This window comes from Canis lupus, chromosome 4 (genome assembly GCF_048164855.1).
Source record: "Canis lupus baileyi chromosome 4, mCanLup2.hap1, whole genome shotgun sequence".
In the NCBI taxonomy this organism is placed as follows: Eukaryota; Metazoa; Chordata; class Mammalia; order Carnivora; family Canidae; genus Canis; species Canis lupus.
The window spans coordinates 73,083,167-73,227,345 of NC_132841.1; the positions used below are offsets into that span (position 1 = coordinate 73,083,167).

A 144,179-nucleotide genomic window follows, 5' to 3' on the forward strand; every position below is an offset into this window, starting at 1 on the left:
CATCCAATCTAACCACAATTCTATGAAACTAGGAATTAGCCACAAGAAAAAAAATGGAGGTTAAATAACATGCTACTAAACAGTGATTGGGTCAACCAAGAAATCTTTGGAATGCAGCAAAAGCAAGTATAAGGGAAGTTTATAGCAATACAGGCCTACTTCAGGAAGCAAGAAAAAGCTCGGACAACCTAACTTTACACTTAAAAGATCTAGAAAAAGAAAAAACCCAAAACCAGCAGATGGAAGGAAATAATAAAAATCAGCAGAAATGACATAGAAACTAAAAAAAAAAAAAAAAAAAAATCAATGAAACAAGGAGCTACTTCTTTGAAAAGATTAGCAAAATTGGTAAATCTCTAGGCAGACTCCTAAAGAAATTACAAATGAGGGAGGAGAAATAACCATCAATACAAACCAATAGAAATAGAATATTATGAAAAATTAGAGGCCAACACATTGGACAACCTAGAAGAAATGGATAGATTTCTAGAAATATATAACCTACCAAAACTGAAGCAAAAAGAAAAAATTTGAACAGACCAATAATCAGCAACAAAGTTGAATCAGGAATCAAAAACTCCCAACAAACAAAAGTCCAGGGCCAGATGGTTTCAGAAATGAGTTCCACAATTCTTCTCAATCCAAAAAACAGGAAGGAAAAATTCTAAGTTCTTCCTATAACACCAATACCAAAACTAGATAAAGATAGCACAAAACAGAGAACTATAGGCCAATATCTGATGAACATAGATGCAAAAGTCCTCCACAAAATAATGGTAAACTGACAATACATTAAAAAAACCACCATGATCAAGTGGGATTTATACCCAAGGGTGGCTCAATATTCACCAATCAATCAACATGATAGATCATATCAATAAGAGGATAAAAAGCATATGCTCATTTTAATAGATGCAGAAAAAGCATCTGACAAAGTATAAGGTCCATTCATGATAACTCTGAAGAAAGTAGGTTTAGAGGAAACCTACCTCAATAAAGTCCATAGATGAAAAACCCACAGCAAACATCACACTTGGTGGGGAAAAACTGAGAGCCTTTCCCTTAAGGTCAGTAAAAGATGAGGATGTTCACCCTCACCACCTTTATTCAACATAGTACTGGAAATCCTAGCCACAGCCATCAGGCAAGATAAAGAAATAGAAGCCATCCAAATCGACACAGAAGAAGTAAAACTATTTGCAGATGGCATTATACTATATATAGAAAACCCTAAAGACTCCACCAAAAAATGACTAGAACTAATAAATTAATTCAGTAAAGTCACAGGATATAAAATCAATGTACAGAATCTGTTGCATTTCTATACACAAATAATTGCATGTGTAGAAAGAGAAAATAATTCAATTTACAGCTGCACCAAAAATAGTAAAGTACCTAGGAATAAACTTAACAAAGGTAAAAGACCTGTACTTTGAAAACTATAAAACACTGATCAAAGAAAGATGACACAAAGAAATGAAACGACATTCTCCATGCTCATGGGTTGGAAGAACAAATATTGGTAAAATGTCTATACTATACAAAGCAGTCTACAGATTTAATGCAATCCCTATCAAAATACCAACATCATTTTTTTTCTTTTTTTTTAATTTTTATTTATTTATGATAGAGAGAGGCAGAGACACAGGCAGAGGGAGAAGCAGACTCCATGCACCGGGAGGCCGACGTGGGAATCGATCCCGGGTCTCCAGGATTGCGCCCTCGGCCAAAGGCGGGCGCTAAACCGCTGCGCCACCCAGGGATCCCCCAACATCATTTTTCATAGAATAGACAAACTGTCCTAAAATTTGTATGGGACCAGAAAAGACCTGAAATAGCCAAAGCTATCTTGAAAAGGAGAAACAAAACTGGAGCTATCACAATTCCAGACTTTAAGTTACATTACAAAGCTGTAATAATCAAAACAGTATATAGTACTGGCACAAAAACACACATAGATCAATGGAACAGAACAGAAAACCTAGAAATAAACACAATTATACAGTCAATTAATCTTTAACAAAGACCTAGCTGGTCTAGCAGTGGTAGACACCATTTCTGGGTCTATGTAGCTAGCACTGCTTGCCTTGTCCTGCTTTAGTGATCTCCTGCAGACCTGATCCATCCAACCAGCCTGCCCTAGCAGGGGCCCCTCCAAATCTGCTCCCATGCCAGTACACCCAGTGGGTGGGTTTGGTCTGATCCAATGCTCTTCTCTCCCCAAAGTGGCTCCTTCCCTGGGGGAGCAGCCCAGCCTATCAGTGCATCCATAGCAACTGCAGCTGGGTGCTACAGCCAGCTGAGCTGGAGGTCTGCTTTACCCAGGAGCATGTACACAGCAACTGTGCCCTAGTCACAATAGGAAAGCACACACACCCCACATGTGACAACCCGGCAGTATCTGGTTCTGGTGATATGGGTAGGTTGCTCTTCTGAGCTCCACAGGACACCTGCTACATAAGACCACTCCTTCAAGACTAGGAGACCTAGCTGATCTACTTAATAGAAACACAGGCAAAATGAGATGACTGTATTTCAAATTAAGAAAAGACAAAACCTCAGAAAAAGAACTAAATGAAACAGAGGTAAGCAATCTAGTGATAAAGAGTTCAATGTAATAGTCATAAAGATATTTACCAAACTCGGAAGAAAAATGGATGAACACGAAACTTCAAGAAATATATAGAAAATGTAAAAAAAAAAAAAAAAAAAAAAAAAAAAAGCTGAAGAATAACAAAAAATACACTAGAGGGAATCAATAGCAGATTAGATTATGCAGAAGTAGTACCAGCATCTGGAAGACATGGTAGTGGAAATCACCCAAGCTGAACAAAAAGAAAAAAATTTTAATAAGAATGATTTAAAGGACCCTTTAGACAACATCAAGTATACTAACATTCAAGTTATAGGGCTCCCAGAGGAAAAGAGAGGGAGAGGGGACAGATAATTTATATGAAGAAATAATAACTGAAAACTTACAAACCTGAGGAAGGAAACACATCCAGGTTCAGGCTGCACAGAGAGCCCCAAACAAGATAAACCCAAGGAGGTCTACACCAAGACATAATAATAAAAACGTTAAAAAAACAAAACTCGGGATCCCTGGGTGGCTCAGTGCTTTAGCACCTGCCTTCGGCCCAGAGCGTGATCCTGGAGTCCTGGGATTGAGTCCCACAACAGGCTCCCTGCATGGAGCCTGCTTCTCCCTCTGCCTGTGTCTCTGCCTCTCTCTGTGTGTGTGTGTCTCGTGAATAAATAAATAAAATCTTAAAAAAAAAAAAACTAAACTAAAACTAAAGATAAAAAGAGAATCTTAAAAAAAGGAAAAAACCACTAGTTATGTACCCCCAAAAGATTATTAGCTGACTTTTCAGCAGAAACTTTGCAGGCCAGAGGGGAGTGGGTAAGATACATTATGTGCTGAAAGGAAGAAGAAACCTACAACCAGTGACACTATCTGGCAAGATTATCATTCAGAATTGGATAGAGAAAAATTTTCAGACAAAAGTTAAAGCAATCCACTAAGCCAGCCTTACAAGATATATTAAAGGAACTTAAGTGGAAAAGAAAAGACCATAACTAGAAGAAAATTATGAAAGAAAAAAAATCTCATAGGTAAAAGCAAACATATAGTAAAGGTAGTGGAGCAACCACTTATAAAGCTAGTAGGAGTAAATTAACTACATCTACAGTAATAGGGATATGTAAAGTATGAATGTCAAAGACAAAAGATGGGGGGAGTAAAAATGTATTTTTAGAATGCTTTCAAATATAAGCAACCACCAACTTAGAATAGACTGCTGTGTACATAGGTTGTTATATATAAATCTCATGGTAACCACAAACCAAAAATCTCTAACAGATATACCATAAGTAAAGAGAAAAGGGTCAAAACATAGCACTAAAAAAAGTTCTCAAAACACAAGTGAAGACAACAACCAAAGAAAGAATTACAAAATTAACCAGAAAACAATGAACAAAATGGCAATAATCACATACCTATCAATAATTACTTGAAATGTAATTTAACTTGTATGCTGCCTACAAGATACTTTCTTCAGACCAAAAGATGCACAAACTAAAAATGAAGGAATAGAAAGTTATTCCATATAAATGGAAATGAAAATAAAGCTGGGGTAGCAATACTTCTATCAGACAAAACAGACTTTAAAACAAAAACAGGGCGGCCCGGGTGTCTCAGTGGTTTAGTGCTGCCTTCAGCCCAGGGCCTGATCCTAGAGACCCGGGATTGAGTCCCACGTCAGACTCCCTGCATGGAGCCTGCTTCTCCCTCTGCCTGTGTCTCTGCCTCTCTCTTTCTCTCTCTCTGTCATGAATAAATAAATAAAATCTTTAAAAACAAAAACAAGAGACCAGGGCCTTACATAATGATATAGGGATCAGCCTAACAAGACAATATAACACAAATATTTATGCATCTAATACAGGAGCATGTAAATATATAAAGCAAATATTAACAGACACAAAAGGAGAAATTGACAGTAATACACTAATAGTAGGGACTTGAACACTGCACTTACATCAATGGATATATCATCCCCACAGATCATCAATAAGGAAACTGCTTTAAATGGCACATTATATAAGATGACTTGAGAGACATATACAGAACAGTTCATCTCAAAATAGGACAAACAATACATATTCTTTTCAAGTGCACATGGAACATTTTCCAGAACAGATCACGTTAGGCTATAAAACAAGTTTCAATAAGTTTAAGAAGAGTGAAATCCTAGCCAGCATCTTCTGTGACCACAACAGTATGAACATAGGTATTAATTACAGGGAAAAAAAAAAACTGGAAAAAATACAAGTACATGGAGGCTAAACAAAAACCAATGGGTCAATGAAGAAATCAATGGGTCAATCAATCAATCAATGAAGAAATCAGAAAATACCTAAAGATAAATGAAATTGGAAATAATACTCCAAAATCTGTAAGATACAGCAAAAGCACTTCTAAGGAAAGTTTGTAGTGATATAGGCCTACCTCAAGAGACAAGAATCTCAATCTAACTTTATAAGTAAAGGAGCTAGAAAAAGAAAAAACAAAACCCAAAGTTACTAGAAGGAAGGCAACAATAAAGACCAGAGTAGAAATAAATGAAATAAAGACTTAAAAAAATGAAAAAAAAATTAGGAGAAAAGAAAAAAATAATAAAGCAAACCAGAGAACTGGTTCTTTGAACTGATAATATTTATACACTTTTAGCCAGACTCAAGAAAAAGAGAGGGCCCAAATAAAATCAGAATCAGAATTCAAGGAGAAGTTACAACAGACACCACAAATAAGAGACTACTACGAATTATTATACACCAATTATTATACACCAATAATTAAAGTGGACAACCTTGAAAAACTGATAAATTTGTAGAAGCATATAATCCTCCAAGACTGAATCAGGAAGAAAGAGAAAACGTTAATAGACCAATTACTAGTAAAGAAATTGAATTAGTAATTAAAAAACTCCCAACAAATGGGAAGACTAGGACCAGATGGCTTTACAGGTAAATTTTAGCAAATATTTTTTTTAAAGTAAACACCTATCCCTTTCAGACTATTTAAGACATTGAAGTGGAGGGAACACTTACTTCCAAACTCATTCTACAAGGCCAAAACACTAACCTGATAACAAAACTAGACAAAGACACTATTGAACAAACAAAAATTACATACAGGCTGATATCCCTGACAAACATAGATGCAAAAACTCTCAACAAAATATTAGCAAACTGAATTCAACAATATATTAAAAAGGTCATATACTATGATGTGGGTTTATTCCAGAAATGCAAAGGTGTTTCAATACCCACAAATCAACCAACATGATATTACATTAACAAAAGATAAAAATCGTAAGATTAATAAATGACAAAGTTCAATATCCATTTATGACAAAACCCTTCAAAAAAGTTTATATAGAAGAAACCTCAACAGAATAAAAGCCAAACATGACAAACCCACAACTAACACCATAATCAAAACACAAAGCTTTTCTTCTAAGATAATTATGCCCACTCTCACCACTTTTACTCAATGTAGTATTCAAAATTCTAGAATCAAATGAGAAAATAAAATAAAATAAAATCACCCATACTGAAAAGGAAGAAGTAATATAGTCACTATTTGAAGATTACATGACACTATATATAGAAAACCCTAATATTCCACCAAAAAACTATCAGAATAAGTGATTTCAGAAAAGTTGGATAATACACAATATACAGAAGTCTGTTGTGTGCGTCTTCTGTCAAGATTTTTACTTATTTATTCATGAAAGACATAGAGAGGCAAAGACATAGGCAGAAGGAGAAGCGGGCTCCTCGAGGGGAGCCTGATGTGGGACTCGATCCCAGAATACCGGGATCACATCCTGAGCTGAAGGCAGATGCTCACTACTGAGCCATCCAGGCATCCCAAATCTTTTTCTATACACTAATAATAAATAATGTAAAAGAAAAATTAAGAAAAAAATCCCACTTATGGTTGTATCAAAAAGAATAAAATACCTAGAAATAGAAGTAAAAGAAACACTATGAAAACTATAAGGCGCTGATGAAAGAAATTAAAGATGACACAAATAGATGATATTCTGTGCTGTAGGATTAGAAGACTTAATGTTGTTAAAAAGTACATACTTCTCAAAGCAACCTATAGATTCAATGCAATCCCTATCAAAACACCAGTGGCATTTTCCATGGAATTAGAATACATAATCCTAAAATTTGTACAGAACCACAAAAGACCTGAACACAATCTTAGACAAAGAAGAACAAAGCTGGAGGTATCACTCTTGTATTTCAGGCTATACTCTAAAGCTATAGTAACCAAAGCAATATGGTACTGGCACAAAAACAGACACAAGATCAATGGAATAGGATAAGGGCCCAGAAATAAACCCATGCTTTTTTTTTTTTTTTTTAAATATTTTTTTCTTTATTTATTTATGATAGTCACACACACACAGAGAGAGAGAGAGAGAGGCAGAGGGAGAAGCAGGCTCCATGCACCGGGAGCCCGACGTGGGATTCGATCCCGGGTCTCCAGGATCGCGCCCTGGGCCAAAGGCAGGCGCCAAACCGCTGCGCCACCCAGGGATCCCTTTTTTTTTTTTTTTTTTTAAAAAAAACCATATTTATATGGTCAATTATAGTTGACCCTTGAACAATGAGGGGCTTAGGGGCACCGACCCCCCTGCCAGCACAACTTCTGACTCCTCCAAAACTTAACTCCTAATAGCCTACTATTGACTGAAAGCCCATAAACAGCTGATTGACACATATTTTGTATATGTATTATATATTGTATCCCCATAATAAGTAAGTCACAGAAAAGAAAATATTAAGGAAATCATAAGGAAAATACATACATTTACAGTATTACTATATTTATCAGTACCACAAATTTATGTTATCTGTTTACAAGACTAATCATTTGTCATTACTAACATCAATACTGTCTTATACAAAACACCATAAAGGTTACATATACTAACACTAAACACCAAAAGTGAAAAGATAATATAAAAAACACATTCATATTTATTTATAGGTATAATGATCCATGCGTTGATTACAAAGCAGCAGCAATATCATTGCTTTATTTACTAGCAATAAATACTAGTAAATACTAACCTATCTACTAGCAGCCTAGCATAAATAATATGATGGTGTCACAGTGCCCTAGCCTGTACACCAGTGAATGAAGGGCATTGCAAAATACATAGGGCATAGAGTATTACAGTCATATTCATAACACAGTATTGGAAACACGGACTTTTTTTTAAAAAAAACCACGTACCTTGATAATAGGCTGATAGTTTCTCCAATTTTAAGTAAGAGGCATACTGCACGGTAATTCTTCAAAAAGTTATAAAATAGCAATAATGTCAATTTTATATTAAATAGCACTCACCTTATGCCTACGTAAGGACAGGCTATCTACTATTTCCACAGGTTTTGCACATGACATCCTACCTTACAAATACTTAGGTGATGACGATGAAGACACACAAACTTATCAGTTTTTGCCATACAGTTAGATTTTCACACGGAGACACTCATACACCACAGATAAGTTTATTAACTGTGCTGGATTATTTTTATTCGTTAAATGGATCATCATAAAGGTCTTCATCCTCATCGTCTTCATGCTGAGTAGGAAGAGGAGGGCCTGGTCTTGCAGAGAGACGCTGGGGCAGCAAAATAGAAGGTGGAGAAGGTGGAGGGGAGACAGGACAGGTAGGCGCTCTAGTGTAACTTCAGTGAAAAACATAATTTCTGTCCTTTTCGTTTTTTCATTTTTCTTAAAGTGTTTCTATATAGTGCCAGTTTTCTTCCACCCTCTGCTTTCTTTTTTCAATGCTCATATCATAGAAAGGTCCATGTAGTTAAAGAGATCAAAAGCAATCTTAAAGAATCAGAACCCTTCTGCCTGTCTAATGTCAATTTGTTTTCTGGAACTGCTTCTTCTATGTCTTCATCATGCATTGGTTCAGAAGCGCTCATCTCCACAAGTCATCTTCAGTTAATTCCTCTGGTGTGGTGTCTATTAAGTTCATGGATTTCTCCAAAAACTGTATCTTGAAAGCCTACATCCCCCACCATTTTTTTTGCCATGTCCACAATCTCTTTATTTTTTTATTTTTTCCTTTTTTTTTTTTCACAATCTCTTTCATTCTTGATTGGCTCTGTTGTACATCCTGTGAAGTTATGCGTAACATCTGGACATGGTTTTCTCCAGCAAGAACTTGTTTAGTGCTGGATAGCTTTCATGGCTTTTTCTCTAACAAAGCCATCTTCGATGGTAAAATTCTCTTAGACTTTCATGATGTTCTTTCAGGGTTCTCTTGCACGGCACTGACAATCCTTTCCATCGAGACTGTGTGTAATAAGCCTTAAAGGTCATTATGGATCCCTGATCAAGAGACTGAATTAGGGACATTGTGTCAGGAGGCAAGTAGAGTGCTTCAAAAAACTCATGAGGTTCTGGATGGCCAGGGGCAAAAATAAACAAATGGAACTACATCAAAATAAACTTTCGTACAGCAAAGGGAACCATAAAAAACAAAAACAAAAACAAAAACAAACTAATGAATAGGAGATACTTGCAAATGACCTATCCAATAAAGGGTTAATATCCAAACTATATAAAGAGCTCACACAACTCAACACCAAAAATAATCTGATTAAAATGGGCAGAGGACCTGAACAGACATTTTTCCAAAGAAGACATACAGATGCTCAACAGACACACGAAAAGATGCTCAACATCACTTGTCATCAGGGAACTGCAAATTAAAATCACAAAATTAATCCTCACATTTTGGTGAGGATGTGAACAAAAGGAAGAAAAGGAAACCCTTGTAAATTGCTGATGGGAATGTCAGTTGAGGCAGCCAATATGGAAAAGAATGTGAAGGCTCCTCAAAAAATTAAAAATACAACTACCATGTGATGCAGCAAATCCACTTCTGAATATTTACTGGAGAAAACAAAAACACGAATTCAAAGATATATGCACCCTTACCTTATTGCAGCACTATTTACAATAACCAAAACATGGAAGCAACCGAAGTGTCTATCAATTGATGGATGGGCAAAGGTGTGGTAGACAATGCAATATCATTTACCTATAAAAATGAAATCTTAGGGATGCCTAGGTGGCTCATTGGTGGAGTTTCTGCTTCGCCTCAGGTCGTGATCCCACGGTTCCAGGATCGAGTCCCACATCAGGGTCCCTGCAGGGAGCCTGCTTCTCCATCTATGTCTCTGCTTCACTGTGTGTCTCTCATGAATAAATCTTTAAAAAATAAAATAAATGAAATCTTGCCATTGGTGACAACCTGGACAGACCTAAAGGGTATTACACCAAGTGAAAGTCAGATAGGGAAAGACAAATTCCATAGGATTTCACTTATATGTGTAATCTAAAAAAAGAAAAAAAAAAAACAGAAGCAAACTTACAAATAATAGAGAACAAACTGGTGGTTGCTCCAGGGGCAGAGGGATAGGGGGGTGGATGAAATAGGTGAAGGGGATTAAGAGGTATAAACTTCAAGTCATAAAATAAATCATAGAGATGAAAAGTACAGTTATAAGGAATATAGTCAATAATATTGTAATGTTGTATGGTGAGAGGTGGTGACTACACTTACCACAGTGAGCACTTGTGGAATCACTCCACTGTACACTCAAAACTTATGTCAACTGCACTTCAATTTAAGAAAGGACTTTAAGGGATCCCTGGGTGGCGCAGCAGTTTAGCGCCTGCCTTTGGCCCAGGGCGCGATCCTGGAGACCCGGGATCGAATCCCACATCGGGCTCCCGGTGCATGGAGCCTGCTTCTCCCTCTGCCTATGTCTCTGCCTCTCTCTCTCTCTCTCTGTGTGACTATCATAAATAAATAAAAATTTAAAAAAAAGTACTTTAAAAAAAAAGAGGTAATTGAGGATTTAAATCACTAAAAAATTCATTCAGTTTTGCCAATGTACCAATAATATGTGCATCATTATACTTAGGGATAGTACCTACCAAGACAATGCGTAAAAAAGATCCCAGGGATAATATGACATATAAATGATATAATGAAAAAAATTAAATTGGTGGGCGGGAAGGGATAACAGTAATATACAGATGAACTGCTGAGCTACAAGGAGAAATGGTTTCTTTCCAATGCAGTATATTCTCGACTTTAACATTAAAAATAAGCATGAGGGGATCAGGGCATAAGTCAACAAGAAGGCTTATTAAGTTTTCTACGTTAAGGAAAACATGAGTATTTGTTTTTAAGTGTCATGGACCTGAAGATACATTTTTAAGAAAATTACTGACAAAATAAAGAGGAACTAAAGAGAAAATTAGGAAAGAATATTTTAATTTGAATATTTTATAGGAATACTCAGTAAGGCATGGGTCGGAACTAATTCTATTCCTCTTTTTAAAAAAGATTTATTTATTAGAGAGAGAGAAAATGCAGCAGGGAAGGGCAGAGAGGAGGGAGAAAGAGTCACAAGCAGACTCCACACTGAACATGGAGCCCATCCTAGGACTTGATCTCACTACCATGGCAATATTACCTTCAGTCTAGGGCTTTTTGCTGCTGAACCTATGGAAATAGGGGACAGATTAATGAGAGTAAGATATATAGTATGAGCTGGTCCCGTCTATATTTAAAAAGTCCTACTAGCTGCCTTTTATTAGTACTTTAGTATATTAATCACTTGAATTTCAAATGTTTTATAAATGTTACTATTTTAGAAGCACTTTAAAGAATAAACCTGTACTTAGTACCTTCTCAGAAAGCATTCACACTATCATTTTAATTTGACAAAAAGCATATGATGTGGATGGAACAAAGGGGACCATTGTTGGGGTCCTTTTGTAGCCATAACCAGAGGGCTGGGACCAAAGACACCCCAGACGAAATGCTAATTTTAACCACAGTACTTAGGGAAAAAAAAAAAAAAAGAGAGAGAGAGGGAAAGAACAAAAGAATACAACTCAGCGGAAGTACTCATTTTTATAAAAATTGTTTTATTTTAAAACAGGTGTATAAAAGTAGAAATCACATACAAAAATACAGATCACTCTGACATGTTAGCAAAATAGCTTATGGCTGGACTTGAGTTTGGAAGTACTGTACATTTGAGGGCATCTGGAAATCACAGCCCAATTGGGTACTATCATCAGCCCTTGTCACTAATCTGTAAACAATAATTTCATGTAGTATATGTAGCACTTTTTAATCAGTACAAAATCAAAACATAATTATTTCCTGCATAAGACCACTTTAAAATGTTCCTCCTTAGGTCTGGGCAGATAAGGGCACTTCAAATCGTTGTTTCTGACATTTGAAGAATCTGATTTAAAAACAATTAATAGAAATAACAGGTTTTAGCTTTTTTGTTCATTTTGAACATATGGGAAGATCATCAATTTAAATTAAAAAATTAGTGTTTTGTTTTAAAGTAGAATTTAATCCTTTTTCTTCTAGACATTATTAAAAAAAAAAAAATAAAAGCACTGTTGTTATCAAAAGATTCCACACCTGAGTCTTAACCTTGATGTCATTTCAAGTTGTCTCACTGCTTAGAAACTGCATGGAACTCACACCTACTTCTAATGTGTATTTCTGAGTGAATGAACATGTAGTTCTTCTTGGGCAACTCCATGTCCGGTAACTTTAGAAAATAATGACTTTCAATTATTGTGGGGGACATTTTTTTTAAAAAGGCAATTGAAAATACTTGATTCCAGAGTAATATAAAAATAACTTCAAGAACTTGGACAATAAAGGAAAAATGGCAGGGAACTTCAGTTTGGCATTCCATCCAACATTTCAAGAATAAAGACTGACCAGCTACTAGCATCTGTCTGAAACAAAGCGAGCCATTTTAAAAGCGAAAGAACCCATGTTAACGTCATTTGATCACAAAGTTAGAAGACCACAATTATATTTCCTCAGCTAATTCGGAATTCTGCGAGCACATGACATTATGGAAACTTCACTGATGTGCATGAGAAGATACTTCAGATTGACCTGTCATAGAAAACTGCCTCTTGAGCTTTCAAATTCTCTACCAATTCTTCACCTCTGATTGGTCAGTCATTTGTCATTTAGTGTGAATTGCCCAGAGCTATTTGTTTCCATGAACCTAATTTCATATCTACAGGCAAAGCTGAAATGCGTATTTTTCTATCTCCAGAAGAGGTTGCCACAAATGCTACTATCCTATGATTCTCCTTTTGTTCCGTTCACAACACAAACACTTCTAGCAGTCTATGTCTCATAAAGCAATACTGAAAAATTAAATAGAAGTCACCATATAGATTGTGAGAACGATTTGCTGGTGGTGATTCTTACGCTTGATTCTAAATAGATTTAATAAGAAGGGCACTTGAAAGAGGTGGCTCAAATCTTGCTGCTTAAGGCATCCTGAAATTACAGGCTCTCCTAAAATTCCCAAAGGCCTTAAACTTAGGCTCCTAAGTGTACAAAAGCAGTGACCGAAGCTTTTCTGGTTATTTAGAAAAAGCAAAACTTCATAGTCTTCTCTCTCAAACGGCTGTCTAACATACTTGCAGAATGAAGGCAAAGGGAAAACCAAGAATAAAAACAGCTGAGTGCTCCAGCAAGCAGGCTTCCTGCCTATTTTCCCTGTTCCAAAGAAAAGAGGAGACACCATCTTGTGATAAATACTTCATAGACAACTGGGCTTTTGCAGTGTCAGCCGGCATCGGATGCCCCATATCTCCTGGTTCTTTTTGTTGCCGGTGGTCGGCCTGGCGATGGTGGTGAAATGGGAACCATTAATCTGCAGATGAGGAAGGGCTTCTTTTAACAGTTGAAGGGTACCATCTGGCACGATTCCAAAAACTTGTAGTGTTTTTAGTGTGGGGATTTCTCCAAGTTCACTGGAAAGGAAGAGAGACTTCTCAGAATAGCAGTATCTATGGTAACTGATCCACCAGAGTTACATGACCCAATTTTTACCATTTGTTTTATATTCTACAAAATGCAAACTGAAAACATAATTTGCAATCAATGATTTGAGAAAATAGAATAGATGAATCAAACCAGAAAGCACAGACCTTTCTGTGCTCGGACAACATGGCCCCAGGACCCACGCAGGCGCATTTTGTTAAATGTTTTCTCACAATCTAAAAATGCTGAGATTTCTTTAAAATCCAACCATAGTTGCTTCCTTTTTCTATTCTCTCTCTTTTTTTTTTTTTTTTTAATATTTATTTATTCACGAGAGACATAGGGAGAGGGAGAGGCAGAGACACAGACAGAGGGAGAAACAGGCTCCATGCAGGGAGCCCGACGTGGGACTCAATCCCGGGACTCCAGGATCCGCCCTGGGCCAAAGACGGCGCTAAACCGCTGAGCCACCCGGGCTGCCCATCCTTTTTCTATTCTTGATCTAAAACTGAAAGGAGTTCAAGTGTCATGAGAAGCTGGGAGCCAGTGATGGCAAAGAATCACCACAGGTTACATGTAATTCCAAAATATGGACTTGACCTTTATTTGAACCAGGCTCTTTCAAAAGAGGAGCAAGAGAAGTTAAAGTAACTTCTTAGTAGGTCCATTACCTGTGATAACATCTAACAGCGACTTTGCTATGGTATTTAGGACAGGGCTGCGTAGGTGGGTGCAGATGGGAGTAGTTGGGCACAGATGGAGAAAAGGATTGATTAGTCACACCTTTTCTACGAGAGGCAAAAGCCATCTGACTTCTTTACATATTTTTTATTTTTTTGGTCACATATATGCCAATCCTCTTCTTAGCTATTTCCCATTAAGTGAAATACAACTCTGTCAACAGAGAAATTCTGGTCCACAAAAAAGAGAGCCTGTTTCCCCAAAGCAAATACTTTTAGGTAATGATTCTTTCTTCTTAGCTCAGATCTATGTGCTTAGGAATTCATCTCTCTGATCTGTATTTGCTCCAGGTTGGGACACACAGTACAAAGTCTTAGGAAAGGGAATATTTAGTTTGGAATATCAACAAAATCCCACTACAGATCAATGAACACATCAATGACCTAGAGTTAGAAGCATCCTTTATATTTTCATATTGCCGATTAATTACTAAAAAAACCAAACTTTCCTCATAGTAACTGTAACCTGGCCTCCAATCTTTTCTTCCTTCCAGCCTATTCTATGTACCTATGTTCAAGGCATCTTCCTAAAGCCTAGGAAGATTATGTCACCCCCCACCCCCTCCACCCACCCAAGCCTTTGATGCTGTCCTCTTGTTTACGGAACTCAAACCGTTCAGCTGGCCTTAGGACTTTCCATGTTTTCAGTCTGCTCTCCCAGTCACCCCATTACCCTCTAAATGGATTTATTCTACATTCAACAAGTGTATTAAACACCACAGAGGCTAATAAATGTTAGCTGAATAAAGATGGAGGGTAATTTAGAAAATAAAAGTACTACCTAAGTAAAACAAATATGCTTGGTGTTCATAAAAGGACAGCAACAAGATCTGGAGGTTACAACAGACAAAAAAGAAAATCAGGAAGAACAAAGTACTTTTCTTCTTAAAGTAAAGTAACCTCTGGAATATAGACACGGGAAGGCAGAGAAGGTCACGGCACATAGATGTTTATACTCACCATCACCTGACAGCAATTCTGCTTAAATCCTCTTATGTGAAATCTGAGTATTTGAGAACTTTGTAGTAAGAATTTGGGTGCTGGGATATCTGAATTAGCCCAATTATAAGTCATCCTACAGTGGACAGTATTAGAAGCAGAAACTGTAGGTGGGCGGAAGGGAAGGAGGTACAGCAGACGGCAGGAGAGGAAACGTTCTTGCCAACGGCCTGGGAAGGAGCCTGGCTGGGAGTAAGGAAATGGTGTCCTAGGTGACAAAGGAGTGAGCTGCATAGCATAGGATGGTCTTCTAAAATTTTAAGGGGACTAAAACATTAAAAACACTGATATCAAACCCCTTAGTACATGCGTCATCTATAACACAGCGGAACCCATGTGATAAGCATCTCTTTAGACTGAAAAGCAACCAAAGGACAGGAAATAGAAATGAACAGTTGAAGAGCCATTATTTCCAATTTAAGAAGCATACGAGGACTCTGGTAATGTCTTGTGTATCTTTGTTCCCTCTTAGAAAAGAGAAGATTTCACAGGTTCACACCTTACCCCTCAACTACATAATCCTGTTTTCCTTATAAAATCAAGTAAATGCCTGACTCCAAATTCTCCTACCACAGACTTTTTCTTTAGTCTCTCCTAATCCCAGGTCAGTTTACAATCTCCAGTGTGGCTTTCTTACTTGAATGAGAAATACGGAATAATCAGAAGAAAATTTGGACACAAGAAATAAGATCAATTAAGGCTGAAGGGAATACATACAATGCGGGCATATCCTGAGGAAGAAAAACCTACAGCTTCCCAAGATCATTATAGAAAAAAAGGCACTCAAATTTTATTCTCCCACTTCTGAGATAATAAATAAAAATTCTTCAGCCTAAGTGGCTTTCTCAAAATTACTATTGACAATCCTAGAATTCTTACTATGAATTTTGAGTACATCAGGTGCCAGAATGAAAGTAGAGAAAATAACACTTTATAAACTTCTAAGGATAAGGTACAGGCAAAGTCATCCTAATGGATTCATAAAGTTCACCAGTATATTGTTTACATAATGCCTGAAGAAGCATACTCTTTTACCTTAAAGTATAAAGAGAGCATCTTTTTTTCCTCTCTGTTCTCATTCTTTTTTGCAACTAAACTCCTGATGCCTGGTTCTTATTTCAAGACAAGGTTTGGATAAGTCACAAGGCAGTGAAGGTTCAAACCTAGGTCCGTGCTCTTAACCAGCAATTCACACTGCCTGCAGGCAGGACTAGGCAAGTGTTACTATCCTACTGGATAAAAATATCAAACTGTGAGAGCTCACCACTTTCCCCTAGCCTCTGCCTAAGAAAAGGCATTTGGGGATTACCTGCTTAGCTTCTTTCCCTGGAGAGAAAGAACAAACGTGAGACATGTGCATAGTCTCTTGTGACAAGCAACTAAAGAAGACTGATCGCTGTCATCCCCAGGAGCTGCATGGGCAACGCAGCTGAAGCCCAAATGGCAAAGACAGGGGGGACGGAGGACAGAGATGTCTCTCTAGGTGGATGCCAGAGGCTCTCAGGAGTTCTGGATACCAGAGGCCGCAAGACGTTAATAAAGGCTCCATGTATACGAATTTACACCCTACCATCTAAGAGCCGTGGAAGTACACACTGCCATCCCTTTTAGACAGTGCTTTTTCAAATAAGATACCAGCTGAGACCCTAAGCCCAAGATTGATTAAAGTGATTTATTAAAAACATAATTATCGGATTATCTAATACTACCAGTTAACCCTGTAGAGCTGAAGTATCTCATCTATTAATTGAAACTAACTTAGAAGATCCACACCAATCATTCGAGGATTACATAAATTCTTTGTCCAAATTCACCACCCTCCTTTGGTACGAACCAGTAGCCAAACTACCTTTGTCTGGATAGTGAGCTACATGAGGGCAGCAGCCTCAGTCAGGGCATCCGGACTGGAAAAATATAAGAAAGAAGGGCACCTGACCAAATGCAAGATACTGACTTCCGGTGGTTTTTAATAAAATTGTTATGCATCTACATCCTACATGAGGATGGATTTTCCAGCCCTTTGGGGATAAAAGAAACTTTTAAAAAATAAATAGTGTTATTCCTAGAAAGACTTCACAACAGCACTTTCTCAAAGAGAGACAGACTAGACTCTTTTTTTTCTTTGCACTCCCTTGACTTTTGTGCAAGTTGCTGAGCAGGTACAAGATTAACCCCCTTAAGAACTGCTGGATTAGCTATAGACTATCTTCATCAGTCCAGAAAACCTAGAATGCAGACCTAGCTCAGCCATTAACTTACTTTATAGCTTCAGGTTAAGTCACTTCATTCTTTTAGACTTCAATTCTCCTCCTATTCCAAGATAGCACTGGACTCATGACATTTACTGTTGACACGATGCCATTCTTCCAATTCTTTGACCACCGTCCAGGACAGACATCACTAGTAAAACTTTCCTCTATGCCCAGAGGGAGCCTTTCAGAATCAGCTGGAGTTGATTTGAAAAATGTGGGGGTGGGGGGAGGAATGCCCCCACTGGGTCTGCTTCCCAGTTATACTCGGAGCTCCCTGGAGGTTAAAAATGGTCTTCTCTTTTTGCAAGACTTCCAGATACCAGAATACTATATTCTAATATTTAAACCTGCTTCTAGCTAAATAACACATGTTTATAGTAAACTATCCTAGTCAACTTTCCAAGATATTTTAAGCACAAAATTTTGCTTTGGTTTTTCTGCCTTGCTGGACTTCCCTAGCCTATTTGTGGTACACCACAAATATCGAATATTGTTGTTCAAGTTTTAAACATCTGCTATTAATAGTAACAACTATTAACACCAAGTAACATCTCTTTTGTTCCCCATCTTTTCCTACTTTTAGAAAATGAAATACTTACAGTAAAGTTTCAGGTATTATATCATAGCACCGACTGAGTGACAGATGTTGGAGGTAGTTAAGCTGGTAAAATTCCGGAAAGCAGTCATTCTTCAGCATGACACTATCGCTGTAACAGAGCAGAAGGGAAGATTCAAAACCCATCCATCAGTTCAGATGGAGAAAACAAAAATAACCAACTGCCTGGTTCCTTCCATTCAACATGCTAAGATCCTTTCCTCCTTCAGTGAGCAGTCATGATTTTTCAATTTTTGTTTTAAAATAAATAAACAAAAAAATACCTTAAGTCTAGATGCACAAGATTGGGACATCTTCCAACTAAGGTAGAGACATCTACAGGAAAAAAGATGGTCATTATTAAAATGAGGAACAAGATAAGGATATCTGCCATCAACACTATCATTTAACTTTGTGCTCGAAGCTTGAAAAATGAAGGCGACTGAAGTCACACTATTGGAAAGAAGACACAAAATCATCATCTTGGCATATAAGATTTTGAACCCAGAAAATCCCAGAGAAACAACTGGAAATAGTAAGAGAACTACGTAATAAGGTAGGTTAATAACCATGTATATCTATGTATCTGCAATACCTAGCTGGGGAAAAAAGAAAAAAAGAAACCCATTCACATTAGCAAAATGCAAAACCAAATACCACCATCTATAAATAAGCAAAGTATTATAAAGGTAGCACTTAAAATCAATATGGGGGGGAAATCATGGATTATTTTTAAAAAATAACATTGCTACTATGAGCAGAAAAAACCCTATTTCTCCAACTCAAATAATATATCCAAATAAATTCCACACATATTAAAAAGTCCTAACTGCAAAAATATGGGTGATTATTCATTGGATCTTGGGATAACTAAGGATTTTCTAAACACAAGAAAACATAAAGGAAAACACTAATAATTTACTACATAAAAACATTAAATCTACCGTGTTAAAGCAAAACAAAACACAAACAAAATTTAAGTATCAGAAAACTGGGAATGTTTCCAACATACATTAAGCAGAGAGTTAATGGTCGTATATGAAAAGTAAAGAAAAACAGAAAATGAGCAAAGAATGTGAAACAATACTTGGCCAAACACAGAAAAATGGAGCAAGAAAGATAAAGTAAAATTAAATTACTGCTTTTCAGCCATCAAATGAAAAAAAAATTCTATCATAATACCCAGATTTGATTAAATATAATAAAGCAGGTCCCACATATACTACGAGTGAATATTTAATTTTAAGCAGACTTTCAGGAGAGCAAACTGATTTTTTTTTTTAGGGGGAACGGATTTTTTTTGTGTGTTCTGAGATTATACACTTGACTCTTTGGCTCAGTAATTCCACTTTTAGAGAAACAACTAGGTGTGCATGAAGATATTCATTTTAGCAATAGTTATAATAGCCCTTCCCCCAATTATTTTAATTCGTTAACCTCCATCCATTCTGTAGAACACAATGCCAACAGTGGTCACTCAAGAGCTTTTAAATTAACATTTCACAACATGAAAAAATAAGATACATTGTGTAGTGAAAAACAAAACAAAATACACACAATCACTATAATCTCAATTTAGTAAAAACACACTCAAAAACTCATATTTGCACACAAATTCACAGAGAGAAAAAGGTTCATGGGGTGGTGGTCAGCGGGGAAGGCTGGAAGGAAATCCACCCAAGGGTGGTGGGATTACAGGTAACTCCAGAATTTGGAAGACAGTCCCATGTGCTACTTTGCCATCAGAAAATGAATCAACAGGGGCACTTGAGTGGCTCAGCTGGCTCAGCATCTAGCTCTTGATTTTGGCTCAGGTCATGATGTCAGTATTTTGAGTTCAAACCTGCCTGCCTGCCCTCCTCACCTCCAGCACCAGGTTCTGTTCTAGGTCTGGAGCCTGCTTAGGATTCTTCTCTGTCTTTCTGCTGTACCCCTTCCACTTGAGCCCCCTCTCGAAAGAAAAGGAAAAGGAAAAGGAAAAGGAAAGAGAAAAGAAAAGAAAAGAAAAGAAAAGAAAAGAAAAGAAAAGAAAAGAAAAGAAAAGAAAGAAAAAAAAGAAAAGAAAAGAAAAGAAAAGAAAAGAAAAGAAAAGAAAAAAGAAAATGAATCAATAAATGTTATTTGTTTTTAAAAATAAACAAGCTTCATTCACGGTTGGGGTTTTTCCTTTCCACAGCTCTGTCTTCAGCCCCATCCCCTCCCCTGAATCCTAGACTTGCATTTTATTTTATTTTAAAAGATTTTATTTATTTATTCATGAGAGATACAGAGAGAGGCAGAGACGTAGGCAGAGGGAGAAGCAGGCTCCCTGTGGGGAGCCCAACACAGGACTCGATCCCAAGACCCCGGGATTACGCCCTGGGCCGAAGGCAGATGCTCAGCCGCTGAACCACCCAGGCACCCCTAGACTTGCATTTTAAACTGTCTCCTCAACACACCCACTGGGATGTGGGACAGACATCCAAAATTCAGCCTAAAAGCAAGTACTTCATTTGTCCTCTAAATCTGGTCCTTCCCTAAAGCCTTCCCTGGCTCCGAGAAAGTGCTCATGTCACAGATCCAGTAGCTGAGGCCGAAGCCTGGGAGTCGTACCCAACTGTTCTCTCACATCCCACATCCAGTCTGTTGGCTTTTTAATGTCTGATCACTTCTTACCATGCCCAATGTCACCACCCAAGTCTTTTTACAGCCTTTTCTCAACACAGCACTAGAAGATGACTTTTATTTTATTTTTTTAAATATCTTATTTATTTATTCATGAGAGACACAGAAAGAGGGAGGGGCAGAGACACAGGCAGAGGGAGAAGCAGGCTCCATGCAGGGAGCCCAACACGGGACTGGATCCCGGGTCTTCAGGATCACACCCTGGGCTGAAGGCGGCACTAAACCACTGAGCCACCCAGGCTGCCCTGGAAGACAACTTTTAAAGGTGACTTAAATCATGTCATTTCCTGCTCAAAATGCTACAGTGGCTTCCCATCTCACTCAAAAAAATCTGAACAAAGCTTCTGTCTTGGCTTAGAGAACCCCGGGCTAGCTTACCTCCCATCACTGTCCTCGCTCCCTCTCACTCTGGCTCCCATATCAAAGCCTCTGCACTGGCTGGTTCCAGTTCCAGAATGTTCTTTCCTCACTTATCTATATACCTCACACCTTCACTCAATCAGGCCTGAGCTCAAGTGCCACTTCCCGGGACAGGCCCTCTGGCCCTTGCATCTGAAAACAGCCCCCTCTGGCCCGTTCTCCGTCTGGTCACTCTGTTCCCTTTCCCGTCCCCGCATTTCACCTCCTCTCCTCACTTTTAGCTATTTGTTGACTGTCTGGCCTTCCCACCAGAATGTAAGCCATGCAGGGGTGACTTCAGCAGCTCTGTTCAAGGCCACAGTTCCCAAGTCGGGAACAGGGCTCTGTGCATCATAGGTGCTCAATAAACATTTGTTTAATGAGTGGCTAAAAAAATGAAGGCGTGCACAGAATTTTGAGTGACCTATCACCTAGCCAGCCAACCGGCCCTCAACAAAATCCCAAACTGGATACTATCTCGTTTCGATGCCATGTAGGAAAGAATAAAACCCTGGCAGGTAGGACTGGTTAGTTTCCCTGGCATCCCTCAGTGGGAAGGGTCAGGAAATGGTCATCACTGCTAAGATTCCCTCTACCCACCGCCCCCTTCGTTTCCACGCGCTGGAGAGCCACCTGAGCCAGCAGGCATCTGACAAAGCCCCAAATCTAACCTGTCATTTTTGGAGAGAGGCAGTTTCTTCTAGAGAAGTCAAGGTCAAATCCAAGACCAGGAGCTGGGTGCTCCAACACTCAGGGGCAGTGCTTCCCAACTGCCCCATGGTGGTGGCAAAGTAACAGCCCACAACCACTGCACCCTCATCAGGGTTAACGAGCTCCATGGGATTAACCCATTTCTTCCTTAGACTCTAAGAGATGCCTTCCTCTACTATCTCTGTTTTACTGATGAGGAAACTGAGGAACAGTGAAGTTTAGCAACTTGCTCAGGAATACCCAGCAAACAGCACAGCAGGAACTTGAACCCGGGAGGACCGGCACCAATCTAGATGCCTGTTCTAGAGCTAAAATGACATTCATATCACCTTTGGAATAGTGAAATAGTGGGTGCCACTGTTAAAGACATTTAAAAAAAATCTCTGATTCCCACCGTAATACTATGAAAACACACACTTCAACTTAAACTCCAGACCTTTGTCCTTGGCCCAAATGTGTCTAGCAAGCAGGATTTTATTACCTATTATTCTTGCCAGAACTTGGTAAAAAGACTCTCTATTCCTTTCTGGAGGAACAAAGAGAAGGGTTTTAAGCCAAACTTGGACAAATTAACAGCAGCCTGCCTACAGCAGAGTTTCTCAACCTTGCACCCAGAACCTTGCTGCATTCAGAAAAACTCTCAATAAAGAAACAGGAAATACAGATATGGAAAGGAAATGTAAATGAGGCACTGCCTTTTCTTGACTTGGGGACGAACAGGGGAGAACTGGTGGTGGTGGTGGTGGGACTCCATGTGAAAGGCTGCTTGCTGGTGGGAGTTTAAAATCCTTGGAAGGCAATTTGGCAAGAACGACCCAGAGCTTCAGAAGAGCCTCATCCTTGACTCAGCAATTCCACTTTTAAGAATCCACCCTTAGAAATGCACTCCATTTGTCTCTTTCCATGACAGGGTTGTTTATAAAAGGAAAAAAACTGTGTAAAGACTCTAAAAGTCCACTAACAGGAGACCAAGTGAAGAAATTATTATTAAATCAATATAAATTATTCCACCTCTGTATGATGGAATATCCCACAGCCACTGAAAATGATGTGATGTAGCTATGGGATTATCTGGGGGGGCGGAAAAGCAGCATATTACAAAGTATTTCATGCACTATGGCCCACTTTTAAAAGCACTTTTTTTAAAATAAAGTTTTTATTTATTTATTCATGAGACATACAGAGGCAGAGATACAGGCAGAGGGAGAAGCAGGCTCCCTAAGGGGAGCTTGATGCGGGACTTGATCCCAGGACCCCAGGATCACACCCTGGGCCGAAGGCAGATGCCCACCACTGAGCCACCCAGGCGTCCCTTTAAAAGCACTTTTATGCAGGAAAAAGACCAGCAGGACCTTACTGAGATTACTGATTTGATTTTCTTGGTGCTTTCCCATAATTATGTATTTGTGAGAATGACTACAGAATACCACAATCAGATTTAAAATAGTGTTCAAAGGGAAAAAATATAAATATTGCATGTATGGTAGAGCAGGAAGAGAGATGCACTGTTCCTTTCACAGATGTCTAAAGAAAATATTCCCCTCTGAGAAGATGCAGGCATCCAGGCTCAAGCCCAGGCAAAGGACTGAACACGCTGGCCGCTCCGAAGAACCCAGCTCCTCTTCTCCGTAGCCTGATAAACACATCTCGTCCTAGAGAGGCAGTTTCCAAATACTACTTAAATTCTAAGAAGACACACTCTGAAAATGTTTGGCTCAAATCTTTTAAAGTATAATAAAAACTATAAAAACAAAATACTCTTATGAGTCAACACCAAGGCCCGAAGATACAGCTGAGGCGTGCTGCTAGCTTAATGAGGCTCTGGGGAGCCCATAGCCTGAGATCGCAAGGGGAAGCCGTTACAAAACCAAACCAAACCAAGCCATTGGCAAACACTGACCTCTGCCAATCACGATTCTGCCAATAAGACAATTTAAAAAAGCGTAACTGAACACTGAGGCTCTTAACTGTCACACATGACCCCTAGCTTCAAACCCCGTGTTCAACCAAATTACCTCACTGTCCTCGTAGACTCAACAAGAAAAGAGCTGTAGATACGAACTTATAAGCAGAGTTTGTAACAGGGTTTTCAACCTTGGCACTACTGACATTTTGGATCAGATTATCGTTTTGTGTTATTCTGCTGTCCGGGGCATTGCTTACCAGCATTCCTGGCTTCTGCCCACTAGATGCCAGTAGCACCCCCGCGGCCGTGGCAGCCAAAAATGTCTGCAGAACCCCTCCACCTCCCTGCCAATGTCCCCTGGCAGGAAAACTGCCTCTGATTGAGAACTACTGCTCAACCCTGATCAAACACTGCATTCAACTATTTTATCTCTAACAATTTAGCTGATTAAAAGAAGTTCTCTTTAAAAATAAATTGGAATAAATAAATAGATAAATAGATAGATAGATAGGTAGGTGGTTTAGGGCAGCCCGGGTGGCTCAGTGGTTTAGCGCCACCTTCAGCCCAGGGCATGATCCCGGGGTCCAGGATCGAGTCCCACATTGGGTTCCCTGTATGGAACCTGCTACTCCCTCTGCCTGTGTCTCTGTCCCGTACCCACATCCCCCGCCCTCTCTCTCTCTCTGTTTCTCATGAATAAATAAAATCTAAATAGATAGATAGATAGACAGACAGATAGATAGATAGATTTAAAGTATAGGGATCCCTGGGTGGCGCAGCAGTTTAGCGCCTGCCTTTGGCCCAGGGCGCAATCCTGAAGACTGGGGATCAAATCCCACGTCGGGCTCCCGGTGCATGGAGCCTGCTTCTCCCTCTGCCTATGTCTCTGCCTCTCTCTCTCTCTCTCTGTGTGTGTGACTATCATAAATAAATAAAAAAATAATAATAATAAAGTATAAAGGTTTCCACCTCCAGATTCTGGACTCAGGTCTTGATGCTACCTCACCAGCTGTCTACCTTTACCTAACCTTTCCAATCCGCTGCTACCTCATCTGAACAATGGGGCTAAGAACACGTGCACTGGATTAAATGAGACGAGTGATGCAGGGCAGGCTCTTCAATAAATCAGACCTACAATTCCCGTGGTTGCCGTGGAGGGCCCAGTGCCTGGACAGGCTCACCTGATCTCTGGAGATTCTTTCGATAGCCGCTGAGATTCAGCTGGGTGATGGTCTCTGACACATGCGCCACAGCCACCTGCACGTGCTTTTCAGTGAAATCATAACACCAGGAGAGGTTCAGCTCATCCAATCTGCAGGCCAGAGGAGAAAGAAGGAAAGTATGAAACCATGACACAGGGATGAATCCTAGCAGCACTGTCTCAAGCTGCAGGGAAAACACAAAGCCACAGGTTCCTTACCATCTCATGCAGAGAACCCCTGCTTCTCTCAGCAGCTACCTTTGCTCACCTAAGCTGCCTTCTCTCCTCCTGACACACTCCCCTGCCCTGGTTTGCCCCAGAGAGTTGCCAGGGGATCTGAGCCAAAGTCTTAGTGAGTGATGCCCCCTTCTGGAAATGGAGGGAACACTCTCCTCTCCTCCTGATGGCTCAAACCTCATTACAAGACTCAATGGGGCAGTTCTAGCCTCTGTTTTCTTTCTGAGCCACCCAGGTTGTCGGCAAACAACCACAGAGACTGAAGAGTCATTCAAGACGCTTTAAAAATTTGATGGGTTGGGGGCACTGAGTGGCTCAGTGGTTGAGCATCTGCCTTTGGCTCAGGTTGTGATCCTGGGGTCCTGCTTCTCCCTGTGCCTATGTTTCTGCCTCTCTCTTATGAATAAATAAATAAAATCTTGAAAAAAATTTGATGGGTTATACCAAGGATTCCCAATAAAGAGACGTTGACATTGCAAAAGGCCACTTATATGGCTTCTGTTGACTGAGCAAATGAAGAATTCAAATATCTAACCATTAAGCCCCACACCTCATTCCTGACATTGCTGAATAAAACGTAGGGTTATACATGTTACCTCATGGATCACATTCTTATCCAAAGACAACCTACTTTCAGCAAGTCATTAAAGAGACGCAGATACAACACTATAGCAGAAAGATCAGGGATATTAAAAAGGGCGCACACACACACACACACACACACACACACACACACACAGTATTCTGTGAGCCACATCCTCCTCTCACTTAACATCTGTAACTGTAGCCTGTACTTATATACGGACATCATTACATGATATAAAGATGTATTTAATGGAGTCACTCAAACTTAGGATATTTGTATAAGTTAGGTCTACAGACTATACCTGTATAGTCAGGTATGAACAGATTAATTTCAAATATACTGTTGATAAACACATTACTAAGTTTTCCTTATTTTAATAATAAAGAAAGGGGGGGGGGATCACTACCTAAGTATCCTCTGCAAACAGTTTGAACAGAAAGTTTAAAGGGTAAAGGACACCGCGTATCACCAAGAGCTCCGAGTTAGGAATAGCTCAAGAAATAGATCCGATTCCTCACTCATGTGGGGGACAGTTGTGGATTTGCAAAAACAGTTCTATAATCAAGTCTCAAATCTTTCCCACCTGGAACAGCTGCTCAGCAAGGTCTTCAGGGCAGACTCGGAGAATCCAGAACACCCAGAAAGATTTAGTCGCACTAAATTTGAGTTTTGTGCAAGATTACTGGAAAAAGAGAAAAATGTCAGAGGAAGACACGGTTGTTCAATTCCTAAGCATTCTGAGGAAAGCAGGCTAGAGGAGTAGGTAGGTAAGCCCACAGCCTGCGAACCACAGGTGAGTTTCAGTTCATGTTTCACTCTCTGTATGACACCAAGTGGGATGCTTTGCCTCAGTTTACTCATCTGTGCAACGGCAGAATCAGTACCTTCTTGGTAGGGTTGTTAAGATTAAATTATATACTGTGATAAAGAGCTCCTCAGCATAGTGCCTGGCACAGAGTTAAACACACAAGCAAGACCTAGCAATGTAGTTTTTAAATTAAAAAAGAGTGCGGGAATAAACATTCTTTCTCTTTCACCCATAATTAGAATTAGCTTCTAGGCACACTTCTACTTGTCAAGTCTCCAGGTTCTTCCAATGAAACATCGCTCAAATTTGCCCTCTCCTCTCCATTCCCAAATGCCTGTGTTGGTGGAAGGAACTCCGTGATTAAGAGTGAGAGTTCTGGAATCCTACTCTATTGCCAAGTTCAACTCCTGGTTTTGTCACCTCCTAACTGTGTGATCTTGGATAAGTTATTTCAGCCTCTTTGTGCCTCAGTTTCCATATCCATAAAAAGGGAACAATAAGAACTTACATCCTGGGTTGCTGTGAGAATTAATGTGATTACCTTTGAAGAACTTAGTATTTGGGACATAGTAAGTGCTCAATAAATGTTGGTAGTTATCATGATGATGATGATGGTTTTTTTTTTTTTTACATCAGGTTTCACCATTTCTCACCTGAATGAACACAACAGCATCATAACTAGTCTAGTTTTTTTCTACATCTGATTAACACTCAAAGGCACCCAGTAAGTACATTGTCTTTCTAATTTTCAACCCTGACATTAGTGCTTCCATTCTCAGGACCACTCTCTTTATCATGTTTCCCTCTTCAGAGCCTACCACGGAGTCTGGACCTCTTACAGCATGGCAGGGGCCCATTATGACCTGCTCCACACCTCCTGGCATCTCCTCACTGTACCATATGCTCTAGCAGTTCCTAACTACTACAGAGTTGAGAACCACACAGGCAGCTTTACCTAGACAGCTTCTTTACCTCATCATGTGGAAATCTCCAACCTGAATATCTTCAATACTCAACTTAAGAGTCACTTCCTATGAGAAGGCTGCCCTCCTTCAATTTAATTAGGTCTCTCTGTGGGATACCACTGATTCACCAAAGCATGTAACAAACACACTGTCATTATGTCTCCCCACGAGAGAGGCAGGGACCAGGCCTTTATTCACCATCCTTGTATGTCTAGAACGTAGCATAAGGCTTGGCATATAGTTAGCATGCAAACTTGGGTTGCCTGGATGAGTCCTGCAAAGTATGACAGAAGCTGGGGCACCCCACGGTTATGTTCTGAGTCCATCTGGATATGAACAGAAGGGCACCCCAGTCACATTGAGGAAACAAAGTTAACTGACATAAAAACAACTGCCTTCGTCACATGCCCCTGAGAGCCACTTACTTGACAATGGGGTCTGACAGCTGTAGGCCTTCCAGGCTTAGATTCTGCAACTTGGAGCACTGGGACAGAATGCCATGGAGGGTAGACACATCAATTACAGAGTTGGACAGATCCATGTGCTGCACACGGAAAGAGCTGAACAGAGGAGGGAAAAGAGAGGCTCTGTGAGGTGGCTCCCACAAGTACCTCCAGATCAAATCCAATCCCCACTCCTCCCCAGATCAGCAGCCAATCATAAACATGACCCTAAATACACATTTCAAATAGTACTATAGTTTTAGTCTTACAATAAATTGCTACTAGGTAACTCCCTCCCCTCAATCATTTTAAAATTCAGAAGGATTTCAGGGGGTACCTGGATGGCTCAGTCATTTAAGAGTCTGCCTTCAGCTAAGGTCACAATCTCAGGGTCCTGGGATCAAGTCCTACAACTCCCCCCTCTGCCTCTGCCAACCCCGCCCCCCAATGACTTGCACTTCCTCATGCATGTGCCTCTCGCTCTCAAATATATAAATAAAATTCAGGAGGATCTCTGCCAAGTCAAGATGGTACTGCCGATATGGTCCCACTTAGGAAACTAATTAGTGGGCATCAGGAGAATGAGCTGAATGTAGGTGACAAGAAGATTATGCCTATGAATCCTCTTGGCGAAGGCCAGTGAAAAAATTACTAAAACAGAAAGACAGTGGAAGAGCAAGCTAATATTGAGGTACCTGAAGGAAACGCAGGTACGGAAGTTTCTAGGTAACTGGACCTAGGAGTTTGAAAGAGAGTGTTGAGCTAGGGGAGAGGATTTGAAAGTTCCGGCACATCTGTGTTTGTATAAGATAGCATGTCCAATGCCTGGGTATGGATCAAGAGAAGGCAGCCAGGGAGCAGGGACAGACCCCAGAATAGCAGAGGAAAGAGCACACATGAAGGGGACCCAGAAGGAACAGCCACAAGAGAAGGATAACCACTAGGGGAAGAGAAGTGCTGCCATATGACCATGGCAGGAAGGGGAAAGACCCAGGATGCATGTTTTGCCCTTAAGTCTGCTGTTTTTAGCTTATTTTTCTGTTCAGTATCTAGTTATTCCACTCCAGCTTGAGATGGCTCTAAACCATATTGCAAAACTATCAGTAACAGGGAAGTAGTTTTTCAAAATATTCCACAAAATAAACAAAAAGAGGGCATTCTCGCTCGGGCTGCAAATTTGTCCACCATAGGATTAGCTACCCAGAGCTACGTGAAATCTGAGAAGACTCCTCACACTTTGTCTTTATCAGATATGGGCAGTGTGGAAAGACCTAGGCGGGCTGCCTTGCATCTGCTGGTGAGTGCTCCACCTGGCTTCTGCCTCAGGGGACTCATGATGCCCATCCTCTGAGGACCCCACCTGAGAAGCAAAATGTGCATCCCTTACCCCCTGGAAGAGTCCAAGAGTAACCCTGATTTAAAGTGGGAATGGTGTCACTGAAAGCTGTGCCTTGTTTCAACACAAAGACCACACAGGAAAATATGTAATTAACATTCCACTGCACAGGCTTGTCACAGGCCGTAAGGGTGGTTACAGGGAAAAAAAGTTTTGATCTTTTCTTTTCTTTTCTTCTTTTCTTTTCTTTCTTTTCTTCTTTCTTTCTTTTTTAAAAAATTTTATTTATTTATTGATGAGAGACACAGAGAGAGAGAGAGAGAGAGAGGCAGAGACACAGGCAGAGGGAGAAGCAGGCTCCATGCAGGCAGCCCAACGTGGGACTCAATCCCAGGTCTCCAGGATCACGCCCTGGGCTAAAGGCAGCACTAAACTGCTGAGCCACTGGGCTTCTCTTTGATCTGTTTCTACCTGAAGACTTAGAAAGTCTTTTCTGGCTTTTTTTTTTTTTTTTTTTTACCTGAAATGTTCAACCAATGGTTGATCCATAAATGATCGTGGGCAGCGGAAGGCAACTACTCCTCGAGACAGCAACCGGCCAATCACATCTGGGTGCAGGTTTCTACCTGTGAGGTCTAAGGTCTGCCACAGAGACTCGTCAAACCTGGAAAACAGGAAGTCCTCAGTAAGTTGGGGGCACTAGATCCTGGAAGGCCCCACCACTCAACAAGGAAGATACGGTCATTAAATAGCCCTGAACCAAATTCCGAAGGAAGCTTTGGTTTTGAGTTGACTAGACAACTAGCTATGGTATTTTTAAGACACAACTGTGTATTTCTTGCTCTATCACGGATAAGCTTCCATCTTTAGCTATACATGTGTGTATATACACACACACACACATATTTGTATTTCCTTCAGGTGGGTTCAATGCTATCATTACAATGTAATGATCTGGAATTACATAATAAAACTTTAGTGTTCAACACAATTTAATAATTTTGAAAATGATTGCTCAAATCATTGAATTGATTACTGAATAGGTAGGTAGATTCAAATGGTCTAAATGATCCCACTGGCTATTTTTGTTAAGCATAAATTAGTTACCACAATTACCCTAAATACCATGTAAATAGAACAAAAAGGAGGAAAGGTAGCACCACAGCTGACCTTTGCATATGGGTTTGAACTGAGCAGGTTCACTTATATGCAGATTTTTTACAGTACTGTAAATGAACTTTTAACTCCTTATGATTTTTTTTTTAAAGATTGATTTACTTATTATGATAGACACAGAGAGAGAGAGAGAGAGAGAGAGAGAGAGAGGCAGAGACACAGGAGGAGAGAGAAGCAGGCTCCATGCCAGGAGCCTGATGTGGGACTCGATCTTGGGACCCCAGGATCACGCCCTGATCCTGCCAAAGGCAGGCGCCAAACCGCTGAGCCACCCAGGGATCCCCTCCTTATGATTTTCTTAATAACATTTTCTTCTCCCTAACTTACTTTACTGTAAAAATAAGAGTATAAAATACATATACAAGATCTGGGTTAATTGCTTATGTTTTGGCTTAGGCTTCCAGTAAACAGTAATCTGTTAGTAGTTAAGTTTTTGGGGAGTCAAAAGTCCTAAGTGGATTTTCAACTGAGCAGGTGCCCCCTAATCCAGGCACCAGGTTGTTCAAGGGTCAACTATACTTCATTAAGAAATAGCACTATCAAATATCTATTAGGAAAAATGAACCCTACAAAGGAGTTCAGCTATTATACCCTTTAAGCTTGAAAACAAATGTATATACATGCATAGAAATATATGTGTATGTATGAACTACTGTGCAAGGAAAAAGGAAAAATATTGCTTAGATTTTAGACAGTGTTTGTAAAGCAAAAATGAAGTCCTCAAAGGTATTAAACAGGACACTAAGGGACCTTTAACAGCCACAGATTAATTCAACTTAACAAAAAAAAGAAAACATGAGATCAAGCACAGAGGGAACATTTTAAATGCCTACGAGAATTTTATTTTTTGATACTGCTTGAAATAAGCAGACAACTGGCAGGGCTTTGAAAGAACTCTGCATAAAGAAACGGTCAATGTGTGGTGTGACCTCTATTATCAAGAAGGCAGGGCTTCATAGATGCCGGCTATTACTTGTATGACAACTGAGATGAACATTAACAGACTCTGCGCAAGGAGGACGACTGGCTGAAAGAGAAAATCACTATGGGGTCACTGGGGGCGGGATCAGCGCAACCACCGCTCCGTGTGTGCATACCTCCCCAGGGCTCTTCTCAGCAAAGAGCCCACTCCTGCAAATGCCTGCGGTGTCTTATGGCCCACACAGCCCTGAATGGGGAGGGGAAGGAGCTCTTGCCCTCTCAGTGAGAGCCCTAGATACATGGAGGGAGACGAGAGACACATGCCTGTAAGCACAAAGGATGGCTAGTGGTGGGCTGGAAGATGACAAGTGGTACAGAGGGAAAAAAGTTCAAAATGAAAAACAAAGTCTTCCCCCCAACCCCATCCCTGCTAGCCTGTTACTGCCTTCCAGCACACTGAGACGTTGCATATGCAGCTCACTGTGCAAACCTGAAAGCGGTGCCCCCAACCTGCCATGTGCCGCACGCTTCCACGAGCCAGCCAGCATCTTCCTATTTCACCCTTAAACTGCCCTGTCTGGAAGGTACTATGATCTTCACGGTATATACGGGTGGATGGAGGCTCAGAAGTGTCAAGTACGTCCCCAGGTCACATAGAGCATTAAGTGGCAGAGAATGGTTCACAATGGGCTCAAATACTGGGGCCTGCCTGTGCTCCCCACCATGCTCCCTGCCCCGACCCCATGTGTGAGGACTGGTGTGAGGAGTGGCCAGGCCTTTATGCAGCCCTGTAGCCCTCCACTTCTAGTGCTCCATTGCCTGGTCCAGAGTCAGCATCCAATAAGCACAGAAATACAGAAAAAAGAAGTTGGCAGAAGTGGGTAAGTTTATACCTCCAGGGGCCTCCTCCCTTCCACCTGAAATGACGACATTGATGGTTAATAAAAATACGAAGACACCTAGTCTGCTCTGTGCTACTACATTTTTCTTGGTGTTTAGTTTCACTAGGTTCACATGAATACATACATAACCTTCCCCTTCTCCCACGCAAATGCCAAAAGAGGGCAGCCCGGGTGGCTCAGCGGTTTAGCGCCACCTTCTGCCCAGGGCGTGATCCTGGAGACCCAGGATCCAGTTGCACGTCGGGCTCCCTGCATGGAGCCTGCTTTTCCCTCTGCCTGTGTCTCTGCCTCTCTCTCTCTCTCTCTCTCTGTGTCTCTCATGAATAAACAAAATCTTAAAAAAAAAAAACAAACCCACAAATGCCAAGAGAGGTGAAAAATACTTACGCTAGGTGATACCACCTCTTACAAACACTGGAGACCTTCAGGAGTTCAGGGAGGCACAGACAGGAAAAGATTCCTAAGAGCAGCTCATCTGGAAGTGAGTCCCAGGAAACACCTTTAAGGGAGGGAAAACATAAATGTGTTTTCTCATCGTCGTTCTTTTACCCGATCAAGTCTACTGAGTCTTTTCATGCACATCAAGGATACACAATATTGGAAGGGGAATGTAACACTAATTGAATGACTCATCCCACCATTGTTTCTCTTTTCATCTGCAGTCAGCACAGCACTTTCCCAGCAAAGGAGAAGAGACAAAACCAAGAACACTCTTCCAATCGTTTTGCCTTCAGCACCAGCCGACCACCCTTAGGCAGACACTATGTTAATGGGTGGTCCAGAGCAAGTCCCCACCCCCTCAAGTAGCATACACACAACAGTGTCTAAGGTAGGATACCTCTAGTGGCTGGGAAATGCCTCGTTTCTCTCAGAAGTGGATTGGGGGGTGATTTACCCTGTAGTGACCTTATCTAAAAGGCAAATGAAGCCTCCTTTTTCTTTCAGATTTACAGAAAGCACTCAAGTCAATTGGCCTGGCCTAACAAGTGCAATTCCCAATGGGAGCTTTCATGTACCTCTCTACTTACTATGCTGCCAGGAGGCACTTTGGGTGTTGGGGGGAGAGCAGGAAATCAGACAAAGCACTTTAGCTTCGTGGAGCTTACAGTCTAGTGGCAGGAAGATCACATATAAAAAAACACATAAGTAAATTACATGATATGTAAAAACTGAATAGTGCCATGCAGAAAAACTGAGCAGGGTAAAGGAGAGGATAGGAAGTAAGGGGGCCAGTGTTCCAAATCTCAACACAGCGGTCAAGGAAGGCCTTACTGAGAGTGATCTCCAAGCAAAGTCTTGAGAAAGTGAGGGAGCCAGCCCTGTGAGTACCCGCAGTCTGTTCTAGATACAGGGAACAGCATGTCTGTTTTGAGGAACAGCAAGGTCAGCGTAGAAAAAGAGCGAGCAGGAGGTGACAGAAGATGAGGTAGAGAAGCAAGAGGGGCCGGGTCACGCAGGACCTTGTACATCATGATGAGGACTTCGGCTTTGACTCTGAATGTCACGCAGAACCACTAGAGGGTTCTGAACATAGAAAGTTCTAAAAGAACTGTTTGGGCTGCTGTGTTAAAAATAAAAAACTGGTGGGGGAAATTAAGATCAGGATTTTTTTTGTCTTATAAAAGCAATTTCCAAATAGAATTCTCACATATGAACATACACAGAATAACCCACAAGAGCAGGATAATAGGACGATGGCCCTAGGATAAGAAGAGTAAGTACTTAGACTAGTTCAGTAACTCGCCTTCCCACCCTCTGCCTCCAATTGCACTTATACAACAAGCCTAATGCTAGCCTCTCCCCTCTGTGATGGTTCACTTTACGTGTCAACCTCACTGGGTCGAGGGGTACCCAGAGATCTGTCTCGACACTATTCTAGGTGTGTCTGGGTTACTGCAGAAGATGAACGTGTGAGTCTGTCCACTGAGAAATGCAAATTCCCTTCTCCAAGGCCCGATGGGAACTAAAGGCAGATGAAGGGAGAACTGGCTTTTTCCCTGCCTTTGAGCTGGACGTGGATCTCCTCCTGCCTTCAGAACTGGACTGGTACTTAACCATCTGCTCTCCTGGTTCCCAGGCCTTTGGACTGTGGACCTTGGGACTTTTCAGCTTCCATAACTATGTGAGCCAATTCCTTGGAATAAATCTCCCTATGTCTCCTACTTGTTCTACGTCTCTGGGGAACCCTGATTATAACACACTGTCCCTTCCCAGCTAAAAGCTTGAGTCAGTATTCGCTGCACAGGTACACTGAACCAGGCTCTGTGGAGAACATGATGGAGAAAAGCCTTGAGGAGGGTGAAAAACGTAGCACTTGCTGCCTCTGGGTGGTACTCTTGGGCAATCTTTCTAAAACAATCATGTCCTTCCCTCAATCAGAACCTTTCAGGAGTGCTCCCCAAACATGCAGCCTGAAGTCCAAAGTACTTGGCATGAAATTCAAAGCTTCCATGGCAGGGCCCCCACTCACTTTTCTAGGTTCATTATCTAGAAATATGTTCCAGCCATTTGGACCTACTTGTAATTCTCAGAATGAGTCATTCTGTGCCACATCTCAATGGCCCTGTACACACTGTGCCTGCCCCTCACTGCTATTAATTTAAAATCAAGTTGCTGTTAAAGCCCCAGTGCCTATGGAAGGCTTCCCATGACATCACCAAGAGTAGGTCACCTTTTTTTAAACCACAGTTGTATTATTGACTTACTCATCTGTTTAGCCTCTGCCTTTGCTGGGGCCCTGAGTTCTTGAGAACAAAAATATGATTTTTCTATTAATAATCTTTGTATTTCCAGGAACTAGCACAATGTCTGATACGTTCATCCATGCATGTTTTTATTGAACATGTAGTATATGCAGGTGTCTGTTCTACAAAGATGAATAAGGGGTGGCCAGCTCAGAGTCTGAGACACAAACAGGATGTTTCAGTAAAGTATCATAATGGGCTGCAAGAGGGTTCATGGTGCGGTGTTGTGCAGGGTTCGATGGTAAAGCAGTGATCAGGGAAGCCTCCTGGAAGAAATGGCCTCTATTGAAAAATGAGGAGATACACAGCTGCTCAATGAATGCCCTGCTCTCTGGAGGACAAAATGAATCACTGTAGCCCTGAAACCAGGGGTAAACAGGTGAAGGCAGATCCCCCATGCTGACCCTGGACCAGGAGCTGGGGAGGCAGCCAGAGACGACCCTGAAGCATGTCAGTGTGGCAACAACCCTCCATCACCACAACAAGGCTCCTCCAAGGTCAGCGTGGAGGACAGAGGTTCTCAAACAGGGCTCCTGCCCTGCTTCCCAAACTGGGAAAAAGTTGATAGATATGTTTTTCTTGAGTTTTCCTTCCATTAATTCTTAACTCCCTGACCTCTGCTGCCTCTTGCCCCTGTAGATCAGATTCTAGCATTTGATTTGGCAAAAGATGACACAGTTATTTTGAGTCTAGTATGCTGAGACTGCACTATGATCCATAAGCCCATCGGGACACCAGGTGCTTGGCCTCTCCCAGTGAGAACTGCGGGAAACAGCCACAGCTTCGATGGCTGCGGGTGCCCCAAGGCTGTGAAGCTTGGGCAAGTCACCCAATTCCTCGGGCTCGGTTTCTTATCTGCAGAGAATGGGAATAAAGGGATTTATTTTGCCAAGTTTTTCCCTGTGAAGACTAAACAATGTAAGGGAAGAGACCAAGCAGCAGAGTCAAACTTCCCTTCTCCTTCTTCACTCTATTTCTCTCCTCTCGTCATTAAATCTGCGCCTTCGCCTTTTGTGGGGATCTCTTCTTTTCAGTGCTGCTTGGAATCTTCACCTCTTTGAAAACACACTAGGTTTTAACAGGGTTGGGACAAGGGCTATGTAGTGTGACTTCCCAAGAGCCCCAAAGAGCACTCTAAGTTTAGGATCTCCAGAAGCAGATCCAGAGGACTTGAATTCAAATAGTTTATTGGGTAAGTAATCCCAGGAAGTATGGGAGAGTGAAGAGACATGGAAGGGAAGGAAGCTGACTTGGGGTATTTGAATAAGCAGGTTATCACCATGACCAAGTAGAGTTCAAGTCTGCTGAGGACTTCAGGAGACGCCACAGCACCTGCCTCAGAGCTGTCCCAGCTAAGGGCACGGGTGGTGGGGTATTAACCCACCAACAACTGTCAGTCACTGGGTGAGGACATCAGGGAGCAGGGCAGGAATGTTAACTCCCCACATGCCTGCCCAGAGAGAGGTGTCAGGCAGTCCCATATGCATGCAGGAGAAAGCCTTCAGTATTTTTTTTTTTTAAAGATTTTTTTATTCATTCATGAGAGACAGAGAGAGAGAGATAGAGAGGCAGAGACACAGGCAGAGGGAGAAACAGGCTCCATGAAGGGAGCCCGATGTGGGACTCGATCCTGGGTCCCCAGGATCAGGCCCTGGGCTGAAGGCAGCACTAAACCGCTGAGCCACCCGGGCTGCCTAAGTCTTCGGTATTTAAAAGAGTGCTCAGCTTCAAGGGACTATGGACGGGGGGCCATGTGTCCACTCAAAATGGTGGGAAAAGAAATTAGGGACGCTTGTAGTGAAGGGCAGGGCTGGAGAAATGAATTAACGCACCTTGTGCTTATTTTGTTGGGCACACATTAGGCATCAGAAACAATGAGAACAAGGGGGATCTCTGGGTGCTCAATGCTTTGGCGTCTGCCTTCGGTCCAGGGCCTGATCCTGGAGACCCGGGATCAAGTCCCACGTCAGGCTCCCTACATGGGGCCTGCTTCTCCCTCTGCCTGTGTCTCTGCCTCTCTCTCTCTCTCTGTGTGTGTCTGTCTCTCATGAATAAATGAATAAAATCTTGAAAGAAAGAAAGAAAGAAAGAAAGAAAGAAAGAAAGAAAGAAAGAAAGATAGATAGATAGATGAGCTAGGTAATTAAAATGCTAGGAGGAAAACTAGTCCCAGCGATGAAGGCAGAGGTTTGCAGAAGACACCGAAGCCAGGCACCGAAGCCAGGCACGGAAGCCACGCCAGTCAGGTAACACGAGAATGAGGAGCGCCTTGTATTACGACTTCCATCTTCATCCGTCCCAACTCCTACTGGTTCATCCTTCAGATCTCAGCTTAAATGTCACCCCCTCAGAGGAGTTTTCCCCGACCACTGCAGCCCCCAGATCCAGATCTGCATACCCAGCACACAGCACAATACCCGGCCCACAGGCATCAGTATAGGGCTAGATCTAGTATACCTTTTACTTTCCCTTCATGCAATCTGCCAATGTGCTAATTTTGTATTTGTGTGACTGGTCAACCTTTGCTAACCTGTAACTCTTACACACCCAGTGCCTAGGGGAGAGCCTGGCAACGAGTATCAGAAAATGCTCAACTGATATTTCACAAAGGAATGACTGACACCCAAGAGAAGAATGCTGGCTTTATTCTATAGACAGTCAAGATTGCTGCCTCTTTGAACCAGCCAGCTTCCTCATTTGCAGAATGATAAGGCTGGCCTACAGTTCCACTTCAACACACATTCCTGGGTGCCTAATTAATGCGCTAGTGCTGGGAGCTGGGTGTAAGCCACAGTCCCTGCCCAGCAGCCTCACCTGGAAACAAACTAATAAACAAATACATAACCTAACATTTAAAAACTGCCATTTGGGGATCCCTGGGTGGCTCAGCGGTTAAACACCTGCCTTCAGCCCAGGGCGTGATCCTGGAGTCCCGGGATTGAGTCCCACGTCGGGCTCTCTGCGTGGAGCCTGCTTCTCCCTCTGCCTGTGTCTCTGCCTGTGTCTCTGCCTCTCTCTTTCTCTCTCTCTCTCATGAATAAATAAATAAAATCTTTAAAAAAATTAAAAAAAAATAAAAACTGCCGTTTACTGAAAACCCTAAAAAGTCTCAAGCATTTATTCAAGCACACTGACTCTACATGCAGCAACCCTGTATATTCAGCAGGATGCCATTTCACCGATGAGGAAACTGGTCTCACCAAGCTGGTATCAACTATTAGGTGGCAGAGCCAGGAGGCAAAGTTGGGGCTGCTCTATGAGCACGCCAAAGCCCCACGCGCCGAGGTGCAGGTACAAAGACGCAAGAGTGGATGTCTGAAGGCTGGCCGGGTAGCGGAGGGCACTGTACCCGCAAGGCAATGACATGGCACCGTTGGGTGTCCAGGGCGTGAGGCTGAAGACCAAAGCCCAGGGCACAAAGGTCATGTCCCCGGGGGTCAGTACAGAGTAGTCTTTGACGTGGGGGAGGGGCTTCAGAAGGAGATGCGACTGTGACAAAAGAGACAAGGTCTCACAACCGGTAAGTGGCAGGGTGGGGACTCAACCCTAGGTCTGACTCCAAATGATGCCCTTCCGACCCCAGGAGGCTCTAACATTCTACGCTCTCCCCTGTTCTGAGTACCTGACGTTCCCCAAGGTCAGGGAAGGTAAGAACTACACCTGGCTTGCTACGGAAAAAGAACTCAAATTAGGGCGAGGGAGGGCAGGCAGGGAGAGAGAGTAAAACAAAGACGCTGAGAGCCATCCAGGAGGCTGGGTACCAACGGCGGAGACAATGCCTGGCCTCAGCTGGCAGCCAAGTGCCCGGGGCTCCCTTAGTGGACCACAGGACACTGACTGGCAGGGCCTGAGCCTGAGATTGGCTGCTGTCCAAGCAGATGGAGCAGAAATCTGTCTTCCAGCTCCAGTGGCTGGCATCCAGGCTTATGATATGCTTAATCTAATTTTACTTGCCATATTTAATTCTCAAAACATCAACCATCTGTTTCCTGGATTCCTGACTACTCTGTGGTCTGGTCTGTTTGCCTGAGTGGATGGGAGTGTCCAGAGCCATCTTTCCTCCACTCCCCTCTTCTAAACTCTCCAAGGCTGCACACCGGCCCCTCACAGCAAAGGAAACAATTATTCAAGCCCACAGCAGCTGCTCTTCAACTACACGAAGGCAGTTAAACAGTCTTTGGGGCCGTGAACAGGGTGAACACTGGCCAGATTCACAAACCTGCTAGTCGTCATCCTTGGCCACTGTCACTTCCACTTCTCCCCTCACGTGCAATCCCAGCTGTCCACGTCTGTAACCTCACTGCTGCCTAGGCCTCAAACTCCTCTGGGGAGAGTGGCTTAGTGGAGAGTTTTCTATGCGGGAGATCTTTGCGATCCAGGGACTCATCTTACTTATTTACTGCTTGGAACATCACCTACACTCAGATTCAAGTTAAAATTCCAAATCTTAATCATAAGCAAAACTCCTTGACTCTTAAAACTGCTCCTCTCCTTAATCATGGATAAACAAATCATGCGTGAAGAATAAGCAGGCACTGCTGCTCACACTTACTGTTTTTCATGCTGAAGGGTGGGGGGCTCTATGTTTGCTCGTGCTAGCTTGTTTCAAGTATTAACAATCTATGCTTCCTTTCTGGGAAACCACGAACGTTCTGCTTTGCTGGGATGAGTTTTCCTTCCTCTGCCCACAAATCATAAAAACACTAGACCATACTAACTTGGTATTTTTGGGTTTTGTTTTGGCTAAGTGGGCAAAACTTTTAAAAAAGCAAACCACAGCAAGACAAAAACAGAGTCCTCAATGGACCCCTTCAGTCTTTGTGTAAGAGACTTGCTCAACCCTGAAATGTGGGAACAGCAGTAGAGAAACCATGGAAATTGTGATTTAGAGAATAAGGTATAATACACATGCTCTATATGTGATCGGAGAGCAAGGTCTTTTGTCTGATATGGTCACTGCCGTATTCCTAATCTCTACAACGCTCAATAAACACTTGTTGAATGAATAAATGAAAGGAAGCTACAGGACAGAGAAAAGACGCTTCAAAGGGCCCCATAAATATGGCTTTTACAGAGCTGAGCTTTGGGAACTACAGGCTAAGATTCACTGGTGAGTCATGAAATCAATTTAGTTTGAGCAGCACTGTTTGATAAGAATGGAATGGAACAGGATAGGAAGTATCTTAGGGGAAATATAGTTTTGTGAAATTTCTGTTTCAGGCACACACCCAGGTCTGCAACCTAAAATACATTTATTACTGGTTAAGAAAAAAAATTGGAGGAAAAATGTTTGCCTGCGGACGTTAAAAAGCAGATTCTCAGGCTCAAGACAGGACTTCTTAAATCAGAATCTCAGGAATTTTGCACTTTGAACAAATTCCTCTGGGGTATCAGCAGACACTATACTTTAAGACTCTCGAGTCTGAGAACCACTGCAGGATCTGGAATGTCAAGCAGTGTAACAGCCATGGAAAAGCTAATCAACAAATTAGTTCAATAGTGTTTTCATGGCCATCCTGTTTGTGGGGGGTGGGAAGAAAAGGGACCAGGACAGGCATTTAATGATCAGGAATAGAATGCAATTGTCCTCTTTGTGTCTATTATTAACCTCACTAATGGGTCACTTACTTCCAACTCCTTGCATACACTCACCCCCGAGGGCCCAACAGACCTGTCCTGATAAGGCTCTGCCACAGTTTTTATCTTCCAAAATGAAAAGATGATGAGGATTTAGTCACCAGATGTGTGTGTCTGGCTTGGGGCCTGCAGGGAGGCTGCTGAGTGAAGAATCAGGAAAAACTCTCAGCCTAGCGCCACTGTCATCAGATCGCTGCATAAAGCAGGTGTGGCCTTTGCTACCCTAATCCTGGCAGAGCTGTCAGCCACCTGTCCTGACAACTGCAGACAAGACTCCCTGGAATGATGATCCAGATACATGTAGGCCTAGGCTCCTGGAGGCCCACTGGGAATTCTCTGCGCCAGCTGTCCTCATCCTGCATCAGTGAACCCACCTCTTCAGCTCTGCCCCGATGAACCAATCCATACTGTGTATAATTTCATGCACATACTATGTATCCTATTAGCTTCCTTCTCTGCCTCTCTCTAGGGTAGCAACAAACATAAAACTTGTTTCTCTTCCCACTTCAGATACACACACACACACACACACACACACACACACACACACACACAGTCTAGACTCCTTGACTGGACCATTTCCAGATCTTTCTCTTTCCTCAGAGCCTCCACTTTTGCTAAATAGGAGGAGGAAGATTGTCTATGTCCACTGGTAATCACCTTGGAAATCCTTCTGCACCTGGGAAGCCTCACCTGGCTCAATTTGGCAAAAGGGGTTCCCTTCCTCTGGCCTCCTAAGGCACTGATTCCCTTAACTACTCATCGGTTGCCACCATCTTTTGCTGTGGGCCCAACTTGACTCCTAACTTCCTGCAAACCAACAACTATCCCTCCATCTTCCGTAGTGCTTTACCTAAAAAATGATTTTTTTTTTTTATTTATACATCTCTCTCTGTGTACAACTATGGAAGGACAGAGGAATCACGTTCAACACTGAAAAGCAACCAGCATAAGACAAATTACTTAAAACCTGCCCCTCTTAGCAGAAAGTTTCTTTCACCACATTTGGCTGGTCAAGCAGCAAATGGCTAGTGCTGTACTGTAGATACTAAAAATAACATTAAATTCTTTTTTTTTTTTTTTAAGATTTTATTTATTTATTCATGAGAGACATACAGAGAGAGAGAGGCAGAGACACAGGCAAAGGGAGAAGCAGGCTCCATGTAGGGAGCCCAATGTGGGACTCGATCCCGGGTCTCCAGGATCACACCCTGGGCTGAAGGCAGCGCTAAACCGCTGAGCCACCCAGGGATCTCCTAACATTAAGTTCTGAAGAAAAAAAAAAAAAAAAAAACTACACTAACAAGGTCAGGCTAACTGGATTAAAGACAAAAGAAAAAGTGAAGTAGCTTCCCAAATGTGTGTCAGAAATTTTGTTGACCAAATTAACTAGGTTTATTTATTGTGTTATGAGCACACAGCATACTAAGAGCTTCATGTGCATTTTTTAACTTAATCTTCACACCAACCCATGAAGTGGGTATTATTATTCCATTTCACAAGAGAAACGAAGACACAGAGAGTTCATATAACTTCCCATGGCTGGTAAACAGCATAATTAGGATGTAACGTCAGATCCATCTGACTTCACCACAATCCTTTATTGCCTAATTAATTCACCCCCTCTCCTGATATAGATTTCCAGATCATAACCTGCCGGTTCTCTTTTCCAGTGAAAAAGTCAAAACCCAGAAACAATAGTTTTGTTTTTTTTTTTTAAAGCAACCAACCAACCCTTCTTCAAAGAAAGTCTGGTGGGAGAACTGAGGAATATACTTATTACCGTGGCTCTGCAAGACTTCATCTTAATTTCTTTTAATCTGCCTCTTATTCTTCCCCTATCACCCACCCAATTCCTGTTTAGGGTCCGATCGCCTCCTCTACAGACGACTTCAATAGCCTCCTGATTCTGTCAACTCTAATGTCAGAATCCATCCTTTTAACAAATCTCTAAGCTTCTATGCGTGACCCCCCTATAGTTTAATCCATACACATCAGTGTGTCCTTTTAACAGATGACATCACAAATCTGCTCAACACCACCTCTAGCCCTATCTCCCACTGCTCTCCCTTTTGCTCAGTCTGCATATGGCTTCCTTCTTCCTTGAGCAAACATGACATGTTTTTGCACCAGGGTCTTTGCACTGCCTTTGTCCTCTGCTTAGAGCCCTCTTCTCCAAGATATTTGCGTGGCACATTCCTCACACCTCCTGTATGCTTTTGCTTAAAAAGCTTGTGTCTAAGTGAGGCTATCCCTTAATATCTCTTAGTGAGGTTTAAAGTTGTAAACCATCTTCCAACCCCAGGACTTCCAATCCCTCTTGGCTTGTTCTCTACTTGTTTTTGGCCACAGTATTTACCACCTTCTTAACATATTATACACCACATTTATTATGTTTATTGCATCCCCCCTCTCAAACAGAAGCTTCATGAGAGCAGGAATGCTTATGTTTTGTTCCCTGCCTTATCCCCAACACATAGAACGATGCCTCCCACATAGCATGTGCTCAGCAAATATTTGCTGGATTAATGTTTTAAATGACTTACTGGCAAGAAAAACTGATAACCCTAAGTCATTGCACTGTGTTTACCCTATGGCTTTTGTACTCTTCGGATTCTGATCCACTCTGGGAGATACTCAATGACATGTCTGAGAAGCCTGGGGAAATGATATGGTGAGTTCTACATCTGAGTCAGTTCACTCTAGCTCTGGGGATGGATCAGGGGAGGATAAGACTGGAATTATGAGTCCATGCCAATATTCAGGCAAGAGATAATGAGAGTATGAAAAACATCTAGGAGACAAGAGGGAAACATTCAATGATTGGTTGGGGGCTGGAAGATGGTGGGAAGGGACTGGCCCTCAGGTTTCTGGCTGGGTGACTGAACAGATAATGTGGGCAGTAATGGAGACAGATCAAACCAGAAAAATCCCACTTGGGAGGTCCGAGGGATATAAGGCCCTACTCCTAGTTTAACATTCACGTTAGTAGTCCTTTGACAAATAACTAAAGCAATTATGGCAACAAACTCAACTGAAGCTACAGAGCAACGGAATATAAATAACAAAAATCCTACAAGATTATTGCTTATGTTCCCATTTAACAATGGCACTGAGCTGGCCTTTGAACACGCAGATTCCCTTCAAAGGGAAGGAGGCAGGAAGATCTTCTGGGTTAAAATTTCACATGGGTTAAAAGTCAATTGTGCACCTGGAAAATATATACCTACCAAGATTCCTGTAGATTTCAGTGACAAAGGGTTGTCCCATTGCTTTGGAAATCGACTTCAGAAGTAGGCAATTTTAAAAGCGTGCCATCCTAAAGATCGCTTAACAAAGATTAGCAATAAATAGTTCAGTCCACTTCTTAAGTGACCGACAGTTTTACCCTCATACCTTACCTGGAAAGCTGTCTCGATTTAGCTTAGGCCTGCGGACTATGACAAAGTCCTTGTCATTCCCCTTGCTTTTCAGCCGTTTTCGGGGCGGGCTCTGAGGGTGGCCCAGATTTGAGAGCAGTTCCTGGGGGATATTCTCACTGTCCACCTCCTCCTTCTCCAGAGCAGAGACCCCCATGCCCGACAGCAGTTCAGAAGTCTTACTAGAATCCCATCCCCACGTGAAGCTGGTGGTAACGTTGCTACTCTGGTCTGGAATCTCCTGGAGGTGTTTCCTGCAGAAATGCACAACAGCCCCGGTTTCTTTCAAAAACACACCCGTAAATAATTCAAAGATAGGCCTACATGAAACTCTAAGTTATGCAATGCAGAAAACTTTAAGAATTGCATTTTTTTTTAAAGTGCCGGCGGCGAGTTTCCAAGAAGGAAAAAAAGAAAATAACCGAACAAATCAAAAAGGCTTTTTGATTTACGATCACGGAGAAGGCCTCAAGAATGTCTTAAAGTGGAGGGAACAGACAAGCGGGGGGGGGAGGACGGGGGGGGGGGCAAACGTACACCGGCAGGAAAGCTCAATAAGGGAAGGCAAAAACCGCACGCTGATCACCGCACTAAAGCATCCGGCCCCCCACACTTTCCCAAAGAAGGGGCTGAGCAACGATTCAATTACAACATTCACAACAGTATTAGCGCGTAGCAATATTCGCGGCCTAAAAGAATTGAGGCGGTTCATTCACTCTCAGCCCCCTTTTGCAATCGGTTTACCTATGCATGGCGTCCACAGCTTCTGGAGTTTTAAACGCGTGCATTAATTGCAGAACTGCACGCCTCCGGGATTCCCGCTTTGGCGCGCGGCGGCTCAAGGCGTGCAGCTCCGACCCCCAGCAGCGAGACCCGCGAACTCTAGCAACGTTCCATCCTCGCCGCGCGCGCGAGGGCTCTTCTACTCGCCCTCCGCCGCCGCCGCCGCCGCCGTCGGCCGCCCCGCTGCCTGCCGGGAACTGTAGTTTCCGTCTTGCCTCGTAGTCCCGCCGGCTCTGCGCGACGTCCTTCCTCGGCTGACTTTACCCGCCTCGGAGATACCCACAAGCCCCCGCGCCCGCGAGGCGGGGCCGTCCACGCGGTAGGCGGGGAAGCGGAAGTGGGCGGCGCTCCGGCTGCCTGGGAAATGTCAGCCGCCTGACTGGGGACGGATTTTCCTTACCCCGGAGCCTGCAGGCCTTTCTAGTGGTCGTCACCGCCGTCGCCCCGGATCGCCGGTCGCAGGTCCGGGACGGCTGTGGCGGACGCGGGGTTCCCGGTCCTTGTGCGGACGCTGTCTGGCCTGATGGGGAGGGCGTGAGCCCTGTGGGGTCTGCGGTCTGAGGCCGGGCGCTGGCGGAGATCGAGAGGACCTCGGAGACCCCGAGCCGCCGCCGCCGCCGCCACCGCGGGCCTTCGTTCCCGGCCACCGAGTGGAGGCGGCAGCCCGGTCCGCCGGCCAGGTGAGACGATGAGGGCCGCGGGCGTCCCACTTGCGCCCCCCCGCCCCCCCCCGCCGCCGCCGCCGCCGCCGCGAAGCTGCTTCCTCCATCTGGGAGATAGTGACCCTTAGCACTGCGGGTCACCAGGTGCCTGTTCTGTAGGCACTACGGCTCCGAGGTTCCTCCCGAGAACACGCCTGACGTGAGGGGCAGATTACGCTTGTGGAAGCGCTTTGTAAACTAAAGCGCGGTTGGAAGGAGAGGCGGTGGCTTAATTTTAGGGGAGCAGGAGAACACGGCGGTTGCCACGGTGTGCGGTGGGACAGCTGCGCAGCCCCCTGGCAGCCCAGACGAGCTTGGGAACAGCTAAGGGGACGGTCGGTAGGTCTGTGAGGGCCGTGGAGCGCCACGCTCGGGGCCGCTGGGCTGCTCGCGCTCCGCCGACGACGTCCGGCGGCGTCGCCGTCTGAAAGGCGAGCTGCTGCGAGCCTGTCGCCGCCCGGGAGAGCCTGGGGGCGGCCAGAGCAGGGAGTGTGCCGCATTCCAGGTCGGATGACCGTGCGAAATCCACAAACGGTGACCCCTGGAGAACAGTGGAAGGGAGAGGGGAATAAATTCCAACCTTCAATTAAAAAAAATTAAAAAAAAAAAAAAAGGAGAGGATTGATCAAGTTCAGAAGTAAGCAGAGCCCTCTGCTAAGTCATCACAAAAATAGAGTATTGCTTGAGCATGCAGTACGACAATACCTTCAAGAACCAGTGTGAAAAAAAATAATAATAAAAAATAAATAACCAGTGTGACAGACCATTAAAAATGATTCCCTTTTTGCTGGAATTAAACCTCTCTTGCCCAGGTATGTGCTGGTTTCAGGCTCGGTGCTTGGTGCTTGGCTTGAAAAGTGACCAATTCTCGATTAAGCTATTCACGAACCTTTAGTTGTTTTGTTTTTGTTGTTGTTGTTGTTGTTGTTGTTTTTCTTGAAAATAAGTGGAATTGATGTACAGAAGGGATATGCTCACACATGGACTTTCATTTAAACGAGGTGGAAGTAGGCTGAATGTTCACGATTCATTGAACTGATGTCATGGAAAAGATTTTTAAATGCAATATTCTGATTTTTTTTTTACATAAAGTTACTTTGATGTTACTTTGGCTAAGAAGAGAGCAGTTGCCTTAGTTTGAAATATACATCCCTTCCCTTAAAATTGTAACTCATTAGAGAACATAATTATATATATATATATATATATATATATATATATATATATATATATAAAGGCAGTAGGATGGAAGGTTATGTATATGCTAATGGAGAAAAAAAACAAGGAAAAAATATTTTAAATGCCACGATGAGAATTAACAAAGTTTTTAAATGTAAAGTAGATCTTATAGTTAGGAAGATCTAATGGGATGATTTTACATTTAAAGATGAGGAATAGGGACGCCTGGGTGGCTCCATGGTTGAGCTATGCAGGGATCGACGCCCACATTGAGCTCCCTGTATGGAGCCTGCTTTTCCCTCTACCTATGTCTCTGCCTCTCAAAAAAGATGAGAAATATCCTGATAGCAGAATTGGTTTTTTTTAAAGATTTTATTTATTTATTCATGGGAGACACAGAGAGGCAGAGACATAGGCAGAGGGAGAAGCAGGCTCCCTGTGAGGACCCATGAGGACTCCATCCCAAGATCCCAGATTCACACCCTGAGCCAAAGGCAGACGCTGGACCACTGAGCCACCTAGTGCCCCCTGGTAGCAGGATTTAACAAGTAGTTTCCAGGAGCCAGGGAACATTTCTAGTTCTCAGAATACTTGAAATATCTGAATTGGACAGGAGACTCTCCATAGGACTTCAAAAAGAGCCTGTCAACTTAGAAAATCAGTCTTCAAATTCTAGAATAGATATTTTACTAACAGTTTTCCCTGGTAGCAAAAATACTTTAACTTACTGAAATCTTTACTGAAATAGCAATCATTTTTTTGTTCTGCATTATTCTAATCATGGCGATCTCTTTGTATAGTAAATAAAAGTTTACGTTGGTACATGGGAGTCTGTTTGATAAAAGGAGCTGTGTTCATTGAAGAGATTATCAGCTACATAGATATTGCTATCTGGTCTTTTCAAAAATTCATTGTGACTGCTACTGATACGGATTATTTTTTTTTGCTGATTAATTTTATTTATTTAATCTTCACCCACTACACTCCATGTCCCATTTTAAGTGAGAGGTATATTATATATATTATATAATTATATAAATATTATATATATATATATATATATATATAATCTCCAGTAGTACATTAGTGTTTTTGAAAATCAAATAGGACAAGAGATTATATTTAACTAGAACAGTGATGTACTTTTTTGCTTAGTTCTATCATAGCATAAAATAAACCTTAAAGAACTCTTTAGGGTTTTTTTCATATTATTTAGCTGTGGGGAACAAAAGGCTAAGAACGATTACATAGTAAGAAGTTTTTACCTGCCAAATTTCAAAAGGATCCTTTCCCTCCATTAATTTAGATCCTTAGATCTCTATAGTTTAATGCTGTGATGGACAGTTTGGAGTAACAGAAGGGTCCTTTCCCTATTCTAATTTGGTCTATGTTTTCTCTCCTAGCTTCCCCATGTAGATTAGAGTCATATATTACCCTTAAGTAATAGCAATCTTACCTGGAAGGTTAAAAGTCTTTGCTAAATTCTATATTAAACACTTCTTTTCTAGCATTCTATCTTGATATATGTAATGGAATAACTAATAGAATGTTTTAAATTTGCTCACTCTGAAAACTGACCAAAAGAAATTGTTTAAAGAGTTTAAATTGGGTTAATAAAGTATGTCTGAATTCGAAAAGAGACTGTGTAGTATCCCAATTGTAGTGAGGATGAGTAGGTTTGAATCCCAGCTTTGCCACTCACTGGCTGTAGGAATGTGGACAAACCACTTACTCTCTCTTCCCTTTTCTCTATTCAACAAGGATATTAATAGTCCTTTCTTATTGGGTTGTGTAGTCTAATTTGATAAAGTATGTTAAGTGCTAGCATAATGCTTGGAATCTAGTAAACTCATGCTAAATGTTAGCTCTTCTTTTTTTAATTATTAAGAAAGATTCTAAGGATTATTCTTTAATTACCAAAATAAGTCTTATAATCTCTTTACCTGAAATCTTTAAGAATCCATTACAATTCTAGTTGTTTTCTTCTCACTTGCTTTTAGGGTTGCTCTCTCTCTCTCTCATGTCTTAACAAAGGTTAAGCACTTTGTACATGTCTGTCTGTCTTCAGAAGGGCCTGTCACACTCTGGAATTCAGTTTACCTGGTTGGTTTAGTAACTCAGCTCATTTTTTGAAAATGGCTTCAAAAAATATTACAACTATTTTGTATTTTTAGAGTAGGAGCTACATTCTCTTGTGGTATTCTATTGTATCCTAAGCTGAATTCCCCCTGTACCTGAAATCTTTAAACGGAATAATGGTGGTCATATTTGGAAGATTTAACATAGTTTTTTTTTTTTTTTTTGAAGATTTAACATTGTATTGGTGGTAGAGAATTGTTGACTTTCACCATTCACATCTAGTTCTGATACTTCCAGTTTTTCATTATTCAGATCTTGAATTGTCTCCTAGTTTTTATTATTTCACATTTCTGAATAAAGATACATAGATTATGCAGAGTTTGATTAATCACTGAGTTCTGGCTAGAAATTTTTCATTCAGTTTCAGAATCTTAGATTTGAACAGAATTTTTTTTTTTTATTTGAACGGAATTTTTGCCTGTGATCTCTTGTGGAGTTGCTACCACAAATCTTTCCTTCTATCCTTCTTTGTCTTCTCTTTCTCGTTCTTTTTGAAGATCTTTGGGATGCTTCAAGTTCCAAAATTACCTTACCTGTAAATTTTCCACTTAAAGAGTGGTTAGCCTAAAACAACAACAACAACAACAACAACAACAACAACAACAACAACAAAAACACTATCAGCCATAAAATACTTGGGAAACAGTAGTACCCTAAGTCAGTAACATTAACAAGCTAATTATGTAAGGCGTTTGAAAGGCATTGTATGATTATCTCGATAATTGGTAAATGACTAAATTGGATTTTAAGTGTTCAAAGATTTTCAGAACTGATATTTTGAAAGATAGACTATATCTGGATATCAAGCACTAAAATTTGAATGAATGTACTGGCATTTTATTTTGAGTAAAATCTACATTTGCTGCTGCGGTGTTAATGCCAACCTATGGTAGCTCTAAATTTCTCTTTCAATTTCTAATCACATGGAACTGGATTTTGATTTGCCTCCAAATTTTTGCATGGTCTTCTTTCATTTTTGTCATCTAGCCTAAACACAGTATTTTAATATTTGAGGAATATTACTAGAAGGACCAGTTTTGCCATCAGAGGCATATTTCCTCTTTTGCCCTTGAGTATATTTTTGCACAGCTATATATACATGGTTGCAGGTCAGCAAATGATCCATTCTAATCCACCTCCGTTTTGATCATGTGCTAGAAAAATGGTATCATCTTTCTACATGACATCTAGTACATCTTTTTTTTTTAATTTTATTTATTTATTCACGATAGAGAGAGAGAGAGAGAGGCAGAGACACAGGCAGAGGGAGAAGCAGGCTTCATGCCGGGAGCCCAACGCTGGACTTGATTCTGGGCCAGGATCATGTCCTGGGCCGAAGGCAGGCGCCAAACCGCTGAGCCACCCAGGGATCCCCTAGTACATCTTCTTGACATGGCTCTGAAATGTGATCTCTTTCCAACAGACAGTTGAAGGAGTGTTTGGGTTACCTTGTAGACCTGAAGAGGTAATCTCAATTTGTCAAGAGAAGAAACGGGAGCAGTTTCTTGGAGCAAAGATAATTTTTTTTGTTTTGTAGGAATCAGGGGAGGCCCAGGCTCTGGTAACTGCAGAGAATGAGAAGCAAAAAGCATTTGGTATCCATTCATATTTGGGAGGGTGGGGGGAGATGGTGGCAGAGGAGGCTATTTAGAGTAAACCTGTGCTTTGAGACTTTTGAAGCAACTAGTTATTTTCTAGAAGGACATTATATGAGGAGGTGGAGATTCCCAACTAGCATTTATTGAGGATCTACTCTGTGCCTAGAACTCCCTATTTGGTGTTTCACTTTTGTATTTCATTTGATCTTCATAGCAACCTGTGTAATGATTATTTATCCTCATGTAACAGTTTAAATTGCATAAAATTACACAATTAAATAGAGTTAGGATTTGGAACCCAGGTTTCCCAGAGTATAACAAAACATTCGTATTTTAAAATAGTTGTGACTTTAGGCACTTCAAACCATGGCAGAATTTCTCGTTTCCTATTTGCCATGTACTTTACTTTCGTATTACTACATTGATTTTTAAATAATTTTGAAATTACAAAATAGCCTATGTTCATTATTTCAAATTAAAAACACGTATACACAAAAGCACAAAGAAGAATATAGCAATCCTCTCTTTACTATTTTATGACAACCACTGTTAGCATTTTGATGTATATTTGTCCATGTGTTTCTTATGCATACTATACTCCCTTAGGCCCACTCCCATCCCTTTTGACATCTCTAAAGTGTCCCTGTGGATCTCCCCTTTCTTCTAGACTGGGGGAATCTGGTGGCCTCCTTGAATCACTTTCTGCAATGGAGTTTTGCTGTTATGTGGTCCTTGACTCATGGGCAGGGAACCTGCATGCAGATCCCTGCTCCCATGAGTCGACAGGTTAGCAGGATTAGTGATTTATGAAACCCTTGGCTGCTTTTTTCAAAAAGGCAGTGGACAGTGATGAGACTAGAGGACATCTTTAAGACTTCCTGGACTATTTCGTACAAACATTTGTTTCTAGGTTTTCCTGTTTAAATAATGCTGCCATGAAAAGGAACATTATAGATAAATCTTTGTTCCCATCTTGTTTTTCCTTTAAGTTATTTGAAGAGGAATTGCTAGGACAAAGGATATGTGCCTTTTTCAAGGTTTTTGGTATGTATTGTCAAATTGCTATGCTCCCTGGTGAGGAGTTTTTTCAGTAAGCCAAACCTGAGTTGTCTAATATTTATCTTTATTAGATTTTAACTGACAGTGATTTTATGAATTTAAGATACAAATAACTAGCTGAGTTAGAGAATAAGGTGCCCCTAGCTTTGAACACAAAATTATTCAATTGAAATAACTAAAACAGGCTAGGAATTCATAAGGAACCTTGGAAAATGCTATCATTCTGACGAAAAATAATTCCTCACTTGAATTTAGGTACAAGGTCAAAGATACAGACTTTAAAACTATTATTTTCTCATCTCAGATTAGGAAAACCTCAATTTTCATCTCCAATTTAATGGGACCTCTAGGCCTAACCTTGTGTCATAACAAAACAACAAGAGTTCAGCTTGAACAGAAATAGATGGTGTTGTAAACAGAATAATAGACGCCCCCAAAAGATAGCTATGCCTTAATCATTGGAACCTGTAAATCTGACTCAATTATCCAGATTTTCCTGATGAGATCAGATGAGCCCTTTTTTTAAAAAATTTTTATTTATTTATGATAGTCACACAGAGAGAGAGAGAGAGAGGCAGAGGGAGAAGCAGGCTCCATGCACCGGGAGCCCGACGTGGGATTCGATCCCGGGTCTCCAGGATCACGCCCTGGGCCAAAGGCAGGCGCTAAACCGCTGCGCCACCCAGGGATCCCCAGATGAGCCCTTTTAAGCAATTTTCTCCCAGCTGAGGGTAAAGAACATCTGAGATTCCAAGCCTGAGAACAATTTGACAAGCCATTGCTAACTCTTGAGATACACAGGGCCACATGCAAAGACTGGAAAAAGGCCTCTGGAACTAAGGGCAAATGCCAGCCTGCAAGGAAATGGAGATCTCAGGCCTATAAACATAAACTGAATTTTGCCAACAGCCTAAATGAACTTAAAAGTACATTCTTCCTCAGAGTCTTCCAGAGAGGAACGCTAACTTGCTGACACTGATTTCAATCTTGAGAATTTAGTTGAACCAAGTTGTGCCTGGACATCTGACCCACAGAAACTATGATATAAGAGTGTTGTTTTAAGCTGCTACATTTGTAGGAATTGTTTATAGCAAGAATAGGAGACTGATGGACTGAAAATGGGAAGAGATATAACCAAATCATTTCTTTATTATTGAATAAAGGATCCATAATTCTGTTTATTCATCTACAAGATTTTAAAGTACTAAATCAGGCTAAAAAATTGACAACCATTGTAAAAAAATATTTGTAGCTAATAGCAAGTTTATAACTGATCAGTCATAATTAGACTACAAAAAAAGTGTTATTAAGAAAATCATAAAGAAGAGAAAATACATTTATAGTAGTCTGTTTATCAAAAAATCTGTGTAGCAGTGGACCCATACAGTTCAAACCTCTTTGTTCAAGGGTTAACTGTACTTTGTGAAGCAGTAAATAAATAAGAATTTCAAGTTGTTAAATTTGTTAGACAAGATTATCACAAAAAATAAAACTTTCACACAAAGGAAATGTTACTTTCAAATGGTCTTTTTCATGCTGCCTCTCCCTCTTTTGGAACATTTTAAGTAATGGGCTACAGATGACTCAGAAAACTTTATTTTACAAAATACCTAGTTTCCTAGGATCTAGTCAATAGTGTATTTGTATAAAATTTCTGTTGGGACTTAGAACTTAAGGAACCAACTCCAAATGACACGGTATTGAAACTATTCACATTCAGTATTCTTATTTTGTAATATTTTGAGAACAAGTGCAATTTTCATTAGGATAACCTTTTTCCTGAAGATATAATTTATGTGAGTTTTTAAAGATCTGCTTAAAAAATAAGATATATATTTGAGAGTAGGGATTATCCTTTTCCTTTTATTTGTAGTTCAATGTTAAGCCTAATAATTTTCTAAAGAATTTATTAATACATTAGTAAATATTTAGGAATTTTCCAAGTGGCTATTTCCTTTGTTAATGCTGCTTTTTTTTTCTTTTCCAGCTTACAGATATGACCCAGACCTGTACATGAGTGACTTTGGTTAGTCAGAGTGAACATTCAATAATGAGTGGTGCAGCTTTGGGACTTGAGATTGTTTTTGTCTTTTTTCTGGCGTTATTCCTACTTCATCGATATGGAGACTTCAAGAAACAGCATAGACTCGTAATTGTTGGAACACTACTAGCTTGGTATCTCTGTTTTCTTATCGTCTTCATATTGCCTCTGGATGTTAGTACGGTAAGAGGTGAAACTGAGTTTTGCAATTCAAAAGGCAATTTTAATCATACAGCATGTTTGAGATATGTTAGTTCTTAAGAGAGCTAAGTTATATAAGGTTATATTTAATATTTTGTATTTAAATCTTACTGTAGGAATTTAATCATTAAAAAGCCTAGACAGGAAGGTAATTGGTGGATAGGTTGGTACCCTCCAGTACCCCTTAAGTACTTGGTAACCTTTTGATTTTTCACTTTTTCACTTTTAAACCATGTGTTCATTTAGACTATATACAATCGGTGCAAGCATGCTGCTGCAAACTCAAGCCCTCCTGAGAATAGCAACATCACAGGATTATATGCAACTGCTGCCCCAGTTCCCAGGTATTTGCTTCCTGTTTTTTTGTTTATTTATTTTAATAGGGTAGAGGAAAATTGCTTTAAAATTATCAATTCTTACCTTTAGGATTTTGTATTTATAAAAATTGATCCTTGTTCTCTATTCACCCCACTACCCCACCTTCTATCCTTTGCTAGTAGACTTTTAATTACCTTGTATTTTATTTAAATTTAAATCTTAAATAAATTTTAAATATTTATTGGTACCCAAAGCCTTTCAGTAGACACTAAGGAGAAATGTGGTGAAGACCTGATCATTTTTAGCCCTGGTTCTGCCTCTTACTAAGAATGTGACTTCCAATGGCTATTTTTCTTTTCAGTCTTACTCTGGTCTAAAAAATGGGGCATTCATTTTCTCTTTTGCCTGATTTATAAGGTTGTATAAAGGGTAAGGAGCTTATTCTATATGTAGGATGTTCCTTTCATATTGTGCATCCTTTGAAATCATTATAGTTTAATTTTTTATTTTTGCTCTTTAGAAGATTTTATTTTTTTAAAATTTTATTTATTCATTTTTTTTACATATTTTTTTTTATTGGAGTTCAATTTGCCAACATATAGCATAACACCCAGTAATCTCTGTACCCAACATGGGACTCAAACTCACAATCCGGAGATCAAGAGTTGCACATTCTATTGATTGAGCCAGCCAGGCACCCTGAAATCATTTTTACTTTTAGACCAAGAATGAATAAAGTTCAAATCATTGAAAGATTATGTAAATTCATATCCAACTTCCAAGTAAAAAACTTTAATAAATGTTGACTAGCTTTTAACAATGCTTTAGGTAGTGTTTGCATGCTTCTTTTTGCAGCTTTTATTTATTTATTTTTTTTAATCTAACCTGAATAAGGGTAAATTTGAAACATTACTCTCCTTTGAAGCACATTAAAAATTGGATCTAGATAAGTAACCATTATGAATTGTTAGAAGCTCCTGGGCTAAATGATATACTTAGGGTCTAGGAAGACTGTTAATGGAAGATACTGTGGTCAGATGCATGTATCTTCAGAAAATTCAAACAGAATTTTACAGATACTGGTCTCTGTCTATGGGAACTGTGCTGCAGTGACTGATTAGTTAGGGCTCCAGTTTCAGGAGTTAATCACCTAATGTCTTTTGCTTCCCTACCCCTCCTCCCTGGAAAATAACCAGCCCCTCAAATGGGGTATGTATTTCTTTTCTTTTAATTTTTTTTTAGGGGGTATGTATTTTTTTTAGGGGGTATGTATTTTAAAGGCAATCAAATCAAAGATTTAGTTTCAATACACATTCCCTTTTAAAGGCTGTCACATTTTCAGTCTGTTAGGTGAGTATCATGCTGTCTTTTTACTCAAGAACTAAAAATACACTGAAAGTTGAAAATTTAAATGGCATTCCTCTTCTAGAACAAACTGTTTTGTTTCCTCTCTGTTTTTTTAGTTTGGTAGTTAGCTTTGAGTTTTAAGTTTTCTATGAAATTTTAGAAGTTAGAGTCAGTAATTTGCATCTGAATGTAAATGAACTTTGCCATGCACAAATTAATTGTATAATTTAAGTAATTATTTATTAATTAGCTATAAATTATTATTAAACAGCCAGCATCCATGTTTCAAGCCATGGAGTTACATTCCTGATGGAATCATGCCAATTTTCTGGAGGGTAGTATATTGGACATCACAATTTTTAACATGGTAAGTGGTAGTGAAGGATTAAAAATTCTTTAAATTTGGTTACAGTTAAAAAAAAGATTATACTTCGTGAACCTTCATATTCTAGAATTTATTCAAGTGTAACTCTTTTTTAAATCTGCACATTCGGGGATCCCTGGGTGGCGCAGCGGTTTGGCGCCTGCCTTTGGCCCAGGGCACGATCCTGGAGACCTGGGATCAAGTCCCACGTCGGGCTCCCAGTGCATGGAGCCTGCTTCTCCCTCTGCCTGTGTCTCTGCCTCTCTCTCTCTGTGTGTGTGTGTGTGTGACTATCATAAATAAATAAAAATTAAAAAAAATAAAAATAAATCTGCACATTCTACTTTTCTGCTCATTCAGTTTCTCTCCTATCTTAAAAGAAATGAAAAGAAAAAAACCAGACAAATGAGAAATAGAAAATGAAAACTTTTCCCTATCACTGTTCCCTTCTAGTTACTGCCTTCTCTCTTGACCTTCAATTCAGTCTTCTAGTCCTAGTTTTACATGAAACTGCTCTTGTTAAGGTCATCATTGTCTGTTGGTTTTCTTTCTTTCTGCTTAGCCCAACCTGCTGCATTTCCTTCACAAGTTCTATTTCTGTGGCCCATTTTCATAAATGTTGATGTGTCCTGGGGTCCCATTTTTGGTCATCTTGCTACCTGACCTTCCCTATATGGCTCTGATTATTGCCATAGCCACAATGTATTCCAAATGTTTCTTTCTACCTACTATAGCTTTGTCTTTGTTTGCTTAAGAGATGGGGTGGTGGGAGAGGCAGGGGGAGAGAGACTGAGAATCTTAAGAAGGCTCCATTCCAAAAAAAAAAAAAAAGAAGAAGAAGGCTCCACTCCCAGCATCCCAGCATGGATCCTGTCACAGGGCTCGCTCTCACAACCCAAAGGTCATGACTTGAGCCAAAATCAAGAATCGGAGTCTTAACAGACTGAGCCACCCAGCACCCCAAAGCTTTGTCTTTCTGCTGTGCTCCAAACACATTATTCACTACGTACTGAGCATTTTAGATATTCTGCAGGCAACTAAGCTCTAAAACTGAAGCTAGTGAACATGGCAAGAGAAAAATCAGAGCAGAGTAGAGTAGTGCCCCTGTAGATTCATGTTCATTAAACTTATGTGAGCCCCCAGTATTGCCAGACTTTCCTCCTTTGTGTCTCTAGTCTGCTCACTCTTCATCCACGGTAAGTCTTTCTAATGACTCCAAATCTCAAACTCTACTGTTCCCTTTGTGGCTCTTTCTCTCTCTTTTATGTCCTGGAATCAATCCCTTCTCCCCTTGCAGAGGACTTCACTTTCTACTTCACAGTGAAAATACAAGTCATCAGATGGCAGCTCTTTCAGCTTCTCACCAGCACACCTACCAACCCATCCTTTTCCCTTCCTCTCAAAGAATGAGTCACTCTCAAAGTTGACTTCAGAGTGAAATCTCTCTTCCTGAAATATGGACCCATCCCCTTCAGCTCTTGTTACCTATACTTGCAGCTGCCAGTTTCAACAAAGCATACACAATTCTCTCATCTTTTTGAAAAAAAGAAAGAAAAAAAACAAAAAATCTCTCACATACAACCGTTTCCAACTTCCTGGCTTCTAACCTCATTGATGAGTACATCATAGCTTAATTTTTGGAGGGAGGCTTGTTTATTGAATTATAAATTGGTATAGAAAAATGACAAATTGTGTTTAGTTTGACTTTTTTCAAAGTGAATACACCCGGATAATTAGCACTCAGTTGATAATATAGAACATTGATAATGTGTATGCTACATCTAGAAGCTTCCCTCATACACCTCTGCCACTCCACCCCCATCAAAAGTAGCCATGATTCTGACATCTATAGATTAGTTTTACCATTTTTAAGCTTTATAAACATGGAGTTATGTGGTATGTATTTTTCTGCATCCCTTTTTTGGCTCACAAATTTGGAAGATTCATCTATGTTGTATTGCGTGTATCAGTGTTCTTTTCTTTTTCATTTCTGGAAAATCTTCCGTGATATCAATATGCCACAGTATATCCTACCTAGCCAGACTTCTCAAATGAATTGTCTGCATGTATTATCTTCATTTACTCATTGCTCACTCTATCCTCAACTTATCAAAGCCTTGTTTTTTGTTTTTTGTTTTTTGTTTTTTTTTTTGCCCCACATCACTCATACACACAGGTTCTGCATTAACTTGACTTCTTGGCAACATTTGATTATTGTTTTCTCTCCACTTTGAAACACTTCCTTCTCCTGTTTTCTCCTCCATTTGCTCCATGGTTTTCTTCCATACCTCTCTGCTATTTTTTCTCTGTCTCCTTTGCTGGCTCTTCCTCCTCCTGTGTCTCTCCCTCTCCTTTAAAATAGTATCTTTCACAGGCTCAACCTCAGCTCTTTCCTTTTCCTTCTACATATTTACCTTTCTAAATCTCATCTGCTCGTGTCATGTCAGTACCACAGATGTGGTGAGGACTCCTCTGAATCTGTGTTTCTACTCCTTTCTACTGAATTCTGAAGCTGGATGGCCGACTACCTCCTGTGCAGCTCGTTTGAGATGTGTCCTAAGTACTTCACCTCAGTGTAGTCATAGCCAGGCTTCCCTCCTGCTTCTTACCATATCGCCACCCCTTACCTTCTCCTATATAGTCCCAATTTTGTTACCTTTCAGTCCATTCTTCCTGCTAAAGCCTTATCAGTCTTTAAAAGACTTAAATTTGATCATGGCTCCCTTAAAGAAAAAGGTTCCTCATTGTCTAAATGCAGTCCAAAGTCTTCATAAAGACTCTAAAGGTCTTTTTTTCTTAGATTCATCTTAAGTCACTCATACTGTCGTACTCTCTGCTGGTCATTGTGGCCCCCTTTTCTCCCAGAGATGTGCTTTGCTTTCTCCAAAATTTAATATTACAAAATACTCAGTCATGTATTAGAGTTTGTTCAGTATTAATAATTACTCAAATCATATTTATTTGTGAAAAGAACTACACATTACAATTGAGATTCACATAATTCTAGTGTTTGAGATGAGAAGACATATCAATTGTTTCTTTAATCATATTTTTTTTCCAAATGTCCAGGATTCTGTTACCTTTTATGCAGTCATATGCAAGATCAGGAGGGTTTTCCATTACCGGAAAGATCAAAACTGCACTGATTGAGAATGCAATTTATTACGGCACCTATTTGCTGATTTTTGGAGCATTTTTAATTTATGTAGCTGTAAACCCACATTTGCACTTAGAATGGTAAGAAAACTTGTCTTCTTAACATTGTTTCTATATATATTTGCAGTTTTTAAAATTTATTTTTAAGTCATACATGCAGATAAATAGACATTTCATTGAGGAACATGTCAAGTTATGTGTTTTATAGGTTCCCCAGAAAGAAATCCCAGTAATCCCTCTTACTAAGATGGAAAAAATGGAATAATATATTTAAATGTAGCTATTAGACAAAGGACTAATGCTTTGTTTAATAGCTATGTGTTAGAAGTGTTAACTCTTATGATTTTTTAAAAGTTTTTATTTAAATTCCAGTTAGTTAACATACAGTGTAATATTAGTTTTGGGTGTATAGTTTTGTAATGACAAAATAATTAGTTTTCCTTTTCATTGGAATTTGTGAATGTTTTTTCTTTTGTTCTGACTATCATTTGAAGGCATATTTCTCTTTGATGATAGGTTCAGACATTATAATAACAAATGTGCGTTATACTTGTGATCTATATATGTGAAGAGATAGATCTCAGAAATTTAGTAATGGAGCAGTAATGAATCTCACTATCGCATTCCTGTAGGTATGCCTCAATGTAAGTTAAAATATTTTTTAGGCTTTAAAATTTTTTCAGGCTTCTCTTGGTTAATTAATACTAAGAAAGCACCTAATGAAAAAATTGTCTTTTCTTTGGACAAAATATGTATATTTTTTGCCAGGAATTATCCTAGACTCTAATTTTAACTATTATAGAAGCAGTGTTTCCTGTGTTAAACTCTATTTCTGCAGTCACACTCTAACTTCCTCTTAGAACGTGCAGACTATCTGCTGTCACTAAAAAAGTAACTGAGGCTTGGAAGATAATTTTTTTCATATAGAATCCTAGCCATCACTTAGGGCCATTTTCTAAAAAACGATTTAACACTAGTTAGCTTTATTTTATATTTTTCGTGGAAAAATAACTGTCACAGCTGTCTGCTTATGTTTCCTCCTCCTCAGGAACCAGCTTCAGACAATCGGGATAGCTGCAGCAAATACGTGGGGCCTGTTCCTTCTTGTGCTGCTGTTGGGGTACGGTTTGGTAGAAATTCCTCGGTCATACTGGAATGGAGCAAAAAGAGGTTATCTGCTTATGAAAACGTATTTTAAGGCAGCCAAACTGATGACAGAGAAAGCAGATGCAGAAGAGACTTTAGAAGATGTCATGGAGGTGAGCATATTTAAACCTCACATTACAGCCAGTCACGGTTGGTTTGTTGCTGCTGTTGTTCTTAGCACACTGATGGGCTTTACACTGAAAATTTGGTGATGTGTGATCCTTCAGAATGGTCCATCCATTAGCATGACTTCTTATTGGCAGTTCAGCTTCACAAGATGTCCTCTCTACCTTCCAACCAACAAAGATTAAACGAGAATATATTCAACAGTGCAGGGTTATGCTTGTTATTTTGGGATAACTTTGAATAGCACCCCTCTCCCAGGTTAGTTGATCAATTATATGGTTATGCTGACATGCATTCCTTGGTCCTCTAGACACTTAAATATTCAGCACCCATTTTTTTTAAGTGAATGAATAAATGAACAGAAGAATATGTGTTGTCACTGAAAAATCTGGTGTGGCTTTTTTACATTTTTCCCTACAAAATGTAAGAATGGTAGAAGACAATTCAAAATGTAAGAGTAAGTCTACAAATAGTATTCTGTTACATTTCCTCAGGCTTCTGATGGCTACTACTACATTTTTCAAAATAAATAATTTATGTGTAACTAATTTTATGTTTATATCTGGTTTATTTGGAAATTTATATTTGAAAATTTGAGTTCTTGAGGAAAAATATGAAAATTTATATTTGATAATATTTATTTATTTATTTAAAAGATTTTATTTATTCATTCATGAGAGACACAGAGAGAGAGAGAGGCAAAGACACAGGTAGAGGGAGAAGCAGGCTCCCCTCAGGGAGCCCGATGTGGGACTTGATCCTGAACTCCAGGATCACACCCTGAGCCGAAAGCAGAGCTCAACTGCTGAGCCATCCAGGCGTCCCGATGAAAACATATTTAAAAGATAATTTAAATTTGATAGTGTTTCCCTTAAAAGTTGATACTAGATTCAGTTTTTCCAGGTTTGAGGAATATGACTTATATCAGTTATTCAGTATTCCTTCAAGAAATGTAAATCCCGTTAATTACAGCAAGACCTCGATTTGACTAGGAGGAATCATCAATGTCTGAAGAAAGATGGATTTTGTTGTTGTTATTTGTTAAGTAAGAACCTTCTACTAAGGAACAGGGTGTCAGAAATTAGGACTGGCACTGGTGCTTTCTTTGTTATTTTAACACATATGTAAGGGATTTAAAAATTTTTAGAAAAGTGTACAAAATATTAATTTGATACATTTATATATTTATTTTGAGAAACCCTTCTTTCCCTAATGGATGATTTGAAAATAGCAGCAGGTCCACGTACATAGCAGAACTCCCACCCTTTCACCCCCCATCAAACAATGCATGATTTGTCACATGTGAGTTTCTTTGCCCATTTGTTTCAAGGGAACTTGGGGTCTTTTATGTTTTTCTGAACATCTACAAATTTGTAAGCTTGAGAAAATGTTTTCATCATTTAATAAATACTTGTCTTCTTGATGAGTTAAGTGCCATGCAGAACTGGCCATTAGGATACTAACTGTCTAGAGTGGAAAATTATACAGTCTGTGGTCAATGTGATGTGAAGGATACAAAGGCACAGTGGTAGTAAAGAGAGGCTTCACTTCTGAATAGTGATCAGAAAAGGAAGTGAAGTGTGATCTGGGCCTTGAAGGATGGATAGAATTTTCATAGCTGACAGCATCCTGGTCAGATACCAGGTTTTAAAACCAAATTAATTGACCATAAGGTTGATGTGGAAAAGACAAAGCTTGTAAGATTTAGAAGACAGGTTGTAGCCAAAATAGCAGGGCCATGAATGTCAGACTGAAAAGTCCAGACTATCTTTTGAAAGCAGTAGGGAATCATTTTAACACCCTGCAGTGGGAAGAGACCTGATCCTCTATGTTTTTTAGGATGATCTGTCTGATGGAGGTGTGCAAAATAAGGCATGGAACAAGAATATGAATACTTTGAGCAAAAATGTTCAAAATAGACTGGTTTTGAATACATTTTTAACATAACAAAAGTCAATCACCTTTTTTTTTTGGTAATTATTAATTATATTATTCACTTATCCATAAAATCTCCCAAATACAGTTTTGTAAAAACCAGCTTAGTGTTTTTATGTTTTTCTCTGTGATGAATATATTCATCTGTGTGTCTGTTATTTTTCTTTGGAGCATTAATAAACTTATAAGCCGTGTCAAACCATTCAAAAGGTATTTGCTAGAGGCATAAGAGATCATCTCTACCATTTGTCATTTTTTGAGGTGGAGAATTTGGGGGAGGGAGAAACAGCCACTATTTAAAATTGCCCATTAGCCTGACTTCATAGATGCTGTTTGCCCTGCCTAGTGATGAGGCACAGTGATGTCAGTGCTCTAAGTTACGTTATATTATTTTATTTATTTTTTAAAGATTTTATTTATTTATTCATGAGAGACACACACACACAGAGAGGCAGAGACACAGGTAGAGGGAGAAGCAGGCTCCATGCAGGGACCCTGACGTGGGACTCGATCCCGGGTCTCCAGGATCACACCCTGGGCTGAAGGTGGCGCTAAACCACTGAGCCACCAGGGCTGCCCTAAGTTACATTATTTTATTGTATTGTATTGTATTGTATTGTATTGTATTGTATTGTATTGTATTGTATTTATTTTATTTTTTAATAATAAATTTATTTTTTATTGATTTTCAATTTGCCAACATACAGAATAACACCCAGTGCTCATCCTGTCAAGTGCCCCCCTCAGTGCCCGTCACCCATTCACCCCCACCCTCCGCCCTCCTCCCCTTCCACCACCCCTAGTTCATTTCCCAGAGTCAGGAGTCTAAGTTACATTATTTTAGATGAAGAAAATAAGCAATATTTCAAATACTTTCTACACTTCATGGAAGTTACGAACTTTTAAAGGAATCTTAAATTTATAACAGATATAGTAAATATCATTAGTTAACTGTTTCAGTACTTATTTTTGTATAATATGGCTCAAAAATTTTAAAGGAAAAATACAGTATTTTCATGCATAATTTATAAGCAGACTGTATGGTTCATATTCAAAGTTGTACTAACAAGTCAACAAAATTTGAAGGCAATTTAGTAATACAATGCAATGATGATTCGAGAGTCTTTTAAAAACCCAAGTCTTAATCCTGTCACACTCCTGCAGTTAGGCCTCACTCAACTGACCTCAGATGAACTGTTACCAAGGCCTTCTGGAGGGCTTTGGTTTTCTTCAGCCGGATCAAGTGCTGCTCAGGCGCTTACTCTCCTTTTCTTCCCATGGTCACATTACTTCTTTCAGTTCCTTGAAACTCTTCATGCACTTCTGCTTGGAGGCCTTCATACAGGCTGCCCCTCTGTTTGGAATAGTCTTGCCCCTTCCTTTGGTTGGCTGACCTACCTCCTACTCATTCTTTTTATCTCAGCTTAAGTAATAAGTTTATCAGAAAGCCTCCCACACTGGATTACATAGTATTTTCCATACCATTTCTTTTTGAATAATGTGTTTTCTTCCTTAAGCTAAACTCCTGACAGGAGCAATGTCTACTGGTACAGAGTATAAGGTCTACATAGTTTAAATTTTGATAGTTATTGCTAAATTACCTTCCAAAGAAGTTATATAATTTTGCCAGAAAACTTCTTATTTTTAAAATTTGTAATTGTTTTTAGTGAGCTTGATGATCTTACCAGACATTTCACAATAGTTTCTTATGTGTCTTCCCAATCTTTGCTTGATTTGTAAGCACTCTCTATATAATAAGGGAAGTGATTTTTTTTGTCATATAAGACATAAATATCTTTTCATAATTTTGTCTATATGACAGATGGTCCTAGGGCCATTCTCTACTCTACAATCAGAATGTGCTTTTTAATACTCTGGTCAGTTTCTCTGCCTCTCAGCCCTTGAACATGTCGTTTGTTTTGCCAAGAACAGTGGTTCCAACTCTTTTTTTTTTATTCCATTAGTATTATAGAATATTGTTGTTTTTTGCGAACTACAGGTTGTAAAGATTCCCCCGCAACCCCTTTATACCTTTCAAAATCCCTAACTTGTTTATTACCTCACCATCAGCCCATAATCTTTTTTTTTTTAAAGATTTTATTTATTTATGTGAGAAACCCATAGAGAGAGGCAGAGACATAGGCAGAGGGAGAAGCAGCTTCTCATAGGGAGCCCAATGTGGGATTCGATCCCAGGACCGTAGGGATCACACACTGAGCCAAAGGCAAGATGCTCAACCACTGAGCCACGTAGGCATCCCATCAGCCCGTCATCTTTAAAGACCTGTAATGTCATGTCTTCCTACCACATTCTCCAGTATGGACTACTGTGACTTTCCACCTAGCACAGTGCTGGCATTAGTGTGCTCTTAATAAACAAATGTGGAATGAGTCAGTAGTTGTGACTGCTGTAGAGGACTCTCTCATTGGAAAGGGGCAGGTGCTTTGTGATGTTTGTTTCCTGTTGCTTCCTCTGATTTCTTCACCGTATTTTAGATGATGAGATAATTGAGCTTCCTGAGCCAGGTGGAGGAGTGCAACATCGCAAAGTTTGTCTGATCCTTCATGGCTTTTTTATAATGCCTGCTCATCATTGTGTACAAGTCAGCAAATGATAAGGGAATAAATCTTAGAAAGTAGTAAAAAAACATGAGGATATAGGTATTGCTATCCTATAATTCTGTATTTTTACTTAACATTCTCAATAACTTAATCAGTGAATGGAGCTTCATGTGTACGCTGAATAATTTGGGTTGAAATTAAACTTGTGAGAACATATATGGTACCTAGAACAGTTTCATTTGAAGCATATGATGTATAGAAATGGAAATATTTTTATTCCTCTTACTCTTTTTTATAGGAGGTTCGTAAAGTGAATGACAGCATCAAGTATAACCACCCATTGAGAAAATGTGTTGACACGATTCTTAAAAAGGTGATTAATTATAATCCTCATCTTTTTTCTTTTGACATACAAATTTGTAGAATATAATATTATAATAGAAGTATCAGAAAAGTATGAGAACAGCCTATGACTCAGGTCTTCTCATATCCTTTCCATTTTCAATGAAATATTAACCATAAACTGGTAGTAATCTGCACATAGAATTTGTTCAGTAGTTATTACGAGTTTAACATTTAATTATTGGCAATATTTTTCATTGAAATCTGGATGTAGAAGTTACGTTAATATGTATACTGATTGCTATGATGCAGCAATAGAGATGGACCGTCACAGTTTCTAAGTGTCATTGAATGTGGTCATTATAATAAACTAGGGCCTCAGTAATCTCTTTCACTTGCTCCCTGCATGTCAGTTTACAATATATGAAGTACATCGTAAAATGAATGGCCCTATGAGATACTTAAGACAGATATTTAACAAGAAGCCATACAATTAAGGTTTTACTGCATTGGGATTGAATTGGGGTATTTGTATACTTCCAAAATGATTATTCCAAAAATGAGCTGTTCAGTCATTGTCTTTGCAACCATAGAACCACTGAACTATTTCTTTTCCTCTATTTTAAATCTGTTATGCTGATTATTAGCTAGTGTTCCCTTTGACTAAGATGATGGGCATGAGAATCAATTCTCTAATCATTTCTCTTACAATGCTACCTTTTGAGACCTATTCAGAGAGGTTAAGTAACTTGCCCAAGTTCAGGTAAGTAATGAATAACTAACAAGACAGATGACCCCAAATCATGTGTTTTTCTGTTCCATGCCTTTTAAAAATCCAACATCTTGGATTTATTATGATTCTTCTTCATTTTTACCTAGGAAAATAATAGTTTCATCATGTGCCTACATAACCTAATCCTCTCAGATACTTATTGCTTCATGTAGGTAACTCCCTTACCCTACCACAGCTAGTATATCTGATAATAAAGATTAATATTAATAGGAGAAGGAAAACACTCAATATATCTAAAACATTTTCAAGAAAATGTCAGGAACTAAAAATCCAACCATCTAGAGATGCCAATGAAAGAAGATGATGTTTTTGAGAATACTAGACATGCCCAAGAATAGAAGATTTTGTAATAAAAATAAAATTTTTAAGTTTTTTGAAAATGAGACTTTAAAAAATCTGCTTGTCCCTTTTAGTGCCCTACAGAATATCAGGAAAAAATGGGTAGGAACATGGATGATTATGAAGATTTTGATGAAAAGCATAATACCTACCCAAGTGAAAAGAGTCTGGTAAAACTACATAAACAGGTAACTTTATTAATAATAGCTTTTTTTACTTACTGATAATTTTAGTTAGATTTATAATTACTGTCCACATAAAGGGAATTTTGAGTGAATATGTATTTGAAACTTTCTTTGATCCTGTGCATTTTTCTTTTTGAATTGTTTTAACTATGTGTTTCTTAACAGGGTTACTGTTGGTATTTGGGGAAGGAGAATTATTCACTGAACCTAATTGTTACATGTGTTGTTGAATACTAACATCCTTGGCTCAACCCAGCAAGTGCCACGGACATTTCCCCATTGTTATGAGAACCAAAATATGCTGTCTGGCAGGAAGATGAAACACTGCTGGATCAGAACACTGAAAGACATATTCCCCTGTTCTCTTTTTTAGGTGATTTATTCAGTTCAGAGGCACCGTCGAACTCAAGTACAATGGCAGATTCTTCTGGAGCAAGCATTTTATCTAGAAGATGTAGCAAAAAATGAAACTAGTGCTACTCATCAGTTTGTTCATACCTTTCAGTCACCAGAGCCAGAAAACAAATTTATCCAATATTTTTATAATCCTACAGTTGGTACGTAATTTGACATAATTTCAAAATTTAATGATAATTTTTCTAAGTGCAGAGTTGAATCATATTTGTATTATTTGATATATACCATGTGGTACTATATATTTGATAAACCTCCCCTCTAAAAATATTTTACTGGTTATATAACAGATTATCAGTTTCTACTGTTACTTTACAGTTAACCAAAATTCTATCCAAAAATATATGCAATGCATCAAGCATATTATGTATTCATAATACATACTCTAAAAAATTAGAATTTTAAGCAATTTTATATCATAAGCTTGGGTCTCTTCTTCAGTCTTGACATACTACTAAAATATTTCCCTAACAAGTCTTTGATTATTTATATCTATTGGTCTATTTACAAGACCTACACTGAGTATTTGTAATTATTTCATTCTCTCTTTTTTTTAAAGATTTTATTTTTTTATTCATGAGAGACACAGAGAGAGGGAGGCAAGGACACAGGCAGAGAGAGAAGCAGGCTTCATGCAGGGAGCCCAAAGTGTGGGACTTGATCCTGGGACTCCAGGATCACACCCTGGACTGAAGGCAGGCACTCAACTGCTGAGGCACCTATTTCATTCTCTTTAATGATTGTTTGTCACACTCTCTTCAAACGTTATCAGATTTAGTATGAAGAACTTAATGAAAATATGCCAAAGTGTCATAGTATTAACACTTCCATTTACCTTATTTTTCTAAATAAACCTTATGTTCTCTTTCTCATATTTGGTCTTGAGTATGAAGACAATGCCCATAATGTATCTTGGAAAACTCCTTCAGCAAAGATCTTTTCTAATTAAATAAAAGAAATACTTATTTTCATTCATTTGACAAGTATTTGAGAACATATATGTTATCCATTGTTGGGTGCTTGGGTACTTACTTATCAGTAAGTGTAAAGATGAAAATTCCTCTTTGTGGAGTGAGAAAAATAAACAATGTATACATAGAGGTGTGAAGAAAGTGCTGAGTAGGTAGCTGGCTGTAGAAATGGGAATTCAGGGGAGAAGTCTGGTCTACAAGTAAAAATCAGGCATCATCAGTGTATCATATCAGTGAGCTATGGGTCAGAATAAAATCAACAAAGAAGTAAATGATAAAAGCGAGAGAAAGTCAGAGGACCAAATCGAGGCATTCCAGAATGTAAACATTGGGTTGATGAGGAGGAACCAGGAAAAAGGCTAAAAGAGAAGTGGCCAGTGAAGTAGGAAGAAAAGCAGGATGGTGAGGTGTTTTGAGGAAAGGGGTATGTAAAGCACCTTTCCAAATGTTGTAGATGCGTCTACAGTCACATGAAGCCTTGGCCATTGGATTTCAGAGAAGTGAGGTGGAGGTTGAGGGGATAAGAAAGCTTAGTTGGAGTTTAAAAGAAATAAGGAGAGCAATTAAGAGGCAGAGAATAGAAAATGTAAAATGTTTTCCTTATAAAAGGGAGTAGAGAAAAGAAGTAGTAGCTGAAGGAGGATGGCAGGGTCAAGATCAATCATAGCATGTAATTTGGGAACAGTGTCTTGGAGGAAATGTAATGAGAGAGGAGCATAGCTCTGCTGATGTTCATGAGAAGGAGCCATGAAATGGGAAATAGTGAACAGCAGAGAATCCCCTTAGATTAGGAAGTAAGGCACAAATGTACCTGAGCAGGTAAGAAGAGGTGGTAGTGGGAACTTGGGGAGGCTCCCTTCTGCCAGCTACTCTGTGAAATGCTAAGAGTAAGTATAGGAGAAGAGATTTGGGAGATTTGAAGAGAGAAGGGAAGGTACAAAATAGTTGCTAAGGAGAAAAGGCCTGGGAGAAGATTGGTGAATTATAATCGGCTAGCCAGGCAGTGCTCAAGGTCCGCCTGAAGCTGGGAAGTAAGAGTTTAAGTGAGACCAGTCAGCAAAGTTGTGTGTCTCCCTTTTGCGGTGTGCAGCTCCATGGGTGCAGGCTCAGAGCAGCTGGAAAGTTGGATCTGACCAGGGTGTGGCTTCAGTTAGCAACTGCAGAGAAGCAAGAGAGGGCAAAGAAAGTGGGATGTTGGAGACTAGTTCTCCTCAAAGACTATAGAATCCGAGCTGGTAAAGAAAGCAATAGGGTACCAGGGCCTTAAGGGCAATACAAAGGTGCTAGAATGAATGGATCATTGATGCAGGTAAGGTCAGTCAGTGGAATTGGAATATTAGATGAAGATATTGCTTGGAAACAGGGACCCAGTAATGAGATTAAAAGGAAGGGTGGGAGTTATTGGCAGTGAGAGGCTTAGGGATGAGGGGTGTGCGTGAGTTGCAAGGGTGGGGTGGAGATGAGACCTCTGGGGGAAAGGAGGGCAAGGAAGTGAAAGACTCCAAAGGGACTAAAAAAAGGATCATCAGGGGATCCCTGGGTGGCACAGCAGTTTGGCGCCTGCCTTTGGCCCAGGGCGCCATCCTGGGGACCCGGGATCGAATCCCACATCGGGCTCCCGGTGCATAGAGCCTGCTTCTCCCTCTGCCTATATCGCTGCCTCTCTCTCTCTCTCTCTCTCTCTCTCTATCATAAAAAAAAAAAAAAATCATCAGTTTGGACCATGAGCTCACCAGGAATTGTGCTGAGAGTAAGGTTGAAATTTTTAGTGTGTGAGCTCAGAACTCAATACCTCAGTGAATGAAGTGAAAATACAGCCTTTTCAATTTGGGTAGCTTTTTTCTTTTTCTTTGTTTCTTTTTTTTTTTTACTTTTATTTTTTTTTATACCTAAAGTCAGACTTAACTGGGAATTGTCAGATTAGTACAAATAATTCTTGTATATGCTTCACCCAGATTCTCCACATGGTAATGGTTTACCCGAATTTATCTTTTTTTCCTTAATCTTTTCAGAGTTGAAACCAGATGTGATGCCATTTTCTCCTAAATGCTTCAGTGTAGAATTTCTAAAAATAAGGACATTTTCTTATATAACCAAATACAATGATCAAACCAGGAAATGAACTTTGATATGGAACTGTTATCTATAGACCTTAATCAAATTATCCCAAAATATTCTTTGTTAAAAATCCCAGATTTTTTAGTGAAAGGGAATAAAGGGGAAAGGAGAAAATATGAGTGGGAAATATCAGAAAGGAAGACAGAACATGAAAGACTCCTAACTGGGAAATGAACTAGGGGTGGTGAAAGGGGAGGTGGGTGGGGGGGGGTTGTGACTGCGTGACGGGCCCTGATGGGGGCACTTAATGGGATGAGCACTGGGTGTTATTCTATATGTTGGCAAATTAAACACCAATAAAAAATAAATTTATAAAAAAAAAATCCCAGATTTTTAAAATGCAGCACACTCAAGTGTCATGTCGCCTTAGTTTTCTTTTATCTGAAACGATTTCTCAGCTTCTTTTTGTTTTATGACGTTGATATTTTTGGAGACTCTAGGCCAGTTTTTTATTGGGTATCCCTGAGTTTGAGTCTGATATTTCCTCATGTTGGATGCAGGCTTTACATTTTGGGTGGGAATACGGTGGCACTGATACTGTGTTCTCAGTGCTTCATGGCAGGAGGCACATGATGTTACTTACTGTCCCATTACTGGTGATTATTTGGCGAGGAGCCAAATCTGCCTGGTTCCTCTGTTGTGAACTTAACTGTTTTCCTCTTTGCAGTTATAGATCTTGTTTGGGGATATTTTGAAGTAATGTAAATACCCACTTACTCCTTTAATGGTTTTCCTAATTTTTTTCTTTTATCTTCCAGAATGGTACTGGGAATGTCTTTTGCGACCATGGTTTTATAGGATACTTGCTGTGGTTTTGTCCATCTTCTCTGTGATTGTTGTGTGGTCCGAATGCACATTTTTTAGCACTACACCTGTCTTATCCCTCTTTGCAGTCTTCATACAGCTGGCTGAAAAAACGTACAATTATATTTATATTGAGGTTGGTTTATTTCATTTCTGTCATAAACATGTGTCAGTTCATAGTATAGTTGTCAACTGTTATTTTTTCTTTATTTATTTTACTAACAATGAAAGCAGTAAAGTTCCCTGCGCTGTTATTATTCAGACTTTCAAAAATGGTCTTCATCCATTTACCTAAACTAAGAATTGTGTTTGAGGGAAGATGACAAGGTGCAAAATAGTACAGAATCCTTTTATGAGAATACTTTGACCCTCTTTATGCCAGTGAAGCTATTTAATTTAGGGTCTTCATATGGAGAATTGCCAAGGGAGTGGGAGAATGGGCGCACTTTAGGAGGTAGATTTGAAACTCATGGACAGGTTGTTGAACTGGTTGAGATGTAGATTTTTTTATAAATTCATTTTCTTAGATGGTTAAGAAAAACTGTTACTGTGTTTAAATATTAGGATGTCAATAAATGTTAGCCGGAAATAAGGGATACTGCTTAAGAAAAGTATATAAAGTACCCAAGTCGATTAGTCTTAAGCTGGTTTTGCTTCTTTTTCAGATTGCTTGTTTCCTTTCCATCTTCTTTCTGAGCATCTGTGTTTATTCTACTGTGTTCAGGATTCGTGTATTTAACTATTATTACTTGGCTTCACATCACCAAACTGATGCTTACAGCCTTCTTTTCAGTGGCATGTAAGTAGGACTGTGTATAGAGACAAGCGGGTGACTCCATTGCATGCATTCTATGGATTTCTCATTTATTTCTTGTTTACGGGTGTTCCACTAGCACCTGTATCTATGTGAGCTCATTGATTAGGTTCAAGCATTAGTTAGATGTTTGCTGACTAAATCCTGCTTGAAGCTTAAGGTTATATTAGGTTTGCTAGGTTAGAGAGAAAAAGAAAGACAGCCTGGATTTACAAATCAGAGATTCAGTAAATAGATTAGTAAATACTAGGATCATTTGAAAATTTGGGGGCTAAGTCAGACCTAGAGAGTTCTGAGATTTGGTGGCATCAAACTGCATTATGAGGGCTTGAGAAAACAAACAGGAATAATCTTTGCTAAGAAATTTAGTAAGTCCAGTTCCCCTTGAGGATATTGCTGTCCTTGCCATTCTGAGACAGATTACACAGATGGTAGACTTGAAAAAAGTGCATATGTAGCACTCCACAAATTGTTAGGATAAAGCAGCAGCAAACACCATCAAAGTAGGCAGTCTGAGGCTGGAGTTTTGCTGTGTGGGTGTTGGTATTTTAGGGAGATGCAATTAATAGGATTTTCAGAATATCTCTCAGGTAAGGACATTTCACATTAAGAATTCAAGGTAAATATACATACTGATGGAAATAATAGTTATATTTCAATATAGTAAAATGTATTTTGCTACTATTTTTTTTTACATATTCTGTTTATAAATGCGTTTTTACAGGTTATTTTGCCGTTTGACTCCTCCGTTGTGTCTTAATTTCTTGGGTTTGACCCATATGGATTCATCCATCTCTCACCAGAATACACAGCCAACTGCTTATACATCTGTAAGTATAGTCAGAAAACAGTTTTTTAAGATTGTCTCTATGAGATGTATTATTGTGGATTTTTTTTTAAAGATTTTATTTATTCATGAGAGACACAGAAAGAGAGAGGCAGGGACATAGGCAGAGGGAAAAGCAGGCTCCACGCAGGGAGCCTGATGTCGGACTCGATCGCAGAATTCCAGGATCACACCCGAGCCAAAGGCAGATGAGACGTTTAACTTCTGAGCCACCCAGGCGTCCCATACTGTGGAATTTCTTGTAATGCTAGCAAAAAAGTTTTGTAGTGTTATTAGGATCTTTTTTTAATATCAAACTTTCTTTTAAAGGTTGTATATGTAACTACTAATGACTGGATAAAAATTATTTTTTTTCTCTCTTTTATTGTAAAAAAAGTTTTTTGGTGCACATTGCTTGTGCAACTGAGCAATATCAATAGACTTCATCTATAATATTAGCTTTTATATTTATAATCTTTATGTACACAATAAATTTCAATAATATTTATAAAATATTTTCTTTAGATGAAAACCTCAATAAATAAGCAAATTCAGACATAATTTACATATAACATATTAGTTTAAAATATACAGCAGAATGATATGATGTATGTATATATTTTGAAATGATTGCCACAGTATCTTTAGTTAACATCAGACTGTTTTTTTTTTCTTATGATGAGAACTTAAAAATCAATCCATTTAGAGCTTTATTTCTACTTTTCGAAAACTCCAAATTTGTTAATATGCTGGGTTAAGAGTGAATTTTCTAAAGGTGGAAAGTAATGAAAAATACAGAACTGTACTAATTTAACTTCCTTTTTTTCCTTTGGCTTGTTAGATTATGGGTTCCATGAAAGTTTTATCCTTTATCGCAGATGGATTCTATATATATTATCCTATGTTGGTGGTAATTCTCTGCATTGCTACTTACTTTAGGTAAGAAACTTAACATTGATAATTTTTCCTCCTACTCTTGTCCAATCTGGATATCCTGTCTCAAAGCTGTTTTTAAATATTTACTGGTCAGGTTTTGGTTGTTGTTTGTTTTATTGTGGCTTTCGGGGAACTGTAGGTAGTTTAAAGGATTTGCTTAAGTGATGAGGACAGGTTTTCACTCTGAAGGTATTTTTAAGAAAAGAGAAGTACAGTCATTCTTTTATAAGTATTTAGGCTACAAGTGATAGGATTGATTACAGAATGTTAACTCTAAGTCCTGGCCTTCAACACCTGACAGTTGATTTAGCTTATAAAATAATCCCATGCCCACTTTTTATCCAGTAACATAAATGAGTCTAAGGGCTTTCCCCACAATCATTGCTGGGTTTCTAGATGTCTTAGACCTTAGCCAGCACAAAATATCATGTGAGGAGCGATTGTAATTGGGCAGTACATATAAGGCTGGAAAGGACACAGCCTACCACTTTTTATAGGATTAGAAAATAATTGAATCTTGGCAAGGGTACAGCTCAAAAGGAGGTAAATATGCTTGGCTTCTAACACCCTGTCTTCCCTATTTCCACATGTCAAGAGCCATCATCCTGTACTGTGTCTGCCCTCTTCACCCAACTGCTTAGGTGTTCCGTGACACACCAAAAAGTTAAAGAAAATTTTTACTGGGGTGCCTGGGTGGCTCAGTCATTTAAGTGCCTGCTTTTGGCTCAGGTTGTGATCCTTGGGTCCTGGAATCAAGCTCCACATCAGGCTCCCTGCTTGATGGAGAGCCTGCTTCTCCCTCTGCCTGCTGTTCCCCCTGCTTGTGATCTCTCTCTCTGTGTCAAATAAATAAATAAAATCTTAAAAATATATATTTATTTATTTTTAAAGATTTATTTATTTGAGAGAGAGAGAGAGCAAGAGAACACAGGTGTAAGGGAGGGAGGGACCAAGGGAGGGGAGAGAATACTAAGCAGACTCCCCACTGAGTGTAGAGCCTGACGGCAGGGCTTGATCCCACCACCCAGAAATCACAACCTGAACCAAAATGAAGAGTCAAACATTTAACTAACTGAGCCACTCAGGTGCCCCTGAAAAAATATTTATTGATGTCCATCAGTTTGCCTTTCTGATGAAAATGTTTCTTCTAACCACTTTTCATTTAAATCTTTTGATACCATTCTATTGCTATTACAAATAATATGTATGTATTCATTAAGAGGATTTTGAGTAAAGTCAAGTATCCTTTGAAATAAATTCTCTATTGAATGTTTTAAAATATTTATATTTTACCTTCTTATAGCTAAAATAAAAGATTATATTTTAAAATAAAACTGTTAATATGAACTCATAGAAAATCTAAATTTCAAGATTTTTTTTCTATAAGGTAGAAAAGACCATAGGTTTGTGAAATGTGTCATCATTGTGAAAATGAGGTAGTAAAGGAGGAAACCACACTTTGCATGTCTAAGACTTAATTTTGATTATATGCTTATTTATTTTAAAGGTTTATAAAATTACTAATGAAACATTAAGAACTTTTGATCTGTGTCTTCACATGTTAGTTTTGTTGGCAAGATTAGCATATCTTCCTACTTTATATTAGGGTGTTACACGGATCAAGGAATAGATGGGTGGGATAGTGGTTTATCAACTGTAAAATCGTAAATATAAAGAGTTATTGTATCTAAAAGGAAAATTATTAATCCATTAAAGGTATTATTTTAGAGTTAATTGGGATAAACTTTGAGTGCCAGTTTGTCTTTTAGGAAAAGAAAGGTCAGATTCTTCAATTTTCAAATTATCTCTCAAAATAGATATGCTATTATAGAGATAATATGAAACAGTGCCTTAGTGACATTTTAGTGATAATTTGCTTCATAGGTCCATTTTCTTTTGAAATGCTGCCATAATTAGTCTAATGCTCATGTTTTGTTTTTTAAGATTGATTGATTTAGAGAGAGAGCATGCACAGAGGGGGAGGGGCAAAAACGAGAGAGAGAGAGAGAGAGAGAGAGAGAGAGAAAGAGATAGAGAGAGAGAATATGAGAATGAATCTCAAGCTGACTCCCTACAGAGCATGGAGCCCAACGTAAGGCTCTATCCCACCACTCTATGATCATGACCTGAGCTGAGATCAAGAGTTAATTTGTCACCAATTGAGTCACCCAGGCACCCTACTAATTCCCATGTTACTAACAACACAGCCATCCCTAGAGTTAATATTTAGACTTAACTGCCTAGAGAGTGTAAGGCTATTTCCTGACACTAGAAAAAGCTATGACCTTCCCAGAAATAATTATCTAATTGGGGTTTCTCCTCCTAGAGTATTGTATTCCCACAAGGGTGTGAAGATAGTAAGGAAGTATTTAGTGTCACAGAATTAGCATAACCATCTATCTGAAACCCCAGTTTTGCTCAATGATAAATCATATAAAACATTCCTTATGTATTAAAGCAAGGAGATGTGTTATGAATTAGTTGTATTTCTTACACATCAGTTGTGTAAAATGGGAGACCTTTACTTTCTTGTAATCGCTCCACTGTTTTCCTCAGTGTAATGCTCACATGCACCCCCCCCCCCCCCACACACACACACTCATCCCTCTTTCTCCTTCTTCCTCTCTTCCTCCCTTGCTCCATGTATGTGTTTGGGCTTATGCCATGAGGAGTACATCAGTGAAAAAGTCTGATCCTCAGTGAAAAAGTCTGAAACTAAGGCAACAAAAAGTCCTTGGTCTTTGTTTTGTCTTGGATTTAAATTCTAGCTCTAAAATTTGTTAAATGATCATTAGCAAAGTATTTAACCCTTTGGGCCTCTGTTTCTTTATCTGTAAAATAATTATTTCTTAGGATCACAGTAAGAATAAGGTAAGAGAGTGTCTGTAAATTGGCTGATGAATAGCAGGGTCTTTTTTTTTATTTTATTTTAAGATTTTACTTATTTATTAGAGACACAGAGAGAGAGAAAGAGAGAGAGAGGCAGAGACACAGGCAGGGGGAGAAGCAGGCTCCATGCCGGGAGCCTGATGTGGGACTCGATCCCGGGTCTCCAGGATCATGCCCTGGGTTGAAGGCAAAGCTAAACCACTAAGCCACCAGGGCTGTCCTGAATCGTAGGATCTTAACAAATATTAATCCTGCCTGTCCATCCATTGCTTCTTTCCTTGTGTGTCATATTTTCAGAGTACTCTTGTTCTATACAACAGTGAGGTTTAAAGTAAACAGCAAATAAGATAAAATAATAGCCCTCAGGTAAGACATAGTAATAAATTCTGAGTGTATAATAAAATCCATTTAAATGGAATTGACTAGCTTTTAGGTTATTTAAAAAAATTGAACAGGAAAATTAATTTTCATAATTAAGATTTTCTAAACCATGTTGTTTTATACTTAAAAATACTAGTTGTGTATTTTCAGCATTAAAATTGTGTGAATATAAGAAAAGAACAAATTGCATTTGTATTAGAGCCATTGTTTTGTATTCTTGTGTAATAATTTTCTGAAGGTATACAAATAACCCAACTCAGTGTGTTTTTGTAAGAAATCTGGGTATGGTGCATACCTTGTTAATGGAATACTGGCTATATAAACTTCTTAGAAAGAGAAATAAGTCCTTCTTAAAGAAAGACAAGTTATTATAACTACATAACTTGCTGTGATAAGTAATAATAAAATATAGGCTTCTTTGGAATGACAATACCAAAGAAGAGTTTAAACATTTACAATGAGAAATAATGCTTGCCTTTTTAAAAATCTACTTTTATTAGTTTGGGAACTCGTTGTTTGAATCTACTTGGTTTCCAGCAGTTCATGGGAGATAATGATATGACATCAGACTTGGTTGATGAAGGAAAAGAATTAATCAGACGAGGTAAGATTTGTCTTTTAAAATCAAGGAAAGGAAAGTTCTAAAACTCAAAATACGAATTAGTGTTTCTATAATTTGTAATTTTTAATCTCTTAAGAAATTAATGTTTTTTTTAGCTAAAATTCTACAAAAACAACCTTCATAACAAAAATAATTTGAAACTATAAAAATAATTTGAAACTATAAACTATAAAAAAAATTGAAACTCTCATCTGTCTTTAAGAAATACTACAGCAGACAGCAGAAATTTAGTATGCCCTCAACTAAATAATGCTCTTGGATGGCATTGGAGTTACTTTCATATTTTCCTGGAAATGGATTTGCCAAGCTCAGTACAACTATAAAATTCATGAATTCAAAGAATCATCAGTTTAATACCACACAAGAAATCATTCAAGCCAAGGCTGGTTTTGAGAATGCAATGATCATTAACAGCCTATTAGAATACATGGCACTCTAGTAAAATCTAATCCGGACACTGAATATATCAAATTTCCTGAGGTTCAAGTGATGGTAGGGAAAAAAGAAAACAAAACTTGAGTGTGGGGACATTGATTCCTAGACATTCTCCCTCCGTGAGTCTGGAGCTTTTGTGTGGTCATTTAGTTAAATGGAGGCCAAAATATGTTGTGACTCCAATAAAAGCTTTCATAGTCTTCACATTCTGAGGAAGGTGGAGTCCAGTTGATGTAATGGTTCTGCTGCTTTTTGCATTAATAAGACCTCATGTGGAATATTGTATTCAGTCCTGGGTAAGATTTCAAGAGTAGAACTGGTAAGTTAGAAGGTATTTAGAGAAGGACAGCCAGAATTATGAGTCTGTAGAGCGTAACTTACACAAAAACAAAACAAAACAAAAAACCACTGTGAGTATACAGCCTGAAGAGAATAAGGGAAAGGACTTTTATGCAGAAAAAAATATCAACTTAATTTAGAAGATGAGGCAAAGAGAAAGAAATTACCAACAAATTTCAGATCACCATGAGGAAGAATGTTTTCCTCACTAAAAACTATTTACACATGGCCTAAAGGTCATGTCCAACAGAAATATAGAAGATATCCTCTGTGGACTTAGGTGACCTCTAAGGTCCTTTCCAACAATAACCTATTACTTTTGACTTTGTAGTAATTTAAAGGAAATTGGTCATAGCCTGATACCTTTACTTCAGTTACTCTACGTCTAACTAAACCCATTATACCAAATTTGAGACCACTTTTCTGTCTCTAGAGAAGAGAAAAAGACAAAGGCAAGAAGAAGGTGAAAATCGAAGAAGAGTAAGTATAGTACTTAATAATTTGTTGTAACCTAAAGACTGATGTGAAATAATCATAAGAATTTTACTGAACTGGAGGGTATTATGCTGAGTGAAGTAAGTCAATCGGAGGACAAACAGTGTATGTTCTCATTCATTTGGGGAATATAAATAATAGTGAAAGGGAATATAAAGGAAGGGAGAAGAAATGTGTGGGAAATATCAGAAAGGGAGACAGAACATAAAGACTCCTAACTCTGGGAAACGAACTAGGGGTGGTGGAAGGGGAGGAGGGTGGGGGGTGGGGGTGAATGGGTGATGGGCACTGAGGGGGGCACTTGACGGGATGAGCACTGGGTGTTATTCTGTATGTTGGTAAATTGAACACCAATAAAAAATAAATTTATTTAAAAAAAAAGAATTTTACTGATTTACAATTGGCTAAAGACCAAAGAGCAGTGGGAAAATGACATACGACACGTTTTTTTTAAAAGGTAATTTTAATACTTTCAGATGTACATGCTAAGCATTTTTTGGTCAGACCTGTTCCAAAAAGTCACTAGTTTTAAGTTACTTTGTGTCCAGTGTCTAGCAGTTTCTTGCCTAAGCTCAGTGCTTTGTGAATACTTATTGAATGAATTAATAAAATCACGCAGTCTTATTATTAAAGTCATTTTGATTGCTTTAAAATTGTTATGCTTTTTTATAATATGACATTAATTATATTCCTCTTCAGTTTTTCTTTAGTCCTCTGCTGAGGCAAACTAACCTCCTCCTGTAGAGAGAAAAGGCAGAAAATCAGAAAAATTTAGTGTGGTTACCACAAATTACAACAGCTGGGGCTATACTGGAGAAATGAAGACTCAGAGGAGGAGACATGATAGTTGTCCATATATGTTAGTGTGTAGCATGTAAAAGGAGACTTGTTCTTTATTTTAGAAGACATAATTGGAACCAGAGAGTGAAAGATACTGCAGATAGATTTCACCTCTTGGTGAAAATATCTAACTTCCATAGTTTATCAAAATTGAGATGGGCTTACACACACACACACACACACCACACACAAAATTGTGGTGAGCTACCCACACATAGAAACTTCATGCCCTCTAATAAGACAGTCAATGGCATGGCTATTTTAGAATGAACCCCTACAATGCAGGGGAGGTCGAATTAGGTGACCTGTAAGGTTCCTTTCAGTTCTATGAATTGACTGAGTAGCATCCCACTTCATAAGGTTTGACTACAATGATCTAATTATCTTTGTATACAACTCAAATTTTGCTTTCGAAAGTAACTTTTCAGGTCTCAATATTTGTAGTTGATTTGTATGGGAGGTAATTTTGTTAACCTCTCAAATTATTAGGAGTTCTCATAATTTTTATGTGGTCAAGGTAAGCCTATCGTAGCTATCATATCCTTTTGACACTTTAGATAGAATTGAGAAGGTTAATTATAGCTAGCGAAAATGTCTATAAGCGTTCATTTGGAAAAATGTTTGGAGACCATATTAAAATCACGTAGAGACAAAGAAAAATCTTTTTTGAAAATTTTCGTGGTACTATGCTAACATACTGATTATGTGGTGAATTTCTGATGAAAATAAATTATATTATCTCTATGTACTATCTATTGACACTGATGAATTACTTTCTGCCTTTGAGTTCCTTTGCTACATATATTTATTTATGTTTCTGTCCTAGGAATGGAAAGAACGTTATGGACACAGTAGAGAAGATTCCACTAGAAACAGAAATGTTCATGTTGACCCAAAAGAGTCAAACCTCTCAGATCTTAGTACCAACCGATGTAAGTAGTTTATTTTCCAATTCCCTTAGAAATTGTTTCTTAAACTTGGTTGCATAGAGACTGAGGATTAAGATATCCATCCAAAAATGCCTTTGGAGGGGCACCTGGGTGGCTCAGCAGTTGAGTGTCTGGCTTTAGCTCAGGTCGTGATCCTGGGATTGAGTCCCACATTGGACTCCCCATGAGGAGCCTGCTTCTCCCTCTGCCTGTGTCTCTGTCTTTCTCTGTCTGTGTCTCTTATGAATAAATACATAAAATATTTTTTAAAAAATGCCTTTAGAGAACTGTAGATGTGGTTCTGTCTTTCCTTTCTCATCCCTCAGTGTATAGAGGGAAAGGGAAACTCAAATATGCATTCTGGTAGGAGATGGAGAATTGGGATAATATACTACCTTAAATAATATCAGTACTTATCCCAGGCATGTCTTAGGTACATGTTGGTTTCTACTATTTCCCCGATGCTGTTCTTTACTTTTTCTGTTAATGGGTGTAGGCAATTCAGTCATTTTTATAACCATTTCCTGACTGATCAATATATCAGGTACTTTCCCAGGTTTATAGGGTTATAGAGAAACATTTCCTGTCCTTGGGATGCTAATTAGTTCAGTGAGGGACTGATAATAAGGAGAAGATGTTTGCCAGTGGGTTGAGCTAGGACACCTCCCCACATCCTTATCCCTGCCATCTGCACCTGGGAAGGTGGCAAGAAACCTGTGTTTGCTCAGGACTCTGCCCAGAGTAGATGGCAGAGAATGTTTGTCTTTGGGGAAGAGGCAGGAATGCTGAGAGAGTAGAAGGTATACTCCTGATGCTGAGGGAACTCGACTCTCGACTTAGGGAATAGAAAAAGAGGTCTTTATTGAGAAAGGATTTCTGTGATAGAGTAACGTTAACTTAACATTTGGAAATGAATAGTACTTATCCAGGTGAAGGTGTTTTGGGCAGAAGGATGAATGAATGACTTAAGAGAACTTTGGGAGAATGCAAGTTTGTTTCTGTGACAAGATCCTGAGTAGGAGAAGCCTGATAAAGAGGGGAAGCTGCAGAGACAGTTGGAAAGCAGGTATTACCATACTCAGAAGTTAAGATTCTCTCCCAAGTTAAGATTTTAGTCAGAAAAGGAGCATGCGCACATTTTTGGTTTCAAGAGATAGTTTGATAGCAACATAAAGTATGATTTCCAGGGAAGTGAGACACAGAAATCAGTTCTCTGTTTTGGTAATGCGATCAAGAAATGATGAGGGCCTTTAAATCAGCAGTGATCCCTACACATGAGGAAGAAAGGATGTGTTTGAGTGAGATTTATGGTCAAAGAAACAGGAGAGAGCTAAAGGTGTAGTCAAAGCTAAGAAGAAAGAAAGAGGATTCTACAAAGATTTGGAAGTTTGCTTACCGCGGAGTAGGAGTTGACACAATAGAGATGTGGGAGTGTAGGAGAATGGTCAAGAGAAGAAGAAATACAACGCCTTTGGATAATGACATGAAGAGAACCCGGAATGCAGGAGGCAATCAATATTTGCTGAATGAATGAGAGAAAAGATGAAGGGCAGAGTCCAAGATGACAAAAGTATAAGATATGATAGACTTGGCTTGCCTTAAGTTTTCAAAAAGAGCTATATCATAAAGTTCTTCTGAAGTTACTGGATTACTCAGAACAACATTGTGAAAATTTAGGTTGTTTATGAAGAAAACCCACATAGAAAAGGGAGACTTAGTTGTATAAATCTGAAGTGATCAGGATGGTCGTCATTAACCACCTGTGGCCGTTGAGCATTTGCAACATGGCTGACGCCCCATGTTGAAATGATAATATATTGGATATAGTGAATTAAATTAAATTGGTTAAAATTAATTTCACCTGTTCCTTTTTACATTTTTATGTAACTGAGAACATTTGAGAAAATTCTAGCCAAGAACTGACATATGGGAGCCCCTGGATTCAACCATGAAACCATTTGAAACTTGATAATGAACAATGTCATAATTCATATGTTAAATGTTAATTCTGATTCATATTAATTCTTTGCATTGTACCTACTTCTGAGCTTAGACCAGTTACAAGACCAGTTGTTATTTTCTATCATACCATTTTTCATTTGAATCTGATTTTGAAGGAATCAAGTAATTATCTTTTCTTGCTATTATCTTCACAATCAAAATTCAGATCCTTTAAAATCTTGACTTTTTTTGTGAGTCCATAGACTGTGACCCATGAGGACAATAGAAAAGTAGACAGATCTTTTTTTGTTCCTTTACAGCAGCATCCAAATATAACAGGGCCAGTAACAGAACTGAAAGGGACCGAATAGAACTCCTCCAAGATGTAGAACCTTTGGATTTTAATGCAGAAACATTCACTGATGATCCTCTGGAATCTGAATCGGGAAGGTAAGCTCTGACTGTATCATTTTGGCTCCAACATTCTGGAATTTTAAGAACATAAAACTTGATGAAATAAACGTAAGGAAAAAATGTTCATCTTTACTGCTAATAATAATCATATTAATTAACCCTTGGTAGCTTTTTATCCCTTCTAATGCTTTTATATTGTAAAAATTATAGCATCCAGTGGTGGTAATTGAAATTACTATATCCATAAACCACTAGTGGTATTCTAAATAAGAAAGAAGAATTGAAATTGTTAGTAAGACTATTAACAATGTTTATATGCCTATTTCTAATGATCCCATTTATGAAATTTATCATATTTAGCAATAGCTACATGGTCATGGCTAGGTATCGGATACTATTCTAAGCACATTACCAATGATACTATATTTTATGGTTATAAATCCAATTGGATTTGAATCCTGAGAGGCTTAGTAACTTAACTTACTCAGAGTAAAATAGCTTGCAAATAGCAAAAGTCAGGCATTCAAACCCCAGGACTCTGGCTATAGGGTCTGTGGTTTTGGCCACTCTGTGAAATGATTAAACAAAAGCAAAATATCATATGCATGAGATATTTGCTATAGTATTGTCTATAAATAGCAAAAACACTAGAATATTTTATTTATATTGAACAATCAAGAATGATTATTAAATCTTCAGTTTATATCCCCCATCCCTTTCTTTTTATATCTCTCTTTTTTTACATATAGAAAACAAGGTATTCTAGGCTCTAGAAAAGCTGTTGGTTAATTTATAATTAAGTAAATCACTTTGGGATATTATCTTTATAAGTTTCTGCCTTCAGCTACTGAATAGGTTTTTATAAATTATGCTTACAAATTATGTAGCCACTTCCTTTTAATGTGTCCTTGTTTTTCTCTCCTCCTTTGTTATTTTTGATGCCTCAGATCATTTCTTTATCCACCTTTCAGGTATCAGCCTGGTGGACGATACCTCTCGATGTCTCAAAGCAGAATATTTGATGATGTTTAAAGTCTGAAAATTTATGAACAACTAACCAAGATCAACGCATCAATCCAGTCTTTCAGAACATATGTGTGCCCTAGAATTTATACTGTACTCTTAGTGAAAATGTCAGGACAAAACAGGCCCTGAAAGTTAATCACATCTTAGTAATAATAGTTTATTGCCCATTGGATAGAGTGTCATCTTTTCTTGTAAGGTTTATTACACACTGTTCCTGACGTGTCTGCCTTAGGAAGTACAGGTGTAGTGGAAGGCATTCAATTCATGGTAAAGATCGCTATATGTTGAGAACATGTAGTTCGGTTTGTTTCATATTAGTTTTTCTTGGGAAAGTTGTTTTAAAGATCCAAGAAAGCCATAAGTCATAACTAAATAACATCATATGGTTTTATTATTGTGATTTACATTTTTGCTGTTTCTAAAGAATATGTTAATCCCATATTTCCCAAAGAGATGGAGACCTCAAATAGTAATGGTATTTACAAAACCCATGTCTTAAAACAAGGCTTACTTACCAGACATAACTGAATGTAGAAAGCTCTTTTTCAACTCTATATGCAAATCAGTGAGGTTTTTGCATGTATAATTAAGATTATACTTCAACTGATAGTATTAGTATCTTTAGCATGTATACTATAGTCGGGTGATGTATTATTCTTTCAGTCTTTGCTAGTAACTGGAAATTACTATACGCTTTTGGTATTGCTTTGTAAAAGATTTTCATTTCAGGGAGAAATATTCACCTTTATCATTCAGCGTATTAACTTAAGTGTGGATCGTTCCACTCAAAGAGAATCTGAAGCATTAATGGTAAATTGTGGGTTGTTTTTGTGTTTTTTTTTTTTTAATAGCCAAAGAGTCCCACAAAAATTCTCTAATTTTTAAAGGTGCCTCTTGATGCTTTGTGGAAAATGGTTACTCTAAGGAAAAAAGTGAATCCATTTACTAATACTTAAATTTGGGTTTATAGAATGGAAATATGTGATAACTGTTAAACGTGCTAATTATTTTAAAATGAGTTTTTTAATTTTTGTGTTTAAGCCAAAGTTGGGTATTATATTTTGAATCATCAGTGTTTTATTGCACAGTGAATATTGCACAGTTGAACACAATATGCTTCCAGAGAGTTTTTTGTGTCCCTGAAATGTTTGCAACTCAAAGAATCCCTGCTATGGATTCACCCAGTGGTGACTATTCTTGAGCTTGCCCACAAGTCTCAGTTTAACGCCTATTATTCTGTATAAATTTTAATAGTCCTCGCTTTCACTCTGAAGTTTCCCAGTTTAAAAATGAGTTATATGATCACCCTAACAATATGATTTTATGTTTTTTATGTTTCTTGAAGGTAATCTTCCCTTGAATCATAATTTTAAATTTTTTATTTTGCTTTTTATTTAGTATTATCATGTAAATTTTTAAAAGACAGTTCTATGCAGATACTGAAAGGAATAGTATATCATCCTACTTACCTGATTTTGTTTAATTTTTATGATCTTTGAGATTAAATCCCTTTAAATAATTATAAATGGATAGATTTTATTCTCAGTCAAAGGTCATACAGGCTGCCCATTTGAGAACCCACACAGAGACTTTCACTGTAAAGTGTGGTTACAGACTGTAGGCCAGGAACAGAGATCATTTGATATTGTTTGTCATTTCATGACTGACCATTCAATATCTTGGACAAATTATGTAACCTCTCAGTGCCTCAATTTCTTCATTCGTGAAATGAAGATGATACTTGCTATTTACCTACTCATCTACCTCACAAAACTATTGTGAGGGTATTGAGTTGATGCTGATATGCTGGAGTTTAAAACAAAACAAAACAAAAGAAGTTGTAACCTCTGCTGTTCTTCCTAGTGGTACTTGAAGGTGTTGGATGGAGAAATGATAAGCTCGGAGAGGGGTTCAGTTTCTTTATAATTACAGAGAAGCTTTTAAGTCCCTGAAGCAAAAACTGTTTTTGGAATAATTTATCAAAAGTCCTCTGAAAATAGTATTGTGGTATATTTGGTCTTTGGGTTTACCTTGGCATATTTTCCTTAAGTATAATGTTGTTTCTCATCAGGTTTTATCATGAAACCCAGATGCTGTACGAGAAGCAGCAGCAGAAAAATTATTCACTTATAAGTCACTTTTGTAACTTATAATACCCTAAAGTAATTGCTAGGAATATGTAGGGGAATGTACTACTTTCCTTTATTATTTTTTTATGATTATAATAATTGAAGTGTATGTAATACTTCACAAACAACCTAGCTCCCTTTGTGACTTCTGAGTTATTTCCAAAATAATTTTTGGTTGTTTAAATGATCTAGAGTCAACTTTTTAAGCAGAATTTATCTTACAGGATTTTATATACGATCATATAGGAAGGTTACCTGGCTGGACAAATTTGAGTTCATAACATTTTAACCTCTGAAGAATAAAGAATTTATTGGTGGAGGAACTAAGTTAATGTCTGTAAAGCCACCTTGTGTAAAAAACTAAAGTAAGAACAAGTTTTCTGCTTGGGGAAGCTTATTAAAATGTAATGACATCTACTGCAAAACATTACTACTAAATTCATACACTTTAAGTGCAAAGGAATTTCCTAAACAATTACTTCTGACAATTAGCTTTTGATGTCTTTCTTATATAATAATAGATATCCAATTAAATTTTCTAAATTATTTTTCTGAATAATTATTAGGTAAGAATATTCAGTAAGCCAATAATTCAAAATAACCATTGCAGAAAGTGATAATAATCTGTTAATTTCACGAATCACCTGTAAGTTGCTAATTAACTTTTGTTACTACATCAGTAACTTGATCTTATCAGTAAAGCATTTTTATAAAAATCATTAGTAAAATAATAAATAAGGTTTAAACCTAATTATTAGGATTTGCTCTCTTACCAAGTGAATATAAGGGCTTTCGAGTACTTTCAATACACAAGTCCTCACTTCACAAGAGTGATAAAAGCTAAGTCAAAACATTCAAAGATTTTCCATTTATTAAAAAATAGATCAGAAAATTTGACAATCAAAAATAAATACCGCGAGTTGATCTATTTTTGGTCTCTACTATTTGATTAGAGTATCAGTTCTTAAATTTACACTGGTTGTGTACCCAAATGAAATTAAATATGGATAGGAAAGTCAATTTGTGGGCTTTTAAAAGTATATTTCAGCATACGGATAAAAGAATTTCATTTATGTACAATAGCAAACCTCATTTTTTGTCTTGTAAGAGATTCAGGGAATGTTCTTGATGGTATGTTGATGAGCATCTTAAAAGAAAGAAAGCTCTCCCTAATTACAATTCACACTGTTCAGTAATAGGAGTTTTGTACTTGTGATTTGAGTGGACCATGCCTGAAAGTTACAAGGATAAGTATATTTGCACTAAAGAGACAAAACATGTCCCTGAGAAATCTTAACATACTTGAATCTGTAAAGTGTAATGGATCACATTACATTAAATTCTAAATGTTAAGGAGTAAATGGATTTAGAGTTCTATCTTTTCTTTGTTTTCTTCCTTCCTCGTCCTTTTATACTTTCTGAAACTTCTTTTTACAGTATGATTTTTAATATGCTGACAGATTTTCTTTGTTTTGTGTATACAGTTGTTTCTGATGATCAGTACACTCAAAAGGAATTAGTTCTGATTCCACATCCCACTACTTGAATAGTAATATTGCACCGAAAGTAGTGAAACATATTTTTCTAGACAACTAAGCAACATCTAAATGTAAATGTGATACATGCTGACTCAGTGTGTTGTCTTTAGGTCACTAAAGAGGACACTTCATTAATAGGAATTACTCTCAGTGTAATGTGTTGGCATAAAATGGATTTCCAAAAACAATGATTTTAAAAAACACAACAACAACAACAAATAAGAACCTTAAGATAACTTTTTATGAGAAGGAGTTCATAAATAACCTACATAGTTGTCAAAGTTTCATTAGGAGAGGTTAGAATAATACAAGAGGGTTATAGGAGGCGTTCTAAAATATTAATTCCCTCCATGAAAAGTACTTCTTCCCAGTGGACTTTTTCATGCCCAGAGAACTAGAAGACCAAGCCCTGTCATCCTTTACCCCAACTCCTGGAGACCAGGCCTGATGAATCCTTTTCCCCAGCAGAGTGGGCACTAGCCCTGCCCTATCCTCAGTCCCATCATTGGGAACATGACCTCACTTCTAATTCTTTTCACACTTAGTCTGGTCTTCCTAAAATTTTATTATCATTGTCAAAAGATTTGTCCATTGAGGTTGGTTGAAGCCTTTCTACAATTTTTAATTTATTAATAAAGCAGGAATATTGGCATGTTCCTCTTCTTATTGATAATCTTAAAAGACATTTATTTTTGACACACACCCTGGAAAAAAATAACTTTTTCTCCTGAAAATTTTTTCTTTGGTGGTTATCTTGATCTCAAATCATTTTATAAAAGATTTTTTTTTTCTGTACTCAGTGCAAAAGTGTAGAAAAAGTGGTTTACTATGGCAGATATATGTAGGGTAAAGTCATAATTTGTGACTCTGTGCAACACCATATTGAGTCAATATAATTGATATAAATCCTATCAATCTAGTCACTTAGAGCTGTATTTCTCAAAAGAACGCTGGCTAGCATCTTCCCTACTTAGTACACCAAGTTGTAGGGGAGAGACTTGTATTTATTTTATTAAAAGCAATCCAATGGATTTGTTTTTGTCCATACTTTGAAAACAGCTTGAAGGATTTTTCTCATTTTAGAAGGTAGAAAACATGTGGACATGTCTTTTAAATTACTGTAATCTAATATATATTTATAAATTATAGCATTGAAAAAAGAGCTCTAATATTGATGTTGTTACTTTCTGGTATTTAATTTTTATAAAATTTTTTTGTAGTAACTAATTGTAGTGCTTTTAAGTAGTTTAAAAATCATTCTCAAATAAGTTCTGCCCACATCCTAGTTCCTTGGGGCAATTCTAAAGTTCAGTAATCCAGTGTGAATTTGAAATATTCTTTCATCCCTTCAGTGTCTTTTTATATATATCAGTACCCAAACGAAGTATACCAAAAGCCTAATTTCTGTGTTGCATTAATGAAGTACTTGTTATTTGTCTAATTCAGTGGATTAGGTGAAATAGAGGATAAGTCTTTTCAAATGTGCATCTGGTCATAATTTTTCTAAATGTTCATTCTGTTCATTTTTGGTGCATGATGCCAAATTTGTCTTTAATCAGCCATTACTACCTGATATGTAATGACAGATGTTTTCCTATCTGACCAATGGGTTAACTATTTTTCTCTGCAGATTCTCACTACATTTTCAAATATGTATTTGGAAAAAGCTGCAAAATGCTCCTATAAGTAAGTTAGCATCTTTGGCCTTATCTATGCATAATGTTCCTTCGGTTTGGTTTTGACAAACTCGTGGACTTGCAGTTGCTTTGTAGTATTTTAACTTATTGTGATGTAATGAATTTTTTGAAATGTTTACTTGATTAGCTATTAAAATATAGGAAATTATGTGGCTTTGCATGAAATAAAGAACATTTTTACAAGTTCCTAAGAATTTTGCTGATTATTTATGTGTTTCATTTGATAACATCTCTGAGATTAAACCCCTAAGGAGCCTGAAGCTTTCTTTGTTCTATTTTAAGATAATTAAACACATGTACTTTAGGTTCTACATTACTTTATCCAGTGTTTATAATTAAAATAAATAATTGTTACAAAAATTAGAAATCAATGAAATTTAAAGCTGGAAAACAATAAAGAAAATCAATAAAACCAAAGCCTAGGTTCTTGAAAATATCAATAAAATTGATTAAATCATAGCCAGACTAAGTAAACAGAGAATTGCTTTCCTTTATACCAAAAAAGAACAATTGAAGTTTGAAATTAAAAACAATACCGTTTATATTAGTCCTAGCTAATGCAGTTTAAGAGAAGGAAATAAAAGGTACACAGATTTGGAAGGAAGAAATAAAACTGTCTTTGTTAGCAGATGACATGATTGCCTATGTAAACAACCTAAAAGAATTGGCCCAAAAAACTCCTGGAATAAGTAATTATGATAAGGTTGCAAGATACAAGATTAATATTACAAAAGTCAATCATTTTCCCATATAACCAATGGAAAAGTGAAATTTGAAATTAAAAACACCATACCAATGGCAGCATGGCGGAAGGACAGGGGATCTCGTTTCATCTGGTTCCCCCAAGTTTAGCAAGGTAACTTTCAAACCATCCTGAACACCTATGAATTCAACCGGAGATGTAAAGAAAGCATGGCTGGAACTCTACAAATAGAAAAGTGACCACTTCTTGCAAGGAGGATTGTGGAGAAGAGAAACGGGGGATCTATGGGAAGGTAAAGCGCAGGGGGAGGGAGCCTTTGTAGCCGGGCTGCAGGAAAGTGATACAGCCCCAGCCCCGGGGCTCAAAATCAGGACCTTTAGAAATCTGCTCCCGGGAGAGTCTTCCCTGCCTGAAAGGAGCTCAGTGGTGAAACGCAGAATTACAGGAGGGACAGTGAGGTCTCAATATTCCTGGAGGAACAGAAAGATCAGGGGCGCCTGAGGGGCAGAGCTCCCAAGCATGGGATCAGGGAAACAGGTTTAGGTCAGCGAGCCCGGGGAAGACGCCAGCTTGTGCCATAAAACGGAACCGAGGACAGATCGGTGACCTCTGCCTGCCGGGTCCCCGCAACAAGCGGGTGTCCTGCTGCACGGGTCAGGGGCCGCCCACCTGCTCGGGGGGAGGAGAAGGAGGAGGGGGAGGGGGAGGGGGAGGGGGAGGAGGAGGAGGAGGAGGAGGGAGTGGGCGCTAGAGGGGACTGCAGTTTGGCACGCGCTGGATCTCTTGGCTCCCGGGCTGGAGACCTCTGCGGGACTTTTTTTTTTTTTTTTTTTTCTTTGCCCTCAAAAGAGGCACGGAAAGCCTCCAGGAACAAAGACCTCACACAGCAAACTGCTCCTACTGAGCCCAGCCACCCGGCAAGGGGCAGAGCTGCTCCACCCAGGCACCGACACCCGGACACCCGAGAACCCTCGCAGCAGGCCCCGCCCACAGAAGACCAGCCCGAAGAACCAGAACAGCAAGTTACTGACCTACAGGGACAGAAGAATCCAGGACTAAGAGAAAGTAGCATTTAGAACTCGAGGATTTCTTTTTTCTTATGATTTATCTTTCAGGTTAAAATTTTCCAATATTCATTCTCTTTTCCCGTCTTAACTATAACATTTTATTAACTCTATTTTGAAGTTTTTTCTTTCGTATTTTACAATCACGTTATAGATATATTCTTCATTTTTGGCTTCCTTACCACTTACTCAATTTTTTTTTTTTGGTAAATATAGAAGTTTTTCATATATATATATATAAGTTTGGAATTTCATACCTTCAACATATAGACCAAAATACACTCAAAACCAAGTGGATCACCATCTTGGTCCACCCTGTGAGATTCTATTTTCTCTCATACACCGTTTCCCTACCCCAACCGCCCCCCTTTTTTAAATTTTATTTATTTATTTATTTATTTATTTATTTATTTATTTATTTATGATAGTCACACACACACACACACACACACACACAGAGAGGCAGAGACACAGGCAGAGGGAGAAGCAGGTTCCATGCACCGGGAGCCCAATGTGGGACTCGATCTTGGGTCTCCAGGATCGCGCCCTGGGCCAAAGGCAGGCACCAAACCGCTGCGCCACCCAGGGACCCCCCCCTTTTTTTTAAATTTCTTTTTCTTTTTCTTTTTTTTTTTCTAACCCTAACCCTAACCTTCCCCCATCCACCCCCCCTTTTTAAAAAAATTTTATTTTCTTTTTCTTTAACTTTTTTCTTTTGTTTTCTGGTCCTGGACCTCTATGGAAGTATGTAGTATGTATTTTGCTTGGGTTATGGGTGATATTTTGACTCTGCTCACTTGTACAGCCATTCTGCTCTGGACAAAATGACTAGAAGGAAGAATTCACCACACACACACAAAAAAAGAACCAGAGGTAATACAGATTTAATGGATATGGATTTAAGTAAAAAGTTGGAGATAGAATTCAGGAATACAATGATAAAATTACTAACTGGACTTGAAAAAAGCATAAAACACTCAAGAGATTCTCTTACTGCAGAAATGAGATCTAATCAGGCCAAAATTAAAAATTCTCTGAAATGTACTCTAAACTGGATTCTCTAACAGCCAGGGTAAATGAGGCAGAAGAGAAAATAAGGACATGGAAGACAAGTTGATGGGGAAAAAGGAAACTGAGGAAAAGAGAAAAACAGCTAAGAGCCCAAGAGGAGAGACTCGGTGATAGTTTGAAAAAAAAATCCACATTATTGGGATTCCAGAGGGCATGGAGAGAGGACCAGAAGGTATGTTTGAACAAATCATAGCTAAAAACTTCCCTAATCTGGGGAAAGAAACAAGTATTTATATCCAAGAGATAGAGAGGATCTCCTCTCCACCCTCCCCCCCCCCAAAAAAAACAGCAACTGATCAACACCCTGACATATAATACTGAAGCTTGCAAATTTTGGAAATAGAGAATCTTGAAGGCAGCTTAAGACAAGAGATTCCTAACATAAAGTGGAAGAGAAACATCAGATTAACAACAAGTCTATCCACAGAGACCTGGCAGGTCAGAAAGGGCTGGCATGGTATACTCAGGGTACCAAATGAGGAAAACATGTGGCCAAGAACACTTTATCTAGCAAGGCTGTCATTCAGAATGGAAGGAGAGATAAAGAGCTTCCAGGACAGATAGAAGCTAAAAGAATATGTGACCACCAAACCAGACCTTCAAGAAATATTAAACAGGATTCTGAAAGCAAGAAGAGAACCCAAGAGTAACATAGAACAGAAAGAAACAGACAATCTACAGAAACAGGGACTTTATAGGTAATTAAGTAGCACTAAATTCATATCTTTCAAGAGACTCATTTGAGGCCTAAAGACACCTCTGGACTGAAAATGAGGGGGTGGACAACCATTTATCATGCTAATGGACCTCAAAAGAAAGCTAGGGTAGTGATCCTCATATCAGGCAAATTAGATTTTAAACCAAAGACAGTAGTAAGGGACGAAAAGGAACACTGTAGCATACTTAAAGGGTATGATCTTCAAGTCCAGCAGAATATCTAATAAATATAAATATTCATGCTCCTAACAAGGGAGCAGGCAATTATATAAGCCAATTAATAACAAAAGTAAAGAATCACATTGATAATAATACAGTAATAGTAGGAGGACTTCAATACCCCACTCACAGCAATGGACAGATCATCTAAGCAGAAGATCAACAAGGAAACAAGGACTTTGAATGAAACACTGGACCAGATGGATTTCACAGAAATATATGGAGCATTCCATCCTAAAACATACATATACATACATATTCTACTCCAGTACACATAGAACATCCTCCAGAATAGATCTCATAACTGTGTCATAAATCGGGTTTCATCTCCTACCAAAGATTGGGGTCATTCCGTGCATATTTTCAGACCATAATGCATTGAAATTTGAACCAATCACAGGAAGAAATTTGGAAAGCTCTCAGTTTTCCCCATAAGGTCAGGAACACTACAAGGATGACCATTCTCACCACTGTTGTTTGATACAGTATAGAAGTCCTAGCCTCAGCAATCAGACAACAAAAAGAAATAAAAGGCATCCAAATTGGCAAAGAAGAAGTCAAACTCTCATTCTTCACAGATGGCATGATACTGTATATGTTGAACCCAAAAGACTCCACCTCAAAATCCCTAGCACTCAAATAGCAATTCAGCAATGTGACAGGATACAAAATCAATTCACAGAAATCAGTAGCATTTCTTTTTTTTTTAAATTTTATTTATTTATTCATAGAGACCGAGAGAGAGAGAGAGAGAGAGAGAGAGAGAGGCAGAGACACAGGCAGAGGGAGAAACAGGCACCATACAGAGAGCCTGACGTGGGACTCGATCCAGGGTCTCCAGGATCATGCCCTGGGCTGCAGGTGGCGCTAAACCGCTGCACCACCGGGGCTGCCCATCAGTAGCATTTCTATACACTAATAATGAGACAGAAGAAAGAGAAAGTAGGAATCAATCCCATTTATAATTGCACCAAAACCCATAAGATACAATATATTTGCACCAAATTGCACCAAAACGCATAAGGAAAGAAACTGAGAAAGACACAAAGAGGTGGGAAAACATTCCATGATCATAGATTAGAAGAATAAATACTGTGAAAATGTCTATGCTACCAGAGCAATTTACATATTCAATGACATCCCTATCAAAATACCATGGACTTTCTTCACAGAGTTGGAACCAATAAGCCTAAGATTTGTATGGAATCAGAAAAGACCCTGAGTAGCCAGAGGAATGTTGAAAAAGAAAACCAAAGCTGGGCCATCACAATGCCAGGCTTCAAGCTGTCGCACAAAGCTGTGATCAACAAGATAGCATGGTACTGACACAAAAACAGACACATAGATCAATGGAACCTAAGAGAGAACCCAGAAACGGACCCTCAACTCTATGGTCAACTCATCTTTGATAAAGCAGGAAAGACTATCCACTGGAAAAAAGACAGGCTCTTCAGTAAGTGGTGTTGGGAAAATTGGACGGCCACATGCAGAAGAATGAAACTGGGCCATTCTTACACCATGCACAAAGATAAACTCAAAATGGATGAAAGACCTAAATGTGAGACAGGAATCTATCGAAATCCTAGAGGAGAACCTAGGCAGCAACCTCTGTGACCTCAGCCACAGTAACTTCTTGCAAGAAATGTCTCTAAAGGGAAGGGAAACAAAACCAATAGTGAACTACTGGGATTTCATCAAGATAAAAAGCTTCTTCACAGCAAAGGAAACAGTTAACAAAACTAAAGGGCAGCCTACAGAATGGGAGAAGATATTTGCAAATGTCCTATCAGATAAAGGGCTAGTTTCCAAGATCTATAAAGAACTTACCAAACTCAACACCTGAAAAATAAGCAATCCAGTCAAGAAACGGGCAGAAGACATGAATAGACATTTCTCCAAAGAAGACCTACACATGCCGACAGGCACATGAAAATATGGCACCTCATCACTTGTCAGCAGGGAAATACAAATCAAAACCACAATGAGATACCACTTTACACTGGTGAGAATGGCTAAAATTAACAAGTCAGGAATAAGAAATGTTGGAGAGGATGTGGAGAAAGGGGGGAACCCTCTTACACTGTTGGTAGTTTGCAAGCTGGTGCATCCACTCTGGAAAACAGTACGGAGGTTCCTGAAAAAGCTAAAAATAGAGCTACCCTACAACCCAGCAATTGCACTACTGGGTGTTTACCCCAAAGATACAAATATAGTAAAACGATGGACATTGTACCCCCATGTTCATTGCAGCAATGTCCACAATAGCCAAACTATGGGATTAGCCAAGGTGTCCTTAGATAAATGGATGAAAAAGATATGATATATATGTATACACACACACACACAATGGAATATTACTCAGCCATCAGAAAGGATGAATACCTACCATTTACATCAATGTGGATAGAACTAGAGGGTATTAAGTGTATAAGTCAGTTGGAGAAAGACACTTATCATATGGTTTCACTCACATTTGGAATATAAGAAATAGTGAAAGGGACTATAAGGGAAGGAGGGGAAACTGAGTGGGGAAAAATTAGAGAGGCAGAAAAACCATGAGAGTCTCCTAACTCTGGGAAACAAAGGATTGTGGAAGGGGAAGTGAGTGGGGGATGGGGTGACTGGGTGATGGGCACTACAGTGGTCACATGATATGAAATGAAGAGCACTGGGTGTTACACTGTATGTTGACAAATTGAATTTATTTATTTATTTATTTATTTAATCCTGAGGTCTTTTGTTTTCTTTACATTTATCATGCCATGAATTCATAGGGAATGGGTTCCAGCAGTTCAGGCTCCTTTCCATTAGTTCTCACAAAGTGTGCTTCTCTGGGTGGGGCACACTGGCGCTTCAGTTGGACCCAAGTGCCTTTCTCTTTGGTTTCCTTCTTTTTCTGATCATTTTCCTTCACATGCTTCAGGAAGCTATCTCAGCTCTTTGAGTGTTTAATATGCTCAATGCGGACATTAATTCTCTTGGCAAGAATCTTGACCTTAACCTGTTTGTTTACAACAATGCCAACAGAATGCTAAGTAACATTGTAGACTCTTCCAGTTTTGCCATGGTAACATTTGTGGGGCATTCCTTTTTGAACAGTGCCCATTCCCTTGATGTCCACAATAATCACCTTTCTTATAGATTCGCATGTATGTGGCCAAAGGAACAACTCCATGTTTTCTAAAAGGCCTAGAGAACATATAACGGGTACCTCTCCTCTTTCCCTTTGTGCTCATTTTGGCAAATTACTGAAAGATGGCGGTTCTGGCCGAAAGGAAGGTGGCAAATTGAATTAAAAAAAAAAAAAAACAATACCATTTACATAGGCACCCCCAGAAGTGAAATACTTAGATCTAAATCTAACAAAATATATGTAGAGAGAAGATGTATATGAGGAAAAGTACAAAACTGATGAAAGAAATTAAATAACCTAATAAATGGAGAGAATCTGTGTTCATAGAGAGAAAGACTCAACATTGTCAAGATGTCAGTTTTTCCCAACCTAATCTGTAGAGTCAATGCAATCCCAATCAAAATTCCAATAAGTTATTTTGTGGGTATTGACAAACTAATTCCAAAGTTTATATGGCAAGCTGAAGACCTGGACTAACACAATTTTGAAGGACAAGAAAAAGAGAATTGACACTACCCAGCTTCAAAACTTACTATACAGCTGTAGTAACCAAACATTGTAGGACTGACAAAAGAGTAGACAGTGAAACAGAATAGAAAGTCCACCAGTAGGCCCACAAACAGTCCATTGATCTTTGACAAAGGAACAAAGGCAATTCAATAGAGAAACGATAGTCTTTTCAACAAAGGAGGCTGGGACGAATGAATAGCCACAGGCCAAAAAGAAGGGGAAAAATGGAATCTAGACAGTGCTGACTTTACATCTTTCACAAAAAATAACTCAAAATGATTCATAAATGCAAAACTATAAACCTTCTAGAAGATAACAGAGAACATAGATGACTTTGGGCTTGGCAATGAGTCTATATATCACACAAAAATGTGTGTGTATGTAAGAAGACATATACAAGAACGTTCATAGCAGCATTCTTCATAGTCCATAAACGGCTCGATAAACAGAATAGTTTTACTTATTCAACATGATGATATATACATGTACAACTAAATGAAAATTAATGATTTGCAGCTATACAACAGCATAGATGAAACTCACATAATGCGTATCAAAAGAAGCCAGATGTGAAAAAGTAATATAGTGTGGTTACACTTAAAGTTCAAAAACTGGCAAAACTAGACTGCATAGTACAAACATTGATGCTTTGTAGTAAAACCATAAAAATAATCAAGGAAGAAATTACCATACATGTCAGGCTATGGCTTACCTTGGAGGAGGAGGAAGGGATCAGTGATTAAAGTAAAGCACAAGAGAAGTTTCAGCATTGTGGCCTATCTTCTCTTTCTCGGGTGCTGGTTTTCTAGATGTTCACTTTGTAATGGGTTGTTGACAACTACATGCCTTTGCATGTGCTTTCCTGTATGTGCATTTTATTTTGTAGTAAGGGTAAAATCTTTAGGGAGAGCATTAAATTACATAATTTACCTCATAAATTGGGTGTGGAGGACGTTGCATTATAGTATGCTAAGGTCATGATAACATAAAGGAGGAATAAAGATATTGCTTAAGCTAAACTTTGTGAAGGATGCGTGCTGTAATCTCTTTGGTAACTATTAAAAGAATAAAAATAGAATTTAGCTTCAAATACAGGGAAGTTGGAATGACCCCCCCCCACAAAAAATGATCCAATTCAAAACAGCAAAAGAACAAAAACAGCCAAAATCCAAATTTTATTGTTTAGAAGTGCATACATAGTTGGGCAAACTATAAAGTCATGTGAAGCAATTTAGCATTTAAGTCATGGTAGTGCTTCTGGTGGGATGGACATTCAGGGGTATCGTTCAGAGAACCTCTGGGTTAGTAAGGGCAAAGTTTTATTTCTTTGGGTGCTTTTTCCAAGCATGTTTTACTTATTAACTAAATATTTATATTTTATGCTCTTTTGGTTTTTTAAAAAGATTACTTATTTTGGGAGAGAGAGCATGTGCAAGCAAAGGGAGGGACAGGGACAGGGTGGCTCTGCGGTTGAGCACCTGTCTTCGGCTCAGGGCGTGATCCTGGAGTCCCGGGATCGAGTACCACATCGGGCTCCCTGCATGGAGCCCGCTTCTCCCTTTGCCTGTGTCTCTGCCTCTCTCTCTCTCTGTGTCTCTCATAAATAAATAAATAAATAAAATCTTTTAAAAAAAAGAAAAGGGAGGGACAGAGGGAGACAGAGAGAGAGAGAAAATCCTTAAGCAGATTCCCCGCTGAATAGGGATACCAAGTTAGGGCTTGATCCCAGGATCCTGAGATCATGACCTGAGCTGAAATCAAGAGTCAGATGCTCAACCGACTGAGTCACCCAGGTGCTCCTGCACTTTTCTGAATTTCTGTTTGTATTTCAAAATGTAAAAGGTTTTAGGGGATCCCTGGGTGGCGCAGCTGTTTAGCGCCTGCCTTTGGCCCAGGGTGCGATCCTGGAGACCCGGAATCGAGTCCCATGTTGGGCTCCCGGTGCATGGAGCCTGCTTCTCCCTCTGCCTATGTCTCTACCTCTCTCTCTCTCTCTCTCACTGTGTGTGCCTATCATGAATTAAAAAAAAAAAAAAGTAAAAGGTTTTAAAAAGAAAAATCAATTTCTATAAATTACATTAATAGTTGAAAAGAGTAAAATCTACATGATCATCTCAAATAGATGTTGAAAACATTTTGATATAATTTCTTTAGTGTTTTTAAAGTCTGTTGTTTTTTTAAAGAAAGATAGCATTCTTTTTTCCGATAAAGGATGTATATCTATATATGTACCTATAGACATATATCTATAAACAAGAACATAAAACTATGGAAGAAATCATACTTAATGCTATCTTTGAGGTCCAGAACAGCCACGAATGCCTACCATCATCACTTCTATTTAACACTGTATGTTCCATAATCATAAGATAAGAGAAATGAAAGGCCTAAGGATGGGAAAAGAACAAGCATTTATCCATCTTGATTTTGATGGTCATGTATATGGAAGATCCAAAAATACACAATTTACTGAGAAGTGTCATTTTTTAATATGGTGTTTGGGATCCCTGAATCCTGGTTAAGTCAGAGACCCTCAGGGACACTTGGGTGGCTCAGCGGTGGAGCATCTGCCTTTGGCTCAGGACGTCATCCCGGGGTCCTGGGATCAAGTCCCTTGTTGGGTTCCCTGCGGGGGGCCTGCTTCTCCCTCTCCTGTGTCTCTGCCTCTCTCTCTGTGTCTTTCATGATTAAGTAAATAAAATCTTTAAAGAAAAAAAAGTCAGAGATCCTCAACAAACCTGAACCTCAGACTCATTTGTTAAAGAGAGAGAGAAAGAGAGGGGTGGGGAGTGGGATGGTTTATAACATTACCTGTGAGGGTGGTTGTGAGGATTATAATCAAATAATGCATTTGAAAATGCCAAAAAACACATGATAGTACCTTAACACCAACCACCTAACATGATAGATGAGCTAACATATTAGACGAGCTAATGCACATCTCTCTAACATGAGTTCCACGAGGAATGATTTTTGTTTCGTTTGCAGAACCACTCTGCTCTGACCCACACTAAGGGTTCAATAAATTGGTGTTGAATGGGGGAAATTGCTCAGCCGCCACCCCGCCCCGACCTGCGCTACTGCATTACGGCAGGTACCAGGCTGTGAACGCCAGGCTGTGCCAAGCTCCGCCCCTCTGGAGCTCTGCCCTGGGGGAAGAGGGGAGAATCGGAGGCTAGGTCTGTGTGACTGTTAGAGTTAGTGAGAAGGCAACGGGCACCCAAAAGTCCAGAGAAAGGTCCAGCAAAAGGCAACGGGAATCTGAACAGCAGACCCAACTTGGCATTCCAGGCTAGCCCTGCTCTGGAGTTTCCCTTGGCCACTGCAGGGACTGGCCTGTCCTCGCAGGATTTTCGTTGAGACTCTGCAGCCCTGGACTTCTAGGCAGGGCCCAGGTGAGAGGTCGGGGGCCCCAAGAGGTGTCAAAGGGCCCAGCAGGGGTGGGGTGAAGACACTGGGCCTGATGCTTGGCTGCCACCCAGTGGGGGCAGGCACGCCACCGTCGGCCTGCAGCTTCCCCCCACCTTCCCCCCAGGCTGAGTCTCCCTCCACCCGTCTCTCCTTCCTGCTTGATGCACCTCGGCCGGGGCAGGTGCCTGCGGGGTCGTGAGGCCCGGCCCGGGAGCCGGGGTTGACTTGAAGCAGAGCAGAGCCATTTGACTCCAGCAAAAAATGAGTTTAGGCGGAGAGAGCAAGGGAACTGCAATTCAGGCCAAGCAACCGGCGGAGAACCCCAAGATACCAAGAGAAGGCGAGCTCTTACCAGACCTTGGGAGGAAAGTGGGGAAGGTTACTCTGAAGACATGTTTCTAGAAGAGCAAGAGTTTGAGATTGGGGCGGTTCCTTGTTGGTCAAAGGTGGTGGTTAGTGACTTATTGTTGGGGAAGGGAGGGATCTCCCTTCCTTTTCTTTTTTTTTTTTCTCCAGATATTTAAAAATTTATTTAAATTCAATCAATTAATATATAGTGTTTTATTAGTTTCAGAGGTAGAGTTTAATGATTCATCAGTTACATACACCCAGTGCTTATTCCATGAAGTGCCCTCCTTAATGTCCATCACCCAGTTACCCCATCCTCCCACCCAGCAGCCCTCAGTTTGTTTCCTATGATTAAGAGTCTCTTAGGGTTTGGCTCCCTCTCTGATTTCACCTTGTTTCCTTTCTTCCTTCCCTTCCCCTATGATCCTCTGTTTTGTTTCTTAAAGTGCACATATGAGTGAGATCATATGATTAATTGTCTTTCTCTGATTAATTTATTTCGCTTAGCATAATACCCTCTAGTTCCATTCAACTCCTAAGTGAAAAGTGCCTTCCTGTGTTGAAATAATTCTTACCTTCCTTTCCCCTGCTGGCTGTGTGGACTGTGTGGTACCTGCTGAGACCTCTTCCTTCAGGCCTTCCCCACCGCATTGTTAAGGTTTCCTTGATTTTCACACCCAAGATGTCTGAATTTTGAGTGGAGCCAAGCTGGGGCCCCAAATAAGTACCCCCCCTACACAAAGCATTTACACTTTAAAGGAAGTTTCTAGGGTTAAAGATCAGTTCCACCTCCACCCCATGACTCTCTCCTGGACTCATTTTCTAGCCACTTTGTGGTTTTCACTGTAGCAAAAATTGCCAAAGAGAAGGCTCCCAGGATACTCCTGGTCAGCTGTCTACTATAAGAAGCCATATGTATACCACCGAGTGCAGTTATTTTTTAGAGCTTGATTAAGGAGGTGGGTGGGGGGTGGGGGTGACTGGGTGACGGGCACTGAGGTGGGCACTTGACGGGATGAGCACTGGGTGTTTTTCTATATGTTGACAAATTGAACACCAATAAAAAAGTAAATTTATATATATAAAAAAAGGGACACGACCTTTACTAAAATGTAGTTTATTTCCAAAAAAGAGGAACGCTTTCAACTCTAAGTCCTCAAGAGCTTATCACATTGACATGGATAGAGGCTCTGGGTCACAGGACAGGGAAACCATAGAGAAAAGTTGCTCTAGGTGAGGGCTCAGAGAGTCAGTGTGAGGACTCTGAGGGTCCAAGGCAGGGTTGCCCATATAGGAAATGAAGAGATGGATGAAGCTTTCCTTCTGCTCATCTCCAATGAAGGCTTATCCTGAAGCTTCTCTATAACCCCACCTTCCCACCCTGGTTTTTCTCTTCGTGGACCTCACAAAAACAAAACCTTGTTTTGAGGGGGAAGCCATTATCTAATGATGGACCGGGTATCTCAGATTCTTTAAGACCATGGGCATAATGTGATCTCACTCCAACAGAATGGACTTTTGTTCACATCACGTATCATATCTTTCTATTCTGTGGACTGGTTCTGTCCAACAGAAATATAACAGGAGCCACAAATGCAAGCACCATGATGTAATTATATTCCAGAAGCCACATAAAAAATAAAAACAGGTCAAACTAATTTTAATAATATATTTTATTTAACTCAATATATCCAAAATATCATTTCAACATGTAAACAATATAAACATTATTAATGAAATATTTCATGTTAATTTATACTAAATCTTTGAAATCTTGTGTGTATTTTACAGTTCACACTAGCCACATTTCAAGTGCCCAACAGCTACATGTAGTTAATGGCTGCCGTATTGGACGGTAGTGTTTGGACCCTTCTACCATAAGTGATAAGCTATGAGTGCCTTGCGTGTGTTAAATGTTCAGCAAAATTTCATTTGAGTCTACTGAATTATTATTATGAAAAAAGATATATGTGTGGTATCTGTGTCTACTTCAAGGTCCATCTTAAACCATAACTATAGCATAAGAAAATTGGAAACATTGTTTGGCTCTGTTCATCATCCTCTGCACTCCTCCATCTCATATCCTCTCACCGCTATCTTCAGCCCATTCACAGGAACCCTTCATAAACATTTCCAGATCGATTTGATAAAATGCTACTTCGTTTATGTTATATTAAATCTTAAGCATAGTTTGTGAAGACTGGATAAAGATGATTTTTCTGATTACTAATGATTCTAGAAAAAGAAAACAGTAAAACTGCAGAAACTTATCAAACAGCTAATACAAGAAGAAATTTCAGAACTAAAATACTTGAAGCTCCACACTGAAAGGCTCCCATCTGGCACTCAACACAAAGAATAAAAAAATGATCTACACTGAGACCAATCATAGTGAAATTTCAGAGTAGTAGTGATTAATAAAAAGCAACCTAAATGTTTTACTACACTTCAATGGTGAATAAGACTCAGAATGGCATCAATCCTTTTAGCGTTGACATTACAACAGTGTTCACAGAAAATCAAGAAGATTTGACAGTAAAATCATCTCAAAGGTTTTCCTTTTCATATACTGCTTCTTAAGAATTTACTACAGCATTTAGTCCCAGCAGAACAATGGCCTAACCAAGAAAGAGGAAGACAGAGAGTCAGTCAATAGAACTGGCGAAAGAAGAGTGTTAAGATTTGCCTTAAGACATCAGCTGTGCAGTTGGCTTGGAGAGCAGTTAGTTCAGACTGAATCAGTGAAAGAATCCAGAAAGAACATATCCTAGGAAAAAAATTAGTCAATAGGTTGACATTACTGGAAACTGAATTAGAGGAAATTGAAAGGCTGAGCAATACACACAGAAACAAAACAAAACAAAACAAAACCTAAACAATTTTTTTAAAACAGGCAATATTAACTCCAAGGGGGAGAAAAGTACACAAATGAAAACCAGATAATAATATACTATTTGGCTAAAAAATAAACAATTTTTACATAGTTATAAGAATATGAACTTGGAATGTTTGAATGCTTATATAACTCAATATATTGTGGTATAACTAATTGAGAAGATGATTCTTGGATTTGAAAAGCTCTGACCTATTCCTGGGAATCTAGAAGGCTATGTGCACATTCAGGACTGTGCACATGTTGAGGAAAGACCTGAGAAGGCCCTAAGTGCTCACATTTGATCACCCTTGAGCCTCTGCACAAGCAGGAAGGGAAGGCTAAGGTAGTGTCATAAACTGTTTGCCCTTTTTTTTTTTTTTACACAAAAATAAAGCAATTATTATTTGGGAAATCTGAATGAGTGAATGAATTAACTAATAAATCAAACAATTCTTCAATTATCTCTGAACAAGTCACTTCAGGCAGTCTTGGGAATATGGTACTCTGGCAAACATTCCCAGTTTGTTTAGCTTCCAAGCTTGAATGAGTAAATAGTACCCTTAGAAATTGGGGTGAATCTCACCTTATGAACCTCGCCTACTTCTCTCCTTGCCTTCAATCTCTCCAGCTTAGGGACAAGGAAACTCATCATTTCATTGTTGGATAAAGTCACAGTTACTCAATTTCACTTCTTTCTCTTCCTTTCTCTTTTCATAAGTTTTTTGATGATGAGGTCACTTACAAAGATTGATTTTTGCAAAACTTGAACCTGGTCATTAAGATCCACTCATTGCATAACTCACTTGCTTTCAGCCTTGCAGACTGTAAGTCATGAGGCTGACTCTTGGAAATTCCACTCCTCGGAAACTCAAAATAACAATAAGGTACTCATCTTAACTATGAAATCATAGAGAGGAAAATCATAGTGTCTCTGTTAAGTAGAATGTCCTTGCTGCTCCCTCATTTCTGAAAATGATGCTACTCACCAGTCAAGGCATTTCTTTCTTTTTTTTTTTTTTAAGATTTATTTATTTATTCATTCAGAGAGACAGGCAGAGACACAGGCAGAGGGAGAAGCAGGCTCCATGCAGGGAGGCCCAACGTGGAACTCGATCCCAGGTCTCCAGGATCATGCCCTGGGCTGCAGGCGGCACTAAACCTCTGCACCACCGGGGCTGCCCAGTCAAGGGATTCCTTAAATACTGCCTCCTACATAAAATGTGTTTTATTTATCTCATTTCTTCTCTAAACTTCTCTATACCCCTGACTTAGCACTTACTTTTGTGCTGTATTTTTTTTTCATTAAAAAGACTTATTGGGTACTTAATATGTGCCAGGCAATGTAGGAGTTGAGATAGCAGAGAATGAAAGCTATTGGAAAACAAACAAAAAAATCCCCATGTCTTCCCTTTGTTCTCCCATCCTCCAACTAGATGAATCAGGGAACATACACTTTTAGAGTGTGACCTATAGAGCTTAGTACTGTTTCTGTCAGTTTTTTCTCTCTCATTGGAAGTCAATGTTTATATTTCCAAGTTTTAATTTCTAAAAATTTATAGCTGCTGTCTTGAATTTTTCAAAACTATTCCATGTGTTACCTTAATTTTCTTTCTTTTTCTTTTTCTTTCTTTTTTTTTTAAACTTGAACTCAGGACACTGAGATCAGGAGTCACATGTGCTATCGCCTGAGTCAGCTATTGCCTGAGCCAGCCAGTTTCCCCCTTTAAACATTTAAAAAAATACTTAATTTATGTATTTATTTATTAATTTACCAGAGAGAGAGAGAGAGGCAGAGACACAGGTAGAGGGAGAAGCAGGCTCCATACAGGGAGCCCAACACGGGACTCGACCCCAGGTCTCCAGGGTCACGCCCTGGGCAGAAGGCAGTGCTAAACCGCTGAGCCATGGGGGCTGCCCCCCCAAAATACTTAATTTTAAAAATGTATCTCCACTGATGTATTTGAAATTGATAGAAGCGCACAGAGAGAATCACTGTACTAACTGCTATGCTAACTAAGCTGTTTCAACACTTTCATAATGCCTAGCTTTTTCTTTTGAAACAGTGAACACACTGGTACTTTTTTTATTTGTAATGACTTGCTCAATATCTGCTTTCCCTATCAAAGTGTAAGCGCCATGAGGGCAAAGATCATGTTTTCTTTGCACATTACTAGGCCCACAGAACCTACCATAGTGTATAACACATAGTAGGCAGAAGATAAACCTTTATTACAGAAAGATCAAGATTTATAAAAATACTAGGTTAAATTATAAATTACATCTTCCTTGACTAGCTTTTTACAGTTATTGAAACCTTTGATATTGTCCCAGATATAATTAGGAAAATTATCCTGATGTGATCATTGAATTCAAGAAGCCTCCTTGGACTGTTCTTTCTCCTGCTTAAATTTTTTTTTAAAGATTTTATTTATTTACTCATGAGAGACACACACACAGAGGCAAAGACACAGGCAGAGGGAGAAGCAGGCTCCATGCAGGGAGCCCAACGTGGGACTCAATCCTGGGTCTCCAAGATCATGCCCTGGGCTGAAGGCAGCACTAAAGCACTGAGCCACCTGGGCTGCCCTGTTCTCTCTCCTGCTTAAAGTAGTTGTCTGCTTTCCTCCTCCTGTCCCTGATCCAATCAGAACACCCTCTCAAACTTACTACACTGACTGTCCATTTAGTCCCATTTATTTTCTCCTCATAACCTTGTGTCCTTTTGGAAGAAGGCTGTCCTACTGATCATGCCACTGAAATGACAAAACAACTTCCTCTCTCTTGTCCCCAATAATTATCAGTAATTATTCTCATAGAAAGAATTTTCTTCATGGAAACAGAACTTCTTACAACTTTTGTCCCCAAATTAGTTCATTCCATCTTCTTTCTCCTGAACCAATTATAAAAAGAGTTGAACCAGTGGCACCTGGGAAGCTCAGTTGGTTAAGGGTCCGACTCTTGGTTTCAGCTCAGGTCATGATCTTAGGGTTGTGAGATGGAGCTCCACGTCAGGTTCAGCACCCAATGCAGAGTCTGCTTGAGATTCTCTGTCCCTTTTCCATCCTGTCTGCCCCTCTCCGTGCCCCCCCCACTCTCTCTCCCTCTCTCAAATAAATAAATAAATAAATCTTTAGAACATAGTCGAACCATTTAAATATACATGAATAGTGGTATACCCTGTGTCCTTATGTTAGGATAAATGCATATTTGCCTTCTCTTTCTCTCAGGATGGCACTTCTCAACCCTGGCTGCATATTAGAATCACCTGAGGAGCTTTAAACAAATACTTATGCTTGGGGCCCCACTTTCAGAAAGTCTTATGTAAATTATTAATGGTGAAGCCCAGGCATAGATGTATTTATAAACCTCCTTACCTTAGGAATTATAGAAAAAGTCAGGGTAGAGACCTTCCTCCTGGAGCCATGTTTCTATTTCCCCCTTCACCGCTTGCCAGAGGGCATAGGGCAGTGTTCTTACCTAAGGGTTCTCTTTAAGTGTTGTGCCTTCACTTTAGCAAAAGGAGATCAAGTACCTGATTGCTGATCCTTGTTGTATAAGTCAACTGCCTGAATCCTAGTTAGAATCTAATTTTCAGCCTATTTTGTGGATCCTCAGTTTAGAATCACCATAGCAACTATTTAAACATTATTATTAGAAAAGTAAATCAATACCCCATAAAACAAAGTAAATGCTCAAGTAAAAGCTTACATGGATATTAATTTTCAGTAAGGTTTTTTAGACTTTGTATCACAGAAGAGGCCCTGAGAGAGAGAAAAGTGCAAAGTCCTTATTCACTGGCCCTTAAGTGGGGAACTCAAACAATAGTGACCGTTTTGAAGGATTTTTTTTTTGCCAGCGGAGTGTGAAGGTCTCTATCGGCCCAGTAGTTGAAAGCAAGAAACTAGCAGCTGTCACTGGCACACAGCTTCTACAGTGGTTTCTCCAATGGAAAATGCTGCTTTTTCACTTATGTTCATAGGACCCTGTCATCGAGATGCTTACAGCCCCGGGAAAATAAGTCCTACACACATGTACATTTGAGAGCAAAGTTTACATATAATTGAAGATCATATAGAGCATCATGGATGAACTTCAGCATTCAGCGAATGGAGAGAGGTCATAGGCTTCAGCTATAGCTGGTAACATCTCAGGGAAGGAAGAGCATTGAAAAGTGGGTAGGAGTTCCATGAGGGGAAGGGAGGAAGAGGAACATTCGAAGCATTAGGAAGAATTATAGCAAAGAAAAAAAACAAGGTAGATTTGGAGATCATGAAAAGACCAACAGCTAGAGCAGAAAATTCTTAGGAGAGAACAATAGAAGGGATTATTGCCAAAAGTGCTTTCTAGATTAGTCACTTCTGGTGCCAGGATTCTTTTGTGTGTTCCAAGATTAACACTGTTTATGAATATTGAACATTTCTCACTTCTTTTTTCTTTCTTTTGCAGGAACTCATTTAAAGAACTTTTAAAGGTCATGAAGCTCTACATGCAACTCAGTGTAGTCATTGATTAGGAAGACATTGTGGGCTCCTTCAAGAATGAGAGTTTCGAGCCAGTGGTGGTTGATGCTATAGATCACTGCACTCCCCTGGTTGTTGAGAAACTTAGAAGGCCATTTGTGACTATCCTTACTGGCACATTTGGAATTATGAATTTTGGGATGCCTGGGTGGCTCAGTGGTTGTGCACCTGCCTTCGGCTCAGGGCATGATCCTGGAGTCCCAGGATCGAGTCCCACTTTGGGCTCCCTGCATGGAGCCTGCTTCTCCCTCTGCCTGTGTCTCTGCCTTTCTCTCTTTGTGTGTCTCTCATGAATAAATAAATAAAATCTTAAAGAAAAAAAGGAATTATGAATTTTGGGCTGTGTGAGCCTGTGTCTTATGTTCCAGCATTCTACTCCTCCATGACAGATCACATGGATTTCTGAGGCCTAGTGAAGAACTGATGTTCTTCATTTCAACCTTGAGGGAATGGTATATTTATACTCAGGTTGATGACTGTCATGTCAGGGAACATTTCCCAGAAGGCTCCAGGCCAGAGCCCTTTAATCTTCAACTGAAAATTAAAGAAAGCAGAGCTGTGGTTTGTTAATTCTGACTTTGCCTTTATTTTGCCTGACCGCTGCTTCACAACATTGTTTACACTGCAGGTTTAATGGTCAACCTGTTGAACCAATACTCAGGTAAATAAAACCTTTGTGCCCCATTTGGATGTGAGGAGTCACCCTCATGATGCTGTCTTTAGCGCACAGATAGCAATTGTTCAAAAGTTACATCTAGGTGGGTTTTTTGAAGACTTATTTATTTATTTGTTTGTTTGTTTATGGGGGGAGAGAATAGAGAGAGAACAAGCAGGGTGAGAGGAAGAGGGAGAGAGAATCTCAAGCAGACTCTGCTGAGTGCAGAGCTTGACACAGGGCTTCATCATGACCCTGAGATCATGACCTGAGCTAAAATCAAGTCAGATGTTTAACCAACTGAATCACTCAGGCATCCCATAAAGCTAGGTTTGTTTGTTTATTTGTTTTAAAGAAAAATTGCTTTATAATTTTGCCAATGTACAGATAAGGATATTCTCCAATGCTTTCTTTTTCTGTAGGCTTTATAGTTCTGGATTTTACATTTAAACTTATGATCTATCCTGAATTAATTCTTGTATATAAATTATTTAGAAGACTATGGTTCTTTAAAATATATATAGATATTCAGTTATTCTTTATATCTCAAAAGAACCTGCTGGGATTTTGTTTTGGGATAAGCTGAATCTATAGATCAACTTGGGAGAATGGAGATCTTAAGAATATTGAGATTTCAGATCCATTAACATGGTAATCTTTCCATTTATTTAGAGTCTAGTCTCTTCAGTTTAACTCAATTATGCTTTGTAGTTTTCAGTTTCATGGGAATTTTTTGTTAGATTTAATCCTAGGTGTGTGAACTTTTTGAAATTTTTTATATTACAATTTTCGATCACTTTTGCTATTACATAGAAATATAATAACTTTTATATATCAACCTTGAGTCCTCTAATTTTAATAAATTCACTTATTAGACTCTAGTTTTCTTTTTTTAGACTGTAGCTTTCAAAGGGTTTTTAAAAATTTTTTAAAAGATTTTATTTATTTTTTCATGAGTGACACACACACACACAGAGAGAGAGAGAGAGAGAGAGAGAGGCAGAGACACAGGCAAAGGGAGAAGCAGGTTCCATGCAGGGAGCCCGATGTGGGACTCGATCCTGGGTCTCCAGGATCATGTCCTGGGTCGAAGGTGGTGCTAAACTGCTGAGCCACCCAGGCTGCCCTCCATGATTTTTTTAAATGGCTCTTTAATTTCCTCGTTCACCCATTAATTCTTTAGTAGGATGCTTTTTAACCTCCAAGTGTTTGAGTTCTTTCCAAATTTCCTCTTATGATTGGGTTCAAGTTTTTGACTCCATTGTGATCTGAAAATATGCATGGAATAACCCCAATCTTTTGGTACTGATTGAGACCTGATTTGTGACACAGTATGATATCTATTCTGGAGAATGCTCCATGTACACTGGAGAAAAATGTATATTCTGTTGCATTAGGATGGAATTCTCTGTATGTATCTCTGAAGTCTATCATTCAAAACCCTTGTTTCTTTGTTGATCTTCTGCTTAGATAATCTGTCCCTCGCTGAGAGTGGAGTGTTGAAGTCTCCTACTATTAATGTTTTGTTATCCATGTGTTTCTTTACTTTGGTTATTAATTGGTTGATATAATTGGCCTTTCCCACATTGATATAATTAGGCTTTTCCTGCATAAGTGTTCATAATAGTTATATATTCCTGTTGGATAGACTCTTTAAATATGCTATAGTATATATCCCTCTTCATCTCTTACTTCAGTTTTTGATTTATTGTCTAATTCATCTGAAATGAGGATTGTTACCCCAGCTTTCTTTTGAGGGCCGTTTGCATGCTAAGTGGTTCTCCATCCCCTCATTTTCAGTCTGAAGGTGTCTTTATGTCTAAAATGAGTCTCTTGTAGCTAGCATGTGGATGGGTCTTGCTTTTTTATCCAGTCTGATACCCTGTGTCTTTTCACTGGAGCAATTCATGTTCAGAGTAACTACTGAAAGATATGAATTTAGTACCATTGTGTTACCTGTACAGTCCCTGTTTCTGCAGATTGTTTGTGTTTCTTTGGGCTCCTTATTTGCTTACAAGATCACCCTTAATATTTCTTGCAGAGCTGGTTTGGTGGTCACATATTCTTTCAGTTTCTATCTGTCCTAGAAGCTCTTTATCTCTCCTTCCATTCTGAATGACAGCCTTGCTGGATAAAGTATTCTGGGCTGCATGTTTTTCTCATTTGGTACCCTGAGTATACCATGCCAGCCCTTTCTGTCCTGTCAGGTCTCTGGATAGACCTGTTGTTAATCTGATGTTTCTCTTCCATTGTATGTTAGGAATCCTCTTGTCTTGAGCTGCTTTTAGGATTTTTTCTTTATCTCTGAAATTTGCAAGCTTCACTATTATATGTCAGGGTGTTGATCCCCACCCCTGCTTGTGTTCTCTTGCTTTCTCTCTTTGTCTTTCTCTGTCAAATAAATAAATAAATAAATAAATAAATAAATAAATAAATAAAATAAATCTTGGAAAAAAAGAAAAATATTTTAAAGGATAAGCTGGTCTCATAAAACTCGATTGAAATTGCACCTTCTTGTATTTCATGAGGTTATGTTTCTAGAGGTTTCTTTTTGAAAGCTTTCTGATTCTGAATTCAATTTTTGTAAAAAAAATAAAACTTTAATAAGCTATTTAAAGCTACTTAAAATTTCTAATTTTTTAGTGTCAGTTCTGAGAAATTGTTTTTAGTCAAATAATTTGCTCACCTCACATATCTGATAACCAGATATTTCATTTTTCATAGATACGAAGTGATATATGGGAACTGGGAGCTCTGGAACAATTGGTGCTCTACTCCAGGTATCTTATCAGTTATATATGCTGCCTTGTCAGAACGTTTTTCAACCCAACCCCAGGATATATAGATAGCTCCAGTGAGGTGCACCCTTCCACATTAGTGCTTCAGGATTATGCAGGTCACACCCTGCATTAGTCATCCTTAAAGTGTGGTTCTTAGCCCATCTTTGTCAGGTTCACTAGAGATACTTATTAAAAATATAGATTCTAGGCCCCACCCTAGGGTGAATCAGAATCTCTAGGTTTGAATCCTGGTAATTTGCATTTTCAACAACACCAAAACTGCATTTATATGGACTCAACATTTGAGTCTTTAAGACTGACTGTGAGACAACCACTATTTTTTATTCTTTCCCTCCATAGTCTCTGCTAAATCCCAAAGTGAACTACCAAACTGAAAAACATGTTCACTATCAGTTCTGTCTGTGAATATTCTAAGAGAAATATGTAATAATCATTCTTTTCAAATATTAGTCCACTTTGATGTTGTATAGTAGAAAAAAACATGGACTTCAGAGTTAGACACAGCCTGAATTGAATCCTGGTTCTGCCATTTATTTGATATATTCTCTTCAACAAGTGCTTTTTCTTCTCTAAGCCTCAGTTTCTGGGAGTGTAAAAGAGCTATAATCTTAGCACTCAGGATTGTTCAGAGGATTGGATATATGGTTTTTAAAAATTGCATTTAAATTAAATTAATTAACATATAATGTGTTATTGGTTTCAGAGGCAGACATCAGTGATTCATCAGTCTTATATAATACCCAGGCTCATTACATCATGTGCCCTTCTTAATGTCCAATGCCCAGTTACCCCATCCCCCATCCCACTCTCCTCCAGGGACCCTAAGTTTGTTTCCTATGATTAAGAGGATATATGTTTTTAAGAGTTCCATTGCAGTACCTGACACATGTTGGGCATGACTAAGTGGTATTTGCCTTTGTTATTACTATTGCTACATCTCAGTTAACAAGGACCACAAAACCAGACACATGCCCCTCAGTTGGTTAACTGGGAGGCAAAGATCCAGTTACTTCTATATTTTTGATGTTTCACATTACAGCCTGGCTTATAGCTTTCTATACATTCTTGAGAGATTTACCATCATCTTTTTCATTAGGTCCTCCCTTATCCCATAGCAGCCACTACCACTGGGAAAGGAATGAGCTCAAGCACATGAAAAGTGGATGACTCTGGAAGCACAGAAAGAAGGAGAGAGAAGAGATGACAAACTCTCTCAAAAGTATACCCACAGAACATCATTTAGAGAGAGTGGTGGTTGGGAAGGACACAAATACCCATGAACTTAACTTGCCTTGTGGCAAAGCCCACATAGGTTACTGGAAACCTTTAGAAAAATGAGAATTTCAGATCATATTGTATCGTTTTGCCACATGTGTCTCTCTGACCATCTTCCAGCACTACATATTTTTGCTGCCTCCCTAGCAGTGGTAGATGAGATCCAGCTCCTCCTAACCATTTGGGAATCCTGCTTACTTCCCAGTGTCCTCTGGGGGAAGCCCATCGTGCAGGATGGGGAAAGCTGTTGACATGGTCCTCTGGAGGATACTATCAAAAACTTTCCCTGTCTTCCCTCCTGATCCACAAGAGACAAATTTGAAATTTATCCAGTTATAAAGCCTGCAGGGAGAGGATATACCATTCCTGTGATCCTGGAGAAAAAGGATAAATCAAGGCTCAGAAAAACCTCTGTCTTCCAGGCCATCCAGCACAGTTGATGTTAGCCTACGGAAAAGAAAGGTTTCCATTTATCCTAAACAAGAGAAACACAGAGAGTTCAGATGTGTGCTTCATGAATGGTATAACTCTTCTTTTTGTTCTCTCCAGGAATTTGAGAACTTTATTGCCAAATTTGGACATGTATGTTCTGTTCTTAACACTGGGCTTCATGATGTACACCCAATAGGTTGAGGAAGACCTAATGGAGATAAATGCTGCCTTTGCCCCCCTTCCTCAGGGTGTTATATGGAAGTGTAAGCCTTCTCATTGGCCCAAAGATGTCAAATTGATAGCCAATGTAAAAATCGTGGACTGGCTTCTTCAGAATGACCTTGTGAGTAAGGACTTCCTCCTTCTACAGACAGAAGCCATTCTGCCCTTCTCTCTCTCCACTTAATTTTTCTTTAGGGTTTATTGCACCTGTCACTCCTACCTGGGCACTCCACCATCATTGAAAAGGAAAGCATCTGTTAGCAAAAGGCAAAGCACCAGAAAAGATGGTCACTTTGGGTTCACTTCATTCATTTGTAACCCAGGACCATTTATCTATAGCACTAGTGATATTCAAATCCTACTTTATGCCTTGGACTTTCCAGTGTGTTCTTACAACTGCCAGAGGTCAGTGTCTGCAACTCTGAGCATGAGTGAGTGATCCTTTTCCCAGAACTGTGGAAGGCTATGCTGCCCATGCATAAGACAGTCTGGAAGTTGGGACGCCTGAATAGCTCAGCGGTTGAGCGTCTGCCTTCAGCTCAGGTTGTGATCTCAGAGTCCAAGGATCAAATCCCACATCGGGCTCCCTGCATGGGGCCTGCTTCTCCCTCTGCCTATGTGTCTGCCTCTCTCTCTCCCTCTCTCTTTCTCTGTCTCTCATGAATAAATAAAATATATTTTTTTAAAAGTGTGGAAGTTCCAGTTAATTGAAACTCTTGAGAGCGACCCTCAACCAGTGGTTATTGGAATTTAGCATGCAAAAAATTCCTTTCCTCTCTTGTGGGATAATTCTGAGTCATGTCTTTTGCACTTTTTTGCAGTTTTTCTGTAGAATCAAACTATTGTAGCTGTTTTAATGACTAACTATATAAATATTCTCTGTATCAATTTCCCATTTCCATGCCAGTGTTCCCAAGTATTTTCCAAATAAATTGTACTCAGTTCCTTGTCTCAGTGTCTGATTCTGGAGCTGCAATGGACTGAGCATTTCCCCTAAATTCATATATTGAATCCACACCCCAATATGATGGTATTTGGGAATAGGACCTTTGGTAGATAATTAGGTCATGAGGAGAGAGTTCCTGTGAATATTAGTACCCTTATAAGAAGAGGCCAGAGAACTAGCTAGTTCCCTTTCTACCATGTGAAGATACAATGAGAAGTCAGCTGCCTACAAGGCAGGAAGAGTCTTCACCCAAAGCCAACGATGTTGGCATACTGGTCTCAGACTACCCAGCCTCCAGAACTCTGAAAATTTTCTTTTGTTTATAGGCCACCAGATTTATAGTATTTTGTTACAGCAGCCAGAGCTGAGTAAGACAAACCCAAATTGCCTCTTCTTCTGAGCTCTTTTCAAAGTTCCAGAAAGCGGCCCTCTAAATATGTGCAGACCCTCCCACCCACAATCTTCCCTCCCAGAACTCCATTGCAGCTACAGTATCCCTTCCTTCAGGGAGCACCATCTCTGTTGGCTACACATAGGGCCTACAGGTTGTTCCACAGTTTCTACTTTCATGAAATCTTTCCATGACACCTGCTTTCTAAAATAGGGTTATAAGCAAGTCAAATGGGACCATAAAAGTTGTACTTAGCCTTAATATGTTTTTGTGATTCAGGCAGCTGGATATGTGGTGATTTCTAAGACTATTGTTATTCAGGAAAGGAATTCCATCCCCTTTTCCTTTCATAGCAATGGACCTTCCTATATATCATGGATCACTAGAAATTAAATTGATTACTAGTCATAAAAATTCAAAAAAATAATGGCTTAAATATATAAAGGGTCTATTTCCCTCTCATGTGAAAGATGGCTGGAGGTTGGAAATGTGAGTCTAGAATGGAAGTTCCCTAATGTCAACAGTTTCCTAGCCCCCTCTTACCTTCTGGCTAGCCACTCTTGTCTGGTGCTTCTATCACAACATTTCGTCTTGGGTGCTATGTGCTCACTGTAGCTGGAGCCAGAAGATATGTGCTCTATGGAAGGAAGAAGGAGGAAAAAAAGAATTCTGTGTGAAACAGGTGGAATAATGGCTCCCCCCAAATGTCCACATCTTAACATCTGGAACCTGTAAATATGTTAGGTTACATGGCAAAAGGGATTAAGACTGTAGTTAGAATTCAGATTGCTAGTCAGTTGACCTTAAAATAGGGAGATTATCTTGGTTATCAGGTGGGCCCAACGCAGTCACAAAGGCCCTTTACGGTTGAAGGAGAGGAAGGGCAGAGAAAGATGTAGCTACAGAAGAATGGTCAGAAAGATGCAATGTAGCTGGGTTTGAAGACAGAAAAGGAGAATCAAGGATTGTGAATCTCTAGAAACTGAAAAGGTAAGGAAATTAATCCATCCCTAGGGTCCCCAAAATGAACACAGGCATGCCAACACTTTGATTTTAGCCCATAAAACTAACATCAGATTTCTAACCTACAAAACTGTAAGACAATAAAGTCATGTTGCTTTAAGCCACCAAGTTTGTGGTAACTAGTTACAGCAGGAATTAGGAAACCTAAGAGAGCATGTCATCCTTGAAGGCTGTAACTACTCAGTAACTCCCATTTAACTTACATTAATCAGAATTATGCCACATGATGACCCCTAGCTACAAAAGAGGCTTGAAAATGTAGAGGTTTTTCCTTTTGTTTGTAAGTTGGGTACATTTCTATTCCAAATAAAATTGAAGTTTGGCTAGTAAAACAGAATGGGAAAAGGAATATTAGGTCAGGCTTTGATCGGAGAAGAAAGAACACTATGAATTATACAGAAAAAAATATTTTTCATAGGTGCTAGGCCTTACATATTTGTGGCACAGGTGGAACAGCCCATGTAAGCTTCTAGTGGGAGATTTAAGTAAGCTAGATTGGCTGTGAGGAAAAATAAGGAGAGGACACTGAGAATAAATTGGAATAAACTGGAACCAGTAAGGATGACCTGGGACTTGTGAGATTGACTAGAACCCATATATGTCTCTCATACCTCCAACCTCAATGTCCTGGGGGACTGATAAGAGAAGCTGGCCTCTTTATCACAGGGCTGCGTGTGCACCTGGCCCAGGATTCACAGAAGCTGAAGGAGGGGGCTGCAGGATGAGGGCAATGGCTCCACACCAATATAGGATGTGTTTCCATTCATATGTTCTTTAATTTCTTTCAGCAATGTTTTGCAGTTTTCATTGTACAAGTCTTTCACCTCCTTGGCTAAGTTAATTCCTAAGTATTTTATTTTCTTGATGTTATTGTAAATAGAATTGTTTTGCAGATTTGTTTTCAGATTGTTTATTGTTAATATAGAAATGCAATTGATTTTTGTGTGCTTACTTTGTATTCTTGCTATATTGCTGAATGTATTTATTCTGACAGGTGTGTGTGTGTGTGTGTGTGTGTGTGTGTACATAATCTTTAATTTTCTACATGTAGGATCATGTCATTTGTGAGTAGAGATAATTTTACTTCTGCCTTCCCAAAGTTTTTTTTTCTTGCTTAATTGCTCAGGCTAGAACTTCTGGTACAATGTTGAATAGAAGTGCTAAATCATGCATCCTTCCTTTGTTCCTGATCTTAGAGAAAGTTTTCAGTCATTCATCATTAAGTATGTTTGCTGTGGGTTTTTAATTTATGGCTTTTATTATGTTGAATTTTTTTTTATCATGAAAGGATGTTGAATTTTGTTGAATGCTTTTTCTGCATCAATTAAGGTGGTCATGTGTTTTTTTTCCTTTATTCTGTTAATGTGGTGTATTACATTGATCAATTTCCATATGCTGAACTCTGTTTGCATTTCAGGATACTTTCACTTGTTACTGGTGTGTAATCGATTTTATGTGCTGCTGAATTTGGTTTGTTAGCAGGATTGGCCCTTGAACAGCATGGGGGTCAGGGATGCTATTCTCTTACCTAGTAAAAAATCTGCATGTATTTTGATTCCCCCAAACCTTAACTACTAATATCCTACTGTTGACCAGAAACCTTAATAATAACATAAAGAGCTGATTAACATATACTTTGTATGTTATATGTATTATGTACTAGATGTATATGTATTACTAGTGTATGTATTACATATACTACACGTATATGTTATATGTATTATATGCTAACATAAATAGGCTAGAGAAAAGAAAGTATTATTAAGAAAATCATAAGGAAAAAAAGAAAATTATAAGGAAGTGAAAATATATTTACAGTTACCATATTTATTGGAAAAAAAATTCACATATAAGTGCACCCATGCAGTTCAAACCTATTTGTTCAAGGGTCAGCTTTGCATATCCAGTTTAAAGAAAATAAGAACTGCAAACAAAACTTGTCTATTGAGTATGTTTTTCACAGTTGTGTGGGTTAGTGTATTCGACCTCACTTTCTATTCATGATAGGACTGGAAAAATGAGTAAAAGTATTGATGTTGTCTTTTACTTTTGGAAAAGAGAATTACAAATGTGGAGATGGGGACGATCAGAACAATCCCTGTGATGTATTGAATTGAGATATCAGTATAAATTAGAAATTGATTTTTTGTAACTAGGTCATAGACATAGCTACAGCATCTATAAATAGAGAATATGGGTTCTTGATATCTACATCTATAAACATATATTTCCTAGCTCTGTCCACTGAAAGGATTTTAAACAGTGGGGCTTTGTTAGCAATGAGCACACCAAGCAACCATAAAGGTATTTTTTGGTCTAGTAGATCATGAACTCCATGAAGACAGGGACTGACTTAGGCACAGCTTTACCTTTCAGCATTAATTTGGATTCTGTGCATATAGGAATCTTTATAAAATTAAACTGTTTATAGGCACCCAGCTGATAAATTTCAGGGCCAGATTATAATTACATGAAAACTAGCCTTCTCCGTGCAGCCTAAGCTGCTGAGAACCTGTCGTCATCTAGTGTTGTCACCACCCCTCTGTCTCTGCTAACAGGTACAAATCAGCAGCAGTGGCTGCCAGCATCATCAGACACTCCTACCCCCTAACAACCCCCTGTCCCACATAGGGGCTGGTGGGCTGGATCTACCACACCCTCCAGACAGGGGCTGCAAAATATCTCAAGCTCCACACTTTCCAACAGCTGTGGCATGAACAACGCCTTCTTAATATCTTCTTATTCCTGCTGGTGGGCATCTGGGCAATGTGTGGCTACTGAGTATGGTGGTCAAGTGGCTGTGTGGGGCCAGAAAGCTGAAGAAGGCCTAATGCCAAGTGTAGCCTAGAGGGACAGCGTATGGTGGTGGTGGTGGTGGTCGTGGGGCTACCATTTCTTATTAAATTCCCACCAGTTTTGGCAATTCCTGTTCTCCTCATCGTATCCTTTTGTTAATTTTGTTGCAAATTCCTGCTCATTGGCTTCTTCCTAAAATCAGAATTCTTTATTCAGCTCTTATGGCCTCTTTATTTGCCAGTCACCAAGGGCTATTCTGTGATTTTGTCCCAGGGTAATTTTGACCAGTGACCTTGGAGCCACCTTCCTTGTCATGCCCTTCTTTGAGGCACTGAGCCTCAACCATTCCAGCCTCTGTGTCCAGGATCTTCTCAGCCTGTTTCCCTCATTCTCACCTCTACCACTTGGAATAACACCTAAAACAGGTACCTACATTTTTTTTTTTCATTTTCTATTGCCTCTCCTGTAAGCTCTTGTCAAAGCTGAGAAAGCTACATGTAGCTCTTTGATCAGGAAAGGAAAAGTTTCCAAGAATTATCCTTCCCTTTTCCCTGGAAAAGAGACTCTGTCCTCATTGCCTGGAATTCTGTTCCTGGCCACTAAGGCTGTAAGGGAAGCTGCACTGAAAACCTTTACAAGAGCCAGTCTTCCTCTGAGGATAGAAAGCCCAGATATGCCTTCTGGGGTTTGCGTGCCTGGTCCTTGCCAGGGCTAATGTGACAAAGAGGCAGAATTACAAGACGTCCTCAATTTGTGCCTGTCGAGACAGGATCCCCAGTCCTATTTCATGATGCTCATTTGGAATTACAGTGTCAGCTTTGGAGGTTCAAACCTCCAGGTAAAGCCTTGGAGGTCTAAAGTTAGGGCTCTAGCACCTCTTCATGAATAAATGACCTCCCTAAGAGGTCTTCAGAACCTAACCCAGGATCGGTAGGTCAACTTCTCTTGGGGATTTGCCTCTAGAGAGTAGACACAGACTACTCCCAGGGAGTGGCATCTGTTGAGATTAGAAGCCTAACAGGGATTCTAAGCAAATACCTAGGGAAATGGAGCATGCAGATGACGGTATGAGGTTAACAGAGCAGTTAGGAGGTGGGAAAATTCGTGGACGGGTCCCCCAAATGGGGATGGGTGTGAGTCACCTGGAGGTGGAATTATCTTGGAAGCGACTTCCAAGGTCCTCACATCCCTGGTTCAGAGTACCCTCTCAGCGGAGAGCGTGGTGATGACACGGACAGGGACAGAGAGGGGTTAAGGAGAGCTCACTGACCCCTCCTTCCCACTGCCCGAGGTTAGGGAGGGTGAGGCCAAATTAGCCAGTGGGGCGAGCATCCTGGGAGGAGGAGCAGAAGGGCAAGAAGCCACAAAGCCGAGAGAGCACAGGCGGGGCCCGTCTGCCCGCCAGCACTTTCCTGAGCTGCGAGCCGAGCGTGTCCCCAGGGCGCACGGGGTGCACGGGGCGCGGGGCTGCCCTTCCCGACGCGCCCCCACGACCATGGCCGGGCGCGCGCTGCTGCTCGGCGGCCTCCTTCTGCCGGGGGTCCTGCTTTCCGAGGCCGCCAGGATCCTGACCGTGTCTTTGGTGGGTGAGTGCTCGGCGGGAGGACCGACGGGCGTGCCCCCGGCACTCGGGGTTGGCTCGGCACGCAGCTCCGGTCCCAGCCTCTCCCTCGGTTGTCCGGACTGGGCCGGAGTCCCAGGCTACGCGCCCGACGGGGGAAAGGAGGAGCCCGACGGCGGGAAGACGCTCCCCGAGGGAATACAGCACCTCCTCCTCCCTCTCCCCACTCAGGTTGGCTCTCCGAGGCCCGGGACTGGGTCCAGAAGGTTGCGATCCCGCCCAGGGCCGGAGACCCCGGCCGCCTCCCCCGGGGCTCCGGCTGCGTGGTGCGCAGCGACTGCCAATGGGCACGGTGGGAGCGTTTGCAGCCCCTCGCAGGTCAGGGCGGGGGGCTCCGGGGGTGCTTCTGCCCCAGAAGCACCGCCTGGGAGCCAGGGTGGAGCAGGGGACACCTAGGAGGGTGGAGTGCTTTCATCCAGAGGAAACCTGGAGTAGGGGCCAGGGCTGGGGACTGGGCCCTGGACATTCGGGTCTCACGTGGCTGCAAGTGTTTGCAGGATTCGGGGGGGGGGGAGGGGCTGCTAATTCTGCGTTTTGTGGCCTCGGTTTTACTTCCTTTACTTTTGCACGGAAGGGAATAGACGATGAAAAAGAAAAGGGATAAAGGGAAGAGGATCAGGATCCAGGGTCATCATAAGATGAGGCTTTCCCAAGATAGCATCTCCACCCGCAGTGGGGGCTCTTTTAGGTCACTTACTGCGCGCAAGTCACTGGGAATTAGGAGATTTTAGAGCTCGAGGGAATCATGAACAATCTCATCTAAACCCCCAAAGAGTCCCCCCACCCCCCAGCAGGAAACTCAGGAGGTGAGGCACCTTTTGCCAGAGCACACCAGGCCTCCCTAATGGCACATACCAGGGATTTAGTTGGGGTTTCTTCCCCAAGACCAGCGTCTCCACAGCTTCCATTCCCACGCACTTTTCAGTGGGGATTAAACAACAAACAAACAACAACAACAAAAAAAACCCAAATTGAATAAATAAAAATAAAATCTTAAAAAAAAAAAAAAAAAAGGCAGCCCCGGTGACCCAGCGGTTTAGCGCCTGTCTTCAGCCCGTGGTGTGATCCTGGAGACCCGGGATCGAGTCCCACGTCAGGCTCCCTGCATGGAGCCTGTGTCTCTCTCATCCTCTCTCTCTCTCTCTCTCTCTCTCTCTCTCTCTCTGTCATGAATAAATAAAAATAAAATCTTAAAAAAAAAACACAACAAAACAAAACAAAACAGAATAAAACAAAAAAAACTCTTTAAGAGACCCTGTAACTCCTTTTGAACTCTTGTTTTTTCTGTTTTGATTGTTAGTGGCAGTGACGTGAAAGAGCTCCCTCACCTGTTGAAAGCCGGTGACCCGGGCCTCGCAGCGGGAGCAGGTGCGGTCGGAGGCCCCGCCTCTGTCCCAGAATGCACCGGGGCACCGCGCCCCACAAGCATGGCGGCCTCCGCGGGCGGGCTCCCCCCGCCTCTCTCGGGGCCTTCGTCGGGTTCAACGTGAGCCCGAGCAGGCCCGCCGAGGCCGCAGGGGCTTGTTGCGGAATCCACGTTGCCCCGGGCAACACAAGCATAAATACACGAGACCGGACTAACCTCCACGGATACACGCGCGCCTGTAGTCCCGTGACCCCCCTGTGACCCGGCGTCACGGGCCGCACCTTCCCAACCACCCCGCTTCCCGGTTGGGCAGGTTCTCTTCCTTCCCTCCTGACCGGGCTCTCTCTGCTGCGGAGACTCAGGCTCAACAAAAATGCCCCGTGACGGCTCGAGATTTTAGACACTTCTTGCAATGATAGAACCTGTACCTCGTGCCCATCAAGCTTCTCTTTCCTTGGGGTCCCAGGAGTTTTCTAGGAGGGTGCTGTCCCAGTCTCCCCTGCACACAGGATCCCGTAGTTCTACCTCAAGGGCCCGCAGTTACCCTCAATGCCTTAATTTGATGTTGAGCAAAATGCAGGCCCCAACTGAGAAACCTCTTGCCAAGTATATTTGAATCTCAAGGATTTTGGCTGTAAGCGGTGGCTCGGCTTCCCTCTGCTCCAATGGCTCTTTCTTGGACTGATACTCAAGTTCCCAGGTTTCTGGCTCCTACACTAGCATACATTTCCAAAGGAGAAGATTCCAGAATGAACTCTGATTAATTGCCCTTTAGGAACCATTCACATTCATATACAGCACGGTGCCAAACTTTCTACCAGTACAGTTATTTCTTTAGGACGCATTGTCTCCATAAGGCCTGGCTAAAATTTGCATGTACTTAGGATCAGGAATTCTTTAAGGTGTAAACAGAACAGCTCATCACACTGACTTTTGGTCATTTTTGTGACCGCAGTTACAAAGAGGATGATGGAGGTTTGCCACGGTCAAGGATTTGGGCCAGTCGGGTGGGAGATGGACAGACTTACTGATGAAGCTCATCTTCCTCCACTCACCATGAAATTTCTGTTTCCTAACTCTCATCTCCTGGATCTATCAACCTATCAGCTTCAGGCACGTTATTCTCAACATTACAAATATGAAGTTGTACATTGTTCCTAGGTGGAAGCCATCATCTACTGATGGACCAGGTGTCTCAGATTCTTCAAGATCATCATCATAATGTCATCATGCTTCACCAGAAAGGAAATTCATTGATAACAGGTATCTTTCCCCACCAATTCTTGATTTCTTCTACTCTGTGCATAGGATAGAATAGAACAACGATGACTTTTGCTTAGAAAAGTATTTTTAAAATCTAATTGGACTGAAAGAACAAGAAATGTGTGTGTGTGTGTGTGTGTGTGTGTTGGAAAACTTTCCAAGGTGTTGGAAAACTTCTTGGCTCTGTATCCCAGCACTCCACACTCTGTAGTCCCATATTTTCCTCCCTTACCTTGACTTCCACTTCATCCCAAGCAACCCTCCATATAGTACAGATTATTTTGGTAAGTGATACTTCATAACGGCATGAAAACACATGAACAGAAGTGTTCAGGCAAATATATGATTTTCTTTTGCTTTATCACAAATTACTCTTCTTTTTTATTTCATAGATTACATTCTCCCTTTATGATATCTGAAATCTAAGAAAGCTTTCTTAGGAAGTCCCTTATTTATCCAGCTAAGATCTATCATTGAGATGATTTTGTTCTCTTGAAAAATCAATGACTGCCCAACAATTTGTGTGTAATCATGTTTGGACGTTCTTAACTAAATCACTGAATCCAATGAATTTTAGCTAATATGAGCAATAAATCTTGTCTATTGACAGACAAGAAAACAGCAGCCCAGAGAACTGAAATGGCTTGCTCAAGGTAATATGGCAGGCTAATAATAATGTTGGGTGGATTTAGTACTTTAAGCTTTGGATTGCTCAATCTGATGTCTTCTTAGGCTTTGATTAAAAAAAAAAGATGCAATTTTGAGCAGCAGCTTTGAAGAATAAAATTCTGAGAAATTATAAAACTTTAAAGGTGATCAGTCTTTGTTATTCAGATTTTATTAAGACAAGTTCTTTTCTGTGAAAATTTCTTTTAAGATTCTTATTGTGGTAATATATACACAGCATAAAATTTGCCACTTAAACATTTGCTTTGTAAGTTTAGTGATGGTGAGTACATTCACATTGTTGTGCAACCATCACTGCCATTCATCTCTAGAACATTTCTATCTTCACAAACGGGAACTCTGTTCTGATTGTATGGTAACGGCCAATTACCCCTTGCCAGCAGCCCTTGGTAACCATTATTCTACTTTATTTCTCTAATAATTTGACTATTCTAGTTACCTCATTTAAGTAGAAACATACAATATTTGTTTTTGTGTGTCTGGCTCGTTTCACTTTGCATGGTGTCTTCAAGGCTCATCCATGCTATAGTATGGATCACAATATCTTCCCTTTTTTAAGACTGAATAATGTTCTATTATAAGGACATACTATATTTTGTTAACCTGGTCATCTGTTGATGGACATTTGAGTTGTTTCCACCTTTTTGGATATTGTGAATAATGCTGCTATGAAAATTGGTGTACAAATATCTATTTGAGTTCCCACTTAAAACCATTTTAATCACCTTCTAGATTAGGTTCTGCATCCTTCACTGAACATTATTTATATGTATATCTTTTTTATACCTGCGTTTACCACAGACATGATTAAATAGCTGTAGTATATTAATTTTCAAAGTAGTTATTCTTAATTTTGAAAATTGCAATTAAATTTAATTAAAATTTTAAGTTAAATTAAGTTAAATTAAAATTTTAATTTGATTAAAAAATAATTTGGGTAGTTCCCATTAATTTTCAGAAACCAGTAAAAGCGACAGACCTTCTAACCCTTTAATAAATATATGTACATAAAAATCTATAAACAATTTGAAATCATGAATCCCTTCAATTTTTTTTATTAGTTTCAGAGGCAGAACTTAGTGATTCATCAGTTGCATGTAATACCCAGGCTCATTACATGAAGTGCCCTCCTTAATGCCCATCAACCAGTTATCTCTTCTCCACATCCACCTCTCCTCCAGCAACCCTCATTTTGTTTTCTGGACTTCAGCATCTCTTATGGTTTGCCTCTCTCAATTTTCATATTATTTTATATTTCCTTCCTTTCCCCTATGTTCATCTGTTTTGTTTCTTAAATTCCACATATGAGTGAATTCATATGGGGTTTGTCTTTCTCTGACTTATTTTACTTAGCATAATACCCTCTAGTTCCATCCACATTATTGCAAATGGCAAGATTTCATTCCTTTTGATGGATGAGTAATATTACATTGTGTGTATATATATAAAACATCTTCTTTATCCATTCATCTGTCGATGGACATATGGGCTCTTTCCATAGTTAGGCTATTATGGAGATTGCTGCTATAAACATTTGGGTGCATGTGCCCCTTTGAATCACTATGTTTGTATCCTTTGGATAAATATCTAGTAGTGTAATTGATGGATCATAGGGTAGCTCTATTTTTAACTTTTTGAAGAACCTCCATACTGTTTTTCGGAGTGGCTGTACCAGTTTGCATTTCCACCAACAGAATAAGAGGTTTTCCCTTTCTCCACATCTTTGCCAACATCCGTTGTTTCCTGAGTTGTTATTTTTACCTATCTGACTGACGTGAGGTGCTATCTCATTGTGGTTTTGATTTGTATTTCCCTGGTGCTGAGTGATATTGAGTGTTTTTTCATGTGTCTGTTGGCCATTTGTATGTCTTTTTTTGGTCCCTTCAGTTTCATCCTTAGCTTCCAGGTTTAGGAGTCTCGAGTTTCTTCTAGTATTCCCCAATCATGGGCATTTTTGAGGCTTTGAAACAGCATATTAATTCTTTACCTTGACTAGATGTCTGCAAACAGGGAAAAAACACATGACTGAGTTATTATTTTTGACCTGATGCCCATTTCAGTGTATTGTAGCATTTGAACCTTACAATGTGTTCACTCCTTGTTTGGACACATTTTCCCATATTGTTCATTCATTACTACTTTAATAAAGAAATGGTATCAGGTTGAAGAAGCAAAGATCTTCAATATTCACATATACTGTGGCTCCAACCAATGTCAGGCATTATAATTGGGCTATCAATAGAGGCTGGAAAAATATTGAGAAGTCTGATAGAATAAATCTAGATTGTCTTGAAGAGACCATTGGTAGAAATGTGGATTTTAAGAATTCTGTTGCAATATATACAAATATGAAATCATGTTTTAAACCTGAAGCTAATGTGATGTTACATGTCATTTGTATCCTAATGGAAAATATAAGAATTCTGCTAATGAGGACCAAGAAGGAAGTGAGGAGCATGGTAGAGAAAATCTATATTGTCTGAGACAGTATGTAAACCATCATAAACACACACCTCTGGTAAAAATATAGATATTGAGGACTTCTTGCTTCTTATAGTAAAATGTGAGAGGAAAGAGATAAATTGAAGGAAAAACCATTAATCATAAAGAAATGAGGACTTCTTGATTTAGGAAATTCTCAGCCTATCCAGATTGCAAAAGATTCTAAAATTAGGAGATTCACTGTCAGGAAAGAGAAAACCAGAGTTGTGGCTGGATAGCCTCTTGCGGTTGCCTCTGTATGGTCAGAATATTCAGTCTCACAGAGCTCTTTAAATGTTAAGTGTGTGAATCATGAGTCCCTTCAGCTCTGTTGTCTGAAGCCGAAAGTAGAGATGAAATTATTTTTAAAGATCTGTGTAGTAGCTCTTGTATAGTAGAGTGAATTCCCATGACATACCCAGAAGATCCATAAGGTCCTTGAGAATTTTATACCAGGATAAACACTGCCAATTTAGACTGAGAAAGACAGAGAAAGAATGACATGAAAGAGGGCCATTGAACTCCCCCAAAGTAAGAAACATAAATTATTCAGCTGAGAGCTCACACTACCTTTTATGAAGAACAAATGAAGTGTCTGAGTGTGACCAGTGAGTACAGAGGGTAGAACTTCAAGCTTCAGGGCTGAGCTTCAAATCACAGCAGGTTATTTCCAGTTTTTAAAACCTAACATTGTCTGCCCAGTTGGAAGTCAACATGTCTTAGGACCAGAAATTCATACTTTCCTTCCATTTTGTTCCATTTTGAATGATAATTATCTATAACTGGCATCTTAATATTTCTTGGAAGCAGATAAACTGTTTCCTAATTTCATAGGTCCACAGATGGATCATATCCAGACTCTCCCACCCATACCTGATTGAATTATTTGGATAATATAATTTGGGACATTCAAGCTAATGATATTTAGATGAGATTTTGAACTATGAGTTGATGATATAATGGTTTGAGACTTGTGGGAATGTTGGGATGGGATGATTGTATTTTGTATGGGATATGGATATGAGTATTTGAGGTCCAGCGAGCAGAATATGATGGTAGAAGGTAATGCCCTCACCCAAAGAGATCCTCTAATCTTTAGAACCAATGAATATGCTACCTTACATGGCAAAGGGACTTTGCAGATGTGATTAATATAAAGATTTTGAGATGAGGCAATTATTTTGGATTATCCATTTGGGCTCTATATAATTACAAGAGTCCTTTTAAAAAAAAGAGAAGATTGGGGGGATGGGATAACTGAGTGATGGGTATTAAGGAGGGCACTTGATGTAATGAGCACTGGATGTTATATGCAACTGATGAATTGCTAAACTCTACCTCTGAAACTAATAATACACTATATGTAATTAATTGATTTTAAATTAAAAAGAGAGAAGAGGACAAGAGAGTAAAAGAAGGAAATGTGATGATGGAAGGAAAAGTCAGATGATGGGTGATGTCATTTCCAGTTGAAAGGAGGCCATGAGCCAAGGAATGAAGGCAACCATTAAAAGATGGAAAAAACAAGAAAATGGACTATCCTTTAGAGCCTCCAAAAGGAACGCTGGCCTACCCACACCTTTCTCTTGTCCTAGTGAGACCCATTTTGGACATCTGATCTCCAGAATTATAAGATAATAAATTTGTTTTGTTTTAAGCAACTAAGTTTATATAGTAATTAACTACAGCAGCAATTGGAGACTAATACTGCTATCACAGGTAGACAACTCCAGGAAGCATGGGAAGAGGTTGCTGAAGGCTTGATAATGAATGCAAATGTAAGGGGTACTAATGACAGCGCCTACTGTATTGCAATTTGGACCAATTCTAGATCTTTTTGTTATTTGACATTATTCAAGGTGGGCCAATTTTCAAAATTAAGCATAAATGGATTTATGTATAAATCAGAAATATATTGTCTCCAGATTGAAAAAAGGTTTTAAAGTTGTTGGATTTGTTGAGATATTGTGGTGTTGTGAGTCAATAGTTGTTTCTTTTTTGTATATAAAAATTTTATTTATTTATTTGAGAGATCGAGAGAATCCATGAGCAGTGGGAGGGGCAGAGGGCAAGGGAGATGAAAAAGCAGACTCCCGCTCAACAGGAAGCCCAACTTGAGGCTCAATCCCTAGGACCTTAAGATCATCACCTGAGCTAAAGTCAGATGCTTAATGAGCTACCCAGGTGCCCTAATAGTTGTTTTTTGATAGTGTCATGGATAGAGAGGCCTTACCTGATCAGATAATTCCCAGGAATTTAACTGAGGTCCTAGGCCTTGAGCTTTGGGTGTGGCAATGGCACATCCCTTTGTGGGAGTTCCTTTGAGAATGTTTCTCTGTACTGAGTATGTCAAATGATTATCCTTAGAGCAGGGTATTCTCAATATAATGTACTAGTGGTTCCTGGTGAAAGTTGGATTTGATTAAGATCTTGCCAATAAAGATTATGGCCAATAGTAGGACTACTGAAATACTTTGAGGACAACAAATTAAAGGTGTTCTGTGTCCTTTCGGAGGTGAAGGCAAACTGAAGCTGGGAGCATATTGACATAGGTACTGAATAGAACATACTAGCCTGTGATTGGAAATCTGTAACTGCAAAGTATTTGACAGTACATACTTGGATTGTAGTAATTTCACTAAGATTGGGCTTGGTGGTTTTAACATGTAGGGCTGTGCATTAACGTATCCCCAGTTTACACACAATTTGATTGGATGTTATAACTGATGAAAACTTATATGTACAAGAGAGTATAGAATTTTTATTACTCAAATAATGCTTTTTTTTTTTTAGAAGATTAGGACAGGTTCCTAAGCAAATCTAAAAAATGGCTTTCCAGAGAAGAAAGGGATAACTGGTTTGAGTTTTTATTGTGGGTAGAGAGTTGGGATGTGATGAAGGTTCCCCCACATTGACTTAACTTGCATAGTTTGAAACTCCCACAAGGGCCAAGGGAACATGCTGACTTTCTTAATAGTTTGATCAGATGAAGTACTGAAGAGGGCATGAGAGATAGGGCTTGAAAACTGTCAGTAGTCAAACATCAAAAATGGACTCAGACTTTTTATTATACATGAATATGTGGGAGAAGCCATGCTGGTAAGTAGAGGTACAGAAGTCTACTATTTTATGTTTTTTAGTATTTTTTTATTGAATAAAAAAAAACATTTGGATTTACCACTCTAAATAATGAAAATGAGTTTTTCTAAAACAGAAAGAACAGAGGCTCTGAAATCAAATTCTATAACTTCCTTGACAAATTATCTTAAAGATAATTAACTTTGCATCTTTAATTACCTTTGTTTCCTTACCTGTAAAATGAGACAGATAGTTAAACCTTATAGAAGCTTTAAATGGAATCTTCCAGGGGCACCTAGTGGCTCAGTTAGTTAATCATATGACTCTTTATTTTGGCTTAGGTCATGATCTTAGGGTTGTGAGATCAAGCCCTTCATTAGGCTTGGTGCTGAGCAGAGAGTCTGCTTGAGGTTTTCTCCCTCTCTCTCTCTATCTCTCTCTGCTTCTGCCCCTTCCCTTGCTCTTGTGTGCTCCCTCTCTCAAATAAATATAAATAAATAAATAAATAAATAAATAAATAAATAAATAAATAAATAAATAAATAAGTCTTTTTAAAAAATGGAAGCTTCCATAACTTTAAATTGAGAAGCACTCCTGAATTAGTGTAAGGTTCTCAATACATGTTATCATTTTATAAGGCTGAATGAATGAAAATGCAGCCAAACAATACAAAAGTAGTCCAAAAGGCAAACATTTAAAGAAAGTAAAATTATTTGAGCAAACAAATATTGATATTATCACACTAATACTAATCCATGTTTTGTGACATATTTATCATTTTTAATCCATGGGTGTTTTTCAGATTTTACAGAGAAGGAAACATCATACCAAGTTATTCCTTGGTTTCCACCTGAAGATTACAACAAAAGATTGAAGGAGTATGTAGATTATTTTATAGAAGAAGCTTTGAATGGCAGGTAATTGTTATTTTTTATTACTTGAGCCAAAGAGTCACTATTTTAGTGATGTAAATGAATGGATGGATGCATGGATGTTTGGGCTGAAGACATAAGAAAGGGATGATGGATGGGTGGATAGATGAAGGGATAGATGATGCATGGATGATTGGGGAATCAAGTATTCACACCAAATCATCCAGTTTAATCACTGGAGATTCTTCTTTGCTTTGCACTATTCCTCTTCCATGAATGGATTGATTTTATTTATTTATTTATTTATTTATTTATTTATTTATTTATTTATTTATTTATTTTCCATGAATGGATTTCTGTAGAAAGTAGAGGTTGTTTCTTCTGGGATGTACTTTCAACACTTCTCTTATAATCTTTGTTTATAACCTCCCCAACACAGAAACATAGGCACCTCACCCTCTCACTCTTGGTAGGGAAATGAAATAAGGAAATAACTTTTTCTTCTTTTCTTCACACATATTCTATTAATGGGGGAAGACTTAAGAACCTTGATTTCGTAACAATTGAACATCTAGCCATTAAAGATGCATTTATTGGGGTGCCAGGGCAGCCCAGAGAGAGAGTGAGACAGAGAAAGAGAGAGCAGGAGCAGAGGGAGGGGTAGAGTAAGAGGCAGAGAAAGAGAATCTCAAGCAGACTCCCCACTGAGCACCGAGCCTGATGAGGGGCTTGATCTCACAATCCAGAGATCATGACCTGAGCCAAAATCAAGAGTCGGATGCTTAACCAAATGAGCCACCCAGGCACCCTGGCCATGTAAAGTCCTTGTAAAAAGCAATCAATCTCATGCAGAATAAGACACGACTCCTTTTGCCTTGTCTGAATGAAGAGGAACACATAACTCCTTACTCTTAGACATGAATGTGGGAAGACAAGAAAATCCATCTTAAATAATTACAGTGATCTTGCTTTCTTTTTACCTTGAAAATTTTACTTACTAGTCAAAGTCTTGCTTATATTTCCCTTTTTTCTGTAGAACCTTTTTTCCTTACTCAAACTGGGAGACCACAGTCCTTCTTGCCTAGGTCTGATCTAACCTATTCATTTGATACTGAGGCTGGATTATTTTGTACTGTTCGTTATTATATATTTCAACTATTTGCTCTATGTCTTCTCCCTTAATATTTTTGGAGACAGGCATAGGTAACTACGCATTCTTAAACATTTTTTCTCTTTGTTAGCTTAATTTTAGATATGATGATGAATGAAATATATTTTAGGAATTCTTATGGCACTACTGAAATTATCTAAAACATCTGACAGTCACACTCCTTTGTTAAAAGAAATCTTCAAAAATATACAGCCAAGGATGTTTTTTGCCAATCACTTTCATTGTATGACTTGAAGTTGATCCTAAATATCAGGCAGAGATCTGTATATTGTTAATAAGTTCTTCACTTCTGGTCCTTCTCACTCTGGGGTGCAGTGGTACACTAGTGTATAATTACAGGGTACCAGGGCATTGATTCTCATGGTCCTCCATGTAGCCAGTGGGCCCCTGATGTCTTGAGCTATTGCACCTGTTACCTCTGTTACCTTGAAGTGTAGATGGACATTTTTATCTATTTCTCCATAAGTGTATAAACAGGAAGCAAACAGAATCATATTCTATATAGGCAGTGATGGGAAAGCATTATAAGGAGATAGGTCCTAGGAATATTCCCCTGGGCAAAGTCTTAATCACATGTTAGTACTCTTTATCATTATCTTCTCTGGATACTTCAATCTACGTGGAGGTACAAAAGCTAATAATAATATTATTATTAACCGGACCTTGCTTTGCTTTTCCTTTCTCTTTTTTTTTCTTTCTCTATTTTCTTTTATTTTCTTTCATTGCTTGACTTGTGGGCATAGAAAGGTGGAATTCCCATTTTAGCTGAGTTTTGAGTTCTAATATGATAAATTAGTCCCTTGCATGAGGTGATCTATTACATTCAGAATCCACAGTGATTTTTAAAAATAGCCTGTATGATCAAAATTTGTGGGACTGTGTCATCAAGTGACTTCCACAGTTTGGCTGAGTAAACAAGAAAATCACTCATAAAAAGCCAGTATGTAAAAGAAAGTTAATGAGAACATTAGAGAATTTATCAAGTAGAAAGAGATCTTTGAGATTTGCTATGGTCAGAGAAGATATCCAGAGCAGAAGGTCCAACAGTGGCAATTTGTTTCCAGTTAACATAATTCAGATGTGCCTGTGGATTTCAAGAATTAACAACTCAAAGATACAATTTTTTGAAAAAACTGGCATAGAGAGTACTTGGGATTTGGATGAAAGAAGGAAGAGGAGGGGAAAAAGAGAACACTCTCCAGAACAGAACATGTGCTCAAAGTGACTGAGATGAGGGTACTTGTAAACAGTGGTGGGACAGGTGTGTTGCTGCTAGGTGTGGTCTTGCTCACCTGGGATATTTTCTTTGTAGCTCAAGATTCCTTTACACATGTGAAATTAACACTTCCAGTGAATAGTCACTCTTTCTTTTCTTTCCTACAGACACACATTTGGAAAATTTTTAGACTTTATGAAACTACTGGGGCTTCAGTGCAGTCATTTTTTAAGGAGAAAGGATATCATGGACATCTTAAAGAATGAGAACTTTGATCTAGTGATAATTGAGAATTTTGACTACTGTTCTTTCCTGGTTGCTGAGAAGCTTGGAAAACCATTTGTGTCCATTCTCTCTTCCTCGTTTGGTACTATAGATTTTGGACTACCATGCCCCCTGTCTTATGTCCCAGTATTCCATTCCCTTCTAACTGACCACATGGACTTCTGGGGCCGAGTGAAGAATTTTCTGATGTTCTTCAATTTCTCCAGAAAACAATGGCAAATCCAGTCTTCTTATGACAACGCCATCAAGGAACATTTCCCAGAAGGCTCTAGGCCAGTGTTGTCTAATCTTCTAAAGAAAGCAGAACTATGGTTTGTTAACTCTGACTTTGCATTTGATTTTGCTCGCCCCCTGCTTCCCAACACTGTGTATGTTGGAGGCTTAATGGCCAGACCTGTTAAACCAGTGCCACAAGTAAGTGGTTAGTGCTTAATATAGACTTCATGCAGAGCTCTTCCGTTGGTGGCTGCCCTGCCAGTGGGAACTGGGACAGAATAGGGTGAGGCAAGTGCATCTAAGACATGCTTTTAAGGAAGGCTCACTTTCAGGGTGATGCAATTATAGTGTTAGGAATTGCACAACCCTGAGGAATTCCTTACATAGTACATGTAGGGTCTTCTCTACTCCTAGCCCTGGTAGGATAAACCTTTCATTTTATTTTATTTTTAGTAATCTCTAAAACCAGCATGGATCTTGAACTCATGACCCCAGAGTTGAGAGTTGCATGCTTTTTCCACTGAGCCAGCCAGGTGCCCTGGGATAAGCCTTTTAATAAGTTGATATTTTCATGTGCATTTTGTATGAACACATATATAGTAACTGTGTAGCAAGCATTCATTACATGTGAGAATTGTTAAAGAGATGAGTTACTCACAATGAAACTCACAACAGTTATGTAACCAGTGGGATTGTGTGCCCACAGCAAGAAATGTGGGCATCATCACCTGCATCCCCAGGTTATAGAGGCCTAATTCCTAATTCCACCTAGGCCTTCTGATTTGATTGATCTGGGGTCAGTCCTGGGAATTGTACATTGTGGAAGCTGCTGCATTGGTTTGAATGCATAAACTCAGAACTACTGCAGTAGAAGTTTTTAACTGGCGGGGAGTAAGATGAGTTGGCTTCCTGTTGCTTATCAGCACTGGTTTGGCATTTTATGGAATTTATCTTATATAATATCTTGCCACCTGGAGGGAAGTATGATGCCACCTCCATTTTTGTAAATGAGACAGGGACTCAGGTGGCACAAGTGACTTTCCCGCTACCATTCATTTTAGAGCTGGAAAGAGCCTTGATTTGGTCTGGGTCTTCCAGGCACCCAAGTGTCTACCCTTTATCTACTGACCTTGACCTGAGTGAGTAGAGAGAGTTGGGGAATGATCCATGGGCTAGATGGGCTTTGAGTTGATGGCAGGATTTTTATGTATGGAGCTAGGGGTGGAAGGACTTCCAATTGAAGAGAATAAGTAGCTCTAAGTGTCAAAGTTAAAATAAGACAGGCACTACTGTGTGTTCTTTTGGTGACTCTAGCTAGACTAACCAGAAGATTCAATTGCATAAATATAGCCAGACCGGGTTGCAGGAGACTTTATTTGATAGGAAGGTGGGTTAGGCCTTGGTTATAGGGCAGGGGAAGGGGATTATTAAGTGGGAGCATAATGGGAGTAAGGATTGTAATGGCTGTTAGATAAGAGAGCCTTTTAAAATTTTTTCTCTGTATTTTCCAGTTTTTATATAGTGGTCTCATGTGGCTTTTGTAATTAAAAAGAATAACAAAGCTGTTGTCAAAGTGGTCCTTTGAGATGGTAAATCAGGCAGTATTATGCTGGATGGAATCAATCCAGGAAAGAGGGGCTAGAAGTTGATGAAGGGGGGCTCCACAAGTCCAGAGTCAGGGTCCGAAGAAATACTTGAAGCAAGAATTGACCAAAACTGTGTTAAAGCCAAGATTAAAACATTAAATCGCAACCTTAAGTACTTAAGTGTATTGCCTGAGGATTTTAAAGAATAAGCTGCTCAGATTTACGGTTACGACTGGGCACTACCACTTTTTAAAAGTCTTCTTATGTGGATATAATTTGTAGTCATGTGGGTGAGCCACTAACATAGAAGATGAATTACAAAAATCAGTTAATAAGAATATCACAACATATCAGAGCAAAGCACTCTACGCGGTGCATTGAATGTGAGTGGTCAGGAGCCTTTCTCCACTGTTCCACTTCTTATGCTAGAAGACTGCTCCTGGCTTCTCCAGTGTTGCCTCAAACATAGCTCCTCCCTCTGTCAGACTCTAACACCCGACCAGTATTCTTCCTTACACTACCATTTTCTGGTGGCCTTGGGAAATTCCCAAGCAACCATGTCTCCATTGACTTATGATGAGCAGAGGGTCTAGGATGGCCCTGACACTAGCATCAGGATTTTAAAGAAGAAAAATATTCCCACTAACACAATGGGCATAAGCACCATGCAGAAAGTACTGAGCTGTCCCATGGGCTGCGCCCTAGGAATGATGGGAGGGTATGTTCAGTAAATAGCTGGTTTCATTTCATGGCTGAACAACTTTGTTCACCTCTTTTTCCTTTCTTACCTCTCTCCAGGAATTTGAGAATTTCATCGCCAAATTTGGAGACTCTGGTTTTGTTCTTGTAGCCCTGGGCTCCATGGTGAGCACCGTTCAAACTCAGGAACTTCTCAGAGAGATGAATGGTGCCTTTGCTAATCTCTCGCAAGGGGTTATATGGAAGTGTAATCCTTATTGGCCCAAAGAGATCAAATTGGCAGCAAATGTGAAAATTGTGAACTGGCTTCCTCAGAATGACCTCCTGGGTAAGGACTGCCCAGGTCTGACCCTTCTCATTTACATACTTTTAGGACTCCTCAGGCTCTGACCTCTAGTAGGGCAATCCCATTTGCACTAGAAGGAGCTCTGATAGCAGGGTAAGTGTTGGGAAGGCAGGAACAGAACAGCCAGCTGGAGTTCTTAGGGCAGATCTTACAGATCCTATGTCTAATGAGATCAGGTGCCCAAACAGCCATCTCCCCTTTGTGTTTTTTATCCCAAGCCAGATATCAAGAGACATCAAAATCACCCTGACTTACTGTATTAGATCTTGAAGAGGGTCATCCAAACACAATCCAAAACAAACTATGGATTCTAGAGAATACATATCAGAAGGATGTTGCCACTGTTTTTAGTGGCTTCATGAGTAACTGTTCACTCTCACATGCACTCACACGTGTGTGTATATGTATGTATGTGTGTGTATATATATACACACACATATACCCACTGCTCCCACAAACACATCTTTCTTAGCTATTAAGGTGTGAATAACTCATACCTTCACAACATTGGTGCCAATAGTGTCTTTAGGATGTGCAAAAATAACTGAGTGCCAAGATGAACAACCTCATAGTTATTTGGTCCATTTTTGTCCCTGGTCCCAGAGAGTTCCCTCACCTCCCCCACCCCCAATAGGTTTTCTTTGTGCTCAGTGCTGCTTGTTACAGATCCCTTGCTGCCATAGCCACTGATTGAATCAAAGACTTATAATCAAGATAATGACTTAAAATAACTTGAGGAATTGAAGGAACAGATTCCTGTCTCCACTTCTACAAATTTAACCCTTTTAAGTCTGGAGTGGGGCACATGGTGCTCCTTTCAAAGAAGAGACAAGATTCTGGTGCACCTCGGAGTTGAGTGATACAGGCTGAGACAAACTTTTCATTTTCAACAAATATCTTAGTTAGCTCTAAATAGGGTGGGATGGAAATGCTGGAAGTGGAAATACTCAAGTGTAGAGTCTAGTCTCTCCTTTCAAGGGGCTAATCATGTATTTGAGGAGACAACGCACACAGTATAAGTTTAAGGATTGCCACATGAGTTATGGGCCAATGAATGTGTCAGGAATTCAGAGAAGAGGGAAATAAGTTGGCAGGTGAGAAAAGAGTGCTCAAGACAAAGAGAAAGAGACAGAGAGAGACACAATGAGAAAACAGCTGGATGAAACGAAGGGAGTGACTAGGATGACAGAGAGAAAGATTGATGGATGGAGAGACATATATACTCCTTGCTTGGCATTATTGTCTAGAGAATTCCCTGGGTTCTGAGTCTTAGCTAGGTTCTGGCTACAGCAAGGAATTTCCACAAGAAGGCAGCACTTGGAATCCTGTATGTTAGTAACATGCATCTTGGATATTTCCCAAGCAAAACATTTTTTATAATGGCTCCAACAGACTTTGAAATTCCCTTTGTATTTTCTTCTGCCCTTCCTCCTTTCCCTGGTTTTCTGAAACTTTTCATTCTGAAAATTTTCAATCTGAAATATTCTGCTCTGTTTCTTAATTGCAACAGCTCACCCACACATCCGTCTTTTTGTCACCCATGGTGGGATGAATAGCATAATGGAGGCCATCCAACATGGTGTGCCCATGGTGGGGATTCCCCTATTTGGAGACCAGCCTGAAAACCTTGTCCGAGTAGAGGCCAAAATGTTTGGTGTCTCTATCCAGCTACAGCAGATCAAGGCAGAGACATTGGCTCTGAAGATGAAGCAAGTTATAGAAGATAAGAGGTAAGGAGCTCTTTGGGCTTGTGGTAACGTAGGCTGAATGAAGACAAAAAACACAAAGGGCACTGTGTGCCACTTTTTTGCAATAAAAGCTGAAACTTCCAAGACACAGAATAATACGTGCATGATGCTTACAACTGATGTGTTTCCTCTGAGGACAAGACTAGGCAATTTAGGTTAGATGTTGAAAACAATTGCTGTCTTAAGGGTGAAGACCTCAATATACTTATACAGGGTCTCTGAGAGGTCTTATATTTTGGAGTGCTTATAGTAGAATTCCATTTGAGTCAGGAGTTGCCTCTCTGTCCCCTAAAATGCCACACTGTTTCCTGCCTTAAGCCTTTTGTCAGTGCTACTCCCTGGGATATCCTTCCCTTCCCTTCACAGGGATGGCTCCTTCATGACAGTGTCATCTCCAATGTCCTCTCCTCAGAGAGGCAGGAGGTCTTTGTGTGACAGTCCTAAATACCTTATTCTCCAGCCCCTTCAATCATAATTTTTCTGTCTTAACACTTCTCATGATCAGTAACCACCCCATTTCTTTGTTTTAATTTATTGTGTGTCCCTTATACTAGAAAGTAGAGTGTAAGCTCCCTGGATGGCCAGGTGTGTCTCTTATTTCCCCTGTGTTCCCAGGGCCTAGCACAGGGCCTGCCACAAAGTAAACGGATAAATTTCTGTTAAGTGAGTCCGTAAAAAAGCTCATGTTCTCTTAAGTAAATTCCCATCCAGCACAATGATGTGATAACCATGATGGACTGGAGGTCTTATTAGGGTCTCAAGGACGTTTACCCTAAATCCGTGTATACTACATAGCATATATTCCTATATACTTTTTCTTTCATTGTACCATAAATATCCTTGGGTAGAGACGTGTCCTTACATTTTGGTCACCTTTTTATAGTTTAGCACTTTAGCACTAGGCTTGGATCTTTGCATGGAGGGACCAGTTAGAACTTTTCAGTGGGACCCACCTAGACTGTGGCAAGGCCAGGCCAAGAACTTTTCCTTCAAACTGAGTCTTTTGTGCATTTGGATGAAAGTGTGTGTGAGATGCAGGTCTCTAAGACTTCTGAGGTCGCATGAGTAATGCCCCACCCCCGTCTCTGCCAACAGGTACAAGTCAGCAGCCGTGGCTGCCAGCATCATCAGGAGCTCTCACCCCCTGACCCCTACCCAGAGGCTGGTGGGCTGGATCGATCACATCCTCCAGACAGGGGGTGCAGCTCACCTCAAGCCCTATGCCTTGCAGCAGCCATGGCATGAGCAGTACCTGCTGGACGTCATCTTGTTCCTGCTGGTGGTCACCCTGGGCACCCTGTGGCTCTGTGGGAAGCTGCTGGGCATGGTGGCCAGGTGGCTGTGTGGGACCAGGAAGCAGAAGAAGGCCTGATGGAGGTTCAGCCTTGACAGATGTTTGGGGAGCCACTGGTTGTATATGGTTTTCCCCAGCTCAGGACACCCGTTTTCTTCTCTGTATTGGTACTTGAGGGTGGCACTCAAATTGCTCTTCACTATTTTCTGTCTCTGTTTAGAAATTTTTGTGAAGCACTCTTGGTGGTCTTTTTAAAAAAATATACATTACATGAAATTGACTATTTTAGCCACTAAGTATAGAGTTTAGCAGCACTAAGTACATTCATATTGTGGTGTAAACATTACTGATATCCATCTCTGGAACTTTTCATCTTTCCAAACTAAAACTGCACTGATTACCACCCCACACCCGCACTTCTGACTCTTGGCAAATCCCTGTCCTATTTTCTGTGTCTATGAATTCGATCTCAGGGTTCTTACCCCTTATCAATGGACTCCTCTTGCAGACCCAAACCTTCAGCAAGATAGCCCCACCTTCCTCCCCACTCCCTATTCCTAGACATAACCCCTGCTTAGTTCATTCTGTTGTTCCCTGAAAGGGAGATATATGTACAACTACCTTCAAAGGCCAAAGAAGCCATGAGACTGAAGAAAAAGGCAAACAGGTCCAGCTTGATGAGAAATGATTTATTATGAATATTTATTACATAAACATAAGACTGTCTTGGGCTGCCACAAGATTAGTAGGTCTCCACAATACCACCTCCAGCTAGACCTGCTTTAAAGGCTGGGGAGTATATACTGGGGGGCTGTCTAGAAGGAGTCATATCCTGAACTGATCAAGGAAGCTTTGCCTGGAGGGTGTACTTAAGGGTGAGTTAAAAGAAAAAAATGGAGGAAAGGGCTGTACTTAAGAAGGTTTTAGGCCACAGAGTAGTTATAGTGATGGAATTTCTCAAGATGGCCATAGTCTGGTTCATATACTCACTATCTCAGAAACTTTTCAGTCTCTCTCTCTTTCTTTCTGCTTTTTTTTTTTTTTTTCACTTTTCATGATATGACATGAGATATTGGCCAGCTCTTCCATTTTGGCCTTTGCTCTTACATCTCCCTTTCACCTCACCTCCAAGCTCAGGAAGCTTAGTCTCTGTCCTGCAGCTTGGCATGTGTGGCCCCCAAGGATTCCACCTGTGGTCTCTGTCCTGAGTCCCTCCTCTGAAGTGCTCCTCCTTTGATGCTCAGGCCTGGAGTCTGCCTTTGGGCCACAGCTCATGCTGTGGTTTTCACTTCCCATGATTCCCTTCTCAAGATTCTCACTCTTAAAAATGTAGTCATGGAGACCTCAAATACACAACTTGGACCTCCGTGTGAGTGAGGCTGTGGGGCCTCAGGTCCACGATTTGACTTAAAAAAATCATTAATTTGCCACTATGACAGTAATACTTGAATCAGGTAAGAAATATGAACGATGATAAAATGAGGGAAATTTGATGAGGAACAGAATTTCAGTTTCAAAATGTCTCCCCCTGTCTTATTTCCTAATTACAGGATAAAAAAAAAAAAAAAAAAAAAAAAAGCTTTACTGTTGACAATCTTGATGAACACCACCTTAAACAACAGAGTTATCAAGTCTAGAACAGAACATTCTGACATCATGTGCTTCCCATTGTGATTCGCTGAGATGGAATCAACACTACCTTTGTAGTGTTCTTGCCAAACTTCCTAGTAACCTGAAGTATAATGAGCAACATCAGGGAAACCCAACTGGGCATCTGTCATACAAAATAAGCAACTTGTAATCTTTAAAATGTCAATGACATGAAAGACAAAGAAAGGCTGAGAAACCAATCCTTACGAAAGGGGATAAGTAGATGCGATAACTAAAGGCGCTGTGTGATTCTGGATTGGCTCCTATACCAGCAAATTCATATCCCAACAGAGGTTATTATTCGGACAATTGGAGGGATTGGTAAGGTTTGTAGACAAAGTAATGTGATTGCATTCACATTAAAAGGTGCCTTCCTAGTGCACATTAAATTTTCACTGGGAAGACAATATCTGAACAGGTGATAATTGTGAATGTGTATGCATGTAATCACATGGCCTCAAAGACTATACAGCACAAACATGGAGAGAACTTGAAGAAAAATAATGGAATAATGTTGATAGAGTTTAAAAATCTTTCTAATGAATAATTTCAAACATTTATAAGACTAGAACTTCCTGGTGCCCACTTCCCAATCCTATTTTCATGCCTGTTCAGATCTGTAGACTGACCTTTAGAGGTTCAGAGCATCAGGTCAAGATCTGGCCCTCCAGAGGGGCTTAACACTTAGGGGACACCAGCATTTGTTATCAGCAAGTTAATTTCTGAAGAAACTCTGAGCAATAAGTGTAGGCATTTCCCATTGGGAATCAGCTTCTGGGATCTTGAGATGGGAGAGCTAGCAGAGATTTAAGCAGGTACCTGGGATATGGGGTATGGGGATGGCAGTATGAGGTCAAAGGAGCAGTTAGAAGGTAAGAAAATTTAGGGACTCCTGGGAGGCTCAGTGGTTGGGTGTCTGCCTCTGGCTCATGATATGATCTTGGATACTGGGATTGAGTCTCACATCACATTCCCCACAGGGAAGTGTCGTCTCCCTCTGTGTCTCTACTTCTCTCTGTGTGTCTCTCATGAATGAATAAATAAAGTCTTTTTTAAAAAGGAGGTGGAACCATATGATCCTCTCAGATGCAGAGAAAGCATTTGACAAAATACAGCATCCATTCCTGATCAAAACTCTTCAGAGTGTAGGGATAGAGGGAACATTCCTCAACATCTTAAAAGCCATCTACAAAAAGCCCACAGCAAATATCATTCTCAATGGGGAAGCACTGGGAGCCTTTCCCCTAAGATCAGGAACAAGACAGGGATGTCCACTCTCACCACTGCTGTTCAACATAGTACTGGAAGTCCTAGCCTCAGCAATCAGACAACAAAAAGACATTAAAGGCATTCAAATTGGCAAAGAAGAAGTCAAACTCTCCCTCTTCGCCGATGACATGATACTCTACATAGAAAACCCAAAGCCTCCACCCCAAGATTGCTAGAACTCCTACAGCAATTTAGTAGCGTGGCAGGATACAAAATCGATGCCCAGAAATCAGTGGCATTTCTATACACTAACAATGAGACTGAAGAAAGAGAAATTAAGGAGCCAATGCCATTTACAATTGCACCCAAAAGCATAAGATACCTAGGAATAAGCCTAACCAAAGAGGTAAAGGATCTATACCCTAAAAACTATAGAACACTTCTGAAAGAAATCGAGGAAGGCACAAAGAGATGGAAAAATATTCCATGCTCCTGGATTGGCAGAATTAATATTGTGAAAATGTCAATGTTACCCAGGGCAATTTACACGTTTAATGCAATCCCTATCAAAATACCATAAAAAGGAGGTGGGAACATTTGGAAAAGGATCTCTAAAATGGAAATCGGTTTGAGTGACCTGGAGGTGGAACTATCTTGGAAAGCAATTTCCTAAGGTCTCTGCATTCCTGGTTTAGAGTATCATCTCTGTGGAGAGCGATTACAGGGACAGAGAGGGGTTAAGGAGAGCTCACTGACCCCTCCTTCCCACTACCTGAGGTTAGGGAGGGTGAGAACAGAAGAGCCTATGGAGCAAGCACCCGGGGAGGAGGAGCAAAGGGCGAGCAGAGACAAACGGAAGAGCAGACAGCGGGATCCACCTCTCACCTCCTCCCAATCTGTCCCCTCAGTGCATTTCCTTGGCTGCCAGCACAGAGTGTGTCCCCAGGGCACAGGCTCAGGGCACAGGGCACAGGACTGGGCTCCACAGCTGGTCCAGGAGCGAACATGGCCAGACAGTGGGCGCTGCTGCTAGCCTGCCTCCTCCTGTCTGGGTTCCTGCTCTCAGAGGCCGCCAAAATCCTGACTGTATCCTCACTGGGTGAGTGCTTGGTGGGAAAATCAGAGACAGCTGCATCCCGGGTTTTCAGACTGGATTGTGTCCCAGGCTGGCTGAGGTAGAGGTGGGCAGGCCTGTGTCGCAGAGAGGTCCCCACTGCTGGGCTGGGGAAGTCAGTTCTTGAGAAAACAGTGGTTTCCTTTCTTCTCTTTTAATCTGCCTTGTAGGGAATCCCTGGGTGGCTCAGCGGTTTAGTGCCTGCCCCTTTGGCCCAGGGCATGATCCTGGCACATTAGGTTCCCTGCATGGAGCCTGCTTCTCCCTCTGCCTGTGTCTCTGCCTCTCTCTCTCTCTCTCTCTCTCTCTCTCTCTCTGTCTCTCTCATGAATAAATAAATAAAAACTTAAAAAAAAAAATCTGCCTTGTAGGTGCTTCCCATGGTGCATAGCTGGGGCCAGAATTTAGATCCAGGGCTGACCTGGAGACCTCGAGCCATCTACTCCAGGGTGAGGCTGGACGTTCAGAGGCATACCCCAGACGTCTGGAGGTGTGCAGTAGATGCTGTAGGAAGTGGAAGGCGAGGTCAGTTTAGGCTCTTGGAGGCCAAGGATGGGGACTCTTGTGGGCAGCAGCCCAGACTGGGAATGTGTCATTCACAGGACACCTGCAGAACTGATGGGCACAGGAGGGGACCCCAGGACAGTCAAGTCCTTGGGAGCCCCTCTCCCTTTTGCCCTTGCTGCTCGAAGCTTTTGAAGGATAGTGAAGCAGCCAATTCTGCAGGAAGTCAGGTTTATTTCCTTTACTTTGGCCCCAAAGCAACAGAAGGGGAATAGGAACATTTGTCAGGATAAGGAGGCATCATAGGATGGAGCTTCCCCAGGAAAATGTGGCATCATCATGAAAGGATAGGGGTCTCCCCAGGTCACGTTTAGATCCCCAAAAATCTGAGGAAAAAGCACAGAGTCTAATTGAGCATCTCTGTTTTATTTCCTGACAGTGACCCTGAGGGTCAGGGGAATAAGGGGCCTTTTGCAAGAGCCCACGAGACCTCCCTCATGGACACCCCAACTTTACTGTTTCTTATCTCTAGCCCGTCCTCTTTCCCAAACTCTACTCTTTACAGTGGAGATTCCTAAAAATCAGCATTTAAAAAACTTTGATTTCTATTTTAAATCTCTTTTTAGTAATAGTTAGAAGCAACAGAAAAAAAAAGAACTTTCTCACTTCTTGAAAGTGCATGTCGTCCAGACTCTGAGAGGGAGCAGGTGCAGGTGAGAGGCGCTGGAGGTCCCGTCTCTGTCCCAGAACGCACTGGGTCACCCAGACCCTTAGGCATGATGGCCTCTGTGAGAGGGCTTGTGCCCTGTATCCGTTTCTTCCTTGGGTTAAATGTGAGCCAGAGTAGGCAGTTGGAGGGAGTATGGTTTTGTGTTTTCGATAATCTGTGTTATCTCAGGCAATAGAATTATAGATTTTAAAAACTAGGGTAATTTCCACAGATACATCCCATTTCTATAGTCCTGCATCCCTCTCTGCTGACCCAATCATCATGAGATCTTTATCTTCCAAATAATCCCCACTTTCCCATATGGGCAAATTCTATTCCTTGACCCATAGATTCAAGAAAAATGCTCTTTGACATCACATAGTTTTAGATATTTTTGTGATAGAACCTGTACCTCCCCAGATGATCAAGCTTGTTTCCTTAGGATCCCAGGATTTTTGTAGGGTGAGTGATGTCCCAGTTTCTCATGCATACAGGATCCTGTAGTTCCACCCCAAGGGTCCACAGTTATTCTGAATTCTGTAATTTGATGTTCAGCAATTTTCAGGCCCCAACTGAGGAACGTCTTGCCAAATACATTTGAATCCGAAGGATTTGGGCTCTGAGCATTGGCTCTAACCCCCTTCTGCTTCCGTGGCTGTTTCTTGGACTGATATTCATGTTCCCATGTTTCTGGCTCCCTTGTTAATATAAATTCCAGAGAGAAGAATTCCAGAAATAGCTCTAATTGCTTCTCCTTTAGAAACACTTAATTCTCACATACATAGCACTGTGCCAAAATTTCTAGAAAACAGCTACTTCTTTAGGATATAGTATCTTCACTAAGCCTGCCTAAATTGCAGCATGTACCTAAACTAAGATCATGAACTTCTTCAAGCCTAAGCATAGAGAGGCTCATCTCATTGGCACAGAGACCTTAAATTGCAAAAGGGAATTTTTCATATAAGATTGCTACATGTCAAGATTTGGCCAGA

At 39.7% G+C, this 144,179-nt stretch overlaps 4 protein-coding genes and 1 pseudogene across 13 annotated transcripts in view; 4 read left to right on the forward strand and 1 right to left on the reverse strand.

Moving 5' to 3' along the window:
• Nucleotides 1-11,537: 11,537 nt before the first annotated feature.
• On the reverse strand, nt 11,538-45,091 carry SKP2 (S-phase kinase associated protein 2). Its single transcript, XM_072824891.1, has 10 exons — nt 44,834-45,091; nt 44,072-44,343; nt 32,677-32,788; nt 29,811-29,954; nt 27,937-28,071; nt 26,322-26,420; nt 24,896-25,026; nt 18,319-18,370; nt 18,039-18,146; nt 11,538-13,438 (listed from the first exon to the last, which is right to left on the reverse strand). Exons 1-10 carry the CDS (start codon nt 44,875-44,877, stop codon nt 13,225-13,227), a joined length of 1,311 nt encoding a protein of 436 aa, XP_072680992.1. The 5' UTR covers nt 44,878-45,091; the 3' UTR covers nt 11,538-13,224.
• Nucleotides 45,092-45,176: 85 nt separating this feature from the next.
• On the forward strand, nt 45,177-89,154 carry LMBRD2 (LMBR1 domain containing 2). Of its 5 annotated transcripts, none has more exons than XM_072824886.1 (18): nt 45,177-45,552; nt 53,536-53,772; nt 54,037-54,134; nt 55,727-55,822; nt 58,889-59,056; nt 60,024-60,234; nt 65,042-65,116; nt 66,292-66,405; nt 66,776-66,959; nt 70,664-70,845; nt 71,375-71,508; nt 72,248-72,353; nt 73,191-73,288; nt 77,056-77,159; nt 78,385-78,431; nt 80,113-80,218; nt 82,477-82,606; nt 83,518-89,154. In XM_072824886.1, exons 2-18 carry the CDS (start codon nt 53,599-53,601, stop codon nt 83,600-83,602), a joined length of 2,112 nt encoding a protein of 703 aa, XP_072680987.1. In that variant the 5' UTR covers nt 45,177-45,552; nt 53,536-53,598; the 3' UTR covers nt 83,603-89,154. The 5 variants fall into 5 exon arrangements, with proteins under 5 accessions (XP_072680987.1, XP_072680989.1, XP_072680988.1 ...); XM_072824888.1 differs by having other exon boundaries at nt 83,542-89,154; XM_072824887.1 differs by having other exon boundaries at nt 82,480-82,606.
• Nucleotides 89,155-103,842: 14,688 nt separating this feature from the next.
• On the forward strand, nt 103,843-118,057 carry LOC140631430 (UDP-glucuronosyltransferase 3A1-like; annotated as a pseudogene).
• A 1,404-nt stretch (nt 118,058-119,461) lies between these two features.
• Nucleotides 119,462-138,281, forward strand: UGT3A2 (UDP glycosyltransferase family 3 member A2). Its single transcript, XM_072824899.1, has 7 exons — nt 119,462-119,658; nt 122,221-122,322; nt 129,371-129,485; nt 131,995-132,526; nt 134,713-134,941; nt 136,470-136,689; nt 137,803-138,281. Exons 1-7 carry the CDS (start codon nt 119,568-119,570, stop codon nt 138,077-138,079), a joined length of 1,566 nt encoding a protein of 521 aa, XP_072681000.1. The 5' UTR covers nt 119,462-119,567; the 3' UTR covers nt 138,080-138,281.
• A 141-nt stretch (nt 138,282-138,422) lies between these two features.
• LOC140632653 (UDP-glucuronosyltransferase 3A1-like) overlaps nt 138,423-144,179 on the forward strand; it is a 34,865-nt gene continuing 29,108 nt past the window's right edge. For 2 of the 6 annotated variants that reach the window (XM_072824896.1, XM_072824898.1), the window contains exon 1: nt 138,423-139,977. Coding sequence is in view for 2 of the 6 variants with exons in the window: in XM_072824894.1 (XP_072680995.1) it covers nt 141,866-141,959 (94 nt within the window). In the remaining 4 variants the exon portion in view is untranslated. Of the gene's footprint in view, nt 139,978-141,768; nt 141,960-144,179 lie in introns of all 6 variants that reach the window. The other 4 variants (XM_072824895.1, XM_072824897.1, XM_072824894.1 and 1 more) reach the window with 3 other exon arrangements.

Excerpts from the sequence above, each read along its gene's own strand:
- SKP2 (XM_072824891.1), bottom strand. The coding sequence starts at position 44,877 with ATGCACGCGTTTAAAACTCCAGAAGCTGTGGACGCCATGCATAG. Across the intron at positions 44,344-44,833 it reads GCTGTGGACGCCATGCATAG|GAAACACCTCCAGGAGATTC; the intron begins GTAAACCGATTG and ends GCATTTCTGCAG. Across the intron at positions 32,789-44,071 it reads AAATCGAGACAGCTTTCCAG|GTGTTTCCTGGGACTCACTT; the intron begins GTAAGGTATGAG and ends CCTCCCTTAAAG.
- LMBRD2 (XM_072824886.1), top strand. The coding sequence starts at position 53,599 with ATGAGTGGTGCAGCTTTGGGACTTGAGATTGTTTTTGTCTTTTTTCTG. Across the intron at positions 73,289-77,055 it reads TGCATTGCTACTTACTTTAG|TTTGGGAACTCGTTGTTTGA; the intron begins GTAAGAAACTTA and ends TACTTTTATTAG. Across the intron at positions 78,432-80,112 it reads AAGGTGAAAATCGAAGAAGA|GAATGGAAAGAACGTTATGG; the intron begins GTAAGTATAGTA and ends TTTCTGTCCTAG.
- UGT3A2 (XM_072824899.1), top strand. The coding sequence starts at position 119,568 with ATGGCCGGGCGCGCGCTGCTGCTCGGCGGCCTCCTTCTGCCGGGGGTC. Across the intron at positions 132,527-134,712 it reads CTGTTAAACCAGTGCCACAA|GAATTTGAGAATTTCATCGC; the intron begins GTAAGTGGTTAG and ends ACCTCTCTCCAG. Across the intron at positions 134,942-136,469 it reads TCCTCAGAATGACCTCCTGG|CTCACCCACACATCCGTCTT; the intron begins GTAAGGACTGCC and ends TAATTGCAACAG.